General features: G+C 36.5%; 1 protein-coding gene across 1 annotated transcript; it reads left to right on the top strand.

The window, feature by feature from the left end:
* Positions 1 to 36,030: 36,030 nt before the first annotated feature.
* On the top strand, positions 36,031 to 142,258 carry Grxcr1 (glutaredoxin and cysteine rich domain containing 1). The gene is made up of 4 exons (XM_026387512.2): positions 36,031 to 36,414; positions 99,342 to 99,584; positions 132,798 to 132,863; positions 142,079 to 142,258. The coding sequence occupies exons 1-4, from the start codon at positions 36,031 to 36,033 to the stop codon at positions 142,256 to 142,258; spliced, it is 873 nt and encodes a 290-aa protein (XP_026243297.1).
* Positions 142,259 to 144,179: the final 1,921 nt, after the last annotated feature.

Below are 144,179 nucleotides of genomic sequence, written 5' to 3'. Positions count from 1 at the left end.
CTTCAAGGGAGTTAATGTTGCTGACACTTGGATCTCAGACTCCCAAGCTTCAGAACTGTGAGACAACACAGTGCTATTGTTCATGCCACCCATTTGTGATATTTTGCTACAAAACTTCACAGATTAACACTAAATATAAAACTTTTAAAGAACATGCAAAGACTACTGAATTGATAAAGTAAAAATTTAGAGAATGAATACAATGCCATTATGTATGCTATACATATAGTCAGGGACCACTCAGTTAGATATCAACTTTCCAGATGGTGGAAACTTTGCAAATCTCAATGTGACTAAACCATCTGTAAAAGTTTTATAATGTTATAAACTAGTTTTAATGATAATAAAAAAGATATTTAGTCTCTTAGGAGTGACATGAAACATTTTGATTAGAAAGGAAACATTTGGAAGCAAACTTCATCAGGAGAATATGAGGCAGTAAAGGAAGATAAATCAGAAGTAGAAGGTTCATGTCATTTCAAAAAAGTGTATGTTGGGCATATTGCTTCATATCTGACCTAAATTATCCCCTGTGACAACATAATAAAAATATGATCAACTTGAGAGTAGTGTCTACAATGAATTTGGATTTAAAACATTTTCATGTGAAAATGTGGGTCTGCTTCCAAATAGAAATAAAACATTGCTTGTAAATAAAAATATTTTGTAATAAATCCAGGGCATTGAATTTTCAATATAAAAGAAAGCACACTTATTAATTTATAAACTTCCAACAGTTAAACTAAATAGTGTGAATAGTTGTTTAAAAAAAAGTTAATTTTTCCTTCAGGAATACCTACTCTACTGAAGAATTTTGGTATATGTATGTGCATGTGTATGTGTGTATGTGTATGTGAAATATATTTTTCAATTTTTTACTACTGTGCATGTTTTATAAGTAAAGGACAATTTCAGAAATAAGAAAGTACTTTAAATTTTCTTTTCACACAAGAAAATCATAAGTATATTTTTGTCTCTCTTAGGAGTTTATATGCTACCCAAAATTACCATTTTAGTGTAGTCAATAAAAGCTTATCTTATGTCTAAGTAGGAAATTGGTATACAGAGAACAATATGAAGATGATCCTGGTGTAAGTCCAAGAAAGATTCTAGGAATTCTGGAATTAATTTGAACTGGATCTCAAAAATAACTTTTGAGCTATAATTTTTGTTAGTCATTACCTTTCCATTACTGTCAGAAGATACTTGAAATATATCAATTAAAAAAAGATAAAAGGTTTATTTGGGCTCACAGTTATGGAGATTTCAGTTCACAGTCAATTGATCCCATTGCTTTTGGGCTGGTAGTAAGGCAGTGTCTCATGGCACTGCCTTAAGGAGCACATGGTGTAGGAAGCTGCCCACCTCCTGTTAGCTGGGAAGCAAAAGGAAGAGAGAAGAATGGACAGACTCCCACTATGCCGTTTAATGACACACCCCCAATGACCTAACTTTCTTCCATAAGGCCCTGTCTGTTAAAGGTTCCACCATCTCTCAACAGTGCCATAGATTGCGTACTGAGTCTTTAATATAAGGGCCATTAGGGAACTCTCACCCAGAGGTTAGAATTAAGTATTTGTATAAAAATAGGTAGTAGTAGCAAACTATCATTGATGGAATATTTACCGTAAGTCATTGTATTAATATCTTATTCCTTTATCATACATACAGGGATTTCATGAAGAACAAATGAGTCATGCACCTGTTGAAGGACATTTGGGTTGTTGCTCTTGTAAAAAAAAGTTTCTGTAAACATCATATACAAGTATTTGTGTGCATACATTCTCTTTTTTTTTTGGTTAGGTACCTAGGATTAGAATATCTGAGTTATATGGTATGCATATGTTTAATTTAAGAAACTATCAAACTAGTTTTTCAATATGGTGGAATAGAAAAGGTGGCTTTCCTGGCTGCTCCATGGCATGAAACAGAGAAAGCAGATAGGCAGCTTCTCCGCAAGGTGGGTGAATGGAAAAACAGAGGGGACTTTACTGGAATTTAATGCTGGACACTAAAAGAAGATCAAAGATCAGGAAGTTGGATATAATAACATAAGAAAGAAATCCCCAGTGCCACAGATGATGCTGTCACTGGAGCCACTAGCCAGAGCTGTCCCTCCTTGAGCAACGTGGAGGTGTAAGGGAATTAAAGGAACCCACATTTTTAGGAGGCCTGAAACATGTCTGGGTACTGAGAGTTTAGGGAGCAAAGATCCTGCCACACTAAATTGAAAGGTGCATTGCACAATAGCCTTGTACAGGAAAGAAGCTGCTTCTCTCCTGGCTGTGTGCAGAGGTCAGAGGAAGGAACCATTTTGCAGCCATGGAGCAGGGCTGGCAGCTGTGGGAGCTGAGTCTTGGCAAACCTGAGTCTGGACTGAAAAACAGGCCTGGCAAACCCACATGCACAACATAGAGTGTGTATATGTGACCAGGAGAAAAAATCAAACATGGAGAGAGGTTTACATGGGGAGAACTGATTGTGGAAACCCACTTGGCTCTCTCTAATAGGCTGCTTGCAGGACCAGCTGGGAGAGATGTGCCTGGCAGACAATTTGAAAGCATGGTGGTGGGAGAGATTGAGTTTGGAAACTGAACATGAGACCAGGAAACAAGGGGTCTGAAGATGATTTAGTAGACTAAGCATTAGTTTCTCCACCATATGAGTGGAACTCAGAGAGTCACTCAAAAGGGGAAGACTTCTAACATGGACCAGCAACTGCTGGGCTCTGGAGATTTAAAATCTCCAGACCAATTGGCGTTCAGCAAAGAGTCTGGAGCCTACCTAAGCTTCAACCCTACCTTCAGGAGTTATACCCATGGGAATTACCTGTCTCACTCTAGCAACACCATGCTGAAGTAGGAGCAAGCCTCATATTCTAGACAACCCCACCTACACTGCTGAGATGGAAGCTGATAATATTTTGAACTCCAATGAAGACAATTCTTTAATTTTCAATGATATTTTTCTGTTCTCTGTTTAATTGTGACATGGACACATATACATATTCATATATTTTTTCCTCATTTCTAGCATTTTTAAACCATTTATTTTTCTTGGATAAGTTTTTTTGAAAACTAGGATGTTTGATTAATGCAGTTCAATTTTGTTTTGTATTCTTTTTATTTTTAAAATTTTACTATACACACACACAAACACACACACTCACACACACCACATATATATTTATGTCACTTATCCATTTCCCTTGATTATCTATCTTTTCTTCTCCTAACAGCCAATCTCTGTTCTTCTCTCTTTCATTCTTCCTTAATTTTTTTCTTCTACATTCTCTCCTCCTCCCTCATAATCATCACACCATACATCACTTCTGTTCTCTCCCTGTCCACCATTCAAAATTGTAAACCTTGTGCAAAATTACTGTTTTTATTTTAGGCAATAACTAATCACATAATTTCTGCTTGTTTTGACACATTGTAGATGTCATAGTAGGAACTATTTGTTTTAATGGTGTATATTGTTTGCATTGGTTGTTGTTCTTATTTGTCTCTCCCTAAATTGTGAGATATTAGAAAACTTGAGGGACACAATAAATCTACAGGATAGAAATTCTACTGCGTCAGATCCATACTATTAGATGGAAAGGCATGTAAACAACATGTAAACAAGGGAACAAATCACCCCAAACAAAACAAGATACTTCAATGGTGGAATCCATCAATACCACAGTGGAAAAATGTCAGAGAAGGAATTTGAAGGTTCATTCTTACACTAATCTGTGATGTAAAGGATGATGTAAGGAGTGAAATCAGAGAGAAAATACAGAAAGTGAAAAATCTTTTCAATAACGAGACAGAGTTTCTGAAAAAAAAATCAAGCAGAAATCCTCAAAATGAATGAATCAATAAACAAAATTAGAAATTTAATGGAAAGCATCTTCAAAATACTAGACCACTTGGAAAACAGAGTTTCAGGCAATGAAGACAAAATTTATAATCTTGAAAATAAAGTTGACTATGGAGAAGAGATATTAAGAAACCATGAACAGAACTTCTAAGAAATATGGGATAACCTGAAAAGATCAAATTTAAGATTTATTGGGATAGATGAAGGCTCAGAGATATAAATCAAAGGAATGTTCAATATTTTCAATGAAATAATGTCAGAAAATTTCCGAAACATAAAGAATTAAATGGAAAATCAGATACAGGAGGCTTACAGTACTCCAAATATACAAAATTAAAACAAACCTGCACCAAGGCATATTGCTATGGAAATGCCTAATATACAGAATAATAGAATTTTAAAGGTTACCAGAGAAAAAGGACAGGTCACATTTAGAGTGAAACTAATTCAGGTCTTAGCTGATTCCTCAACCCAGAGCCTCAAAGCTAGGAGGTCCTGAAATAATATATATCAAGCTCTGAAAGAAAGTGGATGCTAGCCAAGAATACCATACCTAGCAAAATTAAGCTTCAGAATTGATGATGAAATAAAAACCTTCCATGATAAACATTAGTTAAAACCAGCAAAGGGAGGCACTACATTAAAGAATAGTCAATCAAATGAGAAACCAATTCAAAGTAAAACCCAGAAATAAATAAAAATGACAGGGAATAAAAATAATTTCTCAAAATAATATTGAATGTAAATGATCTAAATTCATCAACCAAAAGGTATAGACAGGAAGATTGGATTAAAAACAATAACCAACACTATGCTATCTCCAAGAGACTCACATCATAGGCAAAGACATTCACAGACTAAAGGTAAAATGATGGAAAAATCATCATTCACATGGATCTCATAAACAAGTAGGGATTTCCATCTTTTATCAGACAAAGTGGGCTTTAAACCAAAGTTAGAAGGGATGAAGAAGTATATTTCATGCTGCTTAAGGGAATTATACATGAATAAAACATAACAATCACAAATACTTATGTCCCCCAAATGGAGTGTATATATATATATATATATATATACATCAAGCAAACCCTTCTCAATTTTAAGAATCAAATAGACCACAACACAATAATACTGGGTAACTTTAACACACCTCCCTCACAACTGGATGGATTGTCTGATCAAAAACTAAATAAGGAAGCTATAGAACTAAAAATGTAATTAATACTTTAGACTTAATAGACATACATAGAATATTTCATTTATCAGTGACTGAGTATAATTATTTTTCTCAGCAGTACTTGCATCATTCTCTAAAATAGACCATATCTTAAACTACAAAGCAATTCTTTGCAAATACAAAACAACAGAGATGATACCTTGCATTCTATCAGATCATAATGGAATGAAATTAGAAATCAATGCTAAAATAAAAAAATAGAAGCCATTTTAACACCTAGAGACTAAATAATATTCTATTTAATGACCAATGGATAGCAGGAGAAATCAGAGATGAAATAAAATCATACTCAGAAATGAGAATAATGAAACAACATATCAAATATCTGGGACACTATGAAGGCAATTCTAAGAGGAAAGTTCATGTTGATGTATAATTCCCTTAACCTTTGAGCTCATTCATTAAAAGGATAGAAAGTCACCAAATAAATATCCTAATATTACAACTCAAAGCCCTAGAAAAATAAGAACAAACTAACACCATAAGCAGTAGAAGACATGAAATAATTAAAATCAGAGCTAAAATCAATGAAAATGAAACAATAACAACAATAACAACAACAAAAAACTCAATTGAAAAAAATCAATGAAACAAAATTGATTTTTTGAAAAAATAAATAAAATTGATAAAAACTTAGCCACACTAAAGAAGAGAAATAGAGAGAAAACTCAAATTACTAAAATTTATGATAAAAGGGAAATATCATGACAGACACTGCTGAAACACAGATAATAATCAGAAACTATTTCGAAAACTTATACTCTAATAATATAGAAAATCTTGAAGATATTGACAAATGTCTAGAGACATATGACCTACCCAAATTGAATCAGGAGGATATAGAAAATTTAAGGAGATCAATTTCTAACAATGAAATTGAAGATGCCATCATAAGCCTACCAAGAAAGAAAAGCCCAAGACCAGATGGATTCTCAGATGAGTTCTCTAAGGCCTTCGAAGAAGAATTAACATCAATACTTCTCAAATTATTCCATGAATTAGAAAAGGAAAAAACCCTTCCAAACTCATTCTATGAAGCTAGTATCATATTGATACCAAAACCAGACAGACACATCAAGGAAAGAAAACTTCAGACCAATAACTCTGATGACCACAGATGCAAATATTTTTAATAAAATTCTGGCAAATTTCATACAAAAACATATTAAAATGATAGTGCTCCATGAGCAAGTGGGGTTTATCTCAGGGATGCAAGGTTGTTTCAACATATTAAAATCAATAAATGTAATTCATCCTATCTATAGACTTAAAGAGAAAAACCACATGATTGTCTCAATAGATGCAGAAAAATCATTTGACAAAATTCACGATCCATTCATGTTCAAAAAACTAGAAATATTAAGGATTATAGGAACATACCTCAACATTGTAAAAGCTTATACACTAAACCCAAGGCCAACATTATCTAAGTGAAGAAAAATTGAAAGTATTCCCTCTAAAAACTGGAACAAGTCAGGGATGCCCTCTTTCACCACTTCTATTCAACATGGTCCTTCAAAGTCTAGGCAGAGCAGTTAGGCTGGAGAAAGAAATTAAAGGGATACAAATAGGAAAAGAAGAACTCAAACTATCACTATTTGCTGATGACATGATTCTATATCTATAAGACCTATAATACTCCACCAGAAAACTTCTAGAACACATAAATGAATTCAGAAAAGTGGCAGGATATAAAATTAACACCCATAAATCAATTGTGTTCCAATACATCAGTGATGAATCAACTGAAAGAGAAGTTAGGAAAATTACCCCATTCACAAAATTTTAGTAATTTGAGTTTTCTTTCTATTATCCTCGGAAAAAATAAATATTTGAGAATCGATCTAACAAAAGAGGTGAAAGACCTATATGATGAAAACTACATAATACTAAAGAAAGAAATTGAAGAAGATCTTAGAATATGGGAGGTCTCCCATGTTCTTGCATAGGCAGAATTAATATCGTAAAAATGGCCACACTATCAAAAGTGCTATACAGGTTTAATGCAATTCTTATTAAAATTTTGTCTTGTTTACTGTGATTGTATAAAAAATCTTGAAGTGAGATAGAATTTTGTTTCTTCAGAGTTATTTTGGTTATTTGGGTGGTACTTTGCATTTCTAAGTGAATTTTAAAATTTCCTGACAATTTTTAGAAAAAAGCTTCTGGCATTTTGATTGCAATTATGTTGAATCTATACATCAATTTTGGAAGAAAGTCACTTTAATGAAATTGTGCCTTCCAACCCACAGGTATGCCATGTCTCTGCATTTGGTTAGGTCTTTATTTTTTCAGTACCTGGTAGTTTTCAGTGTTAGGTCTTGCACATGTTTTAACAGATTCATCTCTAAATAGTTTATATTTTTATGCTATGATAAATTGTATTTTAAAAATTGTTAGATTATAGAAATTTAAATGATGTTTTGAATATTAGTAATTTATTCTGCAATCTTAAAAACTCACTTGGATTTAGTAGCCACATAGATTTTCATAGATATATTGTCTAGGCATCTGCAAATAGCAAGGTATGTCTATGGGTGAGATGAAGGGAATTTTGAATGACTACTATTCTTACATTCTTCTGATTTGGATTGTTTAATTGATTGTGGTGTTATAGATTAGAAGTATAAAATTAAGAATATATTTTGAAAATAGAAATGTGATTAAATTTCGTGCTGAATATGTTGAATTCTAGGACCCCATGAGAAAACAAATGTAGATGTAGCAGACAATTGGATCCCTGTTCTAGGGATCTATCAGGAATGAAGGTATCTATTTGAGAGTCATCACCTTAGATGAGGGTCTTCTTTGTAGAAATATATAAAGCAAAATAGGAAAAGAATATAGTCAAGAATAGAACTCTGGGGAGCATTGTGTTTAATTTAGAATAGAGAGATTTGGATATTTTCATGGGCTAAGAGCAAAGAGAAGAAATTAGTTTAGAGGAAGATTTCAATTTCCTTTGCAATAACACTTTGTTCAGAATTAGTATTATCTATTGAATCCAAGAGAAAGCATATTGTTTCCTACTGGAGGTCATAAATTTTGTCTCTGACTTTTACATGGACTAAGAGTTCACTAAAAATTGGATTTGTTCCTTATCCTAAATTTGTATTTCTGAAATTGCAAATCTGATGTACAGATACTAGATGATTGTGTGTCTATCATAATAAAAAATTTAAATTAAATACCTTTTTTTGTAGTTACATAAGCAATGCATACATAATTTAGAAAAATCAGAATATAAAATAAGTAAAATTAAAACCCCTCAAAAGCATCTCATTCCCACTCCTGGGGATCATCATTTTTAATACCTTAGTACATATTAATTTTCTCTGGCCTGCTTTGTAAGCTTCTTTTCTTAGTCAATGATCCACACCTTTCAGTTCAGTAAATGTTTATCTCATATAATACAGAGATCATATTTAAATTTCCAAAATTGGATAAAATATATCCTTCATAGTTGGTTTGTTATCATTGACTAACCAGAAAACTGAACACTGTGCAGTAATTGAGGCTATGTCTAAAAAGGTAATAGATCTTCTGACTTGTTCACATGGGTCACTTGTCTCTGAAGCCTGTGCTTCATGTGATAAGTCTGAGACTGTCATGTTTTAATGAAGTCCAACCCTGTGGAGGAGCATGTGTGGAGATTTAGACAAAATGCCTGAGTAAGGTCCCAATCAGCAATAGTTAGCACCTAGTATTTCACATAGGAGGAAGTAAACTTTTGAGATGACTCTAATCTCCACCACCATCTGACTACAGCAGCCTGGGAACACCTGAGTGGGAGCCACCTAACTGCTAAATTCTCAGAACTGTGAAAGTTAATGATCAAGTTAATGATGTTGCTCTGAGCCCCTAACTTTTGAGATAATCTGTTATACAAAAATAAGAGAAATGAAACATTCAGCTATTAATTTCTGAGTTACTCCAGCACCCTTGATTTTCTATCTTAGTTTATCTAATACCGGGTTAACCATTTCCTTTTTGGAATACTGTTTTAGCTTTATCATTATGAAAAACTATCTGGAAAAACCAAGTTAAAAAGAAGAAAAACTTATTTTGTGATTCATGGCTTCAGAAGCTTTAGTCCATGGTTGCTTGACCCTATAGGTTTGGGCCCATGGTGAGGAAGCACATCATGGTGGAAATGCATGGCCGAGGACATCTGTTCATCTCATGGTGCTCAGGAAGTGAAAGAGAGAAAGGAAGGGGTCAAAGTCCCGATATCCCCTCCAGCACTTGCCCACAAAGGCCCAACTTCTTTATACTATCCCCCACCTCCTGGAGATCCACCACTTCCCATCAGCTTGTGGGGGTCAAGCCTTCAACACATGGCCTTTAAGGAACATGTACGATCCAAACCATAACAAATACCTAGGGTCACTTCCATTTTTCTGACTGGAACTTTACTAACCCTCCCTGGATGAATGAATCCACACAACAAGAAGGAAAGATTGAAAAAAAAAAAATCCTGAAAACTTCAGATCTTTTAGCAACAATGGAATAGGATATTTATCATCAACTTGTTTTTCAGAATCGGGATGGTAAAATGTTTCTATTCTCTTATAAATGCAGTCTTTTCAGATAGTGTAGAAAACTGTGCTACACTGGAATAGGTATAAGACACAAGGATTTTAACATTTATTGTTTAAAGTCCTTATAAACTAAATGAATTCCTTAGTGATAATATCCTTTTTTTCTTTACTAAAGCAAGCTGCCTTTCATTCCTGTGTTTATCTACTCAAAGGGGGAAGATTTAAAAAACACACTTTAACTTTATTTCTACTTTAATGGCTTTTCCTAAGGAAAGTTACGTGTGTGTGTGTGTGTGTGTGTGTATGTGTGTGTGTGTGTGTCTGCACATGCATGCACACTATGTGGAAATATAGTGAAGATGAACCTGGCACAGAATGATTCTCACTACTTAAAATTTGACAGTGGATGCGGTAGAGAGAGAAGATGGGAGGGGAGGGGAGGGGAGGAGGGATAGCAGAGGATAGGAAAGGCAACAGAATACAACAGACACTAGTATGGCAATATGTAAAAACATAGATGTGTAACCGAAGCGATTCTGCAATCTGTATTATGGGAGTTCATAACCCACTTGAATCAAATGTATGAAATATGTCAAGAACTATGTAATGTTTTGAACAACTAATAATAAAAAATAATTTGACTTTGTTTATGATCTGCAGTGTATGCGGTAAGAAGCCTGCTGCTCCTCAAAGCTATCAAGCATTCATTGTAGAGTTCTTAAGACTAAGGTCTTAGATTTATGTACATGGAGGAAGTAATTCCAAAGTGAACAGCATGGGCTCTTCCTTTCAGGATGTCAAGCTTTGCTGGATACCACAGGGAGTCACATTTTACAATCTTCGAGTACTTGGGTCCCAGCATGGTTGGATTCTAGGAAGCTAGATTTTGGTGCTGTTCCATAGAAAGGGATTAGAAGCTTCTCAAAACAGGCTTCTCCTCAGTTCATTCCTGATGCTGTGTGGGCTAGGTACTGTTTTATGTTTATACCATGATATTCATTCAGGTCTCCTGCTTCCCTTGCTCATCAGTTTCTTTGTCCCCTCTGATTTTGGTCTGCATGCTGCACATGAATGGGGTGGCCTTTGCCTTCCCTAACTTGCCTTTGAGTGCTGAGTTCCCTCTTATTTCCTGGGGTCACATGACATAGTAGAGAGTACAGTAGGTAGTAGAGGATAGGGAAGGTAGCAGAATACAACAGTTACTAATATGGCATTATGTAAAAATGTGGATATGTAACCGATGTGATTCTGCAATCTTTGTAATGTTTTGAACAACCAATAATAAAAATATAATAATAATAAAAAAGAGAGTACAGTAGGAGACTCTAGTTCATCAGGTTGCAGAAAACTAGACAGTTTTGCTCCCCCAAAACGTAGAAGAAGTGCCAGCCTCCACTGAGCACTGAACTGAAGCATGATCCTAATTTCCAAATTGTTGGCCTTGCCTATGCTACTGGGTTTCTACCTGTATCAAGTTCATTGAGTCAGTTCCTGCTGGTACTGGAGATTGACCTTGGACCTGATGTTGGACCCTGACACACTTTGGTGGTCTCAAAGCCTGCCTAGTTCTGGCCTAGCTTTTGCTTGCTCCCTCCTTACCACACTGGGCACAGAATCAAATTTGTTTCTAAAGAGTGAAAACTCAAAATCATGATCTGTCCCCCCCCCCCCAGAGTCCAGCCATGCATTGAATTGGCTCCTGCCTCGCCTCTTCTGAGGCCATGGGCCACCTGCTACAGTAGGTGTTCCTTTGAATGTCAGATTTGAATTTGCCACTTTCTGGAGACTGATTACCCTCTTTGGTCTGCTTTTCCCCACCTGATGTTGTTCATTCCTAGTTTTCTTTCCTTTTCCTCCCATCCCCTCCTCTCTTGTTTAAGCCAGCCTAAATGAGGTTACTCTTCAGACTTAACCATTTCCTTGGTCTTTATATATACCTTTACCTTTATTATTGTCCTTCCAAATAAAAGCACATAAAAGCTTTGCATTGAAATTTGAGAGGGGAGAAAGATAAATGCCTAAGTAAATTTGTAAAGCCAGGTGCTGTGGAGCCCAGCAGGTGTGGAATAAAAGGGGGGCATAATAGAGAAGCAGGTGACCAGCATGTATCAGAAGAAACTGATAGGAAAGAGGATCCCCAACAATATGGCCTCAGGAGAAAAATATATTCAACAATGTACAGAGCACGGCAATGAACAAAGTGAATTTTGTAAATATGATCTCATAGGTATTCTTGAAGCTTGGTAGTGTGGAACAGTGATGATGGAACAATGTCTCCATTGGAAGCCAGTCTTAGTTTGGGAGATGTCCTTAACTATCCATGTGACCTCTCTGATTTTCACCTTTGAAAATAGATGGAACTGAATTTTATTTATATGTTCCTTTCTAGTTTTGGCTGTTATGTACGTGTGTGTGTGTGGGTGTGTTTTGCTGCCTCACCTTCACCACTGGACCCATACATTATGAATTCAGCAAACTGCTGTTCTCAGGCTCTTTAGAGATATACAATCCCCAGGAACGGTAGAAGAATTATAGTTGTTGGAAGATGATGGTTTGTAAAGCAAGTTCATAATTCTGAAATCCTAGTTATTATTCTACAGCATTTAATTACTGATTTTACACAGATCAGAACATTTGGATATTTGGCTTTATGAAAGATATGCTACTACAAGGAATTTTTACAGCCATTTTTTTTCTTTTTGGGCAATTTAATTTTTTTCAGCATGATTATTCCCAAAGGGTCCTTTTTATCCCTCTTTGGTACTGGAGATTGAACCAGGAGCACTTCACCACTAAACTACATCCCCACCCCTTTTTAGCTTTTATTTTAAGACAGGGTCCCTAGGTTGCTCAGACTGGCCTCCAATGTGATCCTTCTGTAGATGTGTGCCACCATGTCGGGCTTCCAAAATATTCTTATGTGATATTTGAGTGAAAACTTTTTACTGTGCAGAGGCTGTGGGGGAGCCTTGTTAATAGAATAAAGTAACACTAAGGATAAGAAGACTTTTATATGTTTCTAGAAACAGAAGTAGGAACTTTGTTTCAGTCAGAAATGTAGGAGAAAGAAAAGAGCATCAAGAACTTGGTCTTTCAGTTCTGATACCACAGTGTCTTTTAGAATGCAAGACTCAAGCAGAATTGCGTTTGAATTCCAAGTTTTCCTTAATGATTTTGTGTAAAATATTTAATGTCTCTGAATCTTGGTTTTTCTCATATATAGATTGGGGACAGTATTACATATTATAAAGACTTTTTAAGGAGTAAAAGAAGTAACATATGGAACATAGTTTTGGTTCATAAGAAATTATAATTGTTCATAAGAAATTATAATTTGAGCTAAAAAATTAGGGAAAATATAATTCGTGATTGAGAAGAAAGAACAAGAATATTTCAGCATCCAAAGCAGTCAACATTCAAACCACTTAAATAACTTTACATTTTCCCAGATGAAAAGCCACTTTTCAGTCCATGTCTCAGCTATGGTAGTACTTGTAAAATATCACCAACAAGTTGCAGGAATATTTCTTTTCAAAGAACTTATCCTAGGTATTGAACAAGGCAACACTGAACGTTTTACTTGCCTTCTCCCTTTGTTTTACTTGTAAACTGATAGAAATGGTAAAAACTTGTCTTAGGGCAAATAGAGCTTTGGGCTATGCCTGTAAGGTGTGTATCATTTTTATAAAGAAAGTAAGAAAAACCAGGTGACATATGTAGCATATTAAGAATTCTCAAGAACAAAATATTTGGGTGGATTTTCTAACTCAGAGTCATGTCTGGGGAGATGAGAGGAGAACAGTGGAAGCAATGACTTAAAATTATATGGTGTATTGGAAGTATTTATGGATGTTCAATAGCCTGTATTTATTGCTAAGTACTATGTTTTGAATAAATAGACTGCTATCCAGTTTTCTTTCCATTGCTGATGATATTAAGCAAAGGAATTGTTTGTTTTCCTTTAAATGCGCTAATGAGATTTCTATTTGCTTTTACTGGGTAATGGCTTTTCTTCAAAGTTCTTAGGAGTGATAATAGCACTGATTATTATTAACTTCTTGTAGATACTTTCTGTGTCTGTGTTAGAGATCACCCCTACCTGCTTCCATATTCCCTCTACTTAATTTATCTCTGTCACCCTGTTGTCAAACTGTGCTACAAATTTCCCCAGGGGCAGGAGCTTCAGGAGTTTTGAATCTTACTGTTCTGCATGACATATGCTCTGAGAATCCTAAAGTATCAGAAATGGCTTGGGGTAGGGTTTAGGCCCAAGTTAACCTTTTTTAAATCCTATGAAGATTCAGGGAGAAATTGAAGTTAAATTAGTTCAGTGGTTTTCTATAAGGGAAGCATATTCCCCCTGGGGACATTCAGGAAGCATGAGGATATTTTTCGGTTAAATGATTGAGTAGGTAGTTTTGGGAAGGGTATGTCTCTGCTATCATTTACTAAGGTCAGATTCAGGGATTTTACTATCTTGCCATGCATAGGAGAGTCCAACAGAGCAAATAGATATGTCTTGCACTACTTTCCATGTTACCTTAGCCCAAACATGAACTCTATCTATCATAGAAACACAAATGGCTTTTTATACAGCTGTAATATACTGTTTATTTTCTAGGAAATGAAATGCCTATTGAATGAAGGAAGAGTGCCGTATTTTATATTGTTTGGAAAATTTTCAAATTCGTCATTTCAGAAAAGCATACCATTAACTGCAGTGTTAATCATGGAAATGAGTAGTTGCTGGGACATATCCATGTCCATTTGCATGTGTAATAATGTGCAAACCAAGACAGTTTGACTGTCCTATGTGGTGAGGGATGCTTCTATGTATTGGTTCACAATAACTTCAATATATCTACTGTAGGTCAGGTCCAAGTGTTACGGAATGCAACATGTTTTGCACAGTAGTTTGCTAGGGCTGCTGTGACAAAATTCTACTGACTGCATGACTTAAATAATAGGAGTTAATTTTCTCACAGTTCTAGAGCCTGGAAGTTCATGATCAAGGTACTGGTAGGGTTCATTTCTCAGAAAGGTTGTCTCTGACTTGTAGATGGACACCTTCTCACTGTGTGTTCACTTGGTTTTTTCCTTGGTGTGAATGTGTCTGGTTTCTCTCTGTTTGAGACCTAATCTTCTCTTATAAGGACATCAAATATATTGGTTTAGAACTTACTCTAAAAGCCCCATTCTAGCTTAACCACCCCTGTAATGGTCCTATTTCCAAGTACAGTCACAGTCTGAGCTACTGAAAGTTAGAGCATCAATATATGTACTTTGGGGGGACATAATGCACCCATAGCATATGATTTTTTATGAATTAGTATCCTTTTTTCATTCTTTATGCTAGAATCAAGGTATTATATTGTGTATTTGTGTGAAGGTAGATATATATGTTCAAAATTCCTTTTCAGAATCTTTTAGTTAGGAGTCTTTTCAGTCTTTTCAGATTTTGAAAAGGTAGTTAAATGCAAGTACCTGATAGAACATAACATTCCCAGTAAAATATGAGGTGTCCCCTATATCCAAATGCATTGATTTTGCTAGAGCAAATATTCACAAGTAGGTGGGATCAATGAAATAAGTTGCACGCATCAGTTTAGGTCAGGAGATGCTTTCATATGAGTTTCGGCATCAAATTTGATAAAAAAATTAAGTTTTCAGAACTTGTTGGGTTTTAGAATTTTAGAGAGTAAACTATGGAATTAGTGCATTATCTCTGTGTGGATGGAATAAAGTGTTTATATCTGTACATTTTATTTCAGACCAGTAGAAGGGGTATTCAAATATTTGGCACAGAGGGAGTTTGGGCCATGGTACAGTTGGGGACCATTGATAGAGTTGAATAAACTCATATTTTTAATTAACCATATTCAGAAAATCACTGACTGAATTACAACCCAGACTTAGCATGTGAAATGGTTCTCTGAGGCTAAAGTCCATTCATAAAATATTGAAATGTACAAGCTAGATTATTCATCTCCGCTTGCTTTTACAACAAGGGATTACTCTTGGGGCCACTGGTGCTTTGTTGATATGAGAATGTTATTTAGGGTTCTAAAAAATGAAACATAAAATAAGAATAAAAAAAAGCTGGATGAGCTCTCCAGATTGTCAAAAAGAGTTTTTGTCCTTTTCCATTTCCTGTAAAAGCCCAGCTGTGCCACCTTCTAAAATTGGAACCTATTCATGTGCTCACCAGGTGCCAGGGCATAAAAATCAAAAGTGGAGAAAACTGAAACAAGATATTTCACAAACAGAGGAAATGGGAATAGGGAAAGAGGTAAATGAAAGGTGGAAAGAGAAAACAGCCATATGGAAACACTTTGGTGGGGTAAATTAATTGCACATAGAATTTTATTCAATAGAGTGAATTTATTAGATAAGAAATGATCATTAATTCACCTAATTATTTTAGTTGGGCTTGCTGCTAGGTAGGGGTCCATTCATTCAAATTTCTTTTGCTTATATTTAAAAACATAGGACTCAAAGCCAGTTAGTAGGAAGCTTGAAATAAAACCACACCTCAAACCAAGAGGTTGGGCTCAAGTGGAGACTGAGAATGTGGGGGAAAGACATACATTGTTTACAGGGAAGCACAGGTGTTACTTGTATTTTTTGGAACCATATTTAGAGACCAAGAAAAGTGGAAGGGTTGGAGACACAAATTCTAAATCTGCTAAAAAAGAGGAGTGATATTGGCAGCAGTGGAGATGATTGGAAAGAGGAGAAAAAAGAAGAATGAAGTTCTACTTTAGATATTTTATTTAGGTGGCAGAATCACACTATTTAAGTAGGTATGTAGAAATAGCTTTGAACTATCAATGTATTTTCATTAAAAGTCCAATCTCTGATATTATTAGTTCCAGACAAGTAAAAGTTGCATTTGGAATTTTGGTTTTCAGGGAAGTGAGGTAACAGGAAGGAATAATACTTTTGGTGACTTTTCAGGGGTTGTTAGGTATAAGCAACAGAAGGCTACTCAAGTCAACTTATAGGAGTTTAACCAGAGGTATACTGGGGAGGAAATAATGCCAGTCTTGAGATAAGTCAAGAACTGGCAATCACTAGGAATAAAGGGAGCTTCTTTCTCCATCTTATTTGCTTTTTGAAGCTCATAGAATTGCTATGTTCTAATTCTGAGTAATCTAATTGGGGCATCCAAGGAATAGGATTGTATGACCGACTGCCCACTTTGTAGAACTGCTAGAATTGGCACCGTGAAGAGGCAAAGTGAAAGACAAGAGACTTGAAAATATATCTGCTGAATGTCATTGGTGCAGTTCTTTACTGATTATTTGGTGGGAGGTGTGTCTAGAGCAGGTTGGTGGAATTATACCCAGATAACAAATTTGCAAACATATATTGCTTTGCCAGAATGTTCAAGCATTTTAAGCAAAGACTAGATAGTAACTAAGTTGATTAAATTTATTATTTCACTATATAATTAAATGAATATGAAACATGTGGAATTTATCTTATTTCTTCAGTTTTAAATTCATTCAACTAGCTTTTTTTTTTTAAGTTCTTAAAGTGCCAGTCATTGTTTTGATTGCTGGGATGTATCATTTACCAAAATTGTTTAAGTATTTGCTCTATTACAGCTCACATTCTAGTGGGAGAAAATGGACCATAAGAAACAAATAAACATGAAGAATAGTAAAGCAGTTTAAGATAAATAGTGGCAGAAGGATGTGATTTTATCTAAGTTGTTAGGGAAGGCAGCAGTGATAGGTAAGGTCACTGATTGTCTAAATGGGGATACTTTGATATGAAAACATGCATTATTTAGTTATTTTTCTAAGATAATAGGCATCAACTGGGAATGTCCCAGGCAACTGAGAAGGTATGGCCACCCTATAGATAGTGTGACTTTGGAACAGAGACCAGGAGAAATTGGGGAGCAGATAGTCTATTATCTATTATGGTCTAAGAAGAAGGAAATCTTGAATCATTCTGCATTGATATTGGTCTAGGTATTGGACATTTTTAATTTTAGCATTTTATAGTTAGGGAGAGGATACTCCCATGGTATTGATTTTTCTAGGAATGCCACTTCAGGGAGTAGCTTATGAGGACTGCTTAACCTGCCCTGTCAGAGCCTGACGCTGATATGGGGAACTACATGTCCCCCATACTGAAGCATCGCTGGTCATTTGACAGCTTTCTCTAACCTGTGTGCACAGAGATGGATGGTTCCAGTGAGGCCATTCTGCAAAAGCTTCAATTGTGGCTCCATTTTGAGAAGCACTTTCTAGCTGGAGATTTGGGTCCCCCAAAATCTGATGACTGCAACCTATGAGGTAATGCCTGTGCCTCTTTTCTGGGTGTGCCCTTTCTCTCCTACAGGAGCTTCTGCTTCTAGGGGTTCTCAGAGAGCTTGAAATGCTCACCCTGAGACTGATGGCCATCATGGTTCAGATCAGGGATCACTCTGCAGCAGCTGTCCTTTTGCAACATGTTCTATGTGTGTCCTACTCAGCTTGGATGGTATTCTGTCAAGAAACCTACTCTGGGGTTAGGCAGCTGGAAGCCTAGCAGAATGGAGAGGTTGGGCAGTTTATACTTCTGTAACTCTACCTCCTCCTTCTCATCACAAAGTACCTATGAACACAAAGATATTATGCTGGAAAACAATAGCAATGACACAAGAAGATGAAGTCATTGCTCATTGGGGTCTACTTTTGACAGAGCCTTAAAACATTACTTTGTTTCTCACCCCCCCTGTGACATGGGTATAATATTGTTTGATGGGTCTATGTGAAGTTACTTATGCTTTATGATTTTGACCTGCAGGAATAACTATTTCATATAGTTAGAACTAAAACATGTAGGAAAAGAAAGGGAAGTTCAAGGGAAAACTTGCATGGTCACACACCTTGACTCAGAGCCAGTATTTGAATGCAAGACATTTGGCTCCAGAGGGCATGGTGCTTCCACTATGCCATTTAAATTAGATTCATTGGTTCTTTCTTTGAAGAGCTTTCAGGCTAGAATGCACAGATGCAGGGGGATTTGTAGAGTCTATAAAATCCCATAATCCTGTAAAACACTGACCTAGTGCTGAGATATCTGGAACAGAGCATGAGACCCTAATATCTCAGCTTGTGAACACCAAGAAGGCATGGTGGAATCTGAAATCTGAAAGGGAAAGGAGTCAAATAGTCAGTTAGCAGTGAGTCTGGATAAAGGGATCTGTGAGGACATTGCTGTAGTCTGGATGTGAGACAGGACCTTGCTGGAAGCTGGGCACCAAATCTCAATGGAGCTTTCTTAAACCCCAAGTCACTTATGTCAGGAGTCACGTAGCCTGGAAAACTGAATTTTACTGCAATGGAACAGGAACCAGTAATAGGAAAGAGACCAGGAACCACAAAATATCTCTCTGCCTCTTTGTCCTGTCCCTGCTTCTATTTTCTCTGTATCTCCTTTTCTTTTTGCTTTACAGATTTATCAGTTTTCCCATGTATATGGTGGAAAATTATCATTCCAAGATTTTCCTTAAAGTCTGTTGCCCATGAAGACTGGTGGCATGATTGTCATCCCAGTTATAAATTCCCTGGAGAGAGAAGCCAATTGGTCAGTGTTAAGTAGAGGTCTCCCAAGGCCAGGATAGAACCTGTTACCTGCAGCTACATCTCAGATGAAATACATACACTCTTGAGGAGTGACATGGGGAAGCAGAGAAGTTGACATGTTTGCTTTACTTGGCATCTAAGCCAAATCATAAAGCTAGAGATGTTTATTTTCATGCTTCTGTTTTCTTCTGGTATGACACTGCTCAGGATTCTTCACCATGTTAGCAATACTATATTAAGGTCTATCTTCCCTCCTCCCAAGCTTTCCCATATCACAGGAAGCTGTGGCGCTGTTTCCATGATACCCCAGAGGATAGTAGTTCTGGAATAAAACCTGTTTTGATCTTATATAATCTGAGTAGGAATGGTTATAATCAGTAAGATTTCCAAAAGGACTATCGGCATAAATATTTTATAAGTCCTTTAAGACTTGCAAGAGTCATTATAGAGTCATTGATCCTTGACTGTCTAGAAATGTGCCTGTTTTAGTATTAAAAATACCTAGTCCCCAGAAATCCCCAGTCTAGGGCAAATCAGGACTATTGTTCACCTGAATATTTTCCAATGAATGCCTTGTTTAGCTCTTTGGATTAGTTATCGAGGGTAAAGAAGCCTGTTTTCCTTCTCCTTCTCATAAAGTAATTCAGTTAATCCACATTGTTTATCCCTGCAAATCTATACATGCTAAATATTTTGTACTTTTTTTTGAACTGAGATTCAATAAGCGTCCCACAGTGGCAGGTATGAATTAACTTCAGAGTGCTTATGTAGAAGAAATATGTCATTGTGAAACTTGCTCTTCTCACACTTTCATGTGCTTAGGAATCCTCTGGGGAGCATGATAAAGGCAGACTCTGATTTTATAGATCTTGGTGGTATATGAGGGTCTACATTTCTAGCATCCTCTCAAGCTACATTATGAATACCACACTGTGACTAGGAAGATTTTGTATTATACAATCCATTGCTTAGAAACTCCATAGTAGACCAGTGAAAACTTGAATTAGAGTATCATTTTAAGGTGTGCCTTTCTAGAATCATATAAGAATGAGGTCTCAATTGGTGATTGGAAAAATGAATGGGTGGGTCTTGCTTATAGTTTCCCAAAGTAGTGAGAATAAAAGAGACTGGAGTCATTGTAAGTTTTCCTGCAATATAAATGTATCTTTCTCTGCATCAAATTTAAACTTGTTTCCAACAAATCAATTGTTTTACTTTTATTCAGCTTAAATTTGCTTTGCTATACATACAGAACCAGCTGTGCTGCAGGTAACAGATGGCTGAGTTTGCAAATAATTACTGATGAAATATGCAGTCTTTTTGCTGCCAACATTATCACCTGATTGAAAATTAATTTTTTCTCTCATTTAGAAGCTTTTTGGATAATCGTTTTGCAAAACCAGCTTCGTTGTATCTTATTTTTATCACCTGATGTGTAAGACACAGCATGTGAGAGCTGTTTGGCAACTCAAGCATGAAAGGACTGCAAAAATCTTACTATCACCATTTCATAATGAATGAGTGCTACCTGAATAGTTTAGCAGAAAGTGCCTCTCTAGATTGTAGTTGGAGCTGTCATCAGTCATCCTTTAGATTGCAGAACATCACTTGATGATCTTTGCAGATTTCTAATAGGAATAGGAAACCCACAAAAGAATAAACGTAAGGCAACGGTCCGTTTTCAGAGGCTTCTAGCTGTGGCTCTTCTGGAGTGTGCGTGCTGTGCAGGTGGGCTGGGCAGACTTTGATCCATTTTGAATGGATGCTTCTAACAGAAAGTTAACTCGGTTCACAGCTAATGTCCTCACAGCCTGCAGAATATTATTAAGGCTTGATTGCAATCTCCTGACATGATAGAACTGAATTAAAGAACAGGAACTGCCTGCTTGGCAGCTCCACGGCTCCACCGGGGAGCTCAGAGAAGCATTAGGGAAGAAAGAACGCTGACAGAAGCTGGGCAGGCAGACAAGGCTGTGTAATTCAAAGGGGTGGGTGTTAATTAATTTATTTTGGGTGAGGGAGATCTGATTTCTAGGCTAGACTACAAGCTGTTGCCAATGTAGTAAGGGACAATGTCCTAACAGCTGCAGGAATATCATGCATCGCTTGTCTGGGTGGCTGACCTCATATCTTATCCATCTCCCTGCATCCAGACTGTGTTGTGTTGGGTAGACACCAGCAGCTCATTTTTCTTGCCTTTCAACATTACTCTTATTGTACGTTCCTGTCTAGTTTCTTGTCTTTACTCTCAGCTTCTCCAAAAACTCCCCTGGAACCTCAAAACTATCCATGGCAGGTGAAAAGATGGAAACTATGAATGAATTGGTAGATGTTACTCTGGCTAGAATGGCCTGATTATAAGCACAGGGAATCTTTGTTTCTTATGCTTTTAAGATGGCTGAAACGTTACCCTGAAAAAAAAAAAGCTAGACATTAAAATTCACCAAAGAAACTCTTAGGAGGGCGGTGCTCCATTTTCCTGTCTGGTCTTCTGCTCTTTGACTGCCAAGAATAATTTGCCTTCAGTGCCATTGTTTCACATAACAAAGGACATGTCTAATGATGTCGTCCCACTTATAATTCTATGGAGGCCTTTATTACAGTAATTAATTTTTCAAGGCAAAAAATGGGATAAAGTGTTATAAAATATAAGCAGAAATGAATGGAAAACTTTCAGAAGTCTTTTAAAAATTATTTTGATAAAGTGGAAGAAGCACTGGATTTTTGTAGATATCTTGTTGAAGCAAGTCACTTAAAAATCTAAGGAATCCTGAACATGTTTATTAACACTTATTAATCTGTAGCATTCAAATGATAAATTTTAGTGTATGTAACTTTACTTCTATGAATTTGATTTGAAAAATCTAAGGAATAACTATGCTTTATCTGTTAATTTTGAAAGTAGCATGTGCTCATCTGAAAATATGAAAAAATTCACAAAAGTAAAACTAGCCATTACATTTCAACCACAAGATAGTCACATATATATTTCTGTGTAGAGTGGAGGGAGATAATTGCACTCTTTTGTTCATGAAGTTCTGTCATTACTGGTCTATGCCCACAGCCTCCCTTCCCCTCTGCATTCCCTATTCCCATTCCTATTTTGCTCCTATATTTTATTTTATTTTTTGGTACTAGGGATTGAACTTAGGGGCACTGGACCACTGAGCCACATTCCCAGCCCTGTTTTGTATTTTATTTAGAGACAGGGTCTCACGGAGCTGCTAAGAGCCTTACCATTACTGAGGGCTTTAAACTCATGATCCTCCTGTCTCAGCCTCCTCAGCTTCTAGGATTTAGAGGCATGCACCACCACGCCCAGCTTTGCTCCTCTATTTTATGTGTACCTACTGCAGATATGTTGTTTTATATTGCACTTGTAAAATATTTAAAATTGCTTTGTGCATGCATTAGTTTTTACTCCACATAAATGTTATCACCTGTACGTCTATTCTATTTATACATCATTTTATCCAGTACTGACATTCTGCATTAAAGATATAATTGGGTCATTTGTAAATGTATCTCATGTATTTATTTATGTCAATTCATTTATTCATGTATTGATTTCAGTTTCTACATAGCATCTGGCAGGGCCATTTTCTCCAATTCTCAATAGCTCCACCCAGTATTGAAATAAGTGTCCTCATAATGTTCCCTGATGGATCTGAGACAACTTCTCTGGGTGGAAGTGCTGGGTCCTGAGATACAGAATGTATGCAAAACTGTGCACACCCAGCAGTAATTTTGGGAGGCTCTCAATTTTATATACATTCTACAACATTTGTGTATTAATTACTTTTCTTCCTGTATTAAAAACAGAAATTCTCTTGTTATATAACTTATTTTCAATACTGTAACAAAGAATTTTCTTTAAAATAGTACTCTCATCTTTATACTTAAGATTAAACATTAATTATTTGACTATTATTTAAAAAAATATTCTTCATGTGACATTCAGGTAGAATACCTTCTAAAATAGGATATAAACAAGCCTACAGTTAAGGTAGCATAATTATCAAATAATAAGTTAAGGTACCTAATGATATCTGGGTGTCGATAAGGATCTACTTCTCATTTATCTTGGGTGTGTGTCTGGGTATCACTATTTGGTTAGGGGAGACTGTGAAATGTTGAACACATTAAAACAAGTGATTTGAGGGCTGGAGATGTGGCTCAGCGGTAGCGCGCTCGCCTGGCATGCGTGCGGCCCGGGTTCGATCCTCAGCACCACATACCAACAAAGATGTTGTGTCTGCCGAGAACTAAAAAATAAATATTAAAAATTCTCTCTCTCTCTCTCTCTCTCTCTCTCTCTCACTCTCTCTTTAAAAAAAAAAAACAAAACAAGTGATTTGATAAATAAAAAGATAAACTGGAAAGAAAAGGAAACTTGACTTCCAGAGCAATTCTTTTTATTATAAACTCTAACAATCTTATGTGGCTGTGCATACAGTTAGTCAATGGAAATAGAAAACAGCCATAAAAATATCATGTCTCTTATGTAGATGGAGACCAAATATAAATACCTAGGCTCAGTGATCAGAAATATGTTAGAAAAAAATGTAATTAAGATATATAAAATTCTCCTTTATCAGTATGCTACTTTTCACATGTTAAACCTCCTTACAGTTTTCTCATACAGTTTAAGTACATTAAGCCAATGTTTATATAATTTTTGATAGTTATTCACAATTTTCAGCTGTCTGGTGTGCATATGATTATTCCTCCATTCCCTTATTCCATCTTTGCTGCAACTCTTTCAGTGGTAGGATGATACTTTCATGTCAGTGAGTTGCTAATAATTAGCTTTGGAGGATTCAATATTAATCTATTGTGCAAGACATGTGATCTGAAGAAAAATGCTTTTGCTGAATAAATGAATGGGTTAAGACATTAAGCAACTATGGAAGGAGAAAAGTGAAAAGATGGGGATTGATTTTCTGACCTTTTGAAAGGCAATTAGCATTCATCACACAAAAATTAAATATATACATAGACTTAGATTAAGAGTTCTTTGAGCCCTTAACCTTTAGCATAAAACAAAGATTTTCTATGTGTATAGAATACAAAGTTATGCACCTAAAATGATTTTAGAAACCCAAATGCAAAAGGAAGATAAAGCACTGACTAGGTTGTTTTTCTGAAATAGATAAAATAACTTTCCATGAAAATACTCTTTTTCAATAATGGAATATTACTTGCAATGCACTGTGGCTTGCTTCAGGATAAAATAATTTAAGTTATTCATGAAAGACAAATATATGTCTTAATAAGGGAGCTCAAAGTGGATTATAAACTCAGAAATACTTCCATCTTTTCCTGTGTACTTACTTGGAACAAAGAATTATGTTTCTCAAAGAAACACAATTTTGTTGGAGTACTATCAATCATTTCAAACACAAATGATGGCAGGTATCTTGGAAACTTTTGCAGGTGGAAATTAAATATTCATGTTCAGATGGTCGTGTGTTGGTACTTGAAATGTAGCTTGAAGAGGAAGGAATAGAGAAGGCCACTTTCTGCATGAGTGAGGACTGGTCTTGTTCATATTTGCACGTTCTGGGTCAAGAGCAATACTTGTTCCATGAAATATGCTTGGAAATTGTCTGTAAAATAAATAAATTGGTTGAGAAACTAAGCAATTGTATTTGTATGGGGAAAGTGAGAGAATAAAGATGGGGATTGATTTCTGACTTTCTGAAAGGTAATTGGCATTCAACTTTGATTCAAATATTTCATTTATTTAAGACATAATAGTGGTATTAAATAATAGGAATGTTTTTTCTCATTATTCCTCACTTTCTTCAACCTGAAAAATGAATATATTAATATTTACCTCCAATCTTTATTTTTTCTATGCCTCTTTCTTCCGATCTGTTTTATTACATAAATGTATTTTATTTGCTATATTAACTACTGTGTATGTATTTTTTGTAGTCTTCTCTTAATCCTATCAGAATAAGAATTGGATGGCATAAATATAAAAATAGAAAATAATAGCTGTCTTTGTTTTAAGTCAAATTGAATTCTCCATAAATAAGTCTTAATAAACTCTTCATAAACATTTGTAAACACGTATGAAGAGTCATTGTTAACACTCAATTGGATTATTACTACTTTTAAACAAAATATAAGACAATTTTCCTCCAATGTAAGTGGCAGCCACTGTGCTCCCTAGTTTGTCATTCTACCTGTTCATGTTAGTGAGTGCATGACTCATTTAGTCCCAGTTTTCCCATCTGTAAAATGGTACTTCATAATTCCCTGTTCTCAAGAATGTTATGAGATAAAGTAACAAGTGTTCTCTATCTGTTGCACCCATTCATTCCTTCTCATCCTCACCCCTGTTGGAAAATTCCTTCCACAACAACCCATTGCTTTTATGCTATGAGATGCAATCGTATTGTCTTGGTGGTTTCAGAGATGCTCCATTCTGAAGTAACCAAAAGACCTGTGCCTGTTCCCATAGAGGACAGAGAGGACACAATTCAGTTGCTGACTGCACAGAGCTGGGACCCTGTAAGGAGGACAGAGTGGTAGGCAAAGTAGAGGGTGGAGAAGAGTGAAGTGGGAAGAAGAAACTCCTGGATGTTCTCTGAGGATGACTTTATTGGATAGAAAGGTGATTCCCCAGAGACAGCAAGAAATAAATGGCTGATGCTCTGGATTGCAGTGTGTCCCTGAGAGGTTGATAGCAAGAATATGTCCTTTCTGATACTGAAGTTCTTTCTTGCCTGTTCCCTTGGGTGTTGCACAAGATTAAAGTTTGCATGTGTATGAATATTGTAGCATATGCCCATATTTCATTGAATCTAAGGTTACAAGTAGTTCCATCAGCTGAAAGATGCATTTTAATTTTATAAATCACTTTAACTTCAGTTACAAAAAAGCCCTGATAATTTAACCACAACATGATAATATATATCACTTGAAATTTTCATCATATATATATATATATATATATATATATATATATATGAAAAAAACCACTTCTGGATATATTTACACATAGCCTTATCTTGTATATCACTCTTGAGCATAAGTATAGTCTAATAAATGTTGAGTGAATTTGTATGATGTACTTGTCCTCCTACTCAGTTTTCTGAACTGCCTTTCAGCTCAGCATCATTGCTGTGTGTGCTTTCTCACATAATACATTTGGTCCTTCCTGCAATCAAGGACAGGGATGATACCTCATTTCTAAAAATTGTGCTTTGCTACTGTCTCTGGGATTTTCTTCCAAGCCAGGGACATGCAGACTGTGAGTTTTTTTTTTTTTTTTTTTGCATGTGTTTTTTTTTGTGCGTGTGTTTTTAATCAGGGATTAAACTCAGTGGGGTTTAACCACTGAGAAACATCCTCACCCCTTTTCTATATTTTATTTAGAGACAGGATCTTGCTGAATTGCTGAAGGCTAACTTTGAAATCACAGTCCTTCTGCCTCAGCCTCCCAAGCCCCTGGGATAACAGATGTGAGCCACTGCACCTGGCCAGAGTGTGAGTTTTGTTGCATGTGTGCAGGCAATGACAACTACGTCATGATTGTCACAGGTTGATCCCAAGGTGAGAAGCACAGCAATTTCAGAGAGGTTAATTATGAAAAAAATAATATGTGCCTTAGAAGTGGTGAAATATGGCAGTAAATACTCAGCAATCCTGAGCTCTCAGGCTTCTCCTTTACCTAGAGAGCATTCTAGGCTGAGCCTTTCACTTTGATGCTCTGGGGAACATGTTCCACACTTTCATGATCTTGGGAAACAAAGGATTCTTAAATGACAATGACTCTGAACCTTCAACTGAGGAATGGCAGGATCTCAGATTCCCCAGCTCCAACGCCTCCCTAATTATTTCAAGAAAGAGGGATAGTGAACCTCATGTGTTAAACCACGTGGCAATCTGTGTGCCTGTCTCTTATGGCATGACAATGCCCCTTTACTTGTGCTTATTAATACCCACCCGAAGCTGCCTAGACACGTGGCCATGGGTATCAATTGTTGCCTCTCCCCTTGTGAAACCATGATGTCCATGGCAAGGATTCTGTTATCTCATATTCTCAGGGACTGCTAATCCCCAGGGTGCCAGACATGTAGGAGTTTGTAGGCAAAAGTGGAGACAATGGTTTTCTTTTCAACTCCTTGTCTCATTTCATTCGCTGATTTCCGAAACAGAAAGACCGATCCCTAAAATCCATGGAATTTTCCAAGAGACTCCCACTTTCTGGCTGTCACCCCTGCAACTGTAGGGCTTCAAACAATTCTAGGGCTGCAAGATAGAGACAGATGCTAAGATATCGCCTGTACTATTCCCGTGTGTCCCCACCACCAAACTCTCTTGACTTCCCTGACCTGGACAAAATACAACAAATAATATTTACTGCTTCTGCCCTCCCCTCCCCGAAACTTCTTGAAAGCTACAACCCAGGAGTGATCCTTGTACTTAGTAATTTATTCAAAACAAAGAGGCATAATGATCCATATTCGATCATGCTAGTTTTAGCCCAGCAAGAATGATCTTTCATTTAATTTTCACATATATTCACTTCTTCATAATAGATTTGAGATTATAAACACTTCAAGTGCAAGCATTGTCTCAAACATTCTTTTTGAATATTTTCTAATGGTGGTAGTCAATGGAAATGATCAATGATTTTTTTTTTAGTTTATAATGTCTTATCTATTCATAATGGGAAAAGGTTCTATTTGCAGACAGAAAATATCAAAATCAAACCAGACCCATTGTATTAGAGTTTCAAATTTACATATGCAAAACCTTTGGAAATGGTATTAACTCATTTTGCAAGAGATGCTGCAGGATACAAAATATCTATTAGTGTTCTGCAAATTCTCCCCTTCAATGTGTAATTGGTATTTTGGGAAAATTGACTAAACTCCATGGTTTCTGGGGTGATGTGCTTTTCCCTGCCAGAAAAGCTCATTATTTATATTTCATCATCCTTTCTCTTCCAGGGAACTTTCCTCTCAGTCTGCTCTCTTCTGGGGTCTCTTAGAGGCTTCTTCTCTGTTCTCTTTAAAAACTTCCTAGTTTATTTGTGGATGCAAAACTACAGTTCCACTGGAAAAAATAAAACATCTCCATATCTCTAAATGAACACAGGTTTTCTTGGCTTACTGGTTCCCTATTTTCCTTTTCTTTGCCAGTTTTAAGCTTCATCTCAGACAGCAGAATCGACAGTTCCCTGTTACCCTGGCAACGATGATAGGATAATAGAATTAGAATGTCCCAAGGCGCCATTCTAGCATCACGCTCTTCAGAGAAAAGAAAACAACACGGTTGTGAAATGTAATTTGTAATACTTTAAAGATACAGTACTACTCATCTTAAATTTATTGCAGTTACTGGTAAAACATAATGTATGTTAAAATTTCAGTAATCTTAAAAAACATTCATCCACAACTATAAGATAAGAAGCCTGTATGAGGTTAGGGATTATTCTTTTCTGTATTTTTCAGTGAGCTTTACATGTTTTCCTTGGCATTCATTTTCATCAATTTAAAACTAATGACCGAGAAAAATTTTTTGCAGGGTACTTTCTGAAAGTATTTCCATTTGATCTCAAAGACTTGAAAATTCTTCAGGATGTTCACACTGTCTAAAAGTGTATTCTAACTATAGAAAAAGAAGCTGACAATTGCAAGTCCTGGGACTTGTATTCCCAAACGGCTATATTCAGCATTGTCATTCTTCTGAAACCTGCCACTGTTTTGGAAAACTATTTTTTATTTGCTGTGTTAGCTCTTCATTACTATAATAAATACCCGAGAAAAAGAGAAAAACCTTATTTTGGATCAAATTTTTTTATGGTTTCAGTCCATGATCAATGGGCTCTATTAATTTTGGGTCTGTGGCTGGTCAGCATATCATGGTGGGCATACACATTGGAGGGAAAAAGTGAAAGAAGGGAAGAGACCAGGGTCCACTTCTCCCCTCCAAGGCATGCTCCTGAAGACAAGTCCCCTCAGTAGGACCTGTCATCTTCCATTATCTTCCAATAGCACCAACATCTGGACCAAGCCTGTAACATGTGAAACTTTGAGATCCAAATTACAGCAGTTTTCCCAGGCTAACATTTCTTTTTTTCCTTTATCTCCCTTTCTTCCTTCTTTCCTACTTTCCTTCCTTCCTTTCTTTCTCCCTTCCTTCCTTCCTTCCTCCTTATTTTAAATTTTCTTTTTTTGTGGTGCTAGAGATAGTACTCTGGGTACCACACATACTAGGCAGGTATTCTATCACAGAGCTATAGATCCAGCCTCTACATTTACATTTTTAATACTGCGAATATACTTCTTTGTTCTATTGTTTCTATACTTCTTCTGGCAAAATTTGGGGAGCCACTCTGGTTGTCAAAGTATATAGTAGGACACCTGTCTCAGTAGTTAATTCCTGAATGCCTTGTTCATTCATCCTGTCCAATCTTTACCCCACCCTATGCAGTTGGATTTGCTTTTGGTATGGTCCAGCTACACTTTTGAGCAGCAAACTTCCCAAATGTTGAATAAAAATATGCATCGTTCATTCATTGGTTATCTCTTTATAAGAAATTAAGGGATGTAAAATTCATATGCTAATATCCTATAGTAATAATACAGTTGTTTAAAAATATTTTTATCATAGATGCATTAATAAATATTCTCCACAGTGATGATCTGACTGAAGAAGGACCTAAAAGTGATCTTTTTTCCTTCCAGCTTAAAGAATTTTAGCTACACAATACATGAGAAACTCCCTGTTTAATGTGAAATACCAAAGTAGTTTTTTCATGTTAGAAAATTATGCTTGGAGCTGGGTGTGGTGGTGCATGCCTGTAATCCCAGTGGCTCTGGAGGCTGAGGCAGGAGGATCACCAGTTCAAGGCCAGCCTCAGGAATTTAGTGATAGTGAGGCACTGTCTTGAAAGAAAGAAAGAAAGAGAGAGAGGGGGAAAGAAAGAGAAGAAACTTGTGCTTGGGCTTGTAGCTATGTGGTGGTGCCACAAGACTGGATGTTTGAACTGCTTGTTTTTTCTAAGTTGAAGGGTGCCAAGTCAGGTGTTCAACATATACACTGTTAACTTGGTTCTTGCTCTTTGATTTCTCCTAGGACTTGGATTCTGTAGGCAGTGTGCACTATTTGCTTTCCAGCATTTGACAGTTTCTGTTGTAGTGTAGGCGGCATCTCTAATGAGATAGAATTTTCTGACTAAAATCTCTTTGCCTTCCCAGGAAGTAAACATTATTCACCATCTAGTGTACGGACTGGGCAGGAAGCAGGACAGAAGGAGATGGATGTAATTATTTCTCTCCCTCCTGAATGTGAAGTCGGTTTGGTTCTGATATTGAAGTCTAATTCAGCTCATTCTAATTCAGCAAACATTTCTCTGAGCTCAGTTTATATGCAAAACACCCTACAAGATACAGCGTGGGATTCAAAGATAAAAATTGATCTGTAAAACACTATTTTGGGAAGTTGTTGCTCAGGGGACTCTTTATTGATCCTCCTTCATCTTTGGTTGTGTTAATTTTTAGAGAGTTAACATAATTATTTGAAAGAAATGCTGGGTGCATACTGAGCAGACCAGTGAGCAGTCGGGGGAGGCTGAGCCCACGCCTCTCAGGATCTGCATCGACATGCATAAGCTAGCCCACAAACCCCGAGCCCCAGTGCAACACGTCACCTACAGTAAACACTAGGAAATATGGAATCATGGAGGCTGCTGCAGTTGGGAGTCCTTCCCCAGGATCCAAGAGATGACAGACTGGTTCAAGCTTGAAGTCCTGGAATCAGACCAGAAATGTAACAGGATTGCCTCAATTTCCTATCAGTGATAGTCACACTTTTTTGGATCCATTCTTCTCACTATCCTCCAAACGGTATGGATGTTTAGCCAGGTTAGACCCTTGATAAGAATTCTAACTCTCTTCTGTTGTGCATCACACCCACTACTTCATGTGAACCTTCTATTCAATCCTTCCAAATGCTCTGTGAAGTGAGAATTACATTGTGACAGATGAGGAAACTGAGGCTCAGAGAGGTCAAGCAATTTTCCAAGACTATTTAGAGAACAGCAGATGCAAGATTCAGACCAAGTATTGTGTGTGCACAGCCTCCCTTCTTAACCACTAATCCAAAACTAAGACATCATGATTTCTTTTTATGTAAGAACACAGTCCTTTTTCCAAACAATACTTTCTTGAATACACTCAGCTTCTTTTCTGATTAGAAGTTCTCTGCACTTTAACCCTTGAACTGTGAAATCTGATATATGGATTTGTTTGGGTTAAGAAAGATCCAACCTTCAAAAAGCAGAAAAATCTCAGGGATAGCTTTTTTTCCCCCCCTAATTACATTGATGGTTTGCAAATCCATGTTCCTCCTTTAATCACCAATGCCATTAGAAAATGAAAATTGATAGCCTCCCTCTATCCAAACAGAAATTCTGAGAACAGCCACGAGGGAGTGAGTCAGGGCTTTTGCTCTTCAGTGACAAGTGTTGCTGGAGAAGATAATTACTTTGCTACTGGCAGAACTTCTGCTTCACTTCAGTGATCGATTGCTAGTGTTTTCAAGAGCAAAAAACCAAAAGAGTCAATGTCATGGCTAAAAGGTAGCGTAAAATGAAGCTATGCTGCATAAATTGACTGGGGATTCTAAAATTAGGCTCCAAAACTAGGAACATGGTTAAAATTATTTCTTACCATGGTAATCTTACAGAGGTGATCACACACAGAATATGATAATGGGAGCAATATTTTGGAGACAGCATAAGTAAAAAAAAAATTATGCTATACCTTCCCTGTAAAAAGGAAATAGATATTCTAATGAAAAAAAAATTTAAAAACCTGACACAAAAACTGACTACTGGTATTTGAAGAAGGGGTGTTTATGACTAATAGTATTTTTTAAAGTTTTCCTAGTCTGATTAATACACATTCTACCCTCTCCAGAGCTTCTGGAGTCTATAATTTGTTATTGTAAACAAATAGATGGCCATTGATACCAAACTTATGAATTCTTGAAATATTTCTGGGTTGGTAATATGACTTACAGTTTTTTTTTGTTTCATATTTCAAAGCATTACATTAACTAAAGTTTAGGTTAGGAAGGAAAAGTCTTGCTGGTATTGTCTTCTTTAGAGAACAGCTTTATAAAACAGAAATCATATTTGTCTTCATCTTCTGCTGCTTTTTAATTCTTTGAGAAAATCTATTGGCTTTCTGCCTTAGGACCTTTGCATATACTACTGCAGATAAGGAACTATCCCAAAGTACTCCTGCCCACTCTTAAATATTCATGTTCAGTGTCTTCTAATTTTGGTAGATCCCAGTATAATATCTCCTCTTCAGAGAGGTCTACTATGTCTATTTGGTCTAAAGTAGGTTCCCTTCTTTTATAATTTCTCATTGTATTCTACACTTGCTTTTTGCAATTCTTGTAACAATTTTTATTGCATCTTATTTCTGTACTGTATGTTTTCTATCTACCCGTAAAGCAAGGATCATGTCTATTGTATTCACCTACATAGACTAGACTTGGCAACTGTTTGACATTTGGTAGGTATTTGACAACATTTTTAAATGAGTAAATGCAAGAATCCACCTGAAGGAAGAAAGGGAAATTCTTAGTGATGGGAGTAAACAAAGCTGGCAAAGGGATTAAAATGTAAAGAACATCGATGCTGTGAAAAGGTGACAAAACCAATAGTGAAAAGCAACTATGACACTGGGTGACTGGGAACACATTTTTATTTTAAGAGAGAGAGAAGAGAGAGAGAGAGAGAGAGAGAGAGAGAGAGAGAGAGAGAGAGAATTTTTAATATTTCTTTTTTAGTTCTCGTCGGACACAACATCTTTGTTGGTATGTGGTGCTGAGGATCAAACCCGGGCCGCACGCATGCCAGGTGAGCGTGCTACCGCTTGAGCCACATCCCCAGCCCTGGGAACACATTTTAAACAGAACAAGGATGGAGAGTGTTGAGAATAGTCCTGATGTCATATATTGGACGTGATGAGAAATTTGTTTATTTCATGAATTGATAATATTCTAAAGAAGTCTATATGCATTTGAAATATAACAAGTTAACTAAAGCTAGTTTGTTTAAGCATTATATCACCAATGGAACGTGTGGGCTGTAATTTTGTTATATTTACTGTACTGTCTTGTTATGTTTTATCCTTGAGTGGTGATCAGTAGATATTTGTGGAATACTCATTGCTTGAATGAATGAAAAATTGCAAAAACAAGAACAGCTTAATTTTATTTTAGCTTAAGATAAGTGTGTGAATTATAATCGTTAAGGGTATGTTATGTATCAGGCATGTAGTTTTTAGCTAATGTTTCCTTGTACTTTTGGCAGGATATTTTTTAGTCTACTGGACTTTCAGTTTATTCTTAGAAAGGAGATAATGCAAAGGAGTATCATCATTTAAAATATGTAATCATATACACACATACACACATACACATACACTTTTCACATATGTATTTAAAATATCCTAAATTTCTAGTGACTCCAACAAATTGTTTCTATCCTGCAAATATGTCTTTAAACTAAGATCTTATATAGTCTTTGTTTGGTTCTAATCAGGCTAAAAAAGTTATTTTCAGTTGGAATACACGTAGTTATGTGCACAATATGACAGACACATTGAGTGACTATAATTGAGTGATGATATGTTCCAGATATTTTGCAAGAAACTTTCTGCGGTAGATGTTGCTATCTTTCCATGTGAAAATTCCCAAGAAGGCATTTGAACCTAAGTTCCTTTGAGTCCAAAACATTACTCATGCTATCACACACTGTCTCCAATTCAAAGCACTAAGAATAAAAAGCTCAGCAGATTAAAGGGAGAGCTTGGGACAAAAAATTAATTGAAACACAGAATTTTGATTTTTTTTTCATTATTAGGCTAATAGGCATGCCCTCCCCAGTTGCTACTGTATTCTGAAAGATCTGGAGATGTGTACATAAAATGGCTTTTTTTTCTCTTTTACAAGAGAATTAGTACTTCTTGTAAATACAATGGGTATATGCTAGATAACTATTTCCTATTGTGACAAGGAAAAAATAATGCAATTTTATGCCTAAATGTTCAGATTTCTCAGAATACATTGTAGGGGGTGGGGAAAGCATGCATATCAATCTAATTAAATTAAATTCATGCTTTCAGAAATAGCATATAGGAAAGGTCTCAATATATAATGTTGAAAGATAAAGCCAGATATTAAATAAATGTAGATTGTATATATGAGAGCATTTTAATCAGATTCAATTGTGATCACTGCTCTAACAGACACACCCTAAATTTCAATATCCATTGCTTAACACAATAAAGGCTGATTTTCTTTCTTTCTTTTTTTTTTTTTTTGCTCAAGACATAATCACATGCAGAGTGGTAGTGTTTATGAGTTTCTTTGTGACTCTGACAAGCTCAGTATGTGGTTTCAATGGTTCTCTGAGGTCATAGGACGAAAATATGGGAAAGGAAGAGAAACAGTACCAGTAGGACTCTCCCTATCTTAACTGCTTTGGTCCATAAATGACACTTCACTTTTGTTCATATCTCATAGACAAAAGCTAGGCACTGGTTCCCTCTCCTTAAATGCAAGAGGCTGAGCTATGCAGTTCTGTAAGCATCAGGAGCATGTCTGTCACTCACACTGGAAGAAAATACACAAAATTATCAATATCTCTAGTGAGGTATTCATGATTTTCATTTTCAACTTTGTGCTATAGAGTATTTTCTAAGAATATAAAATTCGCAATTAGATCAAAACTACAAATATTAAAATTGGCAGTGCTATGGGCGTGTTGGCTGCTGATCCTTTCATACCAGCTGCAGATGGCTTGGCGCCCTCACTGTGTAACACATTTCAATGTGCCTTTATAACTTAAGAGATTCAACAAAGTGATAAGAACATACACTGAGCCTGGCCCCTTCTCTTCTCTATGCATGGATGGTTTGGAGGTAGTATCTATCATTGCCGATCACTTGGATTGCTTTGGCTGATCTGGCTGGCTTGGGGGATTTTCCATTCTTCCCTTACTGCTCCATGTTTTTTTTTTTTTCCAAAAGCTTCCCTCTAGCAGAGAACAACACTTTCAACTAGCAGAAGTAGAAGCACGACTAACCCAAATTTATCTCTTTTCACAGCCTATTATAAAGATTTCTTGAGCAAAATGGAAATATAGTTTGAAAATTCATCTTATACACTGGTTATTTAATAAGCATTAATATCGCTAGCTCTATGCAATCATGGAACAGATTCACTGCCCTTCTCAAAGATCACCTGCTGAAAGTGAAAAAAGAAATTAGCATTGGGAGAAGATGATGACACCTCCTATTCCACACCTTGGATTCCACTTTTTATCTCTGACTTTTACTCTTTGGACATTAAGCTTTAGAATTTTTTCTGCTGCTAAGATTTTTTTTTCAACACTTACCATGGGCTTCAAAGTTTGTCCTTCATTTCCTTTCCTTAAATTTACTTTCTGTTTTATTGCATGCCACTTCCTTGCACTTGTCCTGTTAAGGAGTCCACGATGGTCATTTAATATTTAAAGGCCAGGATCATTTTGCAGGTTTTAGTTTAAAGGTAACCATAGCACACACACACACACACATTTATTATTAAGAGCAGAGATGGCCCTGTATGTTCTTGGGACTCTTCTTTCCTTTCAGTATTAGTTTTGTAGGAGTGCTGCTATCACTAGGTTTCAGCTCTGACATTGCTGTGGCAATGAACTAGTGCATTAACAATGGGTTCAAAATGATGAAAACTGTTCCTGCGGGTGGAGGAGACCATGCTGAAAAGGGAGATGAAGCCAGAAAGTGACAGGCCACGGAGAGTCCGGTTTCGGATCGCATCATCTCACAGTGGACGAGTTCTGAAGGAGGTTTATGATGATGGGCAACCATCCGGCTCTCTGGATTCTGAATGTGCCAGTATTTGTGGGATAGATGGACTAAGTGATTCTGATGGACAGCAAAATGGCCACATTGGATCGGAAGGCGACGATCAAGAGAATGATCAGGATAACTTGCTGGTGCTGGCAAGGGCTGCCAGTGAGAAGGGTTTTGGTACAAGAAGAGTCAACATTTTAAGCAAAAATGGCACAGTGAGAGGCGTCAAATACAAAGTGAGTGCTGGCCAAGCTCTATTTAACAATTTGACCAAAGTATTACAGGTAAGTCATGACACTTTCCTCCTCCTGAGCTTTGTTCCCAACTGGCCCTCTGAACACCTCTCAGCTCTGCAGTTTAAAGCAAGCCTCTCTTATTCATGACTCCTCCATATTTCAGAGACACTCCCCATGTAAGACATTGTCTCAACAGCCACTGATTAAAAACAGGGTCGTTATTCTTGGCAAACCAGACTGACTTCTCAAAGCCATGTTTCTAACATGTATATGAGCTTTTCTTCCAGTGTAAGGACTAAAACTGCATCTCTACTTCTCAGGCAAGAAAGGAGACAGACTCTAGTGTTCAAAACATTTCATAAAGCTTAGAAATTGATTTCTTTCTGGTTTATTATTCTTAAATCATCAGGGTACCATTTGCTATCACCTGTGATGAAAATGTTGAATGTTTGCATTCAGGGGATTGGATTCAGTTGGAATATCACAAAGATGCAAAGACTGTGACTTCTTCCCGTTCCAGAGGAAATTGCAGGTTTTATCTGAGGTCCAATTCTTTGTTATTTGCCTATCATAACTCTGGAGCAGCATTTGAAAATTCTATTTCTATATGAGTGTACAGACTAAAATCCTGACTTTATAGCCAAAAAATGGTCCTTAAAATGTGGCTCACCCCTCCAACTAATATAGGGATGTATCATTCAGATCCTAACATCATTGAAAATGATCTAATGACAAGTGCTTTAAATTTCCTGGGAGTACTGGAAAAATATTTTTTCTTAATAACAGACATAATTATTTTAGCAATGGAATTTATAATAACTAACATTAAGGTAGCAAACCAATAATCTTCATTGCAATTCTGTATTATATGATTCTCAGTATTTGAATGAAACAATCTCTTGTGATAAATTATTCAATGCCTCTACATTATAGAGATGCAGGAGTGGTTGGGGGAAAGAATTTCAATAAAAGATACTCATAGATGTTTTATTTCAAAGGAAGTATTTGAAAAGATCAAATCATCAAGATTTAAAAGCAAATTTAAGTTTTAATCAAAGGAAAAAAGCAGTTAAGACTAAAGGGTTTTTTTTTTAATAAAACTTACCCATGAAGGATTTTATAGAAGGGGTAGGTATGGGGACAACAATCAGAAACTTATGACTCTTTTATTAGGTTGGGGATGATCTTATAGAGACTTCTAGACATGTGATTGTTAAGAGAATCTCAGTGGAATGAGCTTCACCTATAGTAAAAATTGTTACTGTCAATGTGTAAAATAGGAATCTTTGTACAATTGAGTTTAAAAATGTTTGCATTCATTGCAATTAATTTAGTTCTTTATTATTTGAGTTGCTTTATGATTTGGAGGGTTGTTTATAAAACTGTTTTACCACTTTTAGTGCTTTGATTTGAATTTGTGTATTCAACTCTCCCCCCCAAATTATGATTTGTGAATAAATATCTTAAGTCTTCAAAACCTGCAACAGAAAAAAAAAAACCCTAATCTTCTCCCTATGCATTTACCTCGACAGTGCTATAAATTCACAAATAAGAAATGAAGGAAATTTTGAAGTCAAATTCTAATATTAGATTAGAGTATTACACATTTTCTATTCATAATTCTGTCACCATTTTATGAGAACAAATCCATTGAAACTTTTTCTAAGAATTTAACATAATTCCACTTACCCATGGCTTTAAAAGGGTAGCAATGGTTACATGCAGAGGTCCCTCAAAGTCTTTGATATTTGACCAGTTTTTTTCTTATATGTGATCTTTCTTTCTTAATAATGTGGGTAAATCAGCCAGCATGTTATAGGTAATCACAGATTTTGGTTATTGTCTTTACTTTCATCACCCACCACTACCACTACCACCACCACCATCATCAAGTGAATGTTCTCTGACCTCTCTAGGACAAAAATAAATTAATTGGGGGTTGCCAGTGGCATTATTCGAAGGGCTCCATTCAGATAATTGTCTGTGTGAACAGCATGCTTTGACTTGTACGATATAACCTACACAATTATGTAGAGAGCCAATTTGAATGTTTGCCACTTGTTAAGGGATGTACATGTAATAAGGGGCTAATCCTTGTCCTAGGCATTTATCTTAGGATGACTTGAGTAGTTTTCCACAGACATCTTATTATGCAGCAGTAATAGCAGAAGCTACCATTCAATTATTCCCATACACGCTACCAGTTACAACTCTTTCTTTGGATCTCTTTATATTTTCCATATCCCTTGCAAAATAAGCACCAAACTTGACCTCATGTAACTGTAACTTAACAGTTTCCCTCCAGGAAGAAAATGTGAGCAGTTGATATCTTGGATGTCTGGTTAGGGATTCAATGGATGGCTAATTTTATTGAAAAGGAACTGTGATTGATAAAAGAGTCAGACTTTTCTTCCGTTTTTAAGGTATAATGTCTTAAAGCACTCCACTAGAAACTTGAGAGGAAACAACATAAACAAAATCTTTCAAAGACCCTGAAAGTCACTTTTCTTCCTTGCTGTTAGTTTCCCACTCTGCAATTCCTATTTCATAAAATACTGGCATGTGCCTTGCAAAAAAATTCAACTGTGCAGACAATAATCATCAAAATGATTTGTTTTAAAAATGTTTTTACTTTTTATCAGTACTTATTTATAAAACTGTATATAAAAAGGATATCAGAGCTAATTTCTGTTTTGTCAGTTAATTTACCCTATAGAATCTTGAGTAAGTGAGGATGCACAATATTAGTTGAGGTCATTAAGGGTAGCAATGGAACCAGGAGGCAAACAGAATGGTCACCTGACTGCTCAAGTGAAATTTGTGGAGGGCAGTTTGTTGGTGAGTCACTCAGGGCTTCCAGCTTGTCTTGATTATAACTCTTCAGATGTGGTTGAATTTTCCATTTCTCCCAGAGATATCATGAATACAAAGCCCAGGAAAGGCTAATTTGGAAATATGAAAACCTAGAATCTATTTGTGATCTGGAAATATGCATTTATTAGAAACTTTTTAGGTTGTTCTTATATAGACTACAGTTTGAAAATTATTGATCTAAAGCATAAAAGGAAAATCCAGCCAGTTTTCTAGAGTAAAACAAAAATTACTAAATATTCCTTATGTCTTTAATTTTTAATAAGGAAAATGAAGAAGATATGTATTGATCTGATTTGTTCTTTGGATCAGGTTAGATCACTAGAAGAACTTTTTCTGAGCCAAAGATAACAGTCATGTTTCCTATTAATATTTTATCAATTAGTTGATTTGGGAACAGGTCCAGAAATTATACCAGTAGACTCCAATATAAGTTCTGTGTTTTAGTACTTTTGAAGAAATTTTACTCTTAGGATGTTTCTATCTGGATAGATTTTACACTTGATTACCAGAAAATTTTAGAAAAAAAGTTATTTTCTCCTTAAAATCAGCCTCTTGTTACCTCATGCAAAACAAATTAGAAAACCATTGTATAGTTCATAGATCTCATTACCCAGTTTGCGTGATTGAATGTGAGATGCACCTTGCTCTTAGATTCCTAATATTTCTTAGGGTGGCTCAATGATGCAGATAATTAAGGTCATTTATTTTTGTTATATTATTTTTATAGGATTAAATTTTGAGTAGTAATCTTTTCTTGACCTTATCATTAAACTATATGGGTAGTCTGTTAGAATCTTCTACTATAATTTCCACAATTTTAGTTTTCTCACTTCCAAATTTAAAATTACTGTATTAGAGAAAAATAAATTCAAAGAAGGAAAATAATTATAATGCATACTCTATTTTTTGCAGGTCCTTTCTAGGACTTAGACATACAGCTTCTGTCTGTGCATATACATGCTTATGTCTGGTTAGTGTAGTTGCATGTATAAGAATTCTTTCAAGATAAATAAAATTAAAATAATAACATGTTTGCCAAACAATTTGCATTTTGCATGGGTTTTCACATACATTATTTTGTGAAATAAGCAGCAAAATTATTATAATGCCCATTTTTTGATAACTATCAGAAATAAAAGCTACTAATTCAAGAACTCTAATTTTGGATTCTTTGACAGTTTAAAAAACATAACAAATGCAAAATGTCTCACATTTGCTGTTTTAAATGTTATCATGACAAATATGAATATTTATCTGACTACATCATATTATGATAAAATCTGGTATTCCTAAACTACAACATTTGGTTGGCATGTTTTAAAATATATCATTTGTTTCACATTTGATCTTCATCTGGCAAAGTTTTTTCAGAAGATATACAAGCTTCTATTCACTTTTAAATAGTATTTAAAAAAATTATCAGAAGCCATTATTTCTCTTCATTATTTTGTTAGATCCTCATGAGGTTAGTTGGCACTGGAAGAGGATGAGTTGGTTACTTAAAGCAGGACTGTTGCTCAATCTTGTCCACTGACTCAGCATAGATGATATTAACAGAAGTTTCTGGCAGTATTTCTTATCCATCTCTAATTCACCAAAGCTAGCTCTGGTAATTGAATAATATTCCAGTGAGAAGAAGGTGGCTCTTTGCATCACTCTATAAAAACAACAACAATAATTAAGTCTCAACTAGGTACTTCCTGGATGCCAGGCACTGTTCACATTATTATGTGCATTGATCCATTTATTCCTCACAGCAACCAAGAGGTAGTATTATTATTAATAAATTATTTATAATTTGAACGTCTTCTCTGTGTAAATATTAAGTTGTATAATTTCAAATATCATTTACCAGAGAAATTCTTAGGTGATTTTTTTTTGTCAAAATGAAAAGGTTGTCTTTTGAGCTTTCAGTAACTCTAAAATTTTTGGTACAATTAGAAATGGCCCAAAAAGTCACACTAATAAATCAGGTGACTTGTTATCCAAAAATTAGGAAAGAAAGAATGCCAAAGACATGTTTACACTACTAATAAATTATTTATACCAAAAAAGAATTATTAACTGACAGACCTTAAGAGTCCTGTGATCCTCTTCCATATATCAGCCTTTTGCAACTTTTGGTCACAGCATTAATCATGGATGCTGAGTAGGATATAAGCAAATGTCTTTGTTGTTGTTGTTGTTGTTGTTAGTGAACTTAGTGAAATTCACCTAGTGGTTATTTCCCTTTGTTCTATTCCTTTTGCAATTAGAGATTCCTATATGGGGAAGGGCTAGAGTTTTCATGGTGAATTGTTGCCATCTGGCTCCATTCCATTCCTCAGTGTTTCTTCAATTATTTTTTAAACAATCATTTATTGCATCTCTACTATGGAGCAGACACTGTTAGGTAATGTGAGAAATAAATTCCATTTCTGCCCTTTGCAGAAATATTCAGGAGTGTGTTGTAAATGTCTATAGAAAGCAACTTCTGAAAAGAATTTAGATATGAACTTGACTTTGCTTTCCATCTTGACTTTGTTTTTCCATCTGTTTTCTTGTTGATGTAACAGACTCTGCTACTCAGTTTTTATTTCTCCACTGTTTTAAATTTTCTCTTTTAGTTTTTTCTTTTCTTAGCCCATCATTTAATTTTTTCTTTAGCATTCTCTTGCTTTTTTCCTAACTTAGTTTTATCTCAAACATCAGGAACTGAAGGGCAATCTGTAGTATTAATGACTCTTATCTTGATCCTATCAGTCTCTAGAAGTCTAAAACAGTGATTTACTATGAGCACTGACTTACTCAAGTTCTATGAAAACCTTTTCGATTTAGCTCAATGAATATCTAAATTGGGTATCTTTCATTATTCCTTATCTATCAGAGTTCGGTATCATCATGGTATTTTAATTTGTACAACCTTGGTTTTAATTGCCGGAGTTTAAGCTTATAAGACTGAACTCTAACTTCAGAATGACATGCTGAACAAACTCATGGATTCCACCAGCTGACTTGCAACCACCTAATGAAATCTTATGGGTAGCCTGTGGTTACCACATAATTAGGAAATTAACACCTGGTATTTTCAAACTTTATTTAATTAAAGAACAGCTTTATTAAGACATACTTCATATATCATTCAATTTTTCCATTTAAAGTATAAAATCCAGTGGTTTTTAATCTTCATAGAGTTATATAACCCTCATCACAATAAATCTGAGAACATTTTAATCATTCAACAAAGAAACTCCATAACCATTTCTAGTCATTTCCCATGTCTTCCTTCTCCCCTCTTATCCTCTTCTTACAAACTCCCCCAGGTCTGACACAATCACTTATGTACTTTCTGTCTCCATTTATTTGCCTATTTTGGCCATTTAAAAGATAATCTCCCTATTTAACTATAATTATATATTCATTTATCAATATATCTCTATCCTTCCATCCCTACTAATTACTCATGTGTCTCATAACTGTGTTCTACTCTCTCCTTTAGGAGATCAATTCTTTATATTTCACATAGGAATGGCATCATGTGGTATTTGTCTTTCCCTGCCTGATTTAATTTCACTTAATAGTCTTCAGGTTTAACTATGTCATTGTGAATGACAAGATTTCTTTCTTTATTTGGCTGAATAGTATTCCATTGCACACAGATCCCACATTTTCTTTACCCATCATCTCCTGGAGAATGTCCCATATGCATTAGTTGAGAATAATGTGTACCTGTACCCATTGGATGAAAAGTTCTGTATTGTCTGGAAGTTTCATTTGGTGTACAGTGAGGATTAACTCTTATGTTTTCTTGTTGAGTTTCTGTCTGAATGATCTGTTCATTTCTGAAAATAGTGTGTGGAAGTCTTCTACCACTATTAAATTACAATGTATATCTTCCTTAATCTGTGAACATTCATTTTATATTTTTAGGTGTTCAAATATTGTGTTTATGTATATTTTTACAGTGGTCAGAGCCTCGGTCTGAATTTACCCCTTTATTATTATACTGATCTTCTTTGTCTCTTTTTACAGTTTTTGTCTTAAAGCCCATATTTATCTGATATAAGCATAGCTACTGCTGCTGTCTTTTGGTTTCCATTTGCATGGAATATCTTTTTCCATTCCTTTAATTCCAGTCTATGTATGTCCTTACAGGTACACAGTAGGAGGTTAGGTCTTTTAGCCACTCTTTGTCTTTTGAATGGAGAATTCAATCCACTTATATTCAATGTAATTATTGATAGATAATTACTTTTTGTTCATTGTTTTCTGGTTGCTTGTATGTTCTCTTTCTTACTGTATTTGTGATTAAGTGATTTTCCCTAACAGCATGTTTTCATTCATTATCTATTTATTTTTAGTGTATCTATAAGATTTTGGTTTGTGGTTACTATGAGGCTTTCAAGCTGCGTATTTTAAGCCAATAGAGACTTTGATTAAAAAATAAAAATAAAAACCTCCATGCTTTTATTACACTGCTTCCCACACATTTTGAATTCTAATGTCATAATTTACAATTTTTAATATTGCATATCCTTTAACAAATGATTGTTGTTAATATTTTTAGTAGTTTTCCTTTTAACCTTCATAATAGATTTATAAGTGATATTTATACCACTATTACAATATTATAGGACTCTGAAGTTTGAGCACTTACTTTAACTGGTGGGTTTTACACTTATGGGTTATTTCATGTTACCCATCACCAACTTTTCTTTCAGATTGAGAAACTCCCTATAGGAATTTTTTATGAGATAGGGCTGGTGGTGAAGAACTCCCTCAGTTTTTGTTTATCTGACAGTTTTTATCTTTTATTTAATTCTGAATGATAGCTTTTCTGGGTACAGTATTCTTAGTTGACATATTTTTGTTTTTCCTTCATCATTTTGATTATACTCTTTTGCTCCCTCTTGACCTGTAAGGTTTCTGCTGAGAAATCTGCTGGCTAGGCATATTGAATTTTCTCGTATATTATTTGTCTCTTTTATTTTCTTCTTTTAAAAAATATTTTATTTTTTAGTTGTAGTTGGACACAATACCTTAATTTTATTTATTTATTTATATGTGGTGCTCAGGATCCAACCCAGGTCCTCACATGTGCTAGGCGAGCACTCTACTTGCTGAGCCACAACCCCAGCCCTGCCTCTTTTCTCTTGCTGCTTTCACGACCAGCTCTTGATCTTTGGCAGTTTGATTATGATAAGATTTCTGGTGGAAGATTGGTGTCTTTTTACTTTCCTGCACCTGGGTTTTGTATTTTCTCTAGGTTTGGAAAGTTTCTGATATTATTTCTTTAACTAAGCTTCCTACTTCTTCTTCTCTATTCCCTTTTGAATTCTAATGACTTGTATGTTTGCTCTTTAGATGCTATCCCATGAATCCCATGATCTTTCTTCATTCCTTTTTATTCTTTTTTTTTTTTCTCTTCTGATTGGATACTTTCACATGTTTGGGGTTGCAACCAGCCGGCCCATCCAGAATCCCAGGCTAGACTAACTAGTAAAGGTCTGTCTCCACCAAAGAACACCTGCAAATGCTGGACGGGGTCAGCATCTCATCAAATGTGTAGGCATCAACATAAGGACACAAGAATCATGAAAACTCAAAGGAATATGATACCACCAAAAGAATCTAATGAAGCTCCAGAGATGGACCCAGAAGAAAAAGAGATTTACGAAATGACAGACAAAGAATTCAGAATAATCCTCCTAAAGAAGTTCAGAGAGTTACAAGAAATTACAGACAGAAAATTAAATGAATTTGGGGAAACAATTCGTGCACGGCATGAGACATTTGATAAAGAAATAGAAATTAGAAAATTCCAAATAAAAATCCTCGAGATAAGGAATACAATAACTGAACTGACAAATTCAACAGCAGGTTTTAACAGCAGACTTAATAAAGCAGAAGAAAGAATTAATGAACTTGAAGACTCTACATTTGTTTCCAAACTTTAAAAAAAAAACAACAAAACTTAACAGCAGGACAAGACAAACCTCCTTTCAGTAGCTTGTGCATGCTGACAGTTTGATATTTTCTCTGAAACTCGGTATTTCAATTTTGCATAAAATTAATATAAACATTTCATACTTTATAAACAGATACACTATATAAATATATCAGTTCCTCAATCATTATTGCCTAAAAGGGATTTATAAAATCTTGAACTGAATAAAATGTCATGTGTAAATTTTTAAAGGAATTCTATTTACATGCACAAACACACTCAACTAAGGTTTGAGAACTCTTTGTCAATTTTATTTTTTTAATAATTCATTATCTCACATAATTGCTGATAAATGATTTTCTTGATTCCTCTCTTGTGGTTTTATACATTGACACACCTTTGCTAAGATCATCTGTGAACATAATGTACTTCTACAACCTTTGACATAGTCTTGGCTTCATAACTTCCTTTGGCTGATGAGATGATAATAGATATGGCACAAATAGAGGCTTGAAGTGAACATGCATGGTTAGACATGCCCCCTTTTACTCCTTCATTAGCATGAAAAACATATGCCATGGGAGGCCTACTCATCCCAGAAGCATGAAAGACAAAGAATAGACCTGTATCCAAATGACAGTTTGAAGCTAAGTCTCACAGAGCTCAGCACAGGTCAGCCAACTGCTAACCGATCTTCAGACTCATGAGTGAAAAATAAATGCTTAATGTTTTATTTTGTTCAGTTTGGGTAGTTTGCTAAGTAGCAGAAACAAACTAACTGCACACTTCAAGATACTGAATAGCTTGCTCCAAGTTATGTAGATAGCAAGAGCACAAAACATACTTTACTGGTAATTATTGGTGTATTTGACTTCAGAGGTTGGGCCACTCATTCATCATATGCCTAAATCTTTTCTTCAATGTCTCTGTCAAGGTCTTATCTAGGCTTTGGTGGGGATTTCTCAGGGCAAAAGATTGGACAGGAAAAAATTAAGTCTTCTCACTGTCTTCTGGATAGTGAATGTACTGGAACTGATCATACCAGCATAGAGTAAAGGCCATTTGTTATCCATATCTATTAATATAGTTTAAGATTAAATTAATATTTTTGGTAACTACCTCATGCTAAAGTGATGTTGGTTTGTAACTTATTTGAATATCTTTTCTTGGTGTTATGGTTCATGAGTCAAAACTTACATAAAACACCTATTTTTTATTTCATATAATTGTTTTGTCATTTTATTTTCTCTATTTATGTATAGGACTCTACTTTGGGACAAAATTAATTTTATTGTGTAATCCAGGTTGTTACAATCTTTTGGGATTCCCACCTTGTGCATACCCATGTCTTAGTACATTTTTGAGTCAATGGAACACAGTTTTTATTATGGCAAATTACTAATGTGGAAAAATTAATACTAGGTGAGTAAAAATAAATTAATTTAAAGAAAATTAAAATTTTTAATGAGGAGACAAATGATTTTTAGTAACTACTAGAAATCCACAAATTTAAACTAATTGTTTTAGGTAAAGAGAAGAAAGATGATTGATGTGAAAACCGTTGTGACACACTGTATCAGCCTTGAGGATTCTGCTGGTTTCCCCTTTTCTTTAAGTATGACTCTTATACATTACATACACATACCATGCCAGAAACTTTGTTCAGAATGGGAATCATTTGTCCTAAAGGCTCATGCACCCTTGCTATGATTTGAATGTGTTCCCTGCAATTCTTGTACTGAATACCTAATCCCTTACATGGCAGTGTTAGGAGATGTGGCCTAATCAGGGTTTTTGAATCATGGGGATGGAGCTCTCCTGAATGGATTAATTCCTTTCTCATGGTATGGGTTATCAATTACAGGATTCAGCCTGCTTTTCTCTTGCATGCATGTGAATTTTTTTCCCTTATATCTTCCACCATGTAATGAAGCAGAACAAGGACCTCACATGATACAGCCATATGGCCACCTAATCTTGGACTACTCAGCCTCCAGAACCATATGATTAAATAAAGTCATTTCCTTTATGAAGTACCCATTTTCAAGTATTCTGTTATAGTAACAGACAATGGAATAAGATAAAAAAAAAAGATACTGCGAAAAGGGGCTATTGCTATACAAACAAACATCTGAAAATGGAAAAGTGGTTTTGGAACTGGGTAGTGGGTAAAGGATGGAAGAGTTTTTAAGTGAATGCTAGAAAAAGCCTAGAAAGTCATGAATGAAACTTTTAACAGCAATTTTGGTGAGGGCTCTGAAGAAGGAAAAAGACTAAAAAAGTCTGGAACCACTTAGTTGGTCATGATCAGAAAACAGATGAAATATGGACAGTTAAGACCATATTGATAAGGTCTTAGATGGAAATGAAATATATATTATTGGAACTGGCATAAAGTTCATCCATGTAAAGTTTCAAAGAACTTGTGTGACCTGAGCCCTTACCTGAGGGCTTCATGGGAAGCAGAGCTTAAGAGTGATAAAGTAGGACACTAGGTAGAATAATTTCTAATTAGCAAAGTCCTTAAAGAATTGTGTGGTTCCTTTTTACTCCATACAGTGAGACAAGAGAGTAAATGAATTATTTTAAGGCATGATTTATAATTAAAAGGAAAGCAGAAAGTAAAATTTGGAAAATTCACAGCCTGTCCATATGAAGAATGAAAATAGTATTCAAGAGAACAAAACAAGTCTAAGGCTGAAAATAATGTTACTAAAGAGAGAAACATGAATAGAAGTAGGTGATAACCATCAAGACAATGGGAAATGGCCCAGAAGGTATTCAGAGATCTTCCAGGCTGCCCCTCCCATTATATCCCCAGTGCTCTTGCAGGACAGAGTACTTTCAGAGTACTCTCCATGTAGTCACTGCTGCTCAGGGACCTCAGGATTCTGTTCCCTGAATCTAGATGTAGCAGTGGTTTGTCCCAGCCATGGCCCAAGGAGCCACAAATGTGGCTTGGGCTGTCACTCTGGAGGGTGCAAACTGAAGTTTTGGCAATATCCATTTGGTACTGATTCTGCAGACGTACAGAATGCAAAAGCTAGAGAGACATAATTTCCTCCCTGTAAATTTCTAAGGATATTATATAACAACTGTAGGCCTACCTGCCATAGAGATTTCTACCAGGGAAATGCCTAGTAGAACCATGGGAGTGGGGTCCTGTCCTTAAGACTCTAGAACTACAGATACAGGCATGGTTCAATTCCCACCTTGGAATGCTATAGATGTGCTAATCTAGTAGAACTGAGGCAGGAACTGAGCCCAGCAAAGCCACAGGTATGTGACTGCCCCCATGTTCCCAGGAAGCCTCACATGGAACAAAAGATTAAGATCCAGGTGTAAGACTTAAGGTCTGCCCTTGGGTTTTGGACTTAATCCGGTCTGGGTCTGTTACTCTTTTATACCTGTCACCCCTTTTCAGAACGGGAGTGTCAGTCTTCTATCTGTTCCACCATTGTATCTTGGAAGTAGACAATTTGACTTGATTTTGTAGGCTTGCAGCTGGAAGGAATTTGCCTGAGTCTCAGATGAGACTTTGGAATTTTGAATTGATGCTGGAATGAGTTAGGAATTTAGGATTATTGAAATGGAATGAATGTTTTGTGCAATGTAAGAAAGACAAGAACTTGGGGGTCCAGGGGAACAATGCTTTGGTTAGCTTATCATCCAAAAGTTTATGTTAAAATCTTTTTCCTCAATGTGGGTGTCTGGGCACATGCATCCTATGGGAGGGATTTTCATGATGGGGTTGTAACCCTCAGAATGGATTAATGTCTTTCTCTTGGGAAGAGGTATCTATCCCAGGAGTCTGGTTACTTTTATTTTCTTGTGCTTATATGCCCTCTCTCCCCTTCTAACTTCTACCATGTTATGAAGCATCATGAAGCTCTCACCAAATCTAGCTGTCCACTCCCGAACTTCTCAGCCTCTAGAACTATGAACCTAAATAAATTTATTTTCATTGTAAACTATCCTGTCTCAGGTATTCTGTTATAGCTATAGAATACGGACTAAGACAATCCTAATTTCTATAATCTGAGGGTGATAAGTATTATTTCTAGGGAACACACAGCTTGTCCTCATGGTAAGAACAAGGTTGAGTCACTTGAGTCAATACTCAAATGGTGGTGGTGGTGGGTTCTAGAACTCATGGAGTTTTGTTTGTAAAACAAAGAAAGAAGTAGAAGCATTGGGGCTAAAGTAGTACTATATGAGTACTTATTAACAGGTGTAGTAATATAGAAATACATATTTTTAAAATCAAAGAAGTATTGGAACATCTACTGCAAGGATACCATATAAAAACCAATCTTCCTTTATTGAGGATAATGCATTTCTAATTAAACTAAATAATAGAGATTTGGGACACAACTTTATAGATTTCATTGATTAATTTTCAAGTTTCAGATCTCTTTCTCTAATTTGGAATAAATGAATATATGTATGCATTTGGAATCTACGTGTGTGTGTGTGTGTGTGTGTGTGTACCTTTACATTTTTCTTCTTCTGAGTTTGTGATTCCCTCAGCATACTTTAAGGCCAGTGCTTTAATGCCTCAGTTACTCAGTTACAAGTTGATGTCATCAGGAGTGTGTGTATATTTCTATGAAGGAGTTTTGGGGAGGAAATTATACTCTCAAAGAAATGATTTGGTGGTGGAAGTTCTTGAGAACTGAAACATACTCCCTGAAAGCTGTGCTGGAGATCAGGTAGCTGCCCACTTGACAAAAGTCCTTTCCTTTCCCCTTCTTTCTGTTAAAATTTAAAGATTTAAAGTGGTTGTTGGCTCCTATTTTTGAGAGTTGAACCACAAGTTCTTTATTAGTTATCATTGGCGATCTTTTCCTCGCTCACAGTGAAATAGCAATATGTGCAAACGTATAAGGGATCAGAGAAATTAGTGATGGTCCTGGTCCATGGATCCACCTGTGGCACTGCCCCTAAGCCACATAATGCTGCACTCAGGCTTCAGAAAGCTTTCAGGGCCCTTCACATCGGCCTTCTCCCAGGATGCCCAACTCTTGATTCTTCCAACTCTTGAACTCCCAGCTTCATTGTCTTTATGTCCAGGCTTTTGAAAACTATCAATAATTCCTAGGAACAAGATAAAACCCAAGATTTTAGGAATCAAAGCTCTGCTTTGAAAGAAAATAAAATATCACTATTCTCTAGTAGTATCTTAAATGATTAATGCGCTCCCTTTCCCTCCATTAATGAGTAAGAACACTGTTCTCTGGGTGGAGATGACCTGGTTTCAGATGGAGCCTGCTCTTTCCTAGTGTATCTTCTAGGAAAACATACTTCTATGAATTTCAGTTTCTTCATTGGTAAAGGGTAGATAATGATAATGACTATTTCCTATCAAATAAATGAGCTATCGTGTGCTAAGCATTTTGCTGAATGCTTGGCACATTCTAGGTACTCAATAATTCCTATTATTTTTATTATCTGTCTCCCACACACATTGTGAATCAGGTACTACTAAGCCCTCTGCTGGATCATGAGGATGCAAAGATGAATAAAGCATGATCTCTGTCCTCAGGGAATTTAAGTTTTTCTTATGAATACACAAGCACATAGTTAATGTAAAACATGAAAAGTACTCAGGAACTTATTGGGGGATAGAGGCAGGACATCTGACCCAATTCTTGTTGACCTCTTACAGCAGCTGATGGATATAAGGCTGTGTGAGAAGTCTAACTCCTTAAAAGGCTTCATGGTACTGAAGGCTTTCTTGGCAGAACTCACTTCCCTTTGGTAAATCGCTGCTGTTACTTCTAATCTTGGCAGAGCTCCTGCCACACAAACCTGTTTTGTGTGGCCAATTTCCTCTGTTTGAGATCCTGTCTTGGCTCTGGCCCCTACCTGGCTCTTTGTCTTGTATTACTGAGTTTTCACCTCCCATGTCTACTTGGCCAAATGTGTGCCAGCCTGGCTGTGCTGTACTTGGCTCCGTAACTGTGAGCTCAGCCAGACACCCACGTGCCTTGTGTCTGAGTTTTCCTCTGGAACACGAATCACCCTTGGGGTAGAGGCTGACTCAGTCTCTTTGTCAGTGATAACCTGAGTTGGTTTTTAATGCCTTTTCATAACAATCCAGGGAGTTAATTGTATTCTGTGGGATGTGTTCTGCTACAAACCACAGAGGGTATTGCTAGACATGGCTTAAAATACACAGGGATGCCTTATATTATGTATGAAGGCATTCAGTAGAGGCAGATGCTGAGGTTATTTGGTGGCTTGATAAGCTGATAAAGAACAGCTTATCAAGAACAGGCTTTTCTTGCTGTTCTGCTCCATCATCCTTGGCTTGTTCGTGATACCTTTTGGGAATTCAAATGGCTGCAACAACTGAAAGCCAGCCCAGAGTCAAAAATCGAAAGAGAGGTGGCAAAAGTGAATAGTCCTTGTAAATGTAATCTTTTGTCTGAAAGACAAACAAAATTTCAGAAATTTCCCAGATGCATTCACTTACATTATATAGCTTACATTTCACGTGGCTATTCTTTTCACGTTTTCTTTTAATTTTTAAGTTGATGTATTATAATTTTACATAATAGTGGAAGTCATTATGCTTTATTCATACATGCATATAACATAGTTTGATCAAACTCTTTCCCTAGTACCTGTTCTTTCCCATTCCTCCTCCACCCCCTGATCCATTTTCTCTACTGATTTCCTATCTATTATTATTTTTGTTATTTTAATTAGTGCATTAGAAGTACTATGGTTTGGATATGAGGTATTCCCCCGCCCCCCCCCAAAGCTCCTATATTAATGCAGGGATATTCAGAGATGAAATGATTAGATTTCAAGAGCTGTTACATAAGCAGTCTATCCTAATTTGAATGGGTGGTAACTTTTGGGAGGTGGGGCATGACTGGAAGAGGTGGGTCCCTGGGGCCATGCTAGTCATAAACAGGGTGCTCTTTATTTCCTGACTTCACAAATGGGGAGGGGTAATATATATATATATATATATATATATATATATATATATATATATATATACTTTTCATAGTAGGAGACTAGGAAGGTGAGTTTCTGGACTATCTCTGTAGTAGAAGATATCATGGAAGCATGGGTTGGAGACAAAATGAGTAAACAAGAAATAGTGTCAGTCACAGCCTTACTCAAAAACTTGAACATGATTGAATTTTTCTTTTAGTTTATGTAGCTGACATTGGCTCATACTGCTTGAATTACTAAAGTCCTTCAATAATAAACTTATTTTACAACCTGTATACATGTCTTTTGCCTGTACTTCCTTTTTTTCTACCTTTTAATTTCTTTAAAAAAATCTCAGTACTCATTTCTTTTGATATCTACTTACCATCGATATTTTCCCAAGGACAAAGTTGTTTTTTTTTTTTTAACCAGACCAGTTTAATGATTTTAATAGTACAATTTCAGAAACTTCAAATGACATTAAGATGGGTAAATAATGTTCTGTTAATGAACAACATTAAAGTGTTAGTATATTAGGTATCTGTTTATCTATAGTTATCTATAGTCCTCTGTTCTATCTAGTTTGGTTGGGTAATTTTTAAAAGGTAAATGCTACATTTGATCTAACTAGAGCAATCTAAAACAGAAAGGAACTCCCCCTAAATTGTGCACGTCTATATTTTTCCCCCTGCTTACCTACATTAAATTTAAAAAAAAATAGAAAGTATGACAACTACATGGTCACAGTGCTGATCCCTGAACTCCTTCTTTTTCATCTTGCCTCAGAAGCCAGTCACCTCAGGAGCTCTGTAGTCAGTGGCTTAGAACCCAATTCACATTTGACAACAGTGGTAGAAACTCTCTGCCTACAGAGCAGGACAGACCTGTGCTCAGAAAGCCCTTGAAGCAATGCATCTCTACTTCCCTGATCCTCCTAGTCATAAACAAGCTGTTTTTTATTTTCAAATTATTTATTTATTTATTTATTTATTTATTTATTTTAAACTTAATTTGTTATATATGACAGCAGAATGCATTACAATTCATAAAGAAGATTGTTAGTATAAAAGCAAGTTTTTTTGACTATTAACCTACATGTCACAGAAATGATCTCAGGTTCCTCTCTTTTAGCATTGTTTCTTCAATCCTCATAGCAAATTTACAAGGTGAATATGAGCTCATCTTACATGATGTAGACTGACAACATGTCCAGATAATTTAAAGGACAATGAAAAGACATCTGTTCTCCAATATTTTGACCTTCATTTTGATCTGAAAATGTTTCTGTTATATTCCCTGTTTCTTTGCGCCAGAGATCTCTGTTGTATTGAGTTTCTTAGAAGCAGAACCTAAGACTCAATTTATGTGAAAAGTCATTTCTTAAGACAGCAATCTCAGAAGAGAGGGAGCAAGGGAAGCAGGTTAGGGCAGGGAATAGAGTTAGGCAACGTAGTGATTTTGGCTAGGGACCAGCTTCAGTCTACAAGTTCAGGAATACAAACTGCTGTATTGATTGGTCCCACTTTGAGGCTTGGGATGCCATTTTTCATACCTGTGTCAGTCTGTCATTAGCCACTGGCTGTGAGCTTTTAGTAGCCAATGTTCATAGTAGCTGAGAAGTGGCTTGGCCAGCAGTGTGAAAAGAGTCTGAGGGCATCCACTACTGTCCGCCTCTCGAACTATCAGACTTCTTTGCTTCCATTCATTAAGTAAATACAACCAGACACAGCTTTGCAAGAGTTAGAGGTAGAGTTAGTGGGATAGATTATAGCTCCTAAACTTCTATTGGTCTTGAAGTGATAACCAGTATTTATTTTCTCCTTCTTCTACTATCCATTTTAGACCCTCTTGCTTTCAGTTAGCACATTACTCTTTGCAGTGGCTTACATGTTTCGGTGACCCATCTTGTCAGTTCCTACAGAATGAGCTCTGGTCACTATGCCCTAATCAGGTAGTAGGGGCCAAAATTGTCCATTTGCATCTAAATCCATGTGAGTTCCAAGACAGGCCAACCATATATCTGCCTGAACCTTATCTAGAGCAGTAGTTCTGCCTCCTCGTGACAATAAGGGTCAGTTACCTTTGCCAATATAGAACTTCTTTTTTATGCCAGCTAGTTAAATGTTCTATGAATCTCAAGTATCCAGATGTCAACCGTAGCTTTAAGTTTAGTGGAACTCACTGTGTTATTTGGAAAAAAAGAGCTCCCTTCTGGATTCAAGGACTTACACTAAAAATGTCTGATGTTGCAAGGATATAAAGCACAATTCCTCAGGGAGGTGACTGGGGGTGATAGAGAATGGGACCATTCCTACATCTTTCCATTGAATTACGAATTCTAGCTATTGGAAATATAGCACCTTGTGATAACTACTGGTTTAGATATAAGTGGCATCTTGAAGAATTATGCCATCTTCCCCCAGAGTGTCACTTCCAAGAAAATGCATCAACTTCAACTTCACAGTGCTCTTCCAACATGCTCTCGGATGGCAGGACAAGATGGCATGGTGCATGGCCAGGCTGTACTCCTTCTTGTTTGTGTAGCTTACTCGAGTCTTTGATCCACCTGAACCCAATTTTAGACAAACCTCTTTCATTTGATGATGAATTGCTGCTGTGCCTGCCTGACTTGTGACTTTGTGAGTGTGACAGTATACATTTACAGATGGGTACTGATAGGTAGTTCTGATGACTTGCTAGGGTAGATACTTAGTTTCTTCCATAGCCCATAGCCTGCCAGAAGCTGCTTTTCACATGCTGTGAAGTTTTCTCCTGTTTATGGCAAGGTCTTGATCCAGCACCCTGGGCATTTCTTCTATGAGCTTCCTATTAAGTCTGGACAGAGACTCTACATGGTGCCCTCCTCTACCACAGAGAAAGCTAGGAACATGAGATCTGCTGGGTTGTTGATCCAAGCTCCAGGCTCCTATTTCATCCTGGAGCTGTTGCCAAGCCCTTCTTTTTGTGGGCTCTCCTCAAAATGACCAACCATCTACACCACTTGATAAATGAATCACAAAACTTGAAGAAGCCACCAAGCACTGTTATTCTTTCTTAGAAAAATGAAACTATAGCTGGGCATAGGAACACATGCCTATAATCCCAGCTACTCTGGAGTTTGATACAGGAGGATAGCAATTTCAAGGCCAGCCTCAGCAGTTTAGCGAAACCTTGCCTCCAAGTAAAAAATAGAATGGTTGGGGATGTATTCCTGTGGTAGAGTGTCCCTGGATTCAAACCTCAGTACCACAAAAGCAAGAAAGCAAGGAGAAGGTACAAAACACAGTAACTTCTTCTTTCCTTTCAAGGGATGATTCCAGCTTTCCCCAGACCAACAGACTCCAAAATAATGCTCTAAGAGTTGTAAGTTCTTGGATCTGTGTTAGCAGGGCTTATCTTCTATGATTTGGAGCAAATATGTTTTATTTATCAAAGCATCCAGATACTAAATATTTCTTGCTCATCAGGTCTTAGTAAGATAGTGTCATTAATACCAGAGGACCAGTGTGAGGTTCTGGGGATCATCAATTCCCATCAATTCCCTTCACCCTCCAGCTTCCTGGATGAAGAGACCCATTTATCTGAAGGAGCATTTCTCTATTTAGAGGAAGGGGCAGCTGAGCACATTTCATAGTCAACATTCAAAATTGATGGGGATGGTTCATCCACTTGGTTATGGGAAGAGGTGGAGAACAGAAACTAAAACATCTAGTACATGCTGTTAACATAAACCTGCATTCTCTGGAGACAAGGCAGGAGTGTGGTGTGTGGAGAAGGATCAAAACTCAGGATTCTGGGATCCCTCATTAACACACTCTACTGAAAAGCAGTGAAAGGCAGATGCATCTTGAGAGAAAAAAGAAAGGGGAGGATTGGTTGCCAGGAGTTCTGTGTAGCCAGAGTCCCTTTCTGTGGGGAGTGGTACCAGTGTGCTTGGAGAGGATTGTTAAACATTAGGAAATTCAGAAAGTCAGTTGCAGACCCTTGACACTTTCAATTAGCCATCGTGGCAGTTTTATATCCCAGAAATAAGAAAATTCTTCAAATTAGGGATCTTTTTCCTGTGAAAGTAGTTTATTAGCAACATATCTGAGAATGAGGATATCAAATGCTTTTCAACTGAATGTCAAAACAGGAAAAGATGAAAAGCAAGAGACACTCCCTTCCCCACAAACAACACCACTGCCACCCAAACTCTACATCCTTAATAATTTATCCTGGAGTCAGAACAACTCCCTGCACATTTTCCTTTTCCTAAAGTGCAATCAGAAAGTGCCATCTGGTTAGTCAATTTTTAGGTTCATTATTGTTATTTCCTCATTAAAAAAAAATCCATCTACCTCCTGGGTTTGATTAGTAGCTTCTCCTCATGTTGCATTAGATGGGAAGAAACTCTATGTATTTCCTTTTGCAGCCTCCAGTTTTAAGAATCTGATCATGTTCCTCCTTTGTTAAAAACAAACCAAGGGTTCTCTGCAGCATTTACATTTAAATCAAGTTTCTCAGTTTGCTTTACTGACCCTAGTTTCTCTGACAAAATAAAAGGTGTGAAATAAGGACTTCCATTCAGTCACTTTAGGCTTATTGAGGAAGTAATTACAAGGCAGAAAGGAGGGATGGAGGGATGTGGAAGAGGTAAGGAGGAAAAGGCCATGTGAAGTGCCTTGACTATTGCCATGGACAGCGAGAGTTTGATTCCGGATCCTCTGGGGCATTCTGAGAACTGTCTAGAATGCCTTTCTTTTTTTTTTTTTTTTGATTTTTTTTTTTTTTTTATTGTTGGTCGTTCAAAACATTACATAGTTCCTCATACATCATATTTCACAGTTTGATTCAAATGAGTTATGAACTCCCAATTTTATCCCGTATACAGATTGCTGCATCACATCAGTTTCATACTCCACACTGCCCAGTAACTACAGAGTGAAACACTGATAGATTCCCTCTTTTATTTCTATGATTGTTGCCCCAAGAGATCTCAAGCTTCCCACACTTATGCACTACTAACCTATATGCCAAGCGGGCTTCTACAAAAGTTCCCGCTTTGTGCAGTCAGAAGCAGCCCAGGGCAGAAAGTCAATGATGTGTAACTTGAGTTCTTAGATAGTTTCTATCAGTACAAAGTGATTTGAAGTTTCTATGTAGTTTTTCATGGAAGCTGTGGCTGGAGTCTAACCTGAGGCCTAGAGGAAGTGAGGTGGACTAAAAGAGGCAGCTGATACACCCAGCATAGAAAGCTCCTGGGGTTTCCTATTCCAACTCCTCCAGTCTCATCCCTGGGCAAGCCCACCCTTACAGCCTACCCATACCAATGCAGGTGTCTGAACTCCACAGAGCCATTTTATATATCCAGATTAGTTTTGTTTTTTGATACATGCTGATCTCTCTTCTAGAGAGGCAGCCACTTTCTTCTGTTAGTTAATTTTAAACTGACCTCAGCTGTGACTTTTTGCTGGACGCTTCCGTGTTTTCCTTCGGTTAGTGTTAAGTCCTTCTACATTCCTTGTCGTATAGCTCCGCTGAAGACCTTATTACAACATGTGTAACTCTAACACAGAAATTTGTTACCTAGCTTCAGTCTGTGAGGGATTGCATTTTTTTTAAGTTTCCATATCCTGAATAGCCATATACTTGGTTATATAATAAATGTTCCTTAAATACTTGTGGACTAAATGAATGAGTACATTTTGGTAGTGTATTGGATAGCTAAACCAGTGGACTACCAAAAAAAAAAAAAAAGAAAGAAAACCCAGATTCTATTAAAGCCTTCCCAAAGCAATTGAAGCATGGGTACATTTTGAAAGAATACCATGTATCCAAATATACCTCTGATGCATAGAATCAATAATGTCATTTGATTTTGTAGGAAATCAAGTAGTAAGTCAATATAATGAATATGGAATTCCTGCTTTCAAGAATTAGACAAGATGCAAACACATAAAAAGATGAGTAACAAAGGAGAAATACAAAGAGATATGAACTATTTATAAGGTAGTATTGGTAAGCAGGAAATGAGTAGCTGGAAACAGATTTGCCAGTAATTGAGGATTCTAAGATTTTCTTTCTGGAGACAGAAGGACAAGGAGGTTTCTAGGAGTTGAATTTGGCATTATGCATACTGATTTACAGCAGTGGCTTTGGAAAAGAGCACTTAGGTTCAAATTTCTACGTCACACACTACCCTTTGGCTGTGTAATCTTGAGCAAATTTTACCTCATCTATAAATTGGAGTTAGTGATTATACCTAATTCATGTGGTTGAGGATAAAATTAATATATCTATAGAGATTAGAATAATGCTTTGCATATAACACTTGTATTACATTTAGTATAGCTTACCTTAAACAAGGGGGAAGTTAGTCTTTTAGCAGGGATGTAAGTTATGTTTGGAAGGCAGTGAAGGGATTAGTTTATTTGTAGCAGAGGTTTTGTGTGGGGGAAATGGAGATAGATAAAATTGGAAAGCTGTTTGGAATCTTAGTGAGGATCTAAAAATTTGGATACAACTAGTAATGGAAACAAAAAAGATAGGATAATTGTATGTCTTAATTTTTCCTGGATATTATGGTTTAATAATTGTCTTAGTATAATTATTAGAGCTCCCATATTAGTGTCTTGTTAGATTAAAGATGTCTAAAACAGGGGTATGTAAGTAAGAATCATGGAGATTTAGGAATATTATCTAGCACAAATATGTAAGATACATTGGAGAACAGTTTGTAGGTTGGGAGGAAAGTCTGCATATTTATTCAAAATCATACTTGTTTCCATAATGTAATAAGAACAGTGCTGAAAAGGATCTGGAGATAATCTGGTAGGAGGCTTTTTACATTTTGCAAATTGGTACATTGTGATTTTCTTTTCATGTGTTTTGAAATGTTCAAAGAAGTAAGTGAATCTGAACCCTTTGTGGTAAAACAAAACAAACATAGGAAGAAGTCAAAACTCATTGCCAATGAAGTAAGGCAGCTCATGTAGATGGGAGGTCTCTTGCTTCATATTAGAATGACAGCCCTAAACAGTTTTCATATGCTGGGTTCCCAGTTTTATTCATTAGTTCATAGTTTAGTTTGGACAGTGACAACACCAGCAGTGTTTGTGCCATGATCTCAACACTCTTCTGTTCTTTATATTTATAACCTAATTGGAATTATTATGATTGGGATATTGGGAAACTAAATTGTTGATACTAGTGAGATCACTTTAATGAGGTAAGATATGAAATCATTAGCTGTGCTCAGAAAAGTGAATCTCATGCTATATTGAGTGGACCTGAGTCCACTCTCTGGGCAGCAGTAAGAGATGCAGTGCAGGCTCATAATCAACCTTATTCCCTTTTACCTGGTGAAAGCTGGTCAGAACCCATGCAGAGCTGATCACCACAGCAGAGAATGGAGTCTGAGAGACGTGAGTCCCGGAGGAACTGAAATGGCCTGTAGTGGTGTCTGACTTAAGACCATCAGATTGTGGTCAGCATTTTCATGTCACCTGTACTGACTGTCTTGCTTCCAGTACCTTTTCTTTATACATTTAGAATTAGGGAGTGCAGGGTTGACTTGAGTAGAGGGTATTTTTTCTTTCTCTCCCTCCACTTCCCTCTTTAGTAGTTATTGTTGCCTCCAGCCAGTCTGCAAACACTTCTTAAATGGTGATGTAAGACTTTAAATTTTTTTTTAAGTTGATGAATTAATTTATTCTAATTAGGTATATATGACAGCAGAACTCATTTTGATTCATTGTACATGATTGAAGCTCAAGACTTTTGTTCTGTGGTGATACAGGTATGTTTCAGATCCAGTTACCAAACAAGGGAGTGTGATGTGGCTCAGGACCTGTTTGCTAGCTTCTGTTGGTGTCTCAACACATCTCTTATAAGCTGTGTTTCTAGGCAGCCAATGGACTTATTTTCTTTGTACCCGTCATGATCTGTTGAGCCCTAGCCTAGTTCCTTTTCAGACAGTGAGTCTGGCTTCAGTTCACTGCTGAGGGAGCCCTGTGGCTTCAGTCCTGCTCATTACTTTTTTTTTTTTTTCATTTCTGGTCCTTGATATTATGTTTTTTTTTTTTTTTTAAAGATTTACTGTTTTCATTTTATCTTTCAGTGCTGTGTATTTGGAACAATGCTTTGGGACACCTCTAAACCATCTCAATTGGACATCTCTCAGGAAAAAAAAAGATTTTGAATAGATAATTCTATTTCTGGACAAATTACTGATTAAGCATAGAATGAATGTTTTCCATATGTGCTAAGACTTAAGTGATTTTACCTTTCTTGCAGCATTTTTTTTGGGGGGGAGGAGGTGACTCAAGCATGAATTTTTGCAAAGCAGAAAGTTAGAAAGCAGGGGAAAGATTTGGAATTCAAGAAACACTGGTCCAATTCTGGAGAGCTATAGAGACATTGGGATGAAAGTATTCAGTAAACCCAGAGAATAGTTGGCCCAAGTTGGATTTATAAGCTAAATGGCAGGGAGAGGGAAGTCTTCAGGCACAAAGAGGACTATCCGAGGTACCCATGCATATTCATCAAGGAAAATTACAAATACCAGGTAAAACTACACAGGCCAAGAGCAAAGCCACTGTTCAAATACAAAGCAAATGAATATTTGTCATTTTCTTGAGGTGGTAGTTCCGTACCCCCAATTTTTTCTTCCATACTATTAACATTTTGAAGAATACAATTATTTTATAGACTACCCCTCAGTTTGGGTCCCTCCAAAGTTTTATCATGGTTAGATTCAGGTTATGCCTTTTTTGCCTAGAATATTACATCAACAATGTTGTATCATTCTGGAATTATCCCAACTGAACACACATGATGTCTAGTTTCTCTCTATTAGTAATGTTAATTTTGATCACCTTAATGTTGTGTTATTTAATTTCTTTACTATGTATTCATTTTCCCCATTGTAATCAATAAATAATTTATTATGTGATACTTGGAGGATATGTAAATATATTATTCCTTATCAAACCTCGACAACCATGATTAAGTCTCCATTAATGATTTTTGCCTGAATCAACTTTTAGAATTATATTTGCAAAATTATGATTTTTTTAAATATAGATATTAGTCCATACTTCTGTAAGACAGATCTTTTTATTCTTCTTTGTTTATGACTTTATTTATCCATCCATTATTATCAATATATGTAGACTAATGGATGCTTTTTTACTGGGTTATAGTCTGTCATTGTCCTTATTTATTTTTGTGCGCTAAGTGCTTCAGTTTTGGCTGGTGGAAGTCTCTTAAAACCGGGACTGGTGCCTTTTTGACATGCCCCTGTCAATTTTTCTGAGCCCTTCCCTACTTTTGAGCACAAGATGTTACAGGCTTACCTTGTCCCTTTCCTGCCCTGTTTAGAAATCAGCAATGTCTTGTTGATGTAGAATGGTATTAAGAGACCAAAATATGTAGAATGGTATTAAGAGACCAAGATTTGTCCCTTTAAAATATGAGTGGTAGTTTTTCTCATTGCTGCTGGTACATCGTTGTCATCTGTCCTTTAAGTGGACAAAACTGATGATAATGTTGGAGGGAACTGTGTTGAAAATTTTCACTTTAATTAATTTGAAGCTCATGCTATTTTGTCACTCCTAATAATATGGAAAACATGGGACATGAGTGATTTTATTTTTGCTCCTTGTTGATGTTATGTTTATTTGGGAAGATGGATCCTGTGAGTCTATTCAGAAATCCATCATGCTGACCAGAACCTCTGAGCAGTACCTCTGAGATTCCAGTGGTGTCTCTGTCTCCAGGAAAATTAAAATTTAAATGGAGATGAATTAGTGTACATGCTGATTATAAGTTTGATAATAAAAATTTGTCTTCTCTCTTCCATTAATATTTCACTCTAATAGTGTGTGGTTGCTTGAGGATCAAAAAGGAAATTTGAGGAAATGAAAGCAAGATTTGTCCCTTTAAAAAGAACACGATAGGAAGATAGCTTTTGTAATTTGCTTCTAATCGTTGCCTACAGAGACTACTGATGTTTTCCCAATGTATTTGACGTTATGTATACATATATGCACCCACATACACAATATCTAGAAGTGCAATTCTTGGAATTTATGAAAGTTTAGTCTGATTTTATTGCTGAAAGCAGAAATATGCTAGAAGAGAAAAAAAAAGTCCCATTTTCTCCAGTATTGATAGCACAAAGGAGAGCTTAGTGTTTCATTCCAATAAGATTGTGGCTTTCATTAATCTCACACTTGCAGCTGATGAATGAAAATTGTTTTGTCGCCCTGAGCATATGACTCCTGCAAAGTAATTAATCCCAAATGAAGGGCTGGAAAATGCTGTGTATATGCAGCTCTGCTGAAACTCACCAGTGAGGGCTTTCCTGGCAGAGTGATAAATAGAACCATGGATACATGTGTTAATTAAATAATGTCATAAATAGGTGGCCATCAAGATGGAGATACAAAGGGCTCCGTAGGTCAGAGTTTTTACGGGGAATGGATTTCACTGTGAAAGAAACATTCCTTGCAGAAAGATTAGCTTAGTGATTTTGGGTGGAAGGGAATCAGTTGGGATAATTGGGCATAAGCCACCATCCTGTAATAGGAATTAATCTTATTAATTCCTAATCAGTGGATCTATCTTAAATGGATTAATTCACTAATCAGGTTACAGCTCTCACAATCTAATAATTTTGCCTCTGAATATTCTTGCATTAACACTTAAAAATTTGGATGGACCTCCATCCAAACCAGAAGATCTTAATATTTAGTTTTTCAATGTAATGAAATCTGATAAGGAAATGAATCAGTGACAGACATTTTTAGATTCCAGCATGACCAGCACTTAATTTTATCTGAGTTTAAAGTTGTTTGGATACAGCTTTATATGTACAATATATTTGTCCAAAATTTACCTCGTTGAGTGCTTTCTTTGCTACACCAGCTTCTCACCTTCATGAATGGTTGAAACTATGATCATATTCATATAGTTCTTGAGTCTTATTTTAAATATCTGTGAAGCAATTCTGGTTCTAACATAATTTTAATTATTTTTCCTCTGGGAACACTAAAACCCTCAGAAAACATAGGATATTCCTTAACCAATTAGCAGAGGGCCAGTAATATCTACATCACCTGAAAATTTTTTAGAACATAATTTTTTTTTGTCTACAGTCAGACTTAATCTGTGTGTAAGTTATAATGAGATACCCAGGTGAGATCTTTGTAAATTAAAGTTTAAGAAGCACTACTCAAGAGGATAAAACCTCTCCATAGATGTCAATATATTTTGTGCTGCTATAGCAAAATATCCAAGACTGGGTACCTTATAAAGAACAGGAATTTATTTTTCACAGTTTATAGTGGCATAGAGGTAAAAGGTGAAGGTGCTGGCAGGTTTGGTGTCTGGTGAGGGCCATTTCTACCTCCAATATTGTGCCCTGAATGCTGTATTCTTCACAGGAGAGGAACACTATTCCTCACATGACAGAAAATCAGAAGGGGACAAGGCCATACTTGGAAGGCTTATCTATTGTGGCATTAATTCATTCAGGAAGGAAGAACCCTCATGACCTAAATACCTCCCATTATGCCCCACCTCCCAACACTGTTGCATTGAGGATTAGGTTGCCAACTCATGAGTCTTGTAAGAGACAAAATCATAGTATTTGACTTCCCGGTGTTCCCTCCTTTTCTCCATATTCCAGCTCTATTTTCCCTCCCACTCTGGCTGATGCCTATCCTGTCAACACCCACTGCTTCACCTTAACATGAGTGCTGTCCCTGCAGGCACATGAGGTCTGTGCTGAGGCTATTTGTGCCTGACATTGAAGGAGTGAAAGATGACACCAAGGATATTTGTTCCATCTCTGCTGCCTCCCATTATTTTTGCAACAATTTCTTGTTTTGTCCATCTCTTTTTCAGTACTTGAGTTCTTTACTAGTAGATTTCTCAGTATATCACATCAAGAAAGTTCTATCAGACTCTTGTTATTGGTCCTTCCTTTAGTCAGATTTTTGCCATTGTGCCCAAAAGACCTGACAAGAACAATTTTAGAGCAGGAAAAGTTTATTTAGGGTTCATAGTTTTAGAGGTCTCAGTCCATAGATGGCCGACTGCATTGCTCTGGGCACAAGGTGAGGCAGAACATCATGGCAGAGAGGTATGGATGAGGAAAGCAGCCCACAATGTGGCCATCAGGAAGCAGAGAGTTTTCCTCACCAGGGACAAAATATATAGTCCAGTGGCAATCCCCAGTGACCTACTTCCCATAGCCATACCCTACCTGCTTACAGTTACCACCCAGTTAATCTCTATCAGTTGATTGGTGCTCTGATTAGGTTAATGCTCTAGTAGCCCAATCATTTCACCCCTGAATGTTCTAGTATTCTCTCACACATGAACTTTTGGGAGACATCTTATTATCTGAACCACAACAGTCTTCTATACATATATATCTATATCTTCTATATCTTTCTAAGGTGAAGCTATTTTAGGCTCAAGTTGAGAGCTCATCTAGCTGTCATTTTAGTAATAGCTAGTGTAATACTTGGGGTTAAAAATAAGTTGTATTAGTTACTAATATTTTAAAACCAGGAGCTTTTTTACACAGAATCTGAATTGATAGCATCTCTTAACAAAATTCGGTGACATGGCAAAACTGGATTGGCTTTCTTCATGTGGTACCAGCTGAAGCTGTGTAGAGGTTGGTCAGTGAGACAGGGCTGCACTTCTAACATGGCACTGCTCCTACTGCTTTTTATCACTTACTTATCTCCAAGTCCAAGGGTCCTCAATGTCTATCCTCATGTCTACTCTATTTTCTTAGATCTGGCCTCCGTCCCTTGTATTAATGTTGCATACTTATTTCCTGTGGGCATTGGATTTGAAGCCATGGTCCAGATGGTTTAAGGGCTTATGCTTATGCTTTTATAAAGGCATGCTATAACACTTAAGCCCTTTCCAGGGTAAACTCAGGGTGTTGTGATTCTAAACATAAAAAGTTTGGGATTCTTCAGATCATTGCCTTCAGAGGTGACAACACAACAGAATGTGGAAGGAAGATCTTTGGATGATACAAAAACTCACCAGGCCATGTTTTCTTAGTTATTCTGACGGGATGCTTTAGAACACACAGTGGGCAGAAGGCCATTTCTTAAGAACATATCACACCCTAGGGGAAAAATCAACTCTTGGAACTCATGCTTTGTTTCATATATGCAGACCTGAATTTTTAATTTCTAAGGTGTTAAATTCTATAATGGTTATTCTGTTTATATTATTAATTTAGAAATCTATCAATTAACCTCTATATCTCTCCAAGGTCCGAGATATGTGGTTTGTTAAGAAATGTAGAATGTGTAGAATTATCCTATATATTCTTTGTATGCCTGTGAAAAGCATCATGCTCTTTATGGCCCTAGACATCCAAGAGGGGAGTAACAAGTCTTGCTGGTGTCTGAGGCCAGGCAGGAGGTAAAGCTTTCCCATGAAATGTTTCTTCAGCATCACTAGCTGAGAGTTTATTATAGGGCAATGGACACCCTGGTGAACAACCTCTAGGACTGGCTGCCTTACTTGGAGTGAGCAATTGGCAAGGTGGGAGGGGAGGGGAGGGAGACAAACATGGAGCACAGAGAGTGAGATTATACCAGCAAGCAATTACCTCAACTAAGGAGAAATTTTCAATATGTCTAATGATATGCCTGTTCAGTCAGCCAAGAAGTCTTTCATTTCACAGCTTATGATGAACCAATGTGAGAATTAATTTGTTACTGCTGCCATCACACTTAATTCACACACATAGGGGAAGAATGGCATTTGAAGCCAAGCATGAAATTATGATATATATGTTGGTACAGCGTGTCACGTAGAAATAGCAGATAGCACTGTAGTGTGTGGCAAACATGCTGAGAGGAGCCAGAAACATAGAGAATGTGTCAACATCGGGTAAGCAGAGAACCCATTAAGAGAGTTGAGAGGTTCTACGAAGATCCCAGCTCTGTGTGGCACAAGCCACAGGGCTCTTCCCTAAACAAACCAGGTAAATCTGGCAGCATCTAAATTTCCCTTCCTCTCTTCCTTTTTCTCTTCCTCTGTCCCTCCCTCTCTCCTTTTTATTCTTTCTCTCCTTTGTTCCTTTTATTTTTTTAAATTTTCCTTTCAAAATTTCTTAAATGCATTTTTGGGAAATGAAATCTGTTTCATTTTTCTCTTATTTTCTGTACTAAGTCATTACTCTAATCCTGAATAAATTCTTATTAGTGCCCTTTGTAGTTGTTTCTCTGTTTTTCCTTCTTTGATCTTCTTTAGTAAGCAGAGAAGAATAAATTATTCTAAGTCTACTTTGCCATGGGATTATCTATTGTTCAGGTTTGCATCCTAGACAAAGGCAGCATAAACATACATTGGAGAAAATATGACTTTGCAATAATTTCCTTTTAATCTGCAGCACAGAAAACAAGTGCCAATGAGCTTTACACCCAGGCTCTATTTGTTCCCACATGTCCACTTTTTATCCATTTTTAGATTTTCCTTTTTTTTTTTTCTTAGGATTTTCCAAATTTGAGAATTCAGAAATATATCATCCTTCTGGTAAGATCCCATGGCAGGAAATATAACAATGGAGGACAGACAGTGGATAATTTTCTAGTTAGAATTCAGTGGTGGAGGCAGGGTGCAACCTGTATATAGGCAGATACTGTAATTATACACACACATACATGAATCTTTCTTGTCCTGAATCTGTCTTGCACTGATAGCAGCCTACTCCATCTGTGTGCAGTCATCTCAGTCAACACGGTCAAGCTTTAGTTTACTTCTTACTATCTGCTGCAAACTTCTTGGCTATTCCTTGGGCCTGGATTTTTTTTCCTCAGGAGAATGAACACAGGAAAGAAGTTCGTGTAGACTCTGGTAGCAGGGTTGAGGCCATTTGGAGACAGAATTCTGGAGTACTCAGTACTCAGATCATAATCTAGAAGAGGTTGCAAGTTTCCTACAGACATGTGTCCTTGTCCTTGTAGGGATAAGAATGACTGTAGGAGGACAAGAAAAGGTCCTGTAAAGAGTAGATTAAGGGTAGCAGCCCCTCTTACCCATTTGTGAGAGGTCATGTTGGTGACACAAAGGAATTCTTGAAGTCTTTCACTAAATGACCCCAAAATATGGGAAATCCATTTCTCCTTCCTATCTTTTTTTTTTTTTTTTGTCACTTAGCCTTAATGCTGGAGATAATTCTCTATAGCCTCTTGCTACTGGAATTCTCTCACCTGGAGACTAATGTTCTTGGATGTGGTACCTGCAAGATGGCTCCATGGTACCCACTTCACCTGAGGGATAGTCCTACAGCTATATAGAGTTAAATATTAGGAAATTAGATTGCTTCAGTCTGCCTTTCCCTCATTCTGCTAGATCTCTCCACTTGTTTTCCTCTTGTCCTGATTACAGATCTGCAGAATTGTTGCATAAATGGACACCCAACTTTAAATCGGTTGCTGGTCTGCCTTTTCATAGGAATCTGTTAATCATGATAAATGATTCTCTTGGACTTTTGTTGGCTTAATTTAGTGGAGAAGTCACATTCATTATTTCTCCATGAGGAGGGAGAGGAGTGAATAAGCAATAATTCTCTCCTTCTAGACTCATAACTGCCTACTTCAATGGTCCTCTATTCCCATTTATCTTCTGCTGATGCAAGGTAGGAAATGGCAATGGGATAGCAGGTAGCTGAAAGATAGCTGAGTTTATTTACTTGTTTCTTAATTAGCCCAGGAAGGGCTGTTTGCTCACAATTATAAGGCAATTTATGCTACAGTCACAGTATTCCATCCAGGGCCAACAGGAAAAGCTGTCAATATCCTAATAAGCATGCAAACAAAATATCCTATGAGAGAAGGTAACATTGCTGCCAATTAAAAAAAATTGACTATTTAGCCAAATATTTACTTTGATCTTTGCCTTTTATATATAGAAAATTTCTTTTATTTCACAGTTATACAAATAGCATAGTTGTAATTGGCTTAAAATGTGTTCTGAGCCATATGCAAGTTACCAAATTAATCCCTTGTCTTTCTTGCCTCACTCCATATTTCTATGCTCCATCTGTCACCGTGCAAGAAGTGTACACAGTATATTCCCACAAACACCAAATCTCAAAAAATCTCCAACGAGTCTGCAATATGTGTTCTTTGCTCCTTTCCTCCCCTCTCCTCTTCTTCAGAGACATTCATGATAGATATTGCTCACATCCCAAGCATCATTTCATGGGCAACCCTAAAGTTGATGTTCTAGGCCTGGTGTGCTGCCTTCACCCACTTCTCTCTTAGTCAAGGGGAACATTTAGGGCTGCCAATGAACAACAGAGAGTGATTATGGGGATAACTTTGAATTCTCTCCAGTTTATATTAAAAGGAAAGCTACTCACAAACTTTATTGCTATTCTTGGTAATAAGTTGCTGCTACAAATTGCACAAGGGATTATGACACTACAGTTGTCAAGCAATTCCATGGAGGTCCTAAAGTAGAAAAATAAATATATAGTAGGATGTTATAATGAAGTGGAGAATTTGACTTCTGAGTGATTCTTGAGAGAGACCCTAAATTATGGTGAGTCCTGGGTACACAACAAGGTCCTATAATCCAGTTTCAATTTCACCAAACACTCATTGACTACTAGGGTACTTTTACATAGTTATGTTTTAGAGCTATCTATGTGAACCATATGAGAATGCTAAAATAAACTCCTATGTGTTTACATGTATGTGGATGTGTGTATAACATACACACAGGAATGATGATTTTACTTATATTATCATACTTAACTCTGTGGGAAAAGTCAGGTTAATTCTATTTCTAGATAAGGAAACAGAGCGGCAAAGAATTTACTTCATTTGCCCAACTTTATACACTTAAGAATCAATGAAGTCATATTGCAGCCCAGGACCTGCTAACTTCAGAACCAATGTTCCTAAAAACTATCTCCTCCTCTCTCTGATTTCTTCTTTAGTTATTTCCTTTATTTAACAAAAATATATGGAGAAAAATTATGTGCCAACTATGTTTCTAGGTGCTGTGTATACTGCAGGGACAATACAGTTTACATCTCCTGGAGCTTACTTTTTATTTAGACTGCTAAGTAATAAGCAAATAACTAGGTATATCCCATCAGGTAGAAATATACACCATGAAGGACATCTCCACAACGTAAGGAGATGAAAATGAAGGATAGCAGTAACAGTTGGGAATAGGAACCAGATGCTATTCTAGAAATGGGGGGGCAGGAAGTCTAAAAATTGATGTGCTTCCCAATGCACTGGCAATTTTATTGAAGTCTGTAAGTTCCACTATTTCTCTGTAAACAATGGGCACTTGTTAGTAGAAACTCTTGGTTGACTACTTGGGAGAGGAAGATCGAAAGTTTGAGCCCATCCCAGACTCAATATATATATTTAAAAAAAAAGCCTGGGGATGTAGCTCAGTGGTAGAACACTTACTTAGCATGCATAAGGCTCTAGGTTCAATCCCCCATATTATAAAGGAAAAAAGAAAGAAAACCATAACTGTTTTCTGTGATTTGTTCTAAGCTCATGTTTTCCTTATATAGCAATATATGCATGTGCTCATAGCATCTCCATAAAAGACAAAAGTTTGCAATCTGTTCCTAAAAGCATGAGAAATGTCTTAGCGTATTTAAAGAGTGTTTTAAGTTATATTGCAAGTAGGATCATATCCTGTGTTTAGGTGAATACCTCTTTGACCAGGATCAAGATTATGTGTTTTGGAAAAAGAAGAAAACTAGATTGAAGAGTAAAAAATTATATGGGTCAAGATTTTGGGAGGGGAGTGGTAAGGCTAAATTGCTAATGGAAGCAGAATGTGAAACCTACCAATCTAAAACAAAAGAAACCTCAATTTTGTTTTACTTAGGAATATAATATACTTGGATCTAGAGGAAAATAAGATGTGAGGCATTTCACGAAGTACATTAGGGCCCTGAATTAGTGTTCAAGAATAAATTTAAGATTAAATTGCAGAATACCAATTAACCAAATTTTGCTAATTTCAATAGTCTGTTATTTTTTTCCAACAATTCAATTACCATTGTAATTTATTTCAACATTTTCCTTAATGATTTTCTCTGAATGATGTTCTCAGATATAACTAACTTTAAAAGTATGCAGAATTCATGCATGTAAAGACTTTACAGTCCATTTCCTTCTTCACAGTTGGAAATGAAATGGAATACCTTGGACTCATGCCCTTCCCTCTTCTTTGCAGTGAACTTAATGAGTTGGAAAGTGAGAGCGAGATGGAGAAAGTCCTTGCTTTGTTAGCGAGTGTAAGAGGAGAGGCAGGCGTGGTACTATGACAGCTGATTCAGTTAATTCCCCCAACCAATTTCAACACCTCCAAAGGTCAGACTCTGAAGCTGAGAACTTCAATGTGGAACTTATGGTGGGAAACGTTCATATAACTCCATTAAATGCTGCAAAGAAATAAATTGCTCTGATTGAACATTTCCAATATCCCCAAGAGAAAACATTTTTTTTATGTCCCATTCTTTCTACTTGAAAATGTTCAATGGATGTATTTTCTTCCTTGCTGTTAGGGAGAAAGCAGAGGTTCAGCAGGGCAGTCCTATTATAGATTTTTATAAACTCAGACAACACCAACTGGGACCAGAGAGTTCTAGAACAGAGTTAAACTTATTTTGGTGCTTTCTTCATTTAGGTTCCTTTGAGCTCAACTTTGAATGAATATATGGGTAAAAATGTTCCAAGTGTCCACTAGAAAGTTAATTCCATAAAAGGCATAAATTAGTTTTTGCCTATTCACTGCTGTTGTCTCCAGTGCATGGAACAGTTCCTGGCACACAGCAGATGTACAATAAATTAAAAAAATAAATGGACCATGGAGCTAGTATGACCCAATATAAGCTTTCAAAATTCAGCTAATGCCTGTAGAATAGAACAGTCCCTGGCACATAGAAAAAAACTCGGTAATGTTAATTCCTTCTCTCCATTCTTTCTTTTTTCTCCTGCTGCAATAAATAGAGGATAATCAAGCCACTAAATTTTCATAAGGGTGTAAGAAGTGATTTATGTCAAGTGTAAAATCTGACAGGTTCAGAGACAAATGTTATATTTGGAATATATGCAACAATAATATTACATATTTAAACCAATCTCCTTGAAAGATGAATACAGTCTCAGACCCATTTTCCAAATAGAACCCCAATACCAATGTTCTTATGTAACTCTTTGAAAACTCTAATGAATACTTGAAAAGAAATAAAGAAAGAAAACCAAGTATTTTCTGCAATTTGTTCAAAGTTCATGTTTTCCTTATAAAGCAATATATGCATGTGCTCAGAGCATCTCCATAAAAGAGAAAATTTTGAGGTGTGAGGTAGGTTTTCTAAGGTGGGAAAGCTCTTCACCTGGTTTCCCCCCAGTATCATGAACTCTTGAGAATGTTTTGGAATCTAATAGACTGTGAAATAGAAATGACAAAAAAGGTATAAATATGGATCTGGCTGAAGATGTTTCAGTATGTTTCTGGAGACTTTAACAATATCATCAATTAGCAGGCAGTGTTTTGGGTTTTGGAAATGGAACTCTGTTTAGACTGCTGCATCAATAATGGATACTTGACAGGAAGGAAGGCATCAGAGCAATTTCCTTCTGTTAATTTATCCTGCTTTGCAGTCTCTAAACAATGCTAAGTTTTGAAGATAGCAGCTCAGCAAAAGTCAGAATGGGAAGATGGCTGGTTTATTCTCTTTTATTGTGTGTTTGAGCCCAAAATTTATACACTTTTCCTCTACCATTTTTTGTGTTTATGGATAATTCTTCATAAAGTATTGGGGAAATATCAGGTAGGTTGCATTCAGGTAGGTAGTTGTATGTCCTTTTAGAAAATGTTATGATTTGGATCTTGAATGTCCTCCCCATACTCAGACCTCCAGAAAGACCTTTATGGTAAAAGCCTTGGTATCCAGGTGGAACTTGTAAAAGGTGGGTTGAGTGGGAGGTCGTTAGAACATTGGGGAGTGGGTCTTCAAAGGACATTGGGGGATGCCAGTCAATCATGGAATGGAACCATTAAAACTACGAGTCAAAGTCAAACTCTCCTGGTTATAAATTGGTTATGTGAGATTTTTTGTTATATTGTAATTGACTAACACAGAAAGTGAAAGGCCTTTTGGCTTAGTCACAGACCCATTTATATACATAAATATATAATCTAGTGTAATAAGTAAAACTTTGAACTTAATTCAAAGTTTATTTCTATTATCCTCCAATTGGGGTCTCTCAAGTCTGAAAGGCTGACAGTGGGGAGTGAGAAACAGGGGTTTCTTCTCTAGTTCCCTAACTTGTTCTTCTCATGGTACACCTCAATACCTTTCCCCTGTCCTCTGTAGGGTTTTCGGTTGATGGACAGAGCACAAGTCTTTCATGATCAAATGTAACCTGTCATGCTATCTTCTGGGAGTTTTGCCTTTGCAAGCTGATTTTTCCTCTCATGCTATACTTTTTTGAGTTTATCATTGATACCTCCTTTGGGCCCTTTCAACTCTTGTCTTTATTTAAAAAAAGGAATTATTTTTAACTGATAAATAAAGTGTTTGTATATATTTATGGTGTCCAACATATTTTGAGATATGTGTGCATTCTGAAATGACTAAGTAATTAACATATGTGCCACCTCATTCTTATTGTTTTTTATAGTGAAGACTACCTTCTTAGCAATTTTTAAGAATGCAATACTTTGTTACTAACCATAGTCATCATGTTGGCAATAGATCTCTTGAATTTATTCCTCGTATAAATGAAGCGTTTGTCTAACCAACATTTCAACTGCCCTCCTCTGGATGTATCATGCCGTACCACCCCCCCTGCATAGACTCCTTCATTGGCCTCTGTCATCTGGCTATTCATTTCCCATCACTTGAATGTGTCTCTCCACAGCAGTATTATTGGGCAACATTCACAACAGCTGCAGGCTGCTCCTTGCTTCTTGGCCCACAAGTAGTCTACAAGGAGAAAAGACATTAACCCTTCAGAGTTGGTTTAAGTGCAGTTTGCTCTCCAATGCTGTCTTTATTATGCAGCCATGGCCTCACAGCCAGCCTCTTGCCTGTAGACCTTTCTGTAAATCATAAGGGAAATAGGTCAAGTCAAACTGTCTCTGAGTGTTTTCTTTTTTAAACTCTCTCCTGATTCTAAAGGATAGAAAAATGCCACAGCCCTCCAACAACACATCCAAGAAAATTCTTTCTCTTTTCCTTTTGTGTCTTCAACCTTTTCATGTAGTTCAGATTAGTGAGGTTAGTGATAAAGTAGCTTGATTCTTCTAGCACCTACTCTGCATGTGGATCACTTGGAGATGATGTTAATGTGCAAGATCTGATTCAGTAAGTCTGTCTTCTGTCCTGGGATTGTGCATTTCTTTCTTTCTTTTATAAAATAGTTTTTAGTTATACATGGACACAGTGTCTTTATTTTGTTTATTTACTTCTATGTGGTAACTGAGGATCGAATCCAATGCCTCTCACATGGGAGGCAAGTGCCCTACTGCTGAGCCACACCCCAGCCGTCCTGGGATTGTGCATTTCTAACAAGTTTGTGGGTCATATTCTTGTTGCTGGTTCATGCACCACACTATCTATTCTAGAGAATATCCTTTATGCAATACTTTTGTGAGTTTTATCGGTGATATCTCCTTTGCGCCCTTTGAGACCTCTGAAACTGTGAGCCCCCAAATAAGCTTTCCTCCTCCACAGATGTTCTAGTTCGGTCCTTTACTCACAGCAGAAAAACAGTTGACTAATAAAGTGACTTCTCTGAGTTGGGGAATGCTTCTATAAACTAGGAAGACTGCTGTGCTGGGATATCAAGACAGGGTTCCAGCTCATTCTTTTAATTCTCTATTTTGTTTTGGAAAATTAGCACTAAAGATGAAAGAGTGGTGACTAATGTCCTTGCTGATTCAGTATCACCCATAGAATCTTGAAATGAGGTTAAAGGATATGACAAAATGCACAAAACAAGTTTAAATATGGATCAAAAATCAATCTCTCTCTCTCTCTCTCTCTCTCTCTCTTTTCTCTCTCTCTCTCTCTCTCTCTCTCTCTCTCTCTCTCTGATCTATAAAGCTTATGGAGAAGTTCATTGTCATCACCAGGTGAGAATTCTCACAATGTGAAGGACTGTGCTGCATTATGAAGGATCAGTCCTAGGCAGCTGTAGAATAAGTGAATAACTATAAGTTTTTGAATGCCAGTCTACATAAGGCACTGTGCTATGCCAAAAAGGAATGTGAAATATCCCTGTTCCCATGGTGTTTATAGTTTATTTGTTGAGTGAAAATATACTTCCTTTGGCCATGAATTACAACCAAGACTAAGACCAAGCACAAAAGGAGTTGGGTGCCTCCGAGTTTTATAGAGCTGGTGGCACTTGGGCTTGCCAACATCCCAGAAAGTTTACTGGGAGAATGTTCTTCTCTACTGACCACAATCCTAGTCCTGAACTCCTGAAGGTGGAGAAGGAATAATAAGGAGATCTGATGTTTCCTCTTTCCTAAGCTAAGGAAGGGAAGGGGTCAGTGTGGGCATGATTAGAGTCATCTATGATTCTAGGGACCCACAAATAAGGAGAGACTACAACTTTACTCAATGATTAGACATGGGCTGCATGGAAAACCTAACTTTCCAATATATTATTAAAATAGAGGAAAAGAGAATTAGGGATTGATGGCTTGGTGAGATGTTACTAAAAGAGAAAGCTAAGACCTATCCCATGCATAATTCTCAGCTTAAGTAGATACCCCCCACCCCCATTCCTGGATATTTAGGGTAATGATATAGGAAGCTACAGTCTTCCTGGACAAAAGAGGAAAAATTGGGGAAATGGGGAAAAACTGAGTCATAAACCAGAATGATGTTGCCTGAATCCGTGAGCTGGGGATCAATTAGAAGAGGCTGTAATACCTTACAAAGACTTCCAAAACAAAGTGAGTCTTTGAGAGTTTGCATTCACACCTACCTGTCTCTCATCTAACAAGAACAACTCTCATGCGCCATCAAGCAAATACTGAGTAAAGTGAGATATTTGTGTTTTAATATCTTCCCTCCTAAATTCACATGTTAAAACATCCCCCCCATCAATATAATGGTTTTAGGATGTAGGGCCTTTTGGAAGTGATTCGGTCATGATGGGTAGAGCCTTCAAGATTCGATTAATACTGTTAATATGAGAGTGGGTTAGTAATCACAGGAGTAAGAGTTCCTGATAAAAAGAATGAGCTTGGCCTAATTTTTTCTCTGTGTCATGCTTGCTTGCCCTTCTGCTATGAGGTGATTTTCACAATATGTGCTCCCTTGATCTTGAACTTCTTAGCCTCCCAAACTGAGTGAAATAAACTTCCATTGTTAACAATTTAGCCAGCTTGTAGTATTTTGTTTATAGCAGCAGAAAATGGACTGAGACACAAATACTACTGTATTATTCTGCTTTCTGCTGCTGTAATGAAATGTCTGAGGTTAGGAACTTACAAAGAAAAGAGATTTATTTAGTTTACAGTTTTGGAGATTCAAGAGAATTTGGAGATTTTTAGCACATGTTTGGCTTTGGAAAGGGCCCATCATTCACTGCATTATGACATGGTGGATGACATCATGGTAGGAGCACACGTGTGGAAATAGAGGTCACATGGTAAAACAAGAAGCCAGAAAGAAGGGAAAAGATAGTATTTCTCTTTTTATAGCAACTCATTGTCTCAAGAACTAACTCATTTGGCAAGAGCAGCATTAATCCCTTTTGAAGGCAGTGTCTCTGATGACCTAATGACCTCCCACTAGGCCTCATTTTTTCCACTTCCATCACTTGCCAACATTGACCAAGCTTCAAACACATGAAACTTTGGGAGAAATAAACCACATCCAAAACACTGAAAGTACCTTATTTATTTTGCTACTCCAATTTCTCTAGCTTTGATCATTGAAATCCCAGATGCCTCTTTTGACCCTTTGACATACCCACATGATTGAGGTTTTTGTTTTGATATGACCATGTTTTTATATCTAGTACAATTTCAGCTCTAGTCTTAGAATTGTCAATTTCTCCAAGAAGCTTGAGTTCATTTGAGTGGATAAAGGGTATTAAAAAATATCTGGGTGCTAAGGGTGCTGAGTGTGCTCATTGCTTCAGGGATATTATTGCTTGTAGGTCTTCTCATTTGTCAGAATGATAAAATATATGTGTGTATATTAACCTGTGTGTAACCCTTATCTGTAAATATTTCTGTCTGTCACCACATAAATTAAACTAAACATAAATTCATACCAGTGCCTACAACATGGATATTATCACATGGATTATTGTAGTCTTCCCCCTACCTTGCTTATTTCTAAACTTCCATTTTTAATAGTGAAAAACATGAGTCCCATCATCTATCATTCATTTACTTAATTGTTAAATTTCACTGTATATGTATGAATGTTACAAAATATATTTTAAATAATCTATATTCATATTCAAATATAATTATATAGTTTCATGTGTAATGTAAGTACCCTAATAGAATATCTATTGTAGTATTCCTAATTCTTCTTTCCTGTCTCATATATTGGGGTTGTTGGAAGTAAAATCCATTAAATTTGGGGGTAACCTGTAAGACAATGACCATCTGGGCTTTCTTTCTTTTATAGCAGTCTATCTGTAGTCACTAGTAGTTTATTAAAATTATCTCTCATATTCCATTTGATATGAAATCAATTGATGTGCCCATTATCAGATGAAAAGATAAAGAAAATGTAGTATATATGCAAAATGGAATATTGTTCAGGCATAAAAGAAACAAAATTCTTTTTATTTGTGGCAACATGGATGCACATGGTAAGCTTTATGTTAAAGGAAAAAAAACAGAAAGACTAATATTCTCACTCATATGTGAAAACTAAAAACGTTGGTCTCGTAGAACAAGAGAGTTGTGTAGTGTTGCTAGAGGGTAGGAAGACTGGGAAAAGAGGATGGAGGGGGTAGGATACTTAGGTGAAATGAATAAATGCTAATGTTCTATAGTATGTTAGGGTGACTGTAGTTCACAACAATTTACCATGTATTTTGTATAGAACTAGAAAAGAAGGGTTCAGAGACTCTCAAAACAAAGAGAATGATTCATGTTTAGGGAAAGGGAAGCGCCCATTACTCTGATTTGATCATTACTGATTTTATATACGTATGGAATAACTACACTGTACCCCATAAAAATGTATAATTATTATGCGTGAATTTAAAAAATTTACAGAAGTAGAAAAAAAAGAATAGATGAGGAATAATTACCATTTAAGTATTCTTACCAGCTATGGCATTTTTAGCTTGTGCTCCAGGTGAGTATATCTCAGTTACATCTGTCTGAATGCATCTGTCTCTTCAAATGTCAGGGTGACAATTTGCTCTGCAACCTGCAACCCCAGTTCTTTCATGGACCCAAGGAAAGTCATTACCTTTCACTTTCATCCAGCTTTTTTTTTATTGTAAGGAAGGGATCAACAACCATCAAGCTCTCCATGTTGGAGCTGAAACTGGAAAACCCAAACTATTTGGTTTTAATAATGATGGTGTCATTTGGTATTCTGAAAGAAAACAAGTGGTTTATTTCTATGATCAGATTTCAGCTGTAATATATTGTAATAAATGGGTCAAGGAATGACATTAATTGGCTTTTAGGAGCCTCTTAGTTTTTCCATTTTAATTATATAACCATATTACTTTCCAACAACATCAATAACAACCTTTTTTCTTTAACTTTAAAAATCCCCAACACTTTAGGCCAGGCATGGTGGTGTACACCTGTAATCCCAGCAGCTCCGGAGGCTGAGGCAGGAAGATCAAGAGTTCAAAGCCAGCCTCAGTAAAAGCGAGGCACTGAGCAACTCTGTGAGACCCTGTCTCTAAATAAAATGCAAAATAGAGCTAGGAATGTGGCTCAATGGTTGAGTGCTCCTGAGTTAAATCTTCAGTACCAAAAAAAAAAAAAAACTTATCTACACTTTAGACAATTCACTTTTTAAAAAACATTATTAGCCCTATCCTTAATTTCTACCTTATAATAAAAATTAATCTTCTAAGCATATGCTGGTATTTTATTAATATAGAGATGTCAAAATAATTCAGATTTCTCATTAATTTTAATGGAGTAGAACAATGACTATTGTTTCCATATAAAATATTTCCTAACTTCTTTCAAATATTACTTTTATCCCTCATTAAGTCTCTCTGTCTCTCACTCTGCCTCTCTCTTTTTTTTTTTTTTTTGGAACCAGGGATTGAACCCTGGGTTGCTTAATCACTGAGCCAATCCCTTAGAGACAGGGTCTCTAAGTTGCTTAGGGCCTCACTAATTTGATAAGACTGGCTTTGAACTCCTGATCCTTCTGTCTCAACCTCTGGAGCTGCTGGGATTACATCTATGTGCCATAGTGCCTGGCCCATTAGGTATCATTATTAAGGTTTATAATGATAACATTTAGTCAATTATGAAGTATATTTGCTCTATTTTGTGGTTCCATGACAATTAGTATACATACAGAAATGTATTATTTAAACTCTTTATGCCTCCGTTTCTTCCCCTGGAAAGAGAAATTATAACCATAATATTACCTCATTTTGTTGTTGAGGATTAAAATGAGTTATTGTAAGTGAGATCTCTAGTTTAGAGCCCACATGTGGTAAGCACTAAATGAATGTTGGCTATCATTAGTATCCTTGGTGGTTTCAATGACCATTACTTAGAATAACACTGTGTGTGTTTAAAGCTAGAAGGTTCTTGAAAAGCCATCTTGTCCAGGAATCATGACCTGACTGAATTTGATTTTCAAGAGTTTTGTTGTATAATTATTTTAAAAATTATTTTTAATCTGAATGCCTTTTGAGGTGCCGCAGTCTGGCTGGGCAAACTAACCGGGGGGTGACAAGCAACTTGTGAAGGTTGATACAGCAGGAGCCGCTTTATTACAGGACAGACAAGTATATATACCCAACTAATTACACACAGCTTAACTTAATTAACATAAACTAGATACAGCAGTCAGTCATTAAGGAATCTCCATCATCTTAATGGCTCACTGGCATTACTCAGAAACCACTCCTCCTAGCATACTTCCAGGTGCCATCTTAACCTGGTTGTGGCCCTCATCATGAGGGAGCATTTAACTCTAGCTCCTCAGAATCTCCATTAATCTCTGTCAAATTCCATTTGTCATTTGCCTCCAACATTTGGTTACCTGCTTAGTTCCTGAAAAACCTTTAATTTATGGCCCCTGATTAAAGCTGTTGCTCTCATTTAATACAGAGGCAAATGTCTTCCATACCAAAGCCCCAAAGTTGTGACCATGCTGCAAATAAGATCAGAGACTTGAGTTTCCTAGCCCAATGCTATCCCCACACTCCCTGGTGTCTGCTTTAATTGGAATTGCTTAGATCAAGTCCCCATGTAATAACAATAGACTGCAGGGCTTATCAAAGAGTCACATTTCCGTACACATCAGTGGGAGAGTATGAATTCTTGGGGACAAAATAATCCTCCCTATTAGGAATTTCCCCAAAATGACACAAAACAAAACAAGAAACATAGGAAGATGTGTGGCAATGTTCACACTGTCCTTGCCCACTTTTAATGATATGGGTGGGTCAGGTGAGGGGTATATTTGAGAAGTTCTTCCTTTATAAATCTGGCACATATCCGAACCTAGGGCAGCAACTCAAGCACATCAGTTTTAAATCTCTATGTGAGGAGCTCAACAAACACAGCTGCTCCTCCTGCTGTCTGTAAAGAGGGAGTAAAATTAAAATTATTTGTGTGGGACTAAAGTGTTATAATAGGAAACTATTCTGGTGGTAGGCATGGTAACAACAATGAAATCGTTTCTACAAAATATAAAAGGAAGCAGAATGAGGTGATTAATTTTAGCACTCTAGATCTGGTATGCAACTTGAAGCCTATACAACTAGGAAAGGTGGATGGGTTGTGATTTATTTAAAATGAGATGCCTGTTTTAAAAGTGAATTGAGTTTCGGTGCAAGATTTTACTTTTTCCTTCATATTTTCCTCCTGAAATCAAGAAAGGAAATAAGACAGGATAGGTGCTTGAACATGAATCACTGTCAACCTAGTGGGAGGTTTGAATTAGGACTCTCCTTCAGTAAGAATGAGAAAATAAGAAAAAAAAGTTGACAGTCTCATCCCTCAACAGTCATAGGACTGGGAGAATCTCCTGTAGAATGTTTGTTTACTCTCCATAGGGTGTAAGTAGAATATGCTATTTAAAAATTGGGGCACAAATAGAATATGCTATTTAAAAATTCATTCTTGTGACAAGAAGAGAGATTTCAGGTTGGTGATTTACAATTTGTCATGTGCACCAGAAACACATGGGGCTCTTATTGCAGTAGTGGATTACTGCACCAGCATTAGTGAGGTTGGGGCCTAGGACCTGCATCCAAGACAGCTGAAGCCAGTGACCTATAGACTTACTTTGAGAAGGCATGACGATACATTTGTCTCTTATAGGAATTCTAGAGGATTTAATCTCTACCTGCCACCTCCTATTCTTAGCTTTATTTTAGGGACAGAAAATAAGACAAAATAGATAATAATATAATTTGAAGTACTTTGAAGACTTAAATCTTTCCATCAAAGTACTCATAATCTGCTTAGTAAACACATGTCATTAATAAATGGCATAGGGGTTAGGAATGTAGCTAACTGGTAGAGCACTTGCCTAGCATGTGCAAGGCCCTGGTTCAATCCCCAGCAAAACACACACACACACACACACACACACAAACAAACAAACAAATAAAACAACGTAAGACTGGCATAGGTTGAAGAGTAAGGGGAGAAAAGGAGGATATTTGAGAGCAAGAGGAAATTGCAAAATTCTCAATGAAAGGATTGAGATGTGATATGTTCATAGAAAATACCACATTATTTAGTTGAGAGATAGAGGTAACAAAGCTTAATTCTATTTTTCTGTACTTCAGCTATCCATTCTAGGAAAAACTATTTTATGTCTCTGAGTCTCAGTGTCTACATCTTTCTAAAAAATAAAAGCACACTATAGAGTTGTAACACACACACAAAAATTATTTAATTCTACGACTGGCACAGAGTAGTTGCTCCATGAGTTGCTATTTTTGTTATCCTTTAAAGAAGAGTTGGCTGTAGAAATAAAGAGGAAATATGCTGAAAGTGAGACCTCAGTAGTTGTATTCCATCAGATCACTCTAGTTTAAGTATGCTGGTATTCAGAAAGTATCTCTGAAGTTTTGACTTCCAGTTCAGAGTTCAAACTTTTAAGATCATACAAATCACCAGAACTATTTGATACAGAAAAAAAGATCTCTGGGCCCAGTGCCAGAGTTTACAAGTCAGAAACTCCAGGACAAAAGCCCAGACACCTAGCTCAATAAATATCCTTGTGGCTCTTAGGTTAGGTACCAGTCAGAGAGCATCTCAGACTCAGGAAACAACCAGGCCAAAGCCATTCAAATGGAAACACAGAAAAAATATTTATGGAGAATGAGAAGTGGAACTCACTAAGGTTTAGGTACTTTCATTTATTCCTTTAGGAGATATTTTTTTCAGCATCTTGTATGTGCCAGATATTGCTCTGGGTCAGTGGTTGTCAACTGGCATAAATTTGCCTTCTAGAGGTCATTTGTCAATGTCTGGAGACATTTGGTTTTCACAGTTTGGAGGTTGCCATTGGCACCTGCTGGGTCAAGGCCATGGATGCTGTTAAACATCTGATAGTGGATAAGACAGTTAACCATTTCCCCTCCAATAATCATCTATTGCAAAATGTCAACAGTAGTAAGGTTGAAAAACCTACTCTCCGTGTTGGTAAGGAAGATAGCTAAGCTCCATGCCCTAATGAAATGTATATTCTTTTAATGGGAACATAATTGAGAGTGATAAAAGGTAAGGGAAAATTAGAAAGTATGGGACAGAGTATAAAGAAATATATAAGCCAAAATAAGAAGTTTAGATTTTATGTGGCAGGGAATCAGACCCACTAAATATTTTAGATGGAAGGTTTGAGAGATTATTCTGAATGGGTAGAGGAAGTAGTGTACTAGGGAGAAAAAAAATTGACAAAGCAGAAAGGATGTAATAATAATCTAGGCAAAAAGTGATGAGATTTGAGAGTTGCTTAAAATGACAAGAAAAAAGCAATAGAGATAATAGAGAAAATATTTTAAGGACACTTCCCAGGAAAAATTGGCCTATGATTGGGTATGACCAATAGGAGGATTGAGTGGAAGGTAGCTCCATGGTCCAAGAGAAAATAAGCAGACCAAAGCGAGAGAGGGAACAGAGAGAGAAGGAAACTGGGGGAAAGTTCAGCATGTAGACTAGCCAAGTTTGAGATGATGTTGGGATTCTAAAAATGGAAAGCCCATTAAACTGTCCCACAAATGAGAGGAAAAGAAAATAAATATTAACCTGGGAGGAGAAGAAGGAAAGTGATAGTGTCAGGAAATCAGAGAGATGAGTCCTTCAAGACAGGGTTTTATAGAAAAGATATCAAGGTTCAGCACCAAGCCTTGAGGAAGGCCAGTGATTAGCAGTCACTTATGCATCTTTGTACAAAGTCCAGTCATGCCACCCGTTTTATTTAATCCTCACCAGGGCTGGGTACATGAGTGGGTAGGTACGTTTTACCTGTTATATGAATATGGGAACCAATTAGCTATAGGTCATTTTACTACAAAATATCAAAGATGGGATTCACAGTTGAGGTTTCCTACCTCTGAATTCAGAATTTTCAATGTTATGAGCACAGGGAGTCAAGAGGAAGGAGATTATTCATGCACTCCTAAGGTCTGTGCTTATTTATTATTTAATCCTCACCAGGGCTGGGTACATGAGTGGGTAGGTACGTTTTACCTGTTATATGAATATGGGAACCAATTAGCTATAGGTCATTTTACTACAAAATATCAAAGATGGGATTCACAGTTGAGGTTTCCTACCTCTGAATTCAGAATTTTCAATGTTATGAGCACAGGGAGTCAAGAGGAAGGAGATTATTCATGCACTCCTAAGGTCTGTGCTTATTCTGAATAGCCCAGGTGATATGTGAGTGTGGAGGTGGGCTTACGTCCCCAGTGTGTAGAAACTGTTACTACCTTTCTTTCAAAAACACTGTTTCTGGAAAGTTTTTGATTTATAAAGAGCAAAACAACCTGAAAAGTTCACTGGATCTGCTGAAATCCTGGCTATTGCATCAGTCAGTGTCTTGGTTTGTGTTATGATCTGAATATTTGGGTCCCTTTGAAATTTATTAATTGATACCTAAACGCCAAGGCCAAGGTGACATTATAAGAGTTAGCACCCTTGGGTGGTGAGGAGGCCATTCTACTTCACTCTCATGAATGAGGTTAGTGCCTTTATAAAAAAGGCCAGAGGCAGCTCATATGCCCTTTTACCTTAACAGGACACAGAAAGAAGTCACTGCCTGTGAGGAATGGGCCTTCCCTAGACATATAATCTGTTGCTTGGGTTACTGATCTTGGACTTCCCTGCCTCCAGAACTCTGAGAAATAAATTTCTGTTGTTTGTAAGTCTATGGTATTTTGTTATGCATCCCAAAAGGACAAAGATACATTGCTCATGACAGAAACATGGAAACATGAAGAATTAAACAGACACATACACCCCCAAACTGCCCCCAAAACACAAAGAGGAATTAATTTATTGACTCATGTAAATAAACCATGGCCATGGCAGGGATGAAGATGAACAATGAACATGGAAATGCTGTCAGATCCCTTCTCTGACAGTGTGTAGGGGGTAAGAGCACTAGGTCTGGCATCTTCTATACTTACACTTTCATTGCTTTGGAACCAGAGACAAAGATGCTTTCTCCTTCCCATATCTGGCTGAAGAAGTGGCTATGTCCTATAGATCTGGACTGTAAATTTCAACAGGTGCTAATGGGTGAACAATGGGTGATGATAAAGTGCAGCAGACTAGGGTTTTCTTGGGCCTAGTGGACATCTGCACAATATATCACTGGCCAATAATGATGCTCTGCTCTGTTTCAGGCATGGTTAGCCTGTTTTTAATCCCCTCTTCCCTCTCTCACAAATGTATATTTTTTGAGCACCACTTCACAGTCTTCAATGTTTCTGAAATCATTGGCTTTAATGACCGTATAACATTATTTCATTTTAATTGTGAGCAAAAGTCTTTTGGCCTTTTTTGTCTTCAACCTGCTATTAAAAATGATAAAAATGAGGCAGTGAGAGACTTTTGGCAACATGTTTACATGCGTCATGGTGTTCAGGGTAAGAGGTTGGCCATTGTGCAGTTAGCCTGCAGCTTCTGGCCTGGCAACGTGGTTTCAATTTAATCAGAGGCAAGTGCTATAAAATTACCCTGTTCAGAATGATACACACCCACTTGGAAAGCTCAGACACACCAACAACCTGCATTTCTAAATGCCACAGCTACTGATAAGAGCAAAATTGTATAAAATTTTTTAAAGAGATAGGGAAAAATGCTTACTTGAGTGACAATTCTTGGATGTTATACCAGTGAATTACTGTTGATTTACTTATTTTGGATTAAAACACTTTGGTTATTTTTCTTTTTTCTTCATTATCCCCATATACAATGCTAGATTGTGCTATTTTATTACAATAGAACATATACATATAAAATTTAGCATCAGACAGCCTTAAATTTAAATTTTGGTTGTTCTTTATTCAACAAAAATTCATGGTATCTGTTTTGATGCATTTGGGCTGCTATCACAAAGCACCTTAGACCTGTAACTTATATATAATAGACATTTATTCCTCTGGAGGCTTGAAATTATATGATCAAAACATTAGGGGCTGGGGTTGTGGCTCAACAGTGGAGTGCTCACTTAGCACATGTGAGACACTGGGTTCCATCCTTAGCACCACATTAAAGTAAATAAATAAAATAAAGGTATTGTGAAATATATATATATATATATATATATATATATATATATATATATATATATATATATATATATAAACTTTAACAGATTCAGAGTCTGGTGAGGCTTAGTTCAAGGATGGCGACTATTGTGGTAGCTACATGGTAGAAGTTTCAAACAGCTCCCTCTGGTCTCTTTTAGAAGGATGACAATCCCATTCATGAAGTCTCTGTCCTCAAGACCTAATTACCTCTCAAAGGCTGACCTCTTAATACTATAGCATTGGGAATTAGGTTTCAAAATATGAATTTTAGGAGGACAGCAACATCCAGGTCACAGCAGTGTCTATGACCATGTTCCAGACTCTATTAACTCTAGAGTATATAAAATTAAGTAACACAAACTTTTTGTCTTGGGAAATTCATAGAGGGAAAGAGTCAGTGCAGGGAGCCCAGAAGATGGACAAGTCATATCCCATTGAAGAGAGAGTGGGATATGGGAGGATCCCCAGAGGTGCTTCTGCATGACTTGAAATTATCCACTGAGGAAGATGACGTTAAGCTCCTACTCTTGGAAAAGAGGAGGAGTTTTGTGTTTGGAGAATTTTGCACATAGAACATGGTAAATATTAAATCACAGAACTTGATAAATATTAGTGAAATAAATAATAAACACACCAAGGAGAGTGTTATAAGAAACAGGACTAGGGCAAAAGGCTGAAGCCACAACAAACAGGGTTTTTCTGGGTATTTTGACTTTTATCTTTAAAGCAATAGGAAATGATTATTTCATTATTATTTTATGTTGTTTTAGGCAATGTTCTCACTATTGTGACCAGAAGACCTGACAAAAACAATTTTAGAGAAAGTAAAGTTTATTTGGGTTCACAGTTTCAGAGGTCTCAGTCCATAGATGACTGATTCCATTGCTCTGGGCACCAGGTGAGGCAGAACATCATGGCGGAAGGGTGCAGTGGAATAAAGCAGCTCAGGACATGGCAACCTGGAAGCAGAGAGAGTGTTCCTGAATATGGGCAAAATGTACAGGCCAAAGTCCTGCCTGCTTACAGTTACTACACAGCTGATTCCAATCAGGGGATTAATGCACTGATTAAGTAGTGGCTTTCATACCCCAGTCATTTCACCTCTAAACGTTTTTGCAGTGACGTGACTAGTTGATTGTAGAACATGGGTTTGGTTAGTGTTAGCTCAGAAGATGTCCAAATGATACCTAGACTTCAGGCAATTGGTTGAGTAGGCTTAGTGGCAATGATGATGTGAACTTCTGACAATCTGACTTCAACCTATGGTAATTATATGCAAGTGCAGATGCTACACAGCTGGAATTCAGATCCATATTGTGGGAAAACAGTCTGAGATGAAGATATACATGTGGAGTTTCATTAGCCTTGAATTAGCTGGTGAAAATTTAAAAAGATCATTAGCGAGAAGGAGGTAGCCAGTACACCCAGCTGAGAGCTCCTGGGAAACAGGATGCTCAAGATAAAGTGTGACCATTGTGGAACATGGAGAAGGAACAGCCAGATTTGTAGGAGAAAACCCAGGAAAGGGGGAGGATATATATATATTGGGTTCACAGTTTTTATATATATAAAATTTTATATGTATAAAATTTCAAGATTTTGTGACCTTGAGAAAGTTATAAATCTCCTTGTGACTCATTTTTATTGTCAATGAAAAAAAGAATAAAAGCATCAATTACATAATATGTTGTATGGTTATAACAAGAATCAATACATTCAGTAGACATAATTCCTGGAATTCACTCAATAAATAATTTTTATTTTTCCAGTTTTAACTGGGTTATTGATAAAATTATTCACATAAAATCTACCACTTAACAAGACTTACTATTTTATTAAATAATTCAGTTAGATCTCTTTCCTATTGGCTGAATCTCCAAAACCTAATAATCAGATCCAGTATGGAGCTCTGATAACAAACCAAGCAGATTTGGATGAAGGACATTTCCAGAAATAACTCTTTTCTTCCTTCTGATAACGACTCTGTGATCAATCTTGTTTAAAAACACCTGCATTCATTTCTCATTTGAATCTACAACGAATAATAAGCATTAAACTTCCTTTTCGGAATTGCATAGGTCATTCCAAATGATATAGTGTTTACTTGAAAAGACATGACTTTTAATGTTTTGAGCATTATTCTGCACATCTGTTGTGTAATTTTATGTTTCTCACAATTTAGGTGCTTTTATTAATGCAACCCAATTTGGGGACCTTTCAGAAGAAATAGAAAAGCAATATTTTCTTGGTTTTGAAATCTTAAAAGAGTTATTTGTTCTCTTTGAAGTTGAGCTAAGAAATTACCTAGATTGCTTTGTAGAACTCACAGACTATTTAAACCTCTGGCTTTATGCAGAAATTTCAAATATTTTCACTTGTGTTTTCCTTTTCATGTAACACAAAGCACCTCCCTCATTTGGTCATGCTTAGAATCTGGCTTTCATAGCAATTTCTAAGGCTTATTTGACAATTGAAGGAAAAGCATTTTGCTAAGTAAGAGATACAAAAGAGTACAGAAGATAGATGGATACATGAGATTGATAAAGAATAAGCAAATCATCTCCCTCACTTTAATCCACTTGCTTCTATTTTTAAATACTCTTTAAGTAGCTACTTAAAGAAAAATCCTATTCACAAGTGATTCGATCAAGGATTTTCAAAGAACAATGTGTTTCATGCTCACCTTACTAGAATTACCTTCCAGTTCTGTTTCTAAAGCAATTTGAAAATTAAAAGGAGGAAGATCTAGGCAAATAACCAGAAGTTTGAGTGTGTGCTTAATATTGTCATACATTTGCTTGAGTTGCACTAGATAATTTTCAAGTCTCCTTTCTGTTTTAAACTTATGTAATTGGAAGAACTTTCATTCCTGTAGCTAGAATCTGATACTTTATCTATTTGTGGTAGGCCACTGAAAAATAGCTACCTACCTTCCTGCAATATCTGTCTCCTAATCTCCCGACTCATAAATATGAGATATCTCACAGTAAAAAGGACTTGAAGATATAAATAAGCTAGAAACATTGAGATGGGAAAACCATCCTGGATTATTGGATGAGCCCAACGTATATGTAGCATCATAGCCGGAAGGCCCAGTGGAGGAAAATCTGCTTAGTTCACAGCAGAATCAGAAAGCAGAGAGAGGGAAGGGAGAGTAGGGCCTCAGGGAAGATGAATCCTTTCAGGACACATCTCTTACAAAAGGGAGACAGGGAAGTTCACAGGCAGAGAGGAAGGGGAGACTGGAGGTAGTGCTTCATCCTCAAGAACCTTGAAGATGGAGGAAGGGAACTTGATCCAAGGATACTGTAGCCTCTGGAAGCTGGGAAGGCAAGGTAATGGCTTCTCCCCTGAGTCTTAGAAGGGACTGTAGCCCTGCTGACACCTTCTGCCTCCTGAAACCTAGCTGGGACTTCTGACTTCCAGAATTCTAAGATAATATGTGTTTGTTGTTTTAAGTCACTGAGTTTGTGGTAATTTGTTAAAATAGGAGTATGAAATTAAAGCAATCAGTCGCTGTAAATTCTTATTTACCAAAAGACATGAGGTATAGATGGAGTCAAGAGTTCTATTATTTATGTAGATCAAATACCAGCTTTATAATTTGCTAGTAACCTGACTTTAGGCCAGAAACATATTCCTCTGGGCCTCAGTTTTTTAATTTGTACAGTTAACATAATAATAGAAATTACCTTACTTATAGAGGTAAAGGATTCATAACCCATAAAGTGTATCTTAGCTTCTTACATCAACCTCTAATTTCCTCATCAGAGTTCTTCAGCAATTACCCCCACCCATGGCCCAAGTGCAGCATTAGGAGTCAGGTGAGTCTGGAATCCTGATCTACAGGGTAGTCAGAGGGACAGATTAACCTCAGAATGGGAAAACAGGAGGTGACAGGGATGAGAAGTGTGCCTGCGGCTGGGTCCAATTTTCTCAACTTCTGAGTTTTCTGACTTTGCCGCTCTTGGTTCTCAGTCTATTATGGGAATTCCTCAGAGACTTAGATCACTTCTCTCTGTCACTCTGGAACTTATGAAAGCTTCAAGCTGAAATTTGGTACAGGTAATTCAGTCTGTAAGGTAAATTCTTATTGCATCCAAATCCACTGAAAGGGATTGGCTATATTTAGCTGACAATTCAAACATTTTCCTTGGTGTAGAAAATTGAGGACATTTTAAGGTTTTATTGTTTGATATTTATTCATGATATGCATACATTTGAGAAGATGGAAAAGAAGGACACCTTTCCTGTTTAGAAAGAGCATGAGGGTTTTTGTAAAGAAGATGAAGGGCATTATCAAATGACAGCATGGTGCTTATCTAACCACTTATTCGGCGGCCACTCATTGTCCGATGTTTTAGGCCTTTTTCTTTTGGATTTTCAATTTTAATATTTCAAAGGATGAGATTGAAAATATATTTTTAAAGATTTTCATTTGTAGAATGTTCTTGATTCATTTGCTGCCTGGCTTTTTAATGTTGTAAGCCTATCGTGTTGGGATTGGATGCTCTTGAATATGGTACTTTTGGCATTCACCTTGATCTTTCTTTTGTCTGCAGAGGTGAGCAAATCTCAAATCCCATTAGGTAATGTTTGTGACAAATTCTATAGAAGTCAAAGTGTTCTTGTTATAAGAGAGACACTTTTGCAGGAGCATAGTTTCTAGTAGAGATTTCTGAATTAGATCTAGTCCCTCTTTTCCCATACATGAACTTCGAGTAATAATGACATTGGTGACCTTGCAACGTTTTATAATTAACAATGTGTTTTCAGGTACATTTTATATGTGATTCTACAACTACATAATGTTCTAGTGCATTAGTTAGCTTTTTGTCTCTGTGACCAAAATACCTGACAAGAGCAACTAAGGGGAGGAAAATTTTATTTTGGCTCATGGTTTTATCTTTGCAGATTCCATTGCTGTGGACCAAGGTGTGGTGAAGTATCATGGTTTGAGGGTTCAGTGAAAGAGAAACTGCTCATAGTAGAGTCAGAAAGCAGAAAGAGGGGAGGGTGGAAAGGGTCACAGGGAAGATGAATCCTTCCAGGGAACATCCCTAGTGACCGGTCACCTCCTTCAGCCATACTCCACTTGCCTATTGTTATCACAGAGTTAGTCCACTCAAACTAGGGTGTACTGCTTAGGGTATAGCTTCATAATCCAACCATTTTCCCTCTGAAAATTTCTACATTAATATGAGAGCTTTTGGGGTAACAACTCATATCCAAACCATAACAGCTAGATTATAGCTATTCCCATATTAGGGAAGAGAAAACCAAATCCCAGAGAAGTAAACTAGGTTCCCCAAATTCATATAGCAGCTATATTGCTCAAATTTTTCTGGGAAAACATAGCCAAGGTGCAAAGTATGTCCATAGCTACATCTATATCTATGCATACCTGTAGAGATATCTATATCTAGGAAGAGATTTATTGTATTGGCTCCCGGGATTATGGAACCTGAGAAGTACAACGCTCTGCAGATTGCAAGTTGACCCAAGGAACCCAGTGGTATAGTTGGAAGGCCTGATAGCCAGAGAGTTAATGGTATTGATTCAAGTCTGGGTCTGCAGACCCAAGAACAATAAGCACTGATGTCTGAAGACTAGTGACTTAGCTCAAGCAGTTAGGTAAAAAGAAAAGACAAAAACTAACCTCTGCCTTCCTGTTTCTTCAGGCCCTCTACAGATTATTATATGGTGCCCACCTATATTGGGGGGAGCCATCTATTTTCAAGTGCTAATTTCAATCCAAATGCTAACCTCTTCCAGAAACACCTGCAGAGACAAACTCACAAATAATGCTTAGTCAGATATCTGGGCATCCTCTGGTCCAGTAGAATTGATACATAAAATTATAAAATTAACTATCACAGTTGTAGTGCCAGTAAGTGCCAATGGATTGATGGCTGGGTTTTTTTTTTGTTGTTGTTGTTGTTGTTTGTTTTTGTGCAAAATATTGCTTCCTAAAGAAATATTTGATTCAAGTAATTAAACTGTGTGGGTCTCAGTTTCTTTTCATATAAGTGTCTGTGTGAACAAACCAGCCCAGATTCCAAATTGGTAGTTCAAATCTGAAGGGGTGATGCAAAGTCAATGAGTGAAATTGTCCAGATAGAGGGAAGTAACATGAAATTCAGCACTAAAGGACATGTGCCATCTAAAGGGAGTAGCTGATGCCAAACTCCAGCTATTGCTTCTGTGCAGGAATGTATAAAAAACTACATTTTTGTTTTGTCAGATATTTTGTGTTTTCAAAAGATGAAAATCTAGATTTTTATTGGAAACCTTCCTGTGCCTGATTAATGCTGACTTGGTAGACCTGTGACCACCTTCTCTGTGGTGGGTGAAGGGGCTAGCTTCATTTTAATGACCTTAGATGAACTACAAAAGCAGCATTGTTTCAGTTTAACTTTCTGAAACACACACGCACACGCACACACACACACACACACACACAAACATACTGATTTTTTGGAGAAGAGGTGTAGGATTCATTAGGTTCATTGACTTTTCAATTAGTGTCTGGGCTAATTCAGTAATTGCTTTGGACAAATAGACATTTCCTAAGGATGTAATCAAAATTTGTTTATATGCAAGATTTTAGAAAGTTAACAAAACAGAAAGAACTCTCTACAGAAACCTTTGCTTGCAAAGATTATGCTCCTGCATTTCTTCCATGTCAGAAAGGGCAGTGAGCTCAGAAAAAGAGAGATCTGGAGAGATGTTCATAACATTTGTTAAATGTATTCTTCTCCATCACTTTTATTCTTAGAATTGGTGGCATATTCCAGACAAAAATAAATGACAGTTAACCTCAAAACATTTATTTTTTGATCACTGTGTAATTGTGAGGTTAAATTTGCTGCTAAGGTTATGAGAATGACGTCTGTAGATTTCAACTTTTTGTTTATAGAAATAATGGTATTGGTGCTGATAGGTGTCAGTCACATTTTACAAAACAATGACACACCATTTTCCAAGTATTTATTATGCATAAGTGTTCATGTTAAGATTTTCACCCTCATTCATTGTATTATTTAATCTTTACAATCTCCATGGAGTAGACATTATTATCCCTGTTTTAAAGATAAGAAAAATTGGACTTAAAGAATTTTAGTAATTAATTCAAGATTATTTAGTTATAAAGAGGGTAATTCAAACCAAGTTCTAATTGAAAGCATGAAAAAGAGGCCAAAGGTACTTCTTGAGCATCTACTATGTACCATATTATATTCTGCTTTTTTAGTTCTAGGGAACAAAACTAAGTTGGTGATTAAATGGGGTTATATTTTATTAGTAGGAATAGATAGTGAAGCAAAAAGCAAACACCATATAATGTTCCACAACACTGAGTACATTAAAGGAAGGAATTAGGTAAGAGTACAGAGGTGATATTTTCCATAGGATTTGTGGGAAAATTTGTCTGAAGGGTGACATTTAACCAGAGATTGGAGTGAAGTAAAGGGACAAGCAGTGGGGCATCTAGGATTGTTCCTGTGACAGTCCTTTCATGATATAATTTGCCACACAGTTCTAGAACAGTGGGCTGTGGTAATTTACAATAATAGGGTGATGGAGCATCTTCATGGGAAAAGAGCAAGGACTAGGGAGACAGACTGAGCTCGGATTCTGGCTCTGTTGCTTTTCCCTAAGTTCCCTAAGTTTATTTCTGCACCATCATGTTTTCATCTATAAAATCTGTATCATAATACTCATTGCTTATGGGAATAAAGAAAAAACATGTAAAGTCCAACTTGAAGTCTCTAGAACTGCATCTAGAACATGCAGTCATCATGCAAAAAATGACAATGTAAGTATTTTTAAAACTTCTTTCTTATGGAGAGACATGGTGAAGTTCCCTCCAAAGCTTCACACTTCCACCCTAAAACATAAAACATGTTTTGCATTCCAAGTGTGGGAAGGGGCATGCAGCATAGAAGATCATGGTTCTCATTTAGGACTGAATGAAAAAAAAAATGGTTGCAATGGAAATAAGCTAAGAAAGGAACCTGTGTAGCGAAGTGGGCTTTCAAATCATGTTACATTCAAGAATGAGAATTCAAAGTGATTTGAGAGCAAGGTGGGCAGAGGTTTATTTAGCTATTGAACATCAAGAAGCACTCAGGATACACATTTAGCTACAGGGTTCAGAGTAGCACGGAGAAGGAGAGAGAGCAACAGATATAAAAATCCCCTGCCCACCCTTGCAAGGGCCCACGGCCCTACATCCACTGGCGTGGGCCTGCTTTTTAAAATTGTACCCTGGAGCCAGGTTGGCCTGTTGCTTGGCAATCAGGAAATCTGGGTCTGGTCCCAATTGCTTTCTGACATGATTCTGAGTCAGACTCTGAGCCAATCACTTTGCCTCTTTGGCCTTCAGGAGGACCAGAAAAGATCCCTACACCTTATCTATCTCAAAGGAGTTTTTTGAAACTCAACAAACAAACAAATTGTTTAAAGTGCCCCTTGTGTGTTGTATCTTACTGTTAAATGTGGTAGCATAATTTAGTAAAAGGCAAACCTCTATATATCATAGCCCTTGTCTCTATCTTGTGACAATGGATTCCATCTCCTGCAGCGTGTAAATTAGAAACAACTTTGTTGTGGGGAGCTGACAGCTAAATAATGGGGGTTCAGAGGCTCAGCTTGGAGCTCACAGACTTTGGGAGGGTGTGCTTCTGGGTTTGCTACCTTGGCCTTACTTTATTTAACTGTCACCTTGTCAAGGTTCATTTCTGAGCCCAGGTTTTTAGATCTATTAGTGAAGACAGGAACATCATCTAAGTTATTGCGAGGATTAAATGAATGCCAAGGGATTAACATTATGTCTTCCACTGATATTCAAAAACTTTAAAAAATTTTTATTAAATGTTTTCCCCTTGAGATTAGAGTTCCTGGAGATGTCTGGGAATTTCTAAGTCCTTGATTTAAGGATATGCTTGGGCAAATATCAGAGACCTCTTCTGGAGAACTGGACCAAGCTGAAGTGGGAATAACCCGCTGGGTTTGCTGCAGTCGAGGAGCTGAACCTGCTCTGCCCTGCTCCTCTGTGAGGGACTTGTGGGGACTAATTCTTGGCCTGAATTCCAGGGGCAGTTCCAGTAGGGGCGAAGCCTTCAAAATTGTCTAAGATGATTGGGTGATGAAAGTACTTACTGTTTCACAGGGGCCATCATTGCAGGGTGAAGGCAGACTGAGGACATAGGTCGGCTTTTGTTACCTTTATTCTCATTTTTAGCAATTTCCATCCTAATCCATGTGTGTTTGCTGCAGGTTGTTGTGAGGCTTCCAGGCATCCCTGATTCATATTTTTAATCAACCAAGAAGAGGAAATGGTCTGCCTTTATCACCCTCTCGGTGGCTCTCTGAGAAGCAGCAGGCTGCAATCCCATTGGCTTCTCTGGCTGCTCACCTGCTTCCACCCCTCATTACACTATTCCCATGGTAACCCTCAGGAAGCCAGAAGAGGAAAGGCGAGCCATCCAGAAGCTATTTTTAGATTTCTGGCCAGATGCTTTGTCAAATCTGTTGAGGGAAAGAAAATGGAACAAATGTAGGATTTTTTTTCCTCCCAAGACAATATCTTTTAAAATTCATATTATAAAACTGGAAAAGATCTAAAGGAATCATCTGATCTACCCCTATCTCTAGGAAAACCTACTTCACACCATATAAAAAATGTGCAATAAGTTCTTTTTTAGGACATTATATTGGATACCCCATTTAATACACAGCCATACTTTCTATGCTACCTTTGCCCCACATGCAGTATGGTTCTTAGGCAAGGGGGTGAGCGATTAGATTGAGTATGGTAGCACAAAAATATGGACTCACAACTCTGGACAAATCATTTATTTAGACTGTGATTCTTCCAGCACTATCTAGGGCTTTGCAGTGCACACTGTCTGCAACTACATATGCTGTCCCTTCTCCATTCATCTTTTTTGAAATGTAAACTTCATTCAGTGCAGCCTCTGCCATCCTCCATAGAAACCTTTAGGAATTTCCCATTGTTCTAGATTTTTAAAGTCTCGATAAAATACAACCCTGCATATCTGTCTAGGCTAATTTAGTACATTTTTTTTTCTATTTTTTTTTTCCTCTCTGTGTTTCAGAAAATGACCTTTGAAGAATTTCAGAGAAGCCACCTTCTTCTCATGGTCTCTAGTTAATTTCTGTGACTCTTTCCTGTGCTTCCAATCTGAACTCAAATGTCAAAAAACCCTTTCTTGTCTTCTAAGATAAGAAGAGACACCACTGCTGCAAAATGTTCTAATTATACATCTCTTTTATGGTACTTAACAGTTTATAATTCCATACTTATGTAATTGTTCTGTTTTTTATTATTTTATACTCTGAGCTTCATGTTGATAAGGAACTGTATTATTTGTACATTATTATATAGCTATTGCTCAGCACTGTGTTTAGCAAATAAATTTGCTGAATGAATGACTAGGCATTATTTTATTTTGTTTTCTTAAGTATTGTTTTTACTTGTAGTTGGACACAATACCTTTATTTTATTCATTTATTTTTATGTGGTGCTGAGATCAAACCCAGTGTCTTGAATGTGCTAGGTGAGCGCTCTATTGCTGAGCCACAACCCTAGCCCATAGGCATTATTTTAAATGGACATAAATCCATTTTGTCTTTCAAGCTAAGTGATCATAACATAGTTCTTCAAAATGTTATGCATCTAGTTCAATGTCCTTTCATGATACAAGAATCTCAATAAAATAGAATTAAAAAAGAAAATTCTTCACCATAACACAGGCCACTCATGAAAAGCTCACAGCTAGCCTCCTGATAGGTAAGCTCTGTACATGGCAAGATTGTCTACTCTCATCATTTCTACTCAAGCATTCCTGGAAGTCCTAGCTAGAGCATTCAAGTAAGAATAAGAAAAGAAGGTGAAGGAGAAGTAAATTGTAGAGGAAGAAGAAGTAAAACGATCTCAACAGGATCAGATGAAGGAGAACATGCTCTTCCACAAACTGCCAGGTCCCCAGTGAGCCCAGTGCCTCACTTACTTGTGACTGTGAGCACGGAGAAGAGCCAGGGACTCTGGGGTGTTTGGTTGCTTCCTCTTAAAATTAGTGCTTCTTAATCTAAGCAGAGTAAGAATCCATCTTTGTGTTATCAGTTATCTTGGTGTTTTCCACAGACTTATTTTTGTTCAAGTTTGAACTGCAAAATCTCATGGTGTGAAGTTTAGTATTTTTCCGTATGGAGCAGCACCATCTTTCAAGCCCCTACAATAGCTGTTTTCATAGTCTCTCTTACTCAATCTTCTCAGAAACTCTGTTAGGTAGCTTTTGTTATCATCACATTTTCAAATGAGGAAGCTGAGGCTCAGTAGTTCAAGTGCTTCCTTTAGTTCCTGTGCTGCTTCTTTAGAAGAACAGATGGCCTAGGTTTATCTGATTTTCAAGCCCAGGCTCTCTAGTGGAAATAGATTGGCAGTTTATGCCATGCTATAGTTTGGATCCAGAATGTAATCCAAAGGCCCATGTGTTCAAGTTTCATTCTCCAAGGTGGCATTAGAGAGAGGTGGTAAAATCTTTAAAAGTAGGGCCTGATGAGAGGTCTTGAGGTCATTGGGAGCATGTCCTTCTTGCTGTCTTTTGCTTCCTGGCCAAGAAGTGAGTTTTCTTCCACTACATACTTCTGCCATGATCTGCTGCTTTGCCACATACTCAAATAAATGGGGCCATACAATCATGAACTGAAACCTCCAAAATTGTTAGCCAAAATAAGCCTTTTCTCTTTCATAAGTTGATTATCTCAGGTATTTTGTTTTAGAAATGGAAAAGAGGACACCTTCACATGTATTGGTCCAATTGGTCTTTTAAAACATTTTTAATTAGATACAACCATTCAGAAATCAGAAAATTTGCTACAGAAATCTAGATTTTAATTTCTATATAAAATAAATCATGTCTAACCACACAGGGGTCACACGTATGCAAGCCAACAATTGCCTGAAGCTGTGTAAAGTTTGTCTCTTATGGATGCCATTTTTCCATATGTCACTAATTTTTCTATTTGTCCTGACCTGCTTTTGTATTTGTGACACCTGTTTAGCCCCTACAGGTCTCTGAGTTTTCAACTTAACATTTATATTCAATTGAGGGAAGAAATGATTCTTACATCTTGAATAAATTTTATTGTTAGGATGTTGAGAGCCACAGTTTAGTCGGAATGACACCTGGTATTTTGCTAGAGGGAATGGTTGAAAGGTGACCCTGCTCCAGGAAAAGGGCGGCTCTGGGATTAGGGCGGATCCTGCTGCCTCAAGCGCCCACTATTTTGGAGTTCCCATTGAGTTCTCTCAGAGTTCCGAGAGAATTGGTGCACAGAGCCTGGTGGAGAGTGTGTTCCCGGGAAGTGTGTGTAGAGTGCTGGTGAGAGTTCGGAAATAAAGAGTTGCTGTTTGAACCTACAAGGCTTTGTGGTGGCTCAGTTATTTTTGTCCCCAGACTATGGCATTTGGTGGCCCATATGGGGAAAAAATACTGTCCTTTTTTCTCCACAAAGTGGAGATCATTGTATTGACATCTTCATAACATTAGATGTTCTTAGTTCCATGCATTTGTATCTTAGCAGATGATCTGATTTCTTTTAATATAAAGTGGTGATGATTAATGTGGCTGGTTTGGTATTTAGCTGTGTGAAATGATTTCTGATCTAGGTTTTGACTTCATGGGGATATCGCAAATTATATGGCTATATTTTTCTTATTTTTTTAAGAAAATGGTTTTATTACTAATTTTTAGTTCCATACAGTTTACAGATACACTTTACTTTGATAATCTGTCTTTGCAACCAGCAAAGCAGTTGAACTAATACCCATAAATACAGCTGGATAGACAATTAACATTCAATAGTATTTCTCTACATAAACTACTCTTTTAATGTCATTATTTAAAATAAAATTCCAAATAGACTGCATAATATACATGGGCAAAAAGGCAATTCAGTGAATATTTTGAAACACTAAATGTATAATAAACAGCATATTATCAACATTTACATGATTCACATCAAAATGATGATATCCTAAAATGCATTCCTTTTGAAGGATAGATTTATCAATAAAATATTACATATCTTTTAATACTCTGGTACAATACTTCTCATAGAATGCAGGAAAATTAAATGTAGGTCTGGCCACCAGCCTAATAAAGTGTGTTTTCCCATTACCTTTTATTAATAAAAGAATCATAATTAGGTCACAAACAAACAGGCACATTTTTAATTACATGATTTGAGGTTTAGGATGGAAACTTTAAAAAACTACTTTGATATACAGCATAGTTACAACACACTGTAAGGCTACATTTTTAACAACCACAGCCCTGTGAATTCTCAAGAATTTCTTGGCTTCAGGGTATAGTTATGTCCTATTCAGTCTCTTTCAGTAAGCCTGTGATAAGGACAAAGAGGAGCTTTCCTGCTGGCATTGCCCCAGTATGGCTCACTCTAGCAGTGCTGTGGAGTTTCCCAGGCCAGCAGTAACTGATTCCTGATTTAGCAGGAAACAGAGATTCTCCCATACAGCACTATTTGCCTTAGTTTTGAATATTGCTTTCCTCTACTTCCTTGATGTCTGAATTCTTTTTTGTTTGTTTTGTTTAGGTACCTGGCTGCAACTCTGGGTTCACTTCTGTTGGCTTCTGTGCACTCCCTTTCTGGTCCATTCCTTGTGGCAGAGACTGCACCTTGCAGCCCGGACACTCAATAGAGCACATTTACCTGTACTGTGCTACCTTACCTTATGAGGGAGCTCTTATTATTCCCAGGAAAGCCTGGCTCAAAAGACAATGAAAATTCACTAAGTTGATATGTAAAAGAATTTCCAACTGGTTAAAACTTCTAAACTTTTCTATTCAGTATACTTTGTGTTTAAGGCACAGATATAGAAATTGCTAGAAAACATCAGAAATAATTCAGCCATTCCTTATTTCACCATGCTGCATCTTGTTTGAGACTTTGCCAATCTTCACATAGGACTTACTTATATTGTGTCATTTAAATGATATTAGAAGTCCTATATCAATTACAAATATTCTAACTTAGAAAAAAACAAGTCTTTATAAATATGGTACCCATTCAACTTTTATTGCATGTTGTTTGTATAATATACTTGCTAATTGTCTGATGATAATAAGATGTGGGAAAGTAAAAGAAATGTGTTTACACTGCATTTTTTTCCCCTTCAGCAACCATCAACTGACCTAGAATTTGACCGCGTAGTGATTTATACCACTTGTCTTCGAGTGGTGAGGACAACCTTCGAGAGATGTGAACTGGTTAGAAAGATCTTCCAAAACCATCGAGTAAAATTTGAAGAGAAAAACATAGCTCTGAATGGTGAATATGGAAAAGAGTTAGATGAAAGGTGCCGGCGAGTTTCCGAAGCTCCATCCCTCCCTGTGGTGTTCATTGATGGCAATTATCTCGGGGTAAGTACTCAGCCAAGGAAGAGATCCTTTGTCATAGACCCCAAACAGTGTTGAGAGAAATATGTAAGCTTATCTAACAAGATGACTTGCAACATAACTACCGGGACACGTGATATTTTTTGAAGCTCTAACCAAAGGGATTGAAGCATTTATGTCTGTCCCAAATGATGTGCTGTTACCGTGTTCAGCCTTACAAAAAGTACAGTGACATAAAATCAGCATGAAATTGCATTTTTGAATACATTTTTTAAATGTTCAGGTTACTTGAATTTTGCAATGTGAAGATTGACGTGGGATAAAACTACCTTTTCTTTCATTACAAATCAGAAAAATGAGAGGCTTATGCATTTATGTTCTCTTAATACCCTATTATCAAACACCCAGTTTCTTACCCAAGGAACCTGAGATGACAATCTTGAAATGAGATAGATAGGAAATGGGGCCTGGGATCTGAATTTTATCTGCTTGCTTATTATTAAAATAATAATTTTTTAAATAAATTATTATTGAAATAATAAATAATTAAAATTATTCTTGGTTTTTGTAGTGCAGTGTGAAACATAAATTCAGGCTTGAAGTAAGCAGAGAGAACTCTCAGAGCAGGCAACAAAATATATCCAATTTATTTCTCTTTGAATAATATTGTTAAGTGTAATTGACCCCCATTGGTCTGTGAGCATGCTTGGGTAAGAAGCCCAAGGCAAGGGCTTGGGGAAGTGCAGTCTGGAAAAGGAGACAGCACCAAGGGACACCAGCACCCATTGAGAGCAGCAGCAGAGGACATGATCCTTTATCATAGAACGGAGACTGTGAAGGGTACTTGCACCTTGGTTTTGTCTAGCTTCTGACTTTAACCTTTAGCTTTCCAGAGGAGATGGAGAAATCCAGAGCAGGAGAGGATTGTGTTCTGTTTCAGGGAATGTGTATTCTTATATCGCATCTACAGCCATACCTGTTAGAGGCAGCCTATCATCTAATGGAAAGATAAATGCCAAGCAGTTGTAATTCCATAGTGAAGACATTATGTACTCTTATTTTAACCAAAGGGCATCAGCTACATTTTGGAGTAGAGGAATTTTGATTTGAAGCATTGATCCTGTTTTTAGTGTATTTCAATATATACCCTTAGGCTCCAGAAAACCATAATAATAGTGATAAAAACTAATGATAGTAATAATAATAACACTATACTGTGCCCTCATGTTTCCACCAGTCATCTTATCTAATCCTCATGATAACTTGGACAGCACACTGGTTAAGAGAGGAACACTGGTATTGGGTAGGCAGCCTTATTAAAATTCCTGTTCTGATATTTAACTTGTGACTGCTTGTTGGTTTCCTCATTTACAAAATGAGAATAATAATAGAGCTTATCTCACAGGCTGATGGTAAGGATTTTATGAAATAATACATATATGTACTTAGTTTCTATGCCTAAGTAATTGGGTTTTCAAGAAACACTAATGATTATCCTTGTTTTGCAAAAGAAAAGATTAATTTCTCTGCTTCAAGTGACAAAGCTGGCCAAGAGGCAGGGCCATGACACAATGTTAGATTTGACATTCCAAACCCCTGCTTTCTGGAACATCATCTGGAGGAAAAGGGTTTTTGACTCTTTGATGATTCTGTCTTAATGCTTCCAGCAGGCTAGGCACTAATTGGGTGCCCAAATAAGGCTGGGTTGACAGGATGGGTGAATTATGCTGCATTGCTTTCTCATGTTCTTTCCTCCCCCTCCTGACTTTCATCCATAAAGAAAGGATCTGATAAACTCAATCACATCAGGGAGAATATAACTTACCAGGGCTGTAGGCATTCATCTTTCAACTCAGGAAAAATTCTGACAAGAAAAGATGTTTCTCATTGGATTTGTAGGAAACCTCACACACAGGTTGACCCCACCCTATAGACTGCTCTTGACCATGCCTGTTCCCATCCAGAAACCTCAGACTTCCTTCCTTCCTTCTTCTGAGGCACTGTAACAGGCTGTAATGCCTGTCCTGCTCTTTCAGCTGGGGGGATGGAAAAGTGCAGTGGGCCAATGAGGTCAGGCACATGTTCCCCTCTCAATTGCCTTTTCTCTGTGAACACTTTATTTGCACACTTAGTAAACTTAGGGTGAAAGTGTCATGCAGGTGCAAACTCCCTGATAATGCAATTTGAATCCAATGCTCCAAGCCTGGAAAGAGTCCAGAAACAGATGTTTTTTTGTTTTTTTTTTTGTTTGTTTGTTTTCTCCTTTTAGTTTTGTGTTAGTGCTAAACCTACAATTCAAAATGGCAAATGATAACTTACATAATAAAAAATGACTTATAAAACATACCTCCCCTTCAACTACAACAGCCCCATTATTGAAATCCCAGTGTTCAGTTGTCAAGGAATCCAGTGCTGGCATTGTGGAGCCTTTTTCCTGCTGCTCATGCATCTGAAATGGAAGGATGCCCTCTGCTGGGTTTTGGCATGCGGTGAAACATGGCTTTCAGGAAACTAAAGTGATGTTGGTAATTTCCCTAACATTTGTGATGTTTTCAACAGTCACGTGAAGCTATTCGATTGAGTTTACATTTAGGTGGGTGAGAAAACTCAAGATGTGTGAATCATCTAGACAAGAGTTTTCTTTAGAAAATGAAGTGAATAGATAGAGACAGAATAAGCGGCACCTGGAAGCAGAGGCAAGGGACACCTGGAGGGGATTGGGACAGCAGGAGAACATTCTGCACCTCCTTCACTGTCCTACTGTTCTTGCTACCCACCCCAGAAGTCTGGCGCTGGAGGAAGCCAGTTATCTTCCTCCAAGTAAAGACAAGGTGTTCAATGAGAAAGAACAGAAGAACTGACAAGGAAGGAAGCTCTTTTTCCTGACTCCCATCCTCCACCAAACTTAAAACTAAAGATGGGAACAGTCAAAGAAAAGGAATTGCTTTAGAAGACAAATCAGCACTGCCTTGGATAGCTGCAATGTGGGGAGAGAGGAATTCAGGTTGGAATGGGCTTAGAGCCACTGTTCTGTAGTTTTGGCATCGGAAAATATTTCCACAAAAAGATCCAATAGTTTAGACAAAAGTTCTTAGAAATTGTATTAGGAAATAGGTCAGAAATGATGATGTGTCTGGACCAACCACAGAAGTCTACAATGGAAATCCACGAAAACTTCATTGGATGGAGCTATAAAAAGAAAGTACTTAAGTGGAGTGTCTGGTATCAGTGAGTCATAGAAGGACCATTGATAAGTGTCTTATACTAGCTGATATTGTGACTGTGATATTTCCCCATCTATTTAACTGTATTGTTCTATTGAAGAAAGAAGGTAATTATTATTGAGCATAACTAATTTATGGACTAGAAATAAAGTCTAGGCCCATTTCTAAGGACTACTCTCCATTTCAGCTGAGATGGGTCTCCAAGGCAGCTCCTGCCTCCATCAATAAGCATGGACCAGCTCCAGAGACTCATTGCCTTGGCTGTGACTCACACCAGCAGAAAGGGCTATTTGTTCTCTGCCCTTCCCAATACTCAACTCTATTCCTAAATATAGTTTTCAGTAAGTTTATTTGATCTGTGTTTACTAAATAAGCTCCATTCTTAACATGAGGGAATCTGGAAAATGTGCTTTTTGGTTTTCTAGCCTCTGAAGTACAATAAGAACTTCTGGAACAAAATTGGATTGATTATTGAGTGAGCCAAATCACAGCATCTGCCAGATATGCTGTTTTCATTTATTATTTTAAAAGCAACTTTATTGGGGTAGACTTGTGCCCATTCAAGGACATAATCCAGTCTTGTCTAGTGGCAACACCTATAGTCCTCACACTGGAGCTAAGGCAGGAGGATCACCTGAGAAGAGGAGTTTGAGACTAGCCTGGGAAATATAGTGAGACCCTGTCTTCAACAACAAAAAGTATATAATTCAACAAGTTTTGACAAATGTGTATACTCATGAACCTACTACTTCATTCAGAATGTACAGTCATGCGCCACTTAATGATGTTTAAGGACAGACCACATATACCATGGTGGTCTCATAAGGTTATAAGGAAGCTAAAAATGTTCTATCACATGGTGATCTCATAACATTGTGGTATAACATACTCCCCACCTCTTTTTGATGATGCTGGTGTAAACAGACCTACTTGATTACCATATGTTTTAAAACAATTTTGTTTTGGTGTGCCTAAATTTCACAGGATTCTTGAATATAATCTTTGGTTTTCTTTTTTTTTTTTTTTTTGGTCAAATTTGGAAACTTTTCAGCTATTATTTTTTTCAAACATTTCATCTCCTCCTTTTTCTCTTCTTCCTCAAGGGCTCCATTTATATGAGGATTAGGCTGCTGGAGTTTGTTCCATAGCACAATTCATTTCATTCTGTGTAGTTTCTATTGCTATATCTCCTTAGTCCCTGATCTTATCTTCCATAATGTCTAATATTTTATTAATCCCAGCAGTATATTATTTTTTATCTCAGACATGGTAATTTTATCTTTATAAGTACAATTTTTAAAAATAGACTCAATTTTTTTGAAGAAGTAATTTTAGGTTCATAGTAAAATTGAGCAGAAGTTATAGAGATTTCCCATATAACTTGGATCACATGTACAGCTTCCTCCATCATCCACATCCCCCAATAAATGATACATCTGTTACACTGATGAACCTACATTGACTTATCATTATGATCCAAACACCATGGTTTATCTGACAGTTTACTTTTGACATTGTACATTCTAAGAATTTGGATAAACTTATAGTGATAAGGATTGTGAGCATAGCTTGGGGGTAGAACACCTACCTAACATGCAAAAGATCCTGGATTTGATCCCCAACACTGCAAAAAAAATTGCATATGCCATTAAAAACTTATAATAACATGTGTTTACCATTATAGTACCATTTGGGGTACTATACTAAAAAAATCATGTACTATCTAAAAAAATTATGCTTCCACTACAAGCAACTACTGATCTTTTTACTGTCTCCATAGTTTTGCCTTTTCCAGAATGGTGTATAAGTGGAAATAAACAGTACATAGATTCTAGATTGGCTTTTTAAAATTAAGTAATGTGCATTTTAGTTTCCTCCATGTCTTTTCATGGCTGGATAGCTCATTTCTTTTTAATGCTGAGAAATATTTTATTGTCTAGATGTGCCAAAGTTTATTTGTGCATTTTCCAACTGAAGGGCATCTTGGTTGCTTCTACAATTTGGTAATAATGAATAAATCTCTAGTAAATAAAAAAATGAATATAAAGGTTATTGTAAACATAAATTTTCAGCTCTTTTGGGTAAATAATACGGAGTGCTGTGTTAGCTTGATTTTCATCACTATGACAAAATATCTGAGAATAACAGTTCAAAGGAAGAAAAGTTTATTTAGGCTCATAGTTTCAGAGATTTCAGTTCACAGTCAGCTCATTCCATTGCTTTCAGCTGGTGGTGAGACAGAATATCATGGTGGAGAGGATGTTGTGGTATTGAAATGCTCACCTCATGGCAGCCAGGAAGCAGAGAGAGAGAGCAAGAGAAGGGGCTGGGCAGAAACATGCTCCCTTGTCTAGTAATTCTAATATCTGTGCCAATTCTAGTATGATTTAATTGATTGATACTTTTCCTCATTATAAGCCACATTCTTCTACTTCTATTTCTTTGTATTAATTAGCTTCACATAACTAGGATGAAATGCCTGAAGCACTAACTTCTAAAGAGAAAAGATTTATTTAGTTCATACTTTTGAATGCTTGAATATATGGCATCAGCATCAGCTTAATTCTGGTGATTGTGGCAGATGGAGGCACATCATGGCAAGATTGCATGTGGGAGCAGAGCACTCATATCTTGAACCTGGACAGAGAGGGGCTGGGAGACACTGCAGTTCTATCATCCCCTTTGAAGGCACACCCACTTTACCTAAGGACTAGCCTCCACCTCTTAAAGATCCACAGCACCTCCTGGTACCATCACCATAGGAAACAAAATTTACATTTGGACGTTTAGGGGACTTCAGATTACGCTCAAATCACAACAGCCTCTTGGTCATTTTGAATGGATGACACATGTTGTGAATCTTGTGAATTGGTCCCGATTCTTTTTCCTGGAGCAATATAAATAGAAAGTGTTTCTTTGTTCTAATAACTAACTTTTTTTTTAACAAGAATATTGACATATTTTCTACATGGTTCCCTAAACTCTAACTCCATGGTGTTTTGAACCTCCACACCTTAATTATTCTCTACTCTGGTCTTTAATAGCATCCAGAGCCAATCTCCCTGAAAATGGTTTCTATCCCTCTTATAAAGGAGCCCAGATTGACTTTAAATAGCTATGTCATATATTTGATCAAATGAATCTGGGACAAGTCAAAATTTTCATGTAAATTTCACATAGATTGTTTTTCAAGATAGATTTCATATCTTCATGGTTTTGGGATATATTTTACTACACTTTTTCCAAGTTTTTTTTTCTCATGTGTGTGTGGTTACTGTGCAATGATTAAGTCCTCAAGGATCAAGTTTCTTTCTGGTGCTGGTATCACTCCTTAGATCAGGAAGCTAATGTCTCAATCTTCATCACCAAAGAAAAGTAGCATGGACTGGAACAAACCATGGTTAAGGTTTGGGTGTTAAGATGTAGATGTATTTGTTAGTTTTTGTTATATAACAAACTACTCAAATCTTAGTGGCTGAAAACAATTGTTTCCATAGGTTGCAATGTTGGTGGAATTTGGCTGCTCTCTGTAGTCTGCTGGTGGCTTGGCCAGAGCTGAATGACATAGGATGACTTCAGTTACATATCTTGAGATTGGCACCTTAGGTTTTTTTCCAAGTCTCTTCTTGAGCAGAATGTCTGGGACATGTTAAATGGTGGTTAAGGGGTTTGAAAGAGGCAAACCACAATGCTCAAGCACATTTCAAGACGATGCTTGTATCATATTTGCTTTTCCCCATTGATTAGAGCAGGTCACATAGTGAAGTCCAGATTCAAGATGGAAATAGACCCCATGTGTTGATGAGAGGCACACTAACATCACACCATAGGGGTGCTCACATAATTCCTGTAACAATCTACTAAAGTGCAGGATTTTTATATTATCTAATCCTGGTTTTTGCCAATGTTAAATGGGAGCTCACAGATCTGAAGCCTTTTCATGTTGGAGGATTGTATACTTTTGATTGACCAAATTCAGTTAAATACTTTAATACCTCATCAGCCCATGAAATGTTTTGGGGACAGTTTGGCATTGAAAGCTCAGTTTTGTAGATTTTAATCAAAGTACCAGATTCCCTTCAAATTTCCACTATCAGCACACCATCATTTTGTTCCTTTAGTAATTTTCCAGCATAAAAAACAGCATTTTGTGATACTTTGGGTCCATTGATCAAATCTTTACCTGCAGTGTCACAGATTTATTTGTCATCTTTTACCTCAAGTCTTCCCTCATAGAAGAAATGCAGAAATACTATGGCTACAATTTCCTTATCTCATATTTTGGAAGCTGCGGTTAATTCAATGACATGAAAAGTCAATAGCAGTAACCTCTTTATGTACAATTCAATTTTCACTCCTGAAACTCAGAGTCAATTAAAGAGAGAGAACTTTTGAGGCGTGCAGACATTAAATATTCCAAGGAATAGTTTCCTCCACATACTTTGTATTACAAACTAATAAAAAAGAGTCTATATTCTGTCTATATCATTTCAAAGGTTTAAATATTTTATCATATTAGATCAAGACTTGCCATTCTTAGTTTCACCTGCCAGATACTTGTAAATTGTCTAGTAGGTTCATTATTTTAAAATCTGTATAATTAGTCAAAATTTAAGTCTTATAGTTGGTCTTCTGGACCTAAACACTAAGAAAAGTATAAAGCAGTTGTGTCTATTGCAACTTGACCACAAATTTAATTACCTACAATTTACCTGTATCTCAACTTACTAAGTCATTAATCATTCTCAATCTGATTGAGGAGAAAATGTATTTGTGTATACTTAATGTTTTCTTATTTGGATTTAAATATTCTGTAAGTATTTTAAAATGTCATTTTTAATCCTAAAAAATGAATAAAAATGAATTAATGAATAAAAATAAAGTAAATGGAAGTTCATAGATTTTTTTTTTGTACCAGGGATTAAACTCAGGGGTATTTTACCACTGAGTTACATCCCCAGCCATTTTATTTTGAGAGAGGTCTCACTAAGTTGCTTAGGGCATTGCTAAGTTGCTGAGATAGGCCTTGAACTTGCAATCATTCTGCTTCAGCTTTCTGAGTTGTTGGGATTACAGGTTTGCACCACTTGGCCCTGCAATAGAAATTTTAAAAAGCATCCATTTTTAATAGAACTTAAAATCAGTATCTTCATAAAGAAAAGCTTTGGTTGGTAATGAACTCTGTTTATATTCTTATGAGCCTAGAGATTTAGTGTCTTCTCAGCCACCAGAGGGCTCTCACAATATAAGAAAACACATTAAATGTGTAAGAAAACACATGGAAATAAAAGAAATCATTTGTGATATATCTTTTGTAGAGCCCAATTAAAATTACATGTCTTAACCATATAGATTACATGCAAAGTTTCAAATCCAGATTTCCTTTAAGAAAATTAAGAATTAAGAGGAGCAATTTTAAATTGATAATTCAAAAGTTTAAAAGAAATATAATAAATATTTTACTATTTTATGCCTAATCTTGAATCAGATATTTAAAACCTTCATTTATCTTTTGACTGGAAAATAGTACATGGAAAATACATGGTTTTTTTTTTCTGAGGGATTTTGGGCCTTAGGACCCCTTTTCTCTAACCATCAAGTTTGTTACTATGATGTTATATGTAATTACAGCTGAGCAAACATCTCACACAGGGATTTGAGAGAGCAAAGCTTCTGAGCCACGCCGCAGGCATGCTTATGCCCAGGTAGGATCAGGATGCACTCACTGTGGTTTGGCTTTGTTTTTAATCACTCCTTGGACTCCTGGTTTGATTGAGCTCTGCCCAAGGTACTTCTCTCTCCATAAACAAAAATTAAGCTAAAGACCTGGCCATATGTTTGATCCTGATGGTGTTTATTCTCCGGGTTAGACTCAGAGAATGAATATAATGAATAAAATGAAGCAAACCATCTGTCCAGTGGCAAGCCTGCAAGGCTGAGACAGGGCTCCTGTGTGCTGCCTCTTTGGGTGTGACCTTGCAAAATATCAACAAGGGCTAGTGCTCGTTCAAGTGCTCGTCCACTTGTTTTGGCTCCCAGCATCTCTCCCTGATTCATGTGTCCATCTGAGGCATCAAGGGGGCTGGTTCAGAATTTATGCTTTTTTAGTGGCTCTTGGTGGTGCCTCTGAGCTTCCCCCAGCCTTTCCTTTGGATGAACCTGATGGGTAATGTAAGTGAGAAGGATTTCAGGCTCTTCTCCCAATGCCAGCTGTATCCTCTATACATTCTTCTATTCATTTTACATAATTTCCTTTGAAAGGTTTTAAAAAATAAAACAAACTGAAATTTTCCTTTGAATAACTTGGGGAAAATAAAAATGAATGTGTGCAGTTTTAAAATTAATGTTATATTATTATTATTTTTGTATATCTCTGGCACTTGGGTGCTTCTGTTAATCTGGGTGGAGACCAGTGATTGCTAATCAGATGAGGCAGGTGAATATGTTTTTGCATAGCCTACAGGGTAAATTAGAAATTATTTACCCTGAAAAATCCCAGAAGGAACAGGCTATATAGTCATGGAGCAAACAGCGAGCATTCTGTCTGTACAGCATTTTACAATGTTCTAGAGGGTCACAGATTTTAAGCACACAGTCCCTGCTATCTAGCCTCCAAACTTAAGGAATGCCTGTGTAGGGTTTGGGAAGGTGGGGGTGGACCATATGGACACACACCACCTCACCACAGGCTTTGCTAGTTGTGCTATGTGCTAAGTTAATGGTGAAAAAAAAAGTTTATTTAGGAAAAAAAAAGGAGACAAATATACTTTAACTAGGGCAATGGGGTTGATTCTAAGAAAGTAGCTTTTGAACTGTGCTTTGCAAATGAATAAGGTTTTAAAAAAGGAGTGAAAATATGCCTCTGATTCTAGGCCTAGTGTTTTCCCAGCAGAAGGCTTTGAAAAAGAACAAATTTTGGCCACACCTGACTTTAAAAAATCTTTGGTTCCTTCTGAAGAGTTGTGATTCAATTCAATTGTAGGAAAGGTCTAGGTGATAAAATGCAAGATCAAAGATCTCTGGAGACTCAGAATGTTATCCTGAAGGAGTTTCAGATCAATTTAAACTTCTACAAAGTGTCAGTGTCTAAGGACAGAAGGTTCTATTAGGCTTGTCTGACCGCTTAGCTCAAGGCTGATGGTAACCAGTTTCCTTGCTGCCTATCTTCCACTGTGGCTGCCAAAGGACAAACTGTGTCAGAGCCTACATCTGGCAGGAGAGCCCCTTAGTGTTCTCAATGGATCCTCAGATGTCACAAATTTCCTGAAGTGTGTTGTGTGCTCTGGAGCTTGAAATGACTGATCCTGGGATTCAGTCTTCTAGTCTCTTCTTGAATGATTCTATTGAGGGCATAAGAAGGTGACCTGAAGACCTGGGGTACTGAATGCTGTCTGCAGCTGGGTGCTTGCTGAGAATCCATCCTCCGCTCAACTGTGTTCTGTGGCTGGGGAAAATAGGACAAGACCTACATTTCCAGATTTTTTTACAAGTCAAAATGAGAAATAAATCAATTCCTTCTGTCACTAACTGAAAGCACTGATGCAGAATGACACAGAATTTCAGTCATTTCTCAGGCAAAAGGTACAATAAAAAATAAAATATACCCTGTCCAGAGGACTGCCAAGTTTGGTCTACTGTTTCTCTTTTGGGTAGGGCAGACAGAGTTCAGGTTAAAGAGAGATTATGACAATAAATAGTCTTTCCTGTTTTCCTCTAGATTCAAAAGATCATATTTCAAAATATACTATGATAAATTATTAGAAAACTGGGATCAAAATCTAGCTAAATGTTCAGCAGTAGGTCCATTTTTCTTTTGTAGAGGAAAACTGGGTACGTTTTCCAGAACTTCTTTCAGTCAGTGAATAGTTTAGTACTTGTGAAGTTCTAGTTGACAAACGGATAAGAATCTATCATATGTTGCCTGGGTTTTTTGAGCATTTAGGAGCCTTGAAAACTGTGCAATCTTTCTTACTAGAAACTTCTAAGACTGACAAGATGCAGTAAATATAGTGCCCCCGTGCAAGATAGGGTTGTTGTGGTTTTCTTTTTCTTTCTTTCTTTTGTTTTAGTCAACTAAACAAAGATCAGAGGAGGAAAGGTCAGTGTGAGCTTCCTGAAACAGAGCCCAGCCTGTGATTGTCCCCTTCTGTAGATGGGAAAACCAAAGTAGAGTGAACTTAACTAACACACTCAAGGTCACCAAGTCAGAAAAGCTGAGTTAGATCTACGGAGAAATGGATTATGAAAGAGTGGAATCCTGCTGCTTCAAGAAGCCTTCTCCTGATAAGGGCAGCTCAGAATCACCTTTTCTCCTCTGATCATATACCACTTAATTGGCCCCAACTTTATGAACTTATTTAACTTTATCTCTTTAAAAGCCCTATCTTGAAATACAGTTTTAGCCCATCTTGTGTTGCTATAATAAAATACTTGAAGCTGGTTACATTCTAAAGAAAAGAGGTCTATTTGGTTCACAATTCTGAAGCTTCAAGAACAAGACATGACATTGGCATTGTCTTAGCTTTGGTGAAGGATTCATGGTGGATGGGATCACAATGATAGAAACGCATGTGGAAAAGATCACAGGGCAATATAGGCAGGAGGGAACCAGAGTGGGCAGACACAGACATTGTGGGAACTAATGTGCCTTTGACAGACTTGACTTGCTCCCGAAACATAGCATTAATCCATCCATGTAGTCACAGCCTCACAACCTAAATACTTCCACTAGGTCCTGCTCTTACAGGTTCTATCACCTCAACATAACCACACTGCAAACCAAACCTCCAGAAGATGAGTCTCTCAGGGATAAATCATTTCATATCAGAGTCACATTGAATGTAAGGGCTTAAGAGAATTTTGGAAGGGGGCAGAGGCACAGTTTAGCCCATAACAACCTATAATAATGCAAATTACTCCATTTGATTTCCATGAGTACGCTTCTACCTCTGTGCTGTTGGGCCCCTATGGACTATTCCTGTTTTATCCTACAGTAATCTGGAAGTAGAACTTCATTATCTTGCACAATAAGTCCACTTAATCAAGCATGTCTGGGCTTTATTTGATCCAGAAGGATCACATTATGCCCCATATAGAATTCTTCTTTTCTTTTAATAGTTGACTTCTTTAAATTCACCTTCCTTTGTCATTTTCCCACTTTCCGTACAGAAATAAGCAAATTCTTCCTCTTTTCTCTTAGAACTAAGAGTTCCACAAATATCTCAGTGTCTTCAGGCAGAATGGTCTATCTGCAAGCACCTGACAAGTCATTTTTCCTATTAAATATAGGGTCCTTTGTAAAACAAATCCTGAGGTATTAATATAGTATCATTTTCCATATTTATAGTAATGATCCTGAATATTTTCAAGATTGTGCAATCATTTGATTTAATAATTAGAGAAAGTAATTTCTTGCAAATTTCAATAGTTTCCAGGAAAGCACAGTATATACTTGTTATAAGATTTTGGTCTTTGTTATTTTCTTCTTTTTTCGTAGATACTTTTGATTTATATTATTCAATTTCTTGAATTATTAGTTCATTTATTTTTCTTAGGGAATAAAAATGAATGGATATGATTTTTTTCTCATAAAATGATTTACATTGTAAAATTGATTTAAATTTAAATTGATTTAAATTTTTATTAGAGTAGGTGGTAATTTAAATTTTTCCTTCTTTAACTTAAATGTTTTTTGGATAATTTATTAATTTCCAAGAAACTGAATATTTTTGTTTTATATTTAACCATTTATAATTTTACTGCATTGTGATCAGACAATATGCTCCATGAGATGCTTATTATCTGGAGTTTGTTGATATTTTCTTTACAATTTAACATATGATAAATCTTTGTAAAATTTACATAGCTTATTGCAAAGAATATGTAGTCTCTGTTTTTGCATATGTATACATATATATGTACAGAAATACCATACATTTTAAAGTTATATCATTCAAATATCTTATTTTAATCTACTAGTTTCCTCAAACACTTGTAGTGATTTATTAATCTTCTATTATGTTTTAATTTTTTGTCAATTTGGCTTTGTATGTCTAAATGTGCAGAGATATATTTTTGACTAATCTCTCTTTATTTTGATTTAATCTTTTATTAATGTAATATAATCACCTTCATTCAATTAATGCTTTTGACTTCAGTTCTTCCTTCTGTTTATTAATACTCACTTGGCCTATTCTACATCTCAGTATTTTATTGATGTATTTTGCTTTAGTTTGCCTTATATTTATTTGTTCATTCTTTATTCTTCTTGGTAATTTAAGAGTGGTTTTTGTAAATAAAGATATAATTATATATAAATATCTATTTTTAAATATTTTTTCTAGTTGTTGATGGACCTTTATTTTATTTATTTATAGGTGGTTCTGAGAATTGAACCCAGTGCCTCACACATGCTAGGCAAGTGTTCTACCACTGAGCCACAAGCCCCATTGTAATTATATTTTATTAAAAGATTTTCTACATTTTATTTTCATTATATAAAAATATATATTTAACAATATATATTTATTATTATATAGGTTGTATTTATTAATGTAATATTAACAATATAATATTATGTATATGTTGTCTATAACTATTTTTCTTTACAGTTTAAGGGAACAAGGAAGGAGACAGCAGGTGAGGTAATTACAATAATCAACTGCCTCTTGCAGTGAGGCAGTCAGGAGTAGCTTGGGGCACTTTTTGCCAACTGTCCATGCCACTGTTATTGCTGTTTCTTGTGTCAGAAGCCTTTCTCTGTAGTTGGTGCTGTACAACCTATTTCTCATGATTTTTCATTATCAGCCCTATTTATGTTCTATATGTAGATCTATATATCTGTGACTATATATAAAAATATATTTTTTTTGTTAATTCCTACTCACCCCAGAATTAATTTTCACTTTCTTGAAGACAATATTGTCCTCAATGAAAAATCCATGCAGTACAGAGAGGTCTCATCACTGCTCCTCACTTCTAAATGACGAACTATTGGTGACACCTTCTGAAGGTATTTTCCTTTTCCTCCAAGACATGTGGCTCCTGTGTATGGCAGAGTTGCAGCACATTCCAAGCTGTCTGCCCTTCCTTTTGTAGCATTTCCTTTAAGCACCTGATATGCAGATGTAACCTTTTAAATCAACTCTTAAATTCCTCCTCAACCCCCCATGGAAAATCTGGTAGTGGTGGATAAAAGAGTTGGACTCATGGACTTATGTTACCACCGTATGTAGAAATCCACATTGTTTTTCCTAAGAAGATTCTAGAATACAGCCATGAGCATAACATGGAAATGAAGCTCAGCAAATGCTACAAGTTAAGCTTGGGATAATCATTTTATTAGAATGCCAATTCCTCTGCCATTTTCTTAATAATTAGAACAGGGATGATAAGGTGATTTTATGCTTTATACACTATAAGATATATAATGATGCCAACTATTTTTTTCTACCTTTAAACATTGCTAACATGTTATGATCCAGAGAATTTAACTTTTTTTCCCCCTCCTGTCACAATTTTCTTGCTTAGAACTGTAATACAAGGGTGGAAAAAGTTTAAATCAAATTTATGCTCAATACACTCGTAGTGGGCCATGCTATTGCCTGGGTAACCTCAGAGCCCGTGACTTTGTTTCCACAATGGAATGTAGGAGCTCATAATGCTTACTTGATTCAGGTGCATGACATGTTGAGAAAATGACTTTGCATTGTTCTTAGCTGTCAGTACAGGCAGAATATTAAGTTGAGGCTGTTGTGGGTGGCAGTAAAATTCACAGGTTGTAGTATAATTACTTAAATACAAAACATAAGTGAAATGGGTTCCTTAAAATGACTTACGATGCCAAATTTTTTATGCTACCTTTGATTAATCAGTATTTTTCCATTTCTTACATTTCTTAGTCATTCCCAATTTGGAGAGAAAATTAATAAAAAGTTTTTTTTTTCCTGAAGGTAATTTATTCCCCCTCATTTCCTTTTTTTTTTTTTTTAGTAAACACCAACACAGTATAAGTCATTTTAGCTTTGAGACAGCAAATACTGCTGTAAATTCATGGTGGGATTCTTCCTACCATACCTCTGCTTCTTTTCTTCATTCCTTTCTCCTTCCTTCCATCTAGAACCAGCTAAAAATGTGCTCCTGGCCGCATGAGAGTCATGTCCTTGGTAACATCCCAGAAACACTCTTGTCATCTTCCTCATTGTCTCCTGTTTTCTCTTCTTGGATCCAGGGGTATTAATTCCTTGAAACATTTCTTCCTTGAGTTGAAAAAAAAAGGGTGGGGGTTACAGTGAGGAACTAGACTTTTAGCTTTAACCTCTCTTATCAGCTTCTGAACCTAAGATCTGCTGTTCAGTTATTTTCAACTAAGAAATACTTATTAGGATCCAAGCAGGCATCAGTGATTGGGATGGATGCTGTGTTCTGAGAGTGGAAAAGACATATGGTCCTGTTTCCATTCTATCTCCATCTCTTCCATAAATAGAAGTGTGAAAGAAAATTGATTGGGGCATCGTGAGCAAAAGTCCTCATTCTATAATGTCAACAGGTATCTTGGAAGGAGCCTTTTTCTTGCTAAAAGAGATTTTTTTTCCCCCAGTGCTGGGGATCAAACTCAGGGCTTTGTACATGCTATATGTGAGCCATATCCCCAGGCAGAGAAAATGTTTTATAGGGCTGTAGCAGCTCAAGTCAGCAGAATTTCACTAGGTTTAAGGAATTTGTGGTCAAAGATGTTTCTTGAAACAGGGAATATTGCTCTTACAGATTAGCAACAACTGTTGATTACTTTGGATATCAAGAAGTGTGGACGAGTTAAGGCATACGTCATGAGCCGGAGGGCAGAGGACAGGGCCATCCAAGTGCAAAGCTATCCTTGTTTCTTATTCAAGACAGTGTAGGAAGAGCTGAATGAACAGGAGGAAACTAAGAGAACTTCTGTTTAACTTTACTATAAAGAGCTAGGCAATTCTAAGAACATCACAATTTCCAAAATAAATGAGGGGCCACATCTTTGCCTTGCTCTGCTCCAGCTCCTACAATGTGGGGACAGTAAATTGTGCAAGTTAATTGTCCGCTTTGATATGAGGCATTCATAATAAGTGGATCATGTTTACTATGCAGGTTAAATCTAATTTAACTTTTTTATTGCCAAGTACTTGTAATTAAAATTGAATATGATTTGACTTTATATCATCATGTGACACATTTAAAATTATTAAACATTTCCAATGCAGGGATTTTTATGCTTTATATATAACACTGGAGCTACCTGTTGAATTATGTTCCCAGGACAGAATACCAGAAATGGAATAATTGAGTTTTAGTTGTATTTTAACAATAGGCATCAATTCTGCTTTGGACAATTTACAATATGCATTTTATTATAGCTTTAAATGTGCTTATCCTTACATGTATTTTCTTTGCAGGTTTAATAATGACTTATTTAAAAATGTTTCTTGAAAAAAATAACTATTTTGTTTAAAGGACAAAGAAGCATGTATTATGTTTTCCCCATTTTTATTTTACTGGAAATAGATATTTGCACGTTTGTATACCAACCACTAGGAGTCACTACCTTACCACATCCTTGCTGCATTGAGTTTGTATCTGCAATCCTGTGCACATAGATGAGTTGGTGGCATTGAGGAAAGGCACATGTGGTGCAAATCTTATTAAAATGCCCATGTGTCTGCTGTCTTAAAGACAACATGGGATGTATGTATGCCACTCTTTAGATCAATAAAATTAATAGGTAAATAAGACAATGACATTTTAAATTTTTGATGGTTTTTCCCTTCCAAGGTAAAGAATAGCATGTCACATGTGGGGATTATTTTGTCCATAAGAAATCAAAGTATCATCTCTAAAGAATTGGAAGAACTGCGTGCAGGATTCTAGGTACAGGAGCCTTACAGACAACTCAGGATATGCTCTTATTGAATCTGAGGGCTTAGAGGGTGTTTGAAGCAAAACTATGGCTTATGTGTTCAGGACTGATGCCAGGCAAAGGCCTTACTGACTACCATGGGTCCTTCCAGAAAACACCTCACATATAAACACCCTCAAGCTTTCTGATTTCTTCATGATGCTGCTTTATCTAAGGAGTCATTTAATCAGTTAAGAGTGGATATTATTTGTTGAAACTATGATACTCCAAAAGCATGCAGAAAAAATTATATACTTTTAAGAATGTTTTAAAAATGAAATTTAGGGGGTCAAAATGATTTCTTTAGAAGCAAAATTACTGTGGAAATGGAGTGAAAATTTAATTTGGTGAATAAATCCTGCTTTAGATATAGTGCTATAGACATCTATCTCTAACATAAATAGAGTTACAGTCATCTGTCCTTGTGACTTGTGGTTTGCTCTGCTGTGGCTAATACTGTCTGATTAAAAATATACATTATGGCAGGGTAGAAATAGCTTTGGTTATAAAATGACAGGGGACAAAGCAAAGACATAAATTTACTACATCCAGTGCTATTTTATGACTCTAATAAGTCATCTTTAACTTTGACCTAGAGTTACTTGGAGAATAAATCATTGCAGTTTTTCTAACTTGTATATTTTGATACATGGGACTGTTGGTTTGCACAATCAAGAAATCTTGACTAATAATCTATGAGTTTTGAGATGCACTATGTAATCCTAGTAAAATAACTGATTTGTCTGTGATTGAGTTTTATTTTTGCTTCAAAAACTGTAGTCAAGTATTCATTTCATTGTGAATTTATACAGGAAGACCAAAAATAAAACATTTAGATTTATTATACAGGGCTGTAGTCCTTAATTATGTATATGTAATATACCTCAAAATTGTTACTATGAAAGATGATAAAATAACATACTGACTGCATAAAACATAAACTCTAATAGACACTATAACTTTTTTGTATATTAATAAAACAAATATATTAATAAAATGTAGATAGACAAGAAGATGAATGTATCCTCTTCTCTGTCTCCTGCCTCACAATGGTGTGATTACAAACCCTCGTAACTAAGTACTTTACATTTTACCTCCTGAATATTGTTTACTTCTGTTTCTTTTCCTTAATTTAAACTATGTCAGTTTAGTTTCTTACCATGTTTAGTTAGTGGCCATTTTTATGACTTATTGAGTAAATTTTTTCATATGTCATTTATACTATAATTGATATATGTATGTACAAATGTTTGATTATTAAAAGGAGGTTATTGGGCTGGGGTTGTGGCTCAGCGGTAGAATGCTCACCTAGCATGCAGGGGGCACTGGGTTCGATCCTCAGCACCACATAAATGTAAAATAAAGATATTGTGGTCCACCTAAAACTAAAAAATAAAAAAAAGGAGGTTATGACCTGCAGTCATGGCGTATTTGGGGTAGATGATGTCATAGATTTGGAATACTTTATGTAACCCCCCATCTCCACTTTTGCCATCTGTGAAAAGCCTCAAGTATTTGGTGTGGGTTATTATTGTTCACAAAATAGATTGGCAAACTATGATTTTAATGAGCAGAAATGTGTCTATTTACATAGGCAGTGTCTAGCTAATATTCAAACACTAATTAAAATCTATGGCAGAAGAGAATAATCACGAAGCTGAGATGTCTGAATTTTTTTTTTCTTGTGTTTTGATGCTTTGAGATGGACCCTTACAGACAGTGGAGTGCCCCTGCCAGGGTGAGCTAATTCCTAGAGGTGGCAAACAAATGGCTTTGGAAGGAGCCTTTGAAATGCAAACCAACCAATCAGAGCCCACACCCACAGCCACCTCCTCTATGGGATTCTCACACTTAGGGCCACTCTGCCCCTGCCCTAATTTACTCCAGGGCTGGTATCAGATATATAGGGACAGTCTGTTTCCCAAACCCCACTGAAATTAACCAAACCAGCCAATTCTAGGCTAGCTGACCCTTAACTAGCCAGTTAAGGCTCCTGCCTGCTTTCCCCCTCACTCCCTCTGCCTCCAGGCAGGCCCTGATGCTACTTCCACCCCCTTGTCCCTGGCCTGGAGTGGTGACCCGCCTCCTCTTCAGAACTGTAAGCACAAACAGTGTTTTCCTTGGCCAGCTGTCTCCTGATCTGCTGCCATCACCACACATGAATCACCATTAAACCTACATTTTAAAGTAGAACAGATTAACATTTTTTTTAAAAAAAGCTTACATTTATTGAGTACTTTGTGATAGGCATGGTGGTACATGCTTTTCACAGGGGATCTTACTAGGTCCTGCCAGCTTTATGAGGTAAATATTATGTAGCCTCATTTTGCAATTAAACGTTTTCTTACTGTAAGAGGGTAAGGAACCTACCCAAAGTTCTATAGCCAGGAAGTGGTGGAGTAAAAGTTTAGAACAAGACTTTCTGCACCCAGCCCTCAAGCTCAAATATGCCACCACTAGGCTGAATTCTGCAAAATCTAGAAAACTTGTCCCTTTGTTTCCATTCATTCTTGTCAACTATTGGCAGATTCTTTTTTTAATATAAAAGAATATGAAAAAAAAACACACTGAAATATCTGCTCCATTCCTAAAGAGCTTCACATCTTTATTTATGTAACAATTGCACTATGTGCATGTAATTGAATAGAACATGTAATTTGTCACACCTGAAAAATGGAAAATAGGGAAATCACAATCTCTAAAGACAATTTCACCAAAGTGCAATTGAGTGACATATTGTAAAGGTATCAATGATTGGATTAAAAGTCATCAAAATGGCCAGGCTTCATAAGGCCAAAAATGTTTTTCCATGACTCTTAATAAAAACAAAAAAGAAAACCCAATGGAATTTGCATTTGAGTGGTCATGCTTAGACTTCACCCTTGTGACATTTCTCCTAAAAGCATCATTGGTCCAGGACATGTCACATATCCTGACTTCTCCATAAGGCAGAGAGAGTCTTGTTTCAAGAAACAATCACCTTGGAAAATGTAAATTTAAACAGAAAAAAAATGTTTTTCACCTTTTTGATCATTCTTGATGATAATCATTAGTTGGAATTTTATAAATTTTTAGAGCTGACTTAAAAAAAAACACAAATTAGTAGACTTGTCTTTCTCAGCCATGAAATACAGCTCATGATGGTGATTTGATATTTGGTACCAACATTATTAAGTCCCTCTCAACTGTCAAAACATATTTTAAATAAGCAGAATTTGGGAACAAATGACTTAATTGACACACAACTCAGATAACACATGGGTCCCCTGACCATGCAGGATCTGAGTACCAATAAACTGAGTCACAAGATTGCCTTCTTGGTGCCCATTCAAAATCCTCACCAAGAGTTTGGTGAATTCTTGACAGCAAAATGGGGAGAGGCCTGAGGGCTTGCATTTTTATGGACACTTCTAACTCAAGCATGATGTCTTTCACAGTTTCTTTGTGCAGTTCTTCTCTATATGTGATTCCTGCAAAGTACCTGTGAGTGGAATTTACTCAAGAATCAGAGGGTATGTGAGAAAGGTAGAGGAGGGACTTGTTTCAGTCCCCACAACTTCTAGTTAAATGTGAGCTTCTCCATGGTCCTTCTGGCTACAGGGTTTCTCGTGTGCCCTTGATTTATCATCATCTTAATGGCTCGCCTCTCAACCATTACTTCTGGCAAAATGCCAGGGGCCATTCCGACTGGGCTGTGGCTCTCAACATCCTACAGAGCAGTGCAGCAATTCTCCTTCGTGGCTTTGGGTTCTTACTACCTCCCTCACTGTCAGATTCATTCTTTCCCTCAAGAAACCCCAAGATCAGGGTCCTCCTTCCAAGAAGCCTGCTCTGTTAAAGATAACTTGCTAGGTGCAACTAGTAGGGATTTTTAAAAAGTCATTGTTAAAGTTTGTCATACACTGAATTAAGAAAACAGCTTTAATTCGCTAATGGATCTAAAAAGTAGACAGATTTAAAAAAATCCCAAAGCATATTGTTGGCTCATTTGTCTGTATGCATCAGTAAACAGAAAACAATCCTATTAAATTCCTAAAATCGTTTGTGATCAGATGGTTGCTGGAGTTTAGCTTCTGCTTAATGTGACTTTTATCTTTGGTGATTCGTGAGCCCACTTTTGATTATTATTATCAAATCACAGGGGGAGAGGTGGAGAGCACTATATCACCAAGGCATAATTTTTTGCAGCCATATACTTGGACTGTATGCACTTGGCTCTTTTTTCAATATAACTTTTCTTTATCAGAGATGATTGGATGACTTTGTACCAGAGCCAAATTTCCTTCCCTGGTGGTCAGGTAACTATTCTTACACTAAAATATACTTTGAGCAAGCCTCTACTTTTGTTTCTTTTACTTGTCTTAAACCTAGTTGTCTCATTCTTCTTATTGAATTTACCTTGAGGAGGAGCTAAAAACCAATCAAACCTCAAGAAATGGTAACTTGGCACTGGGCTTATTGCTAGACTTTGCAATGTATCAAACATGCTTTCTCTCTCTCTCTCTCTCTCTCTCTCTCTCTCTCTCTCTCTCTCTCTCTCTCTCCCCCCCTCTCTTTTGGTGCCTCTTGGGGGTTGAACTCAGGCATTTGACCTCTGAGTCACATCCCCAGCCCTATTTTGTATTTTATTTAGAGACAGGGTCTCACTGAGTTGCTTAGCGCCTTGCTTTTGCTGAGGCTGGCTCTGAATTTGGTGATCCTCCTGTCTCAACCTCCCCAGCCACTGGGATTACAGGAGTGTGCCACTGCACCCGGCCAAGCTCTCTTAATTGAGTTTTGACTATTGGAAAATACCCAGTTTAAAATGCTGAACTCAGGAGTCAGTGACAATTATTCTGAGAAAAATTATTTGCATTATGTGGCATTTTCCTAGAGGAGAAATGTTTTTGGTTAGCATTTTTTTTTTAAATATAAGTCCTTAGCAGTATACCTATCTCACTGGAAGCTTCCAAATGGCTTGCTTGTAGATGTACATGTCTGTGACATCCGGTTTATGTTTCATTTGCTTTTCCCCTGAATACTGGGTTAGATGTAATAATGCTGTGCTTCCCCATCTTTTCATCCAGTTTATAAATCCCTGAGGCAAAGAAATGATTATTTATTTTGGTCTCATAGAGAGAGGAGGTACTGCAGTTTATGGTCTGTGTTGAGCCATGGTTTAGTTTCTGAGGTGTTTTCTAGTATCTTTGATTTTAAAACACATCTGCAGGTCATGGTAGCTTTTGAGAGGTCAATGGGATGTGTTTTGTTCTTTGTACCATAGACTTTAACTGTAATTCAATGCTCCTTTTTTGAGGACTGATGCATTTTTATTAAGTTTAACCATAACAAATTGCTGAAGCTCTAGCATTTTTGACAATGAGGACAATGTCATGTAGTTAACCCTTACGTTGCTTAGGAACAAAGTGCCACTGCAGGAGGGGAGACTGTGACCAGGTTGCAGACTATGGGTGACAGAATTCTCTAGTTTGAACACTGAGTTCTCACATTACCATCTAAGGTAGGCGGGATATGTGTGGGGAGTGGGTCATCAGTTGAGGTAAGGGGCAATGACCTGACAGCTGTTCCCTGAGGCTTGATCTTGAAACTTCTTGTTAATAGAAGGCCGCCAATGCTTTGGTAAAGAGGCTACGGCTTGGACTTTCATTCTGCAATTTTTTTATGAGAAAGTAAGATGAGTTTAGTCCCATGTTGGGCCCCAGTTACGTACAGTGTTAACTTAAATAGATGTTTTTGCTTTCCCAAGGCTTATCTTCTCCCAGGGTGGGAGGCAGTGGAGGAACAGGTAACTAAATTTATACTCAAGTCCAGATTAAAAGTTGCAATAAGATTAATTAATAGGATCTGGGATTGAGAGCAATTAGGAAAAGGGATATATTTAGTGATCAGAGGTTTGTTTGAAGTTTTGAGACATGAAACATATACTAAGAGGCAACCATAAAGAGATCCTGGGAGCTGGGCATTCCCTATGTAGAGATTTTGTACATTTAAGCATGAGCTGGTGCTCTAAGGAAGGAAGGAGCCGGGCATATTCCAGGAGCTGAAAGGAAGGTGAAAGAAAACCCTGAGAGGAATTCAAGGACATAAGACAGAGACCAGGCTGTGAGGTAGGGCTCGAGAGATAAGCAGGGCCATGCTGTAGACTACTGTAGACCCTGTAGACTACTGATCAGCTTCTGATATCAATAAAAAACAAAAGTATTCAATGTTTATAATCGGGAGAATGCCAAGGGAAGTGATCACTTACGAGTTTGTGAAAGATCATTCAGGCCTCGTGGAGAAGATGGGAGGTGAGCAAGAATCAAAGCCGAGTGATGGTGGACCCTTGCAATAGGGTGTTAGCATCAGAGATGAGAAAAGAACACATTGAAAATAAACTGCAGGGGATCTTACTGATGGATTGAGTCTGGGGTGAAGAAGGAGAGGAGTCAAGGTCAAGTGCTAGAATGTGGGTACTTGGTGGTACCCTTTGTAGTTTACTAAATACATGCTTTAGCTTTAATGCTCCACATTGTTTTAATGTAAGGATTTATGCTTTGGGTCTCAGAGGCTGCCTCTTTTATACATTCTAATAAAATTCTTGGCTTTTCCTCTGACACTTTGTAGCATCTTAACTGGTTAATTTTACATTTTCAAATATTTTGCACATTTTAATTTATTTTTAAAGTGTTTCTGGAGCTCTCTTTATCTTGATTTTCTTACTCTGCTGTGGCTTTGGTTATCACACCTTATTTTATTAATATCTCTTCTTCAGGTTTTATTTGCTGAGTTATACTTAGTTTTTATTGATATTTCATTGTATATATATATATACATATATTTTTAAACTTGGAATATGTTCTTCAATTTTATTTTATACTTCTTCAAGTTTGTTTTCATTTTTTGAAAATCTTTTAGTATTTAGGATTTTGTCTTTTATCTATGATCAAGCTTTTCCTTAATAGACGTCTGGCAATACCAGTGGTCACTATATCAATACCATTCTTGTTAGCCCACTTCTAAACAAAGGGACTGCATATTTACTCTCCAGATGGCCCTGACACAGACCTGCCTATGTCCTTTAGCAATAGCCTGTATTTCCATCCATTTGTTTTTTGGTAAGTAAAATAGAAGACACGATTCAGAACAACATAAGATTTCACTGGTTTATGACCTCACTGGTGACACAAATGAAAAGCTGAAAGAATCTGTGAGGGATAAGAAATGACAGGACCTAAAGATCATGTTCTGCATCATCTACCATCACTGTTTATTGGATGAAATTCACAATATCATAGTAGCCAGGGTGTGATTATAATACTAAAAGCAATAGTAATAATGGTAACAATAGTAACAGATGCTATTTATTAAGCATTTAATATGTTCTAGATTGGACTATACTTTAACATGTATTCCTATCATGCTAGAGGTAGATATTATTTTAAACATATTTATAAGTGAGGAAAGTGAACTTAAATGAAGAAAGGCAGGGAATGGGAAGCTAGATGGATCTACATTTGCATTCTGATCTGCCAACTGTCAGCTATGGGATCTTGAAGACAAAATTTTGTAACTCTTGAACTTACATAATCTCTTTGTGTCTCAGTTTTCCTGTCTTTAAGACTGAAGATTTTAAAAGACAGCTTGTGGGGATGCAGTTAAGAATAATAAGTGATGCTTGTAAAACATCTTCTTAAACAATTAGACTTCTCCTGAGGGCCTGCTCCCATGCCATTGCTCAAACTCCCTCTTCTCCACCTTTAAGAAATCCTTCTGGCCTGGTCTTCCCCACTGAACATGGAAGGTCCCCAAGAGATGAACTACATACAGAAGCCCTGTAACTTCGAGAAAATCCCAAACTCGCTTGGCTTGGAGGCTATAGAGGCCATGACAGAGGGCAATGACAAGGGAGTACCAGGCTTTGTTCTCAATCTAGAGTTAAAGACCCGGATTTATTCATCTTCCCAGAATAAGTACTTCCTTGATTTTCTTCTTCAAGCAGGACACAGTTCTGGTAGGTAGAGTCAGTCCCTAAAAGAATGGAGGAAAAGGCTCTAAAATATCTACCAATATTTCTTCTGGAAAAGTTCATTATTGCTGCGTTGTTTTATTTCTTTCCCTAAGCATTGTAGATAAATTGTTTAACTTTGGGTTGCATCCAAGAGTTTGTGTGGGACTTCAATTCTCTAAGGTCATACTCATCCTGTGTCTCTCTCTCTGCCTATCATGTCTATTTCTGTATCTCTATCTGTATCTAAATATGTATGTATATATGTACACACAGACAAGCATGTCTGAGCCCACGAGGGCTGTTATAACAACGTATCACAAACCAAGTAGCTTATAAACAACAGAAATTTATTTCTTATAGATCTAGAGGCTGGAGGCTGGAAACCGGAGCCTGGGAAGTAGAAGATCAATCAAGGCACCAACGGATTTGGTGTCTGGTGAGGGTCCACTTCCTGATTCACAGATAATCAACTTCCCCCTGTGTCCTCCCATGGTGGAAGGGAAAAGCAGCTCTTTGGGGCCTCTTTTATTAAGAGCACTAATCTCATTCACGATGACTTCTGCTTTCAAGTCTGAATTACCACCCAAAGGCTCTTCCTGTTAATAACATCACATTAAGGGTTAGGATTTCAGTGTTTTTTTTTTTTTTTCCTTTTTGAGGATAGTATACAAACATTTAGGCTATAGGAATCTCTCTGTCTCTCCCAATACACACAAAGACACACTCGCACACACACAGATGTGTATTTGTCTATGAGTCTGTGCATCTACTTAGCTACCTATCATCACTATGAATCATAGGCTAGTGGTTCAAACAAAATATATATATTTATTTATTTTCCAAATAAGCCTGAATTTGAAGTGGTCCAGGGGTAAAGATTCCTCTCCTCTATGAGTAATTGTATTATTTTATTACAACTTCCTCTAGGGCAATCTCTACTTTCATGAGTAAAAATGATTTGTCCCTATCACACTTTTTCCAGATTGTTGAAAGTTAGAAAAAGGAAGTATAGGAGGAACAGCTTGCTTTTCAGGGTATGGCCTAGAAGATGCATATATTACATCTGCTCATTTCTCACTGGCAAGAATTTACTCTCCTGGTTACACCTAACCCCACCAAATGCTGGACAGTGCAGTTCTTCTCCAAATGCTATGTTCGAATACATTGCAGAGCAGATTCTAACAGGAAGAGGGGATGGTGGTCATGGTCTGGGGATAATTGCTCTTCATTATTAACAGAAGGAAGAAAGTTCCAATAAAAAAAGATTTTTGTAGTTTATTTAAACAAGAAAAAATGGTTACAGTGAATTTTTCCAAAAGTTTTTTTTAGAATGAGGCTCAATAGAAAGTTCATAACTTAACACTAACATTCTGAAAACAACAAGAGTAAGTCAATATTGTCCTTGTTACTTAAGATTTCTATGTGTTGAAAAGTATATTACGTGTTTAATGTCTGTTATTTCATTTGTACTTTAAAACCCCTACATATTAGAAATAGTTTTCTCTTCCATGCTGCTTTGTGAGGTGCCCCATCTAGGGATCTGGCAACAAGGTAAGTGGTGGGGAGCTACTTCCAATCACTTGTATCATTATCTGATACATTTCCTTTCCGTGTTTTAAATCAAAATGGAAGTTTTGAGAAATTAAGCAACTTGCCTAAGCTCATGAGCCAATAAAGAAGAGAGACTGAGCCCTGTCTCAATGTGGCTGAGCCCACAATTCTAATCTCAGTGCTTCAGCCTTTCCAATATACATTTTTACATAAATGACTTATTTTTCTTCAACTCAGGATTATGGAAAGATTATCATGATCATCATCATCTCCATCATTTTTTTTCTGTCTTTTGAAAACATGTAACAAATAAATTCAAATGGGGAATGACCATAATAGAATAAAAGTAAGTGATTTATTGCTGGTTATGCTGGTTACTTTCTGTTTTCCCTCCAAAATCCATTTAATCCCCTCCCCTGGCCTACTCTGAACCCCAGGAAGGCAAACTTTATAGACTGCTGCACACAGGTGCCTTTGCCCTTTGACTTCTGACTGGATTCCAGTTAGAGGGTGAATGTAGCAGGAAGTATGAAGCAGGCAAAGCAAGGGAACTGGGGTATTTATTTCCTCTGCCATTGCTGAGTTCCTCTTAGCCTCTTTTCTGTGGATACCTCTCTTATAAGTTTCTGCAACATCCTATCTTCCCATGAACCCTAGACCTCGGGTGGCAAGAGCTTCCAGTTGCTGACAGCTCCTGGGTATATGGACTAAGTCTATAGGTTTACATAACCTTGTTCACATTAAAGAAGGTGGGACTTTCTTTTAATGTTTCTTAATAAAATTGGGAATGCCACCTGTTTGCTGCAAGGATCCTGAAGCTAACTTGGGTTATTACTGTAAGTTAAAAAAAAAAAAAGTTTGACTAAAAAATCTTAGTCTGGATACCACTTTCATATAATTTGATAATAACTTCAAGAGGATGGCTTTTTTTCAATAAAGAAGCAAACAATTTATTTTGATGGTGTAGTTTATTATAAAAATCAGAATTGGCTTCCATTGGAAATCATTCTTTACCATCCAAGACTCTTTAGTGTTGTATCACCTTTTAGAAATAGATACCTGTTTCATTTCATGACCATGAACTTCAGTACACTGCAGACAATTCTTTGTAGGAGTCAACTGGGGTTTTACAAAAATAGTAAACTAGTACAGAAATTGTCATGGAATGGAATAAGCTGCAGTGATGGATCTTTAGTAACCAATCTATGTTCAAACATCCCTAAATCCCATCTGGGCTAAGAGCCCATTCAAGTTGGAACTCCTTCCAATGAATGGAATTTTAATTGACATTTTGATCATCTAATTATATTTCTCAATTACTATCACAATGTGAATCTTCCTCAAAATATCTACACTGCCCCAGAAAAACAATCAACTCAGTCTTCTTCAGCAATATTATTCACTAACTTTTCTCACTCTTTTGACTTTTCAGAGAGCCCTGGATAAACAATACCTACATATCTCATATTAAAGAAAACTTAGTCATTCTACAACTTACCAGACAACTTTTATGGCCTGAAAAATCTTCAGGTTTCATGCCATCTTTTCTTTGTAATAAATCACAAATTTGTCTTTCTTCTCACTATCTTGCATGAGTAATAAGCACATATTAAGCCCAAGTACTCCATTCATTCCCCCTCCTTTTTTATTACATTCTATTTTGATTTATGGTAACATCTCCAGAAACTGGAAGACTCTTTTTGGCCTCCACTATTCTTTCTTTATTGATTGTCTGTAGATAAGAAATATTTGTGGACTCAATTTATGTACTTGACATTGATTCTTAGGTAATTTACTATTATTAAAAATAAATGACTAATATTTATTCCTATCTTACGATGATTTAGACCCTTATATAACATCTCATGTAATTATTACAACAACCCTATAAGCATTATCGTGAGCATTTTACAAATGAGGAGACTGAGTCTTAAAGTGTTCCAACTGCTTGTCCATGTTAACTTGTAATTTGAGGAGTTTTAATCCTGGGTCTTTTTTTAAAAAAAAAAATATGTGAATTTAACCATTGCATTCTAAAATTCATTTTTGCAAAGAAGATTTAGGGTCACTTCAAAAAAAAAAATGAAATCTGTTACATAGAATAGTCTTCTGATTTCTTTTAGCCCAATGCCCAACATGACCATTTAAAACAAAATCAGTCTCGATACCACTTTCGTATAATTTGATAATAACTTAAATAGGATGGCTCTTTTTTTCCAACAAAGAAGCAAATAGTGCATCCCCATGACAATTTATTTTGATTATATAGTTTATTATAAAAATCAGAATTGGTCTCCATTGGAAATCATTCTTTACAACTACACTAAACAGTGGCTCAGCACTAATTATGTGAAACTATAGTTCCTCTCTTTGGTAGAAATTTTCTGACACCCAAAGGCCTGTATTACATAATTGCATCAAAAAAGTCCATGAGTTCAGTTAATTTTGTAGTTCATTCTTCCTGTAGGGACATAGGAAAACCATGCTCTTTAGAATAAGATTATCCACAGGAGCCTTTACTGTGTTTTTAAAGACACTGATGGGAGATTACTACTCCTGCTTTGAACCATTTCCAGGTCTAAGTATTTGGTATAGAACTCCAGAGACTCCATGGAGTTTGTTCATGCACTAGAGAAGACCCAGAGCTGATTCCTGAAGTAGATTCTTTTTTTTTTTTTTTTCCAGCAGGGCTCAGATGGCCCATTTCCAGGCAGAGTTGATGTAATCTCCCATTTCCAGTGTGAATGACATTGCAACAAACATTTATTGAGCACATCCTTTGGCAGACATCATGCTAGTTTCTGGTTGAGCTCTTTCAATGCCCAAACTGCCATCTGCTCTCCTGATTACACAGCAGAAGGGTTCTTTATCAGCTAGTACTAGATAGTCCTAGCCTCTTGGTCCTCATCAGAGAGTGCAACCAGAGTACAACCTTCAATGGTTTGATCTTTGTTTTCCATCAAGTGTCCAGCTGAGAGAAGTGATAGGCAGAGGACATCATTTACATAGTATTCATCCTTCTAGTTATCTGTCATTCCATTATGAAATCACATCATCACGGTCTCTTGCATATCACAAAAGTGCATTTTGATACATTTGCTGGCTTGTTTTTCTTTTTTGAATCAGTAGTCATTAGAAGACATAACTGCTTAGAGTTTAATGCTATATTTGCTACAAAAAATGTTGAAGACATTAATGTAGTAAATACTTACAGATTGTCTATGGTGCACTGAATGAAAGTCATAGTTCCTATTATCACCACTGGGTTTGCTGTCTAGTGAGGCAAATGTGATGTGAGAATACTTACAGAGGAAGATATGATTGATTTTTGCTGGGATAGTAAAGGATTCTTTATTGAGAAGGTGACCTTTAAATTGAAATTGAAGGACATATAGGAGTTTTCCAAGAGACTGGGGAAAAGGATTGACAAAATTTCAGGCAAAGAAGGATGGAGCATGTACAAAGGTATAAAATCTCATGGAGTGACTTGGAGTGTCAGGAGAAGAAAAATTGAGGGTATCAGGCACTGATGATGTTAAAGGCAGTGTTGCAAAGATTGGTGCAATCAATAGTGAAGGCATTTATGGGCCAAAATGAGGTTTTGGGTTTTTACCATAGTCAGTAGAAGATACTCTAACAGGCACTGTGGGGTATGCCATAACACAGGGATAAATAAATGGCAGGAGGTAGTGAGAAGTAAAAAGAGTCTGGTTAGAGCTAGTAGGAGGGATGTAAACCTGTACTGGTGGGATTTAAGAGCCATTATTATTGTAGCTTTTTTTTGGAGACAAATTTTGGGGTTAATGAAAAAGCAAGAATATTATCTGTTAAATCAGCTAGTCTATCTGAAATAGTATGTAAGACATCATTTGACTACTATTCTAAGAAAAATCTGTCTTGTCTGTTAGATTATGAGAGTGGCTAACTGGATGGTAACTGCAGGCAGGTAGAATATGGCTATAGGTGGGTTTCAGGGGACATGTATTTGGAGTTTATATTTTGCCCTTGGACAGCAGAGCTCTCTCTATCTGCTTCCTGGTACCATGTCCTGAGCTGCTTTCCTCTGCCACACCATTCTACCATGATGTTCTGCCTTATCTCAGCCCCAGAGCAGTGGAGTCTGCCATCTATAGAGTGAAACCTCTCAAAAAGTGAATTTCAAATAAACTTTTCCTTCTCTAAGAAATTGTTCTTGTCAGGTCTTTTTGTCACAATGGCAAAAAAAAGTTCACTGAAAAAAGAGCAATCTATAATTTTTGCAGTTAGGCTAAGATCCTCATTTAACTGGAGTTGCTGTTAGGATCAGAGAGGGGATCTTCTGATTTTCTTTGTACCATTCCCAGAAATCTTGCATGTAGAATCACCAATGATAGGAAGTTAAGTTGGGGGAAGAGACATGAGACCCAGTAGGGAACAGGAGATTTTGCCTACTGTTACTGCTTCACATGTGGCACATAGACCAGAGGAGTGGTTCCAAGGAAGAGAGCCGAGGACATGGCCAGTAGAGATGTAGAGGTCATGTGAAGTAGCAGCACTGAGAGAGGAGAGTTCCTCCTATCAGCTGCCTCTTCTCTTACTGGGCAAATGTTTCCCAGCCTTGAGCACTTGATGTACTTCATGCCCTGTAGACACCAGGGTATGTTGAAGGACCATCATGCCTTTTTATACATTGCTTGATATGAGCAAAGCTTACATTTCTCCTTTGAGGTGGAATCTACTTCTTTATTAGTAATGCTGTTGAAATTATTTTGCTGAAACAGAGCAAATTTCATATATTTAAGAGCAAATGCTTTTCTTGGCATGTCACTGTAGTCTACATAGTAACAAAGGCAGAGTGTTTTGATGGAGAAGGGGGCGTAGAAACAGGCACATGGAAGTTCTGGCACATTCATTTTGTTTGAATTCATCCCTGTGAGTTTTCTTTCATTTACGAAAAATGAGGCATATATTCTTTTTACTGCCTTAGTTCCTGTACCAAATTCCACAGAGCCAGTCCCCCATTTTAGCTTAGCGAATTCTTAAAAGAAGTAGAATGTAGCAAAACTAAAATATTACCAGTTATTACTAAGTTTCAGACCTTGATGCTTTGTCATGGTGTTTCATTACCTTTGCTCTTATTTTGGCTGTGTCAGGTTTGTATTACTGTTAAGACTACCAACATATGAAAGAATATAATCTGCCTGGAAGAGCTATATATATTCTCTATAGCCCTGTATATTCATTTATAGTGTGTTTAATATATTGACCTGATATTTCTTATGGTGATTAAGATGACATGAGATATATAAACTAGTCTGAAGCTAAATGAAACCAAGGACTAGAGTCTCCTATGTAGCACTACAGAATTCCCTACTCTCAGAAATCTCACACAATCTTCCTGGCCTAAGCCAAGCCTTCTGTACCCTCAACAAGCAGATCTCCCTAACGCTTATCCCTTGGGTGCCATTTTTATTTCTGCATCTTTTATTTGGCATTTATTTTCCATTCTACATTGTGGGTTACTTTTTTGTATGTTTACATAAAAATATATAATAATTTCCTTAAGATCTAAGATCCTCTTTACATTTTAAAATGGATCTTTGTGTTTCCCACCATGCTGAGTAAAAATTGGAATCTGAACATATTTATAGTGTGATGGTATCCCTCTCTTCCTAGTTCATTAATGAAGAATGGATTCGACACCTACTCTGCTAAGCAATGCAGACACAATATAAAATTCCTGCTCTGTGGTTGTACATTGGGAAATGGAGTGGGAGAATATAAGACATTGGAAAAGAAAGAAACTGGAGTAGTTCAAAGGAACAGAGGAGTTTGTTGGAAAGTGAATGCATTGTCCCTTTTTTTTTTTTTTTTTTACTTTCATAGCAAAGTTTTAGAAATTAAAAGCAGCTCTGGAGCAAGTTCCTGGCTGTGTGTAAGTTCCCTGTAAATGTCTTCCTTTGGTAACCTTGGAATTATTATATCTCACTGACACTCAAATTCTACTAATAATAGAGTCTACTACATCAAATGAGGTGATATTTGGTGCCTGACTCACAATAATAATTATTATTGGTTATTATCATTATTTTCATTATTAGCTGTTATTTTTATATGCATGAGTCTAAGGAAGGTCATGTCCAAGACTGCCTGGAGTAGACACCAGGGTATCTTGAAGACCAGGGACCATCATGGGCAGAGATAACCCAAGGTTGGGAGTTTGTTCAAAGGCTTCCTTTCCCAGATGGCATAGTTGACTCCTTCTACTCGAACATCCCAAAGGGTATGCAGGATCCTGCCATTTCTGGACTTGTGACACTTGCAGCTGCCCGGAGATCAACCCCTGCTGCCAACTTTCTCTTTGCATATAGTAAGCCTTACTAGAGGGGTGAAAATTTGAGAATAAAGAAAAACTTCTTTGGGGCCTTCTGGTTTGAAATTTACTCAGATCTGAAGAGAAGAATCATGTTTATTGTTTTGTGAGTTAAACTTTCCTGGCTAGAACTTTGTTTTCTCAAATACTAACACCATGGATTTTCTTTCCCCCCACCCTTTCTTGTTAATAGGGTGCTGAGAAAATTTTGTCAATGAATGAATCAGGAGAACTGCAAGATCTCTTAACCAAAATCGAGGTAATTGTGCTTTTAGCAACTTATTTTTAGTAATCCAAATGTTAAGCACATTCGATTGTAATTCGGTTTTCCTAATTGAATTTCCCCCTATGTTGTTACAAACATGTAACAGGATACATGTGATGATTTTAATTGAATATCACATGCCATTAGGTTTGCTCCAGCTAAAGTGACTTTAGTACTAGGGTTGAATAATCTCATACTATTACTTGAAAATTTGGGTCTGCTTTATTTGAGCCTAATTCTCTGTAGCAGAGATATTGATGAGGTGTTTCAAGTCTGGCATTTGTGTTAAAACACACTTTAAAGTTTTGTTAAAACTTTTATTTTCCCCATGAACTAGCTCATCATTTCTAAAGATGAAAGAAAAAAGTTATTTCTCTCAAAACCACATTTTAATTCCCCCCCATACTTCTAATGAAAACATCAGAGAAATACTATTCAAATACATAATGCATCAGATTAATATGCAACCAGGGAACCCTTTTCACTTCTCTGATAAATTATTGTGTTATCCTGTTTCTTCCTATATGTAAAAAAGATTACATTCATTATCATGCAGATTGGGACCTTTTGAGAATGAATGTCCCTTTTCTGGGACAGCAAACATGAAACATTGCTTTCCTGGATGAACTAGGCTGGTCTATGATTACCCAGTATCTCCATGCCATTATCTCCTCTTTTAGTCTTAACATCCTTTGCTATCCTTATTTCTGATGCTTTGCCAAATCTTTCATTTCAGTCAAAACAAGTATTTATATTGTGATCTTCCCTAGAAGGAAAACACACTGTATTCATTCATTCGACAAATATTCGGAGTATCTACTATTTATTGGCATGTTGCTAAGGGACATAATTGTGCCCTGTCAAAGAACTGGTTGCATAGAGCAATAACTCAGAAAAGTTTTGTACTAATTTATGTCATAATACAATAGCATTGCATTTAGATACTATGCTTCAATAAAGATGATAGAGAGAAAATATCTGGGAGGAAAGGTCCCTGGATATAGGAAGGCAATGTACCATGATCTGATTAGTAAATTAAAAAAACCATAGGGTATTTTCAGAAAGCTGACCTTGTGTAAGAGTGGTTTAAATTCCCTTGGTTTGCACAATTTATAACTTGTGAAGTAGTATGTCTTGCAAATCAGAGGATATTAACTCTAACCTCAGCTCCACTGATAGCTATGTGACTTTGGGCATATTTTTTCATCTCGCAGAATCTTGGTTCCTTTATCTATTAGATGAGGGTGTGTACCTCTTGATCATTAATATGGATTAAATAAATCATTAATATGGATTAAATAAATCCATTCCATTTGTCCCCATATGCAACTCCAATCCTATGACACCATTAAGTTAGTGTGTATCCAATCATTTAACTTGGTTATTTTGTATTATTATTATCTCTGCATACTTTAAATTTATATAAATGGCATTATATAATATACCTAATTTGGTTTTAAAGTATTCTCACTAGGTACCTATGCTTTTCACAACCATCTACATTGCTATGTGAGCCTTTAATCTACTCATTTTAACTGCTGCATGCTTCTCCATAGCAGCCATAAACAATAGAGTTTCTTTGATGATATGAATATCTTTTATTTTTAGTGTTCAAAATAGTAATCTCTAGCTGCTAATGGCTATTGAGCTATGGCTAGTATAACAGAGGAACTGGATTTTAATTTAATTTGATTTGATCTAAATCAAAATTTAAATTCACACCTAGCTAGTTCTTGTTTTAGACAGTGTAGCTCCACAGTGCCCACATATTTTTATCTATCTTCCCACTTTTCCACTGATGAACACCCAGGTTTCCTCTCATTCCCTCCTTCAAACAAACAGCACTGCAAGAAACAACAGTGAATGTGTTCCTTTATGGGTTTCCCAGGAGTAGAAATGGCTGGAGCCTTGCTTGTGTGTGTGCCTAATTCTAGATGGTGCCAGATGGCTTTTTGGAATGGTTGCATCAGTCAATATTTCCTCCTATAAACAAAGAGATTTCTTGTGTTTCTATATTCCTGGAAATATTTCATATTACCATTTTCTAAAAATTTTCCAGAGTAGAAGCTATAGAACTATATAACCTTATTGTTTTAAATTATGCATTGCTGATTACTATTGAGTTTGGGCATCTCATTGTATGTTTGTCAGATTTTTACATTTTTTTCTTATGTAAATTCTGTATTTTTATACTTTTCCAATTAAAATCACAGAATTATATTTTTTGGGAGATTTGATTTTTCAGAAGATTCTTTTCTAATCTAGATATTAATTCTAGTTGTTTTAGTCATTGACATAATATCCTTTTTTGTTTTAGTCATTGACATAATATCCTTTCTTTCATGTGTACTTTATCCAAAAGAAATCTTCTAATAAGATAATAAAATCTACCATTTTTCCTTATGTTTTGTGCCTCTGAACTTTAATTTAGTTCTTCATCTGAGAATTCCAAAGATATTATCCTCTATTTTCTTTTATTAGCTTTGTACTGTTTTTTTTTAATATCTAATTCTTTAATTTATATTCTACTTCTATTTTTTAATTATGGTGAACTAGCTTCCTAACACCATTTACTGAATAATCTATTATTTCTTTATTGCTTTGTTGTGCCCACTTTACATTATAATGAATCTCCTCATGTACTTGGGTCTTTGAGCTTTCTAGTCAATTCAATTGATTTGTTTGTTTCTTATTACACCAATATAATACTGTTTTTATTTCCATTGTTTAATAGCGATTTTTTAGGGTCTTGATAACTGACTTAGATATCCTTTATTTTTCTTCTTTTGAGTCCATAATTCTTGAATTCTGCAATTTAACACCACCATTTTAGATCAATAGAACCATTCTCTCTCTCTCTCTCAGCTTAAAATACTTTGGAAAACAGTGAAAGTTTCTCTGGGAAGCTGAGTGGATAAGACTTGTTGATAAAGGTTGACAGCATCCTCCCAGGTGAGAAACTGGCCAAATGGCGCAGATGCATGTGGAACAGAAGGTCGTAAATATGAAGACCAAGTTTCATACAGCTGTTTGTAGCAATGGGGTTCTGCTCCTAAGGTGACAATTTGTAAGTCATCCTTCTAATAGAATATGAGCTCCAGTGGATACAAACTCTTATCTTTCTTATTCTTTCCTTTCCTGCTGGTGCCTAGAACATGGATGGGCATATAGTGGGCACTCAAACATTTGTTGAGTGAATAAATTAATGATTCCTGTTTCATTGAAGGATTTTGAATGAGGTAAAGCAGTTAAGAGATGAAAATCAAAATTATTATTTTATATAGGAAAATGCTTGGATGAAAAGAGTATTTTTAGTAGAATTTATTAATTTATATATTTATGTAATTTATTTATATTAATAAAAAGGCTATAGGTTAGAAGCCAAAGGTATCTAAGGATTCCTCCAAATGACAACCAAGACATGCAGAGAGAACCCGGGGAGCTCAGAGATGTATTAGCATACCACTGATTCTGGCAGACACTCGGTTCAAGATCTTAGATGGCAAAGCAGCTCTGAGTAAGCTTTTGCCTGGCTTTCTTTATTTTTGAAAATATGAACAAAAGCTTTACTGTCATCTCTGCTGAGCTTGCCAACATTGTATCCATTTTCTGCCCTTAATTTCTTAAAAAGCTTAAAATGGTTACCTAGTCTGATTCCCCCCAGGGGGTTGGTGACCAGTTATTTGTTGTTCATTAAAAACAGAGTTTTTAATTTTAATTAAATATAAAATATAAAATTTTAATTAAATATAATATATTTATATAAAATATAAATATTTTATATTTAATATTTATAACCTGATTCCCAGCTATGCAGCGAGATGCTGGAAATGGCACAGACCGTGTGACAAGGCATTGGAGCTGTCAAAGACTGTCCTGAGCCCCCCTGCAGAGGATGGCCCCTCTTAGGGAGCAGACTCAGCAAGTTCAGAGGCCATGGCAGCAGATCCCCACTTTCTCACTTGGGCAATCAGGTGATGTCATCTGCTTCCCACTGAAAACTGATAACCTATTAAGCAGATTTATAGCACTCCATCCCATTGGGCTACAGAATTAGGCTCCTATATTCAGGTATAAACATTGAGAATTATAAATACAAATTTCCCGTGTCTGCATTTCGTGCAGTGGCTTTCCCTCCCAACTTTAAACTAAGAGTGCTGGAAACACTGTTGATTAGGAAAGATTCTGTTTAATCTTTTTAACAGCGTGGTCCAGCAGTGAGGTGTTTTAATAGGCAATTAAAAAGCATTTGCTAAATTAAATTGTCGTATCTAGGTACAGAGAGAGATGATTATATCTCAAGTGTGTGCTTGTCGATAATTTGTTACATGAATAGATCTACTTATAGACAATCTGGATGATGAGGTTTGTTGTCACAGGGACACAAATAAATAACCTTCTCTTTGGTAGGTGTTTAAGGTACTTTCATACTCTACTAGAATAGGATTGGATGATCTGAGGTTAAAAAAATATTTATTTTTTAACCTGATTAATATTTTATATTTAATATTTATAACCTGATTAATAACCTGATTAATATTAATATTTAATATTCCCTGATCTTGAAGATGACACAAAGGCTCTTGATTTTGGTATCTTATTTCTATATTAGAGGACCTGGGATCAACTCTCTCTATTCTCCAAATATGAGTTTGTACCACAAAGTTGACAATCATTCATGCACTCCACCCTTGAGTCCTGGTCCCTTGGGTCTTTTGCTGTACATCTGAAATTTCTGTAAGCTTCAATTTAAGTGACTGGAATGAATCTATTCAAAGATCTAAGGATAGAGCTGAGAGGTCCTCTTAGGGGAACAAGGAAGTTTCTAGTTCATTGCTGTAAACACCAATGCCTATGTAGTTCTTGGCTAGTGGACACTAGGTAAGTATTTGTGAAATAAATTAATAAGTAAAAATATCTCACCTAGTAAGTTCTTTAAAAATGCCCTTCACCAGAAATACATGAACAAAAAGAGGAAAAGGGGAAAGATGATTTCATACTCCCCTTTCCTTAAAATTTCATTACAAAGAGACATGCCTCAATCTAAACCACTATTTAGCAGAGGAACATTCTGTGATTGAGAACTCCAACGATGTCTGTTCTCAACCAGGTCTGCATGGCTTCTCATTTGGCTGGCAACTAGGGCACTGAAGAGCTGCCTTAGATTCCTGAATTGCTAGAGGGTCAAAGTGTTTGTTGTTATCCTCTTCATTGAAAGTGGAAGTCTGCTTTGTTACTAACAGTTATGACTATATTGTTAACCTCAGTCATTTCTCCATCTTTTAACCTGAAACATTGTCCACATTCTTTGGAAATTTCCTAGCTTTTTTTTTTCTTTTGCATTGTTCTGTAAAGAAAAAAAAACTGAAGTCTTGGACTTTGGGTGAGTCAGGAGGATCTATTTTAAGCAAGTTCTTTGTAGAGAGTACTTTAAATTGGAATGAGAATTTCAGTTTTACAAAAGTGTTCTTTGAAGGAGGTAGCTAGGAATGACTGACCTACTTATTTTTGTTAGAAGAACCACTGCTTTAGATTGTGTGGGATGATGTAACAATAATAAGATTCCTGAAGACTGATAGAGCAAGTAAGAGCCATAGTGGGTGCCCTCAAGACCCTCCTTTTGCTCCACATTCTGTGTTAGTCACCGTATTTATTCTTCTAATTATTTTACACTTGGGGACCTCATGTATGTATCATTTGAGCCAACAAACAAACAAACAAACAAAAAATAATTATGCCAATGGCTCAGCTCAGTAGTAGTAGCCCCTGCCTAGCATGCATGAGGCCCTGGGATGGATCCCAAGCACTGCAGAACAAGCAAATCAATAAATAAAAATCAGCACACTACAGAAGAAAGCCCATGGATTTTGCTCATGAAGAGAACACTCCAGTTCTTATCTTCTAGTGGTGACCTGAATTTTTTTCCCCCATTAAGAGGCTTTGTTTTTCTCTTTGTAATATGGCAGTATCTATCATATGGGGTTGGTGTGAGAATGTGTGTAGGCAATGCGTGTTTAAGGTACTTTCATACTGAAAGTACCTTTCATACTTTCATCCTGAGCTGGCTAAGCTGTCCCTTTTCTCTCCCACATGTATGGTTGAAACAGCCAGGTTTTCTGGAGAATGGAAATGGTCTCTGGATCTTTCCAGCACTGCCTTAAACATCATAATTAGCACTGGACTGAAGCACATTTGCTCACCCTTCATTATAGTGGCAAGACCTTAAGTCAGAAGGTTAATTATAGAACATGGGTTTGATAAAATGAGTCTAAATAATAGAAAAATTGCTTGTGGTTATGTTGTGATCATAAGCAATTTAGTAGTTAATCAATATCCCTTCAAATAAGGATTTATTAATGAAACACTTGCTAATAATGAGTAAACTTGTTGAATGCCTACTATGCGCCAGGTGATATTCTATTCATCGTATGTGAATTAATCCTGACTCTTCTCACCAACCCTTTGAGTAGGACAGACTGTATCATAGAATTGCTTCAATTTTGAGGACACTATTCTAAGATGGCTTTGATATATTTATGATTCCCTTTAAGAATGAAAATGACCTTTCAGTATTGATATGCTAATTTTATTTTAGGAAAGGTATTGTTATGACTTAATATACATCATTAAGAAACAGTAGACTCTTGGTATTAGTGGATTTAACATTTGATATTTGTGGTTTTTGAAAGTAAGCATTGTAAGTCATACTGACGGCCCATGGTGTAAAAAATAAATAATTTTTTTTGAGTTACCATTTTAAATTCTGTTTGCCAATAGTTTGGTGTCTATAGTGAGTGATGTAGGTAGAGAATGAGCCTAGGAAGCTACCTAATGCATATCATTTCAGCTTTTCTATTCTTTGCTTTTCATTCCACATATAGGTTGTGGGAAAACCGTATGCAATTCAAAAATTTGATCATTTGCATGTGTCTTGGGAAATAGCAGGATTGATATTCAGTTAGTGTACATCCACACAGCTATACTGGTTATTAAAAAAATTGAAACATGCCTTGAGTGGTTTTGAAGATACTGAAATAATTTTTATTGATTGAAAAGTAGCTGCTGCACAAACAACTCTCCTTTGCCTGATATCCTGTCTTCTACAGGGTTGCCAGGTAAAATACAGGATGCCCATTTATATTTAAATGTCAGGTAAATGATCAATAATTTTATAGTTTATGTTCAACAGAATATATAATTATACAAACATTATTTCTGAAATTCAAATTTAACTTAGCATTCTGTATTTTTATTTGCAATTTGGACCACCTATTTTCCTAGGGCACTATTTATGATTCAGCAGTAATAAATGAGATTCTGGACTCAGGGGCCTTAACATCCTTGCTACACTTCTAGGTAGTCTCCACATCTGTTCTGTGTAGTTGGTGCCTTTGTTGTAGAAGTCATAACCATTTTTAATGTAATCTCTCTTTCTAACTTTAATTATGTCAAGGATATCTCATAATCTCTCTAAAATTGGACAAGAACAACATTACTTACTAATTCTCTTATATTTGCTTTTAAAATAGGTTCTTTTTATTATTGCTAGATTTGCTTTTACTCCAGATATTTTTCTAAAGACTTTTTAGTATTATAAAAATTATAACTTCAGTGTACCTTTCTTGGTGTCAATTCTTATACCAAGCAATGACAAAAAACCATTTAAAAAATAACCAAATTGCTACATTCGCTCAATTCAACTTGTTGGAAGACCTCTAAATCATTACAATCTTGACAAAGTTCCTTGTTTGTGTCATTCAGATTGGCAACCACTACTTTCCAAGAAAGTAATTCTGTGCTGTTAAAAACGAGCTATTTCATGGGTTTTGCCATCTTAATATGATAGCTAAGCCAAACTGTAATGGTAACTGAATCTTGCCACATACAGAAAATGTACATCCGAAAAATAGTCTGGAAATATATAAATTTTAAGTCAATCATGTTCTTAATGTTTGTTTTCAAAGTATGTTTCCCAAGCTACTTATTATGAGAGAGTTATATTTATTTCCATGGAAAAAGTTGTATGTGTTAGAGAAATGTTTGGTTAAATACAGGAAAACAGGTTCCTTTTAAGATGGATTTTTGGAGACTTTAAGATATGAGATTTTTAACCTCTAAAGAAAAGCTGTGTGCATGTGCAAGTGTGTTTAGCATGTTTCTCTGAGTATGTCTTTGGATGTATTCCTACATTTGCCAACCTTGTTTTAGTAATTATTTTCTTTACAAAGCCAAGCTTTCAAATATTGATGCAGTTTCCCATTTTACAAGTCAGAAACTGACCATCCATTCACTCTTTTCTCTTGCTATTTACCCTGTTATGGTTCCTAATGTCCCCCACCTGACAGAGACCATTAATAGACTCTGACAAAGGTTACGTGCTCAGAAAAGCAAAGAGAAATACATGTGAATGATTTTCAAAATATTATCATCAATGTGATGCCTAATGATTTTTCATTCTACTATTAGGATTCTTGAAGTTTGCTTGAGATAGAAACACTGGTTGCTACTGTGGGACATTTTATAAATGCACTTAAGATTTCTAAGCTTGTCCCTTAAGTATAAAATGAGGATAATGATGCTTGAATTATGTTTTTATTGAAGAAGATGACTATATATGTGGAAGATGGATTGGGGGAAGATTCTACATAATAAAGCATTTTAAAGTGCTTTGAAAAGAATAAAGCATTGTTCAAACTGGCAATGTAAAGATGGATATCATTGTTAGAGGCTCTTCCACTTTTTAGCTTATAGTTTCCTGATTTTCCAAATTCACTATTAGAGGTACTATTCTATAAACAAAGACATAAAGCTGTTAAAAAATACTAAAGGGAAAGTTAAAGTATTTTCTTTGTTGGAAAAGTAAAAGTAGTTTCTTTTAATGCAAATATCTAGCGCCTCAATTACATCATGTGTAAAAAAATATATATATTCCTAGGATGAAACTCTGGAAGGTGTATATGTTAAATCTACAACTTACCAGCCTTTATAAGCCATGTCTGTGCTGTCAATGGGGTAATGAAGGAAGACTCCGCTAATTTCCTCCCATGGCTTGTGTATATTAATGACAGGTCATTTCAAATTCACAGCCATGTTATATTGTGCCAATGTCACTTTACAGTCTCTCAAAAGACAGAAAGATGGGAAGGCTAATTGAGTTGTTCATGCTAACAGACTTTCTATTCTCTCTTGTCCCATTGTCCCCTACACAGAGAGTGCAGCATCCACATGAGTGTGGCTCCTGTGGAGGCTTCGGTTTTCTTCCATGCTCCGTGTGCCATGGGAGCAAGATGTCAGTATTTCGAAATTGCTTTACAGACTCTTTCAAAGCCCTGAAGTGTACAGCTTGCAACGAGAATGGTCTTCAGCGTTGTAAGAATTGTGCTGCTTAGTGTGAGCTTCTGCCCAGGGAAAGACGACTCATTTTAGTAACTGAAAGTCATCATTTGATTTATATTTTTTTTTAAAGAAAGCCATGTTTTTGGATTAATCAATAAAGTTTGTATATTACAATTGCCTTTGTTTTGAATTTTTTCTGTGATTGATTTTGTTGATTTGTTAAAAAAAAATATTTGTTTAATAATTAGTTTGTGCTAAGACCTGTGCTAGACCTTAGTTTCTAAGTGGCATTAAGAGAGTATGCAATACCATTCCAAGATACCCAGTCTGGTTTGCTAAATGTGTTTCATTTTCTAAAGAAAAGACACAATGTAGCTAATGGTGCCTATTGTGACCCTATTGTCTGGGATGAGTTAGTGTAACTCCCTAGATGCACAACACATTTGTAGGCATGCTTTAGCACCAGGATAGAAGAGAGCCCTGGAGAGTGGAGAATATTCTCATAATTATATTTAAGCTTAGACTTTTTAAAGTAGAATAATCTTGTAGTAGAGATCTCTTTAGATGTGCAGTTTTAAAAAATTGTATTATGTTTTCTTTCTTTTTTAAAAAATAATTTAACCTTTATTTATTTGTTGATTTGTTTTTATGTGGTGCTGAAGATGGAACCTAGGCAGGCGCTCTGCCACTGAGTCACAACCCCAGCCCCTGTATTGTGTTTTCAAAGGACAAATATATCATCTGTTGACAGAACAGCACTTAAAACATACAAGTACAGATACGACAAAATGAAGCAAACTCCAGTCATGAGACACTACTTACATCATGTGAAAGCAGTGGTCCAATCTCTGAGTTATGAAACCTAGAATCAGAAAGTCTTTACACAGAAAAGTTCCCAGTTTCTAGTGGAAAAACTTAGATGCAGTTACATGAAACATTTAATACCAATTTTTATGCCAATATGTGAACAAAAAGATGACTAAATCTGTGCCTGGCCATTTCAATTCAACTCTGAAGTACACAAAACATACAGACTCCTTGTACATGTCACTTGTTAATTAACCATGTTTTTCCTTAGTTGGTGGGAGGAAAGGCACTGTGATTATGCAGAACCAAGATGTGGGAAGTAGAAATATTGTACACTAGACATTATAAAGTCATGGTAAAATCAAAGCCACAATTAATGCATAGCTTTAGGGGAAAGACCATTGGTGTGGATGATCATAAAGGTACATCACAAATGTTATCAGAGTTTTTGGTGATGCTATGAAAGCTGACAGAAGATTTTTTTTTTTTATAAATCAAAAGCACCACTGTGACAGGCTCAAGGTTTCTGGGGTTTTTTTTTTTAAGATTTTTTTCACCTACTTTTATTCTATTTATTTATTTTTATGTGGTGCTGAGGATCAAACTCAGGGCCTCACATGTGCTAGGCAAGAGCTCTACCACTGAGTTGGAGCCCCAGCCCCAAGGTTTCTGTTTTAATGGAGCTTGTATTCTAATTAGAAAGTAAGTATTCAACAAATAAATATAAGCAGATGAGTCTTATAAATATCACAAAAGCAGCACATCAGGCTTTGGGAATGTAGAACAGGAGGATCAACAAATATGATTTAGAAAATGGTTAGAAGAGACCTTGTTGAACAATTGATATAACGGTAATTGGAAACTAATTAGTCAGAGAGCAAGGGATAGTGCTTTAGTTGAAGAAATAGCATACGTGGAGCCTGTGCTCAGAGAAAAAGTGTGTGAATTGTATGAGAAATTCAATACAAGGGTGACAGGTTCCTAATAGTAAAGAAGATGCTAGCAGCCTGGGTCTCCTGATAATAACACGTGTATACTCCAAACAATAATGAAAAATAAACCCAACCATTGAAGGCCTGGAAAGCAATTAGGAGCAGAAAGGAACAGAAGGGGATTCAGGCACTGAATAAAGGGAATCAAAAAGAACCCCACGTTAATCTAGCTTTT

Source organism: Urocitellus parryii, chromosome 10 (genome assembly GCF_045843805.1).
Source record: "Urocitellus parryii isolate mUroPar1 chromosome 10, mUroPar1.hap1, whole genome shotgun sequence".
Taxonomy (NCBI): Eukaryota; Metazoa; Chordata; class Mammalia; order Rodentia; family Sciuridae; genus Urocitellus; species Urocitellus parryii.
The sequence above is the reverse complement of the archived record's forward strand: the minus strand, read 5'-3'. Positions and strand labels throughout refer to the sequence as shown.

What these genes read in the sequence shown, in the direction of transcription:
- Grxcr1 (XM_026387512.2), top strand. Translation starts at nt 36,031, where the DNA reads ATGCTGAAAAGGGAGATGAAGCCAGAAAGTGACAGGCCACGGAGAGTC. An exon ending in TTGATGGCAATTATCTCGGG is followed by an intron (nt 99,585 to 132,797) that starts GTAAGTACTCAG and finishes TCTTGTTAATAG; the next exon opens with GGTGCTGAGAAAATTTTGTC. An exon ending in ATCTCTTAACCAAAATCGAG is followed by an intron (nt 132,864 to 142,078) that starts GTAATTGTGCTT and finishes TCCCCTACACAG; the next exon opens with AGAGTGCAGCATCCACATGA.